This window comes from Typopeltis vanoorti, chromosome 10, assembly GCF_054136105.1.
Source record: "Typopeltis vanoorti isolate ZY-2024b chromosome 10, IOZ_Tvanoo_1.0, whole genome shotgun sequence".
Taxonomy (NCBI): domain Eukaryota; kingdom Metazoa; phylum Arthropoda; class Arachnida; order Uropygi; family Thelyphonidae; genus Typopeltis; species Typopeltis vanoorti.
In genome coordinates this window covers 12,360,622-12,504,800 of record NC_143558.1, presented here as the reverse complement: position 1 = coordinate 12,504,800, position 144,179 = coordinate 12,360,622, and the positions used below count along the sequence as shown (strand labels likewise).

The 144,179-nt window shown below is 35.7% G+C and overlaps 2 protein-coding genes across 4 annotated transcripts in view; one reads left to right on the top strand and one right to left on the bottom strand.

Moving 5' to 3' along the window:
• Positions 1 to 48,627, top strand: part of RyR (Ryanodine receptor) — a 1,703,288-nt gene extending 1,654,661 nt beyond the window's left edge. For all 3 annotated transcript variants that reach the window (XM_090399345.1, XM_090399347.1, XM_090399344.1), the window contains exons 120-124: positions 6,037 to 6,144; positions 8,153 to 8,217; positions 22,298 to 22,398; positions 36,535 to 36,586; positions 47,768 to 48,627. In XM_090399345.1, the coding sequence (XP_090255471.1) occupies positions 6,037 to 6,144; positions 8,153 to 8,217; positions 22,298 to 22,398; positions 36,535 to 36,586; positions 47,768 to 47,872 (431 nt within the window). In that variant the 3' untranslated portion in view covers positions 47,873 to 48,627. The remainder of the gene's footprint in view (positions 1 to 6,036; positions 6,145 to 8,152; positions 8,218 to 22,297; positions 22,399 to 36,534; positions 36,587 to 47,767) is intronic.
• Positions 48,628 to 66,279: 17,652 nt separating this feature from the next.
• LOC150102177 (cofilin/actin-depolymerizing factor homolog) lies at positions 66,280 to 121,265 on the bottom strand. The gene is made up of 3 exons (XM_090398624.1): positions 120,820 to 121,265; positions 95,619 to 95,899; positions 66,280 to 66,991 (listed from the first exon to the last, which is right to left on the bottom strand). The coding sequence occupies exons 1-3, from the start codon at positions 120,820 to 120,822 to the stop codon at positions 66,829 to 66,831; spliced, it is 447 nt and encodes a 148-aa protein (XP_090254750.1). The 5' UTR covers positions 120,823 to 121,265; the 3' UTR covers positions 66,280 to 66,828.
• Between the last annotated feature and the right edge of the window lie 22,914 nt (positions 121,266 to 144,179).

Below are 144,179 nucleotides of genomic sequence, written 5' to 3'. Positions count from 1 at the left end.
GATTCTATTGTAATCATGCGCCCTAACTGTATGTTATTCCTAATTTTGTTTAAATACTGTACTGATGATGTCCTAAGATACTTAGGATGAAATATTTACAATTAAATAATTTTCACTGTGGTTTATACGTGTGTTTCTTCTAATTACAATTAAAATTATAATCAAAATTATTTACAAACAGATATAGCTGCAATATTTCTCAATAAAAACCACTTAAACATAAACACAAAGTTTACTAATAATTTCACTGAGAATATCACACTTATTCTCAGTGAAATATCAGTGACTGAATGTCACATTGTGACATTCAGAATGTCACAATGTGACACATTGCATTTCTTTGTTGCAACTATATTATCCAAGTTTGGTGTCATGTTTGAAGTGGCTATTCTTAATATTGCCTCTAAATTGATATCACTTAAAGATGAATGCTGTTTGGTTTTGTTCAAGTTCATGACCGAAAATGTTTGTTCACAAGTATATGTGCTTCCAAAATACCTGGTAGGCAGGCAGTATCCAACAAACTTTTAAATTTATCCTGATCCAGAATAGAATAAAACTCTTGTAAAGTACTCTCCCTATGCTTGACCCAATAGTTTTAGAACACTGAATATCAATAACTTCCATCTGGAGTTTGACAGGTAGATTGCTTCGACAGAAAATGGATCCTCAATCACTTTAATGTGGATTTCGTCTTCATTACTCAATGGCATTCTTTTCTGAAACTCCTCACTTAGAAGTGATATGTACTTCTTATATTTTTCACTCACCATTGAATGATATTCGGATGGAATATTCTGTCAACAAGTTGAGAAATCTGACATATCCCCCTTAGTAAGTTGATTTTCAAACAAACTTAATTTCATTTTGAATGCCTTTATAAGAAACATTAACTGAAAAATAAACTTATTTTTTCCTTGAAGCAGTAACTTAAGGTCATTCAAGTGACCCAAAATGTCACACAAAAAAAATAAATCTTGATTCCATTCTTCATCCATTATTTCTGGGAATTTTTCCATATCTTCTTGAGATTCCAAAAATTCAACTAGTTCATTTTTTAGAGCAACAAAGTGTGACAAAACTTTACTGCAGCTCAACTAACGTACATCAGTGTAATATGGTAGATCCCTGTACTCGGCATCATTTTCTTCTAGAAATGCCTGAAACATTCTGTGTTTCAAACCCTGAGCATGAACATAGTTGACCAGAGCAAATACTACTTTAATCATATGATCAAACTGCAAAAGCTTTGAACATAACACCTGCTGATGAATTAGGCAGTGAAATTTTGTCAATGGTTTACCTGCATACTGTTCAATCAATGTTACAGCAACAACATTTTTTCCACACATAGACGGGGCATCAGAGCAAATTGCTACTAAATTCTTGAAATTTAAGGATAGTTTTTTTTTGGTTACACACATCTTTACATTTTCTGCAATCTCCTTTCCTGTTGTTCTTCCTTTCATTGAACACTAACTAGCAAACTCCTCTGTCATCTGAGAATTCTTATTAACGCCTCTTACATATATTAAAAGCTGCACAGTATCTTTCATATCAGTACTTTCATCCATAACAAGCGAATAATAGACAAATTCACTAGCCGATTTTTGCAGGTTATTATTATTATTATTATTCAGGCCTCCATGGAGTCAAAAGACTCATCGTGGGAGGTCCTTCCTAAGAAACACAAAGTCTATCAAGACTTATCATGGGAGGTCCCTCCTAAGAAACACAATATCTATCAGACAATGCATTCCATGGTTCAACCACTCTCCATGCAAAGAAACCACTCCTCACCCTTTTGCAGTTTCCTTCCATAACTTCCAGGGATGGCCCCTTGTCATCACTCCTTCCCGCTGTTCACCCAAGCAAAAGAACTCCCCAGTGTCAACCCTATAACCAGTTCTCAACAGTTCAAAAGTCTCAATCATATCACCTCTTCTTCTTCTATCTACCAAACTCTGCAGTCCACATTCCCTCAGCCGATCCTCATAACTAACATTGTACATTACTGAAACCATCTTTGTTATCTGCCTTTGTACCCTTTCCACAGTCATTTTATCCCCTTCAAATCCTGGGGACCAAATCTGAGAACAATAGTCTAAGTGTGGTCTGATCAGAGTCTTATACAACAGAATGATAACTCTTTTATCTCTGCAGGTCAGTGTCCTTCTCATTATTGCAGCAATCAACTGTATTACATTCATCACCTTTGCAATATGGCCTCTAAATTTCAGGTTTCGATCAATCATCAACCCCAGATCTCTTGTCTCCCCTCGTGTATAGCTCCTCTCATAGAGTATACAGCATCCCATCGATGTGTCCCAAACCTCGAGACCTTACATTTTGCTGCATTAAACCGACACCCCCATTCATTTGACCATTTTTTGGCTTATTCAAATCCTTTTGCAGTGCTACCACATCTGATCTGCACTATTATTAATAACCCTTCCTAGCTTCGCATCATCCGTAAACAACTGAATATCCCCCTGCAATCCACTGACAATATCATTGATATAAAGGTTAAACAATATAGGTTCCAGTACTGAGCCCTGTGGGGCCCCAATTGTAACCCTCTGCTTCCTTGAAACTGCCCCACCATACACAACTCTCTGATACCTATCGGATAGCCAATCCTGAATCCAGTTGACCAACCTGGCATCCAGACCTGTTGCAGCTTAAATATCAGCTTATCATGTGGCACCCTGTCAAATGCCTTCTCCAAGTCCAAGAAAATGTCAGTGTATGCCTTTCTCTCTACTGCTCTTGTAACTTTATTATAAAAGGCTAGCATATTGCTAAAACAAGAGCGCCCCTTCACAAATCCATGTTGACTCTCACAGATAACATTATCCTCATCTTCCCAATGCTGTATACAGTCCCTCACTAATTTCTCCAAGATCTTAACAAATTTTCTTTAAGATCCTCAGCAATATCAGCCACCCTGCACTGAACAGTCATACGGGACAAACTGATATTTTCATAATTATTTTTCTTATCAGGACACAATTCGGAAACTGCAATCATCAGGCACTTTTTTATCAACTCTCCCTCAGTAAATGATTTGCCAGCACAAACTATTTCTTGTGATATTTTTAAACTTACCTTTGTGGCAACTTCATTTGCAGATGCCACTTTTTAAAGGCTTGTTGCTCACCGCTAAGGACTTTCAATAACCTTGCTGCTTTTATTTGCTTTTCATTTGCATCCAACTTGCCAAGGTTAGGATGTTTCGATTCAAAATGACGTATCAGATTGTACTCCTTTGGCACAGCAATAGATTCCCGGCAAACAATGCATACTTTTTTGTCCTTAAACAACGAAAAAAATACTTGTTTGTCCACTCAGGGTTAAATGCTCGATGTTCCGAATCTATTTTGCACTTTTTACTTAAGCTCACAATATTGTCAGAGATTGACAATATTAATTACAAATAACTAATGATGAAAAACTAACAATAATTCAGGTTATGATAACAATTATGTAATGTATTGCTCCAGCTACAGCCAACCACTATACTGCCAAAGCCAGTCAAGGCACAGCCAAATTTGTGTAATACTATTCGTTCTCGTTCATAGACATCAAGTCATTATCACGAAGATGTAACTTTCGATTTCCCTGCAGTGACACTAGTGCTAACAAAACTTCGAAGCTGTTGTAATAATTTGTTATTAAATACGACAGTGGAAATAACTCCAAATGTAATTTATTGTCGAGTTGAAAGAAAACATGATTGTGACATTAATCGCATGAACGTAAACATTCAGAGTCTTAGTAAAAATTTAATTCAAATCGTCTAATTTCATATTCCCCTCATATGATTAATTAATTTCAATCAGGCAGACGGGCCAAAATAAATAACATTGTGGGTTGCTGTATGTTGTGCAGGCCTGGTCTAGAGGAAAGTGACTAAGACAATATCAGGACTCTGAAATTCTGGCTATGGATTGCAGAGTGGTAGATAGAAGAAGAGGTGATAGGATAGAGATATGTAAGTTGATGATGGACTTTATTGGATTAATCCAGAGGGATTATAAAAAAAAAAAGGTGAGAGTGGGAAAATCAGAGGTCATTCCTGGAAGTTATGTAAGAGTGGGGTGAAGAGGGATGTGAGGAGAAGATTTTTTACGTGGAGAATTGTCAGTGAAGGGAATGCATTACCAGAATATGTTGTTAATGAAATAAGTGTTAAGGATTTTATGATTCATTATGATAGATATGTTGTCAGTTGAATGAACCTCCCACGATGAGTCTGCTGACTGCATGGAGGGTGTAATTATAATAATAATATATGCTACACTTATGACAATGAACTGTCCTGGAAAAATCTATGTTTAATCACATTTGTTATGTGCGCTGCATGACATAATGAATTTGTTTGTACTGCCATTTTGTTTTTATTCAACACATGCTACAAATTACACAAAAAACATAACCGACACCCACAGTGCTCCATGAATAATATACATTCAGGTTAAAACTGCCGAAAATAAATGAAGTTTTATTGAAATGCAAACTGAAAAAAAAGTTTCTCTGTTAATAATATTAGTCTAGGTTATTCTCTTTAAAAGTTAATTAGCTGGTTGGCTGAGTGGTTACCGTATCTGCTCTCCAGCCAAAAGGCTGCAGGTTCAAATCCTGCTGTGGGCATGGATGTTTGTGATTGCTGTGAAACACTAGTGGTGGTGGTGTGCATTGGATGGTATTGGTGGACTGAGTGGTGGAGATAGAGAGCTGTGGAGTAGGTGCCCTCCCTTGATGAGTCTTTGGACTCCTTGGAAGTGTCATGTAATAATAGTTATAATAATTAATCTTTTCAGAAAACTCCTTCCAAAAAAATGTATAGGGTGCAGTTAGATTATAGAATATTGGGTATGCTAGAAAGGAATGAATTATGCCATTTGAAGGGCCTGATTAGTAGAAGGAAGGATATGAATGAATATGTAAAGATTTATGTCAAATTAATCTAGAAGAAATTTTTCATTATGAAGAGAGAGAGAACCCCACAAGTGCTTCATTGAACTTTACACCAAATAAAGGAAGATTCATGCTTCATCATTCTCAATAACCTGATGATGGCCTGGTTGGCCGAGTGGTTAGAGTATCCACTCTCCAGCCAAAAGGCTGCGGATTTGAATCCTGCCATGGGCATGGATGTTTGTGATTGTCTGTGAAAATCCCAGTGGTGGTGGTGGTCGGCAGTAGATGATATTGGTGTAGATGATGAAGGTAGTTGTGGTTGGTGGAGTGGTGGAGATGGAGAGTTGTAGAATGGGTGCCCCCCCCCCCGCTCGATGAGTCTTTGGATTCCCTGGAGATCCAATAATAATAATAATAATATTATAATCTAAGTTAAGATTCTGTCTATCAAATATATTAAACACTTGTTTAACTTTTTCCTTTTTTGAAATTCTAAAAATTATGATTTAATGAAGAAACACTTTTTTTTTTCATCATACAGCTATGAATGTCTGATTTCTTTAGTTCTGTGCATCATTGTTTTTATTTTTTTTAAGTATATAGCTTCATTAGAATCTCAGAACTGTTGCTATTTATGTTCACATTTTTTCAGATGAGTATTAGACACAGACAGGCAAAGACACACACGCATGCATACACACACAAAGATGCAAAAACTATCTGCTTTTATAGTACTTTAAAAATATAGGCAACTGCTCATTATTTAGAATTTCAGTACTATTATCATTTATGTCCACATTTTTAGAGTATTTATGTTATAATACTTAAAAAATATAGGGAACTGTTCAGTTATTGCTCGTTAATGAATAAACCTTGCAAGAGTCATAGCAAACCATAAACACAAAGAATAAACAGGAGTAAATGTGTGTATTCTTTGGCCAGTTCGCCTATTTAACAAGCAAAATCCTATTACTTTGCTAGATCATTTTTCTCAACAAATAAAATGATTGAGAATGGAAGCATTGCTGTTGATTTAGTCTGTACTTCTAGCTACCAGAATTTGTTAATAAAATACAAAGTTAAGACTATGTTCATGAAATGTATTTTTTGCAGGTGATGAGATTGAGCCTCCTGATGGGGATGATTATGAAGTGTACAGAATCTTGTTTGATATCACCTTCTTCTTCTTTGTTATCGTCATTCTACTAGCCATCATCCAAGGTAAATATGTTCTGCTCATATTATTATTACTTAATTATAATAATGATATTAATTATTAATTTTGCAAGCAACCCCATAAAAATTGATAATTTCTTTTCATTCTGCCTCTATAATAGCAGTTGGCAGAATGAAAACGACAGGTACCCTTTGATTGTAAAGAACGAACCTGGATTCATTCTTGTCATAGTATGCCTCCCAGATGAGTCTTTGACTCCATGGGGTCTTGGGTAATAATAATAATATGAAGAAGAAATCTTTATATGTTTGTCTGTTTTTTAAACTATAGATGAGCTAGCTGCCCCTTTCCAGAAACTTGGGTTTTCTCCTCCTAGAAAACAACAAATTAGAGAATACATGCTGTTAATATGCAAAATACTGCGCATGATGTTTAGTAGATGGTGTAATGCCAACAGTAGGTTGTGTACTGGAGATGGTAGATAGTGTCATACAGGGTAGCATGGTATCCTGCAGTGAGTCCTAGGATTCCATGAAGGTGTCATATAAGAATAACAGTGATAATATTACTTCTAAGGAGGCTGTGGAGAGGGTTCAGAGAAGAGTGACCAAGTTGGTGAGTGATATAAAAATTGCTCCCTACATTGATAGATTGAGAGCGTGTGGATTGCAGAGATTGGTTGATAGGCGAAGAAGAGGGGATATGATAGAAACATTCAAATTACTAAAAGGTTTTTATAGGACTGATGCAGGGGAAATGTTTCAGCTGTGTGATAGTGATGGAAGAACAAGAGGTCATCTCTGGAAATTAAAGAAGAGTGTGGTTAACAAAGGTGTCAGAACAAGGTTTTTTGCCAGGAGGGTGGTGAATGAGTGGAATTCATTGCCTGACTTAGTTGTGAGCTCTTCGTCTGTAAATGAATTCAAGAAGAGATATGACAGATATTGTTTTGCTAGTTTGGGTCTCCCGCGATGAGTCTACTGACTCCATGGAGATACCCGTAATAATAATAATAATAATAATAATTCTCCTTGAAGTAATTGACAACTTTATTGACAAAGCACTCATGACTAACTACAGCAACCCATTAAGTAAATACTTCATTTATCTCAGGTACAGCATATATGACTGCTGAAAATGTTATTAAACCATTACATGCATCTACAAGTGGAAGAAAAAAAGAAAGAAAGAAAAAGAAAAAAAAATCACTAATGATTTACTATACGATGAAATTCACTATACGATGGTGGTCTGGAAACTAGCATGTCTTGTGACCATGGTACACCTGTATTCATACTGATATTTTGTAATATGAGTATAGTATTTTGGTTCATATTCTGTATACTAGTACTATGTTTATAATTCAGTATTTCAGTTTATGTTTATAATATGATATAATATATAAGTCATACTTATAAATACAAATTTTGTATATGTAGCAGTATACAAGACAGTATTCAAACCAGTTTTAAGTTACAGATCTAAGAGTTGGGTTAGAAATAAAGCACTTAATCAAAGACTAGAGACCACAGACATGAGAGTTCTGAGAAAAATTAGGGGAGTAAACAAATGGTGCAATGGACAATCATATTAGAAAGTAAGACATTAGAAAGGAACTCAACATTGTTTGCATTCAAGAATATGTGAGCAGAGTTAATCTAAGGTGGTATGGCCACTTAAATGGAATGGGTGAGGAAAGGTTAGATAAACAGGTGTTTGATACCAAAATGGTAGGAAAAAGACCCAGAGGAAGACCAAGGTGGATGGATTCAGTCAGAAGTGCCTTAGAAGCATGAAATGTTAAATACAGCAGTATTGGAGTTCTGACAAGTAATAGACCAATTTGGAGGAAAATTCTGGTAGGAGATTAACAATAATATAAACTAAACTTAATCATGTAGTGCTGTTATAGTAGCCTGTAAACCTCTTGAGGGTACATATCAGGAAGATGGTGATGATATTACACCAGCAAATCAAATAAAGTATACGCTTTAAATATGTTTGTTGCCTTGTATAAAATTGTATTAAAAAACGTTTTTTTCTCTTTCCTAGGTTTGATCATTGATGCCTTTGGTGAATTAAGAGACCAGCTACAAAGTGTTGTGGATGATATGGAGGTGAGTTAATATTTTTTAAAGTATAAAATTATTATTTATTAAAAAAATATGTTCTTTAATATTTTAATTTTTTTCATGCAGTAATTTAAAGAGCATATCTTTCTTTAGTATTATTGAATACATTTTTAATTATGAACAATTTTCACAAAAATAAGTGTTCATCTTTGAACAGGTTTCAGATTTTAGATAGTGTTAGTGTGATCAGATGCATGAGGAATATAAAGTGTAGGCTAGAAAGGTGAAAAGCATAATACAGAAAGAAAAAGTGTAACATGAGAGGAGACTAGCCAGTCAGGACAAAGATAACTCAAGTGAATGCTTCTGCTATATGGCTAGCAAGAAAAAAACATTACGGAAGGATGACACTGGTTTCTAGTTATAGTAGCATAGTGACCATCACAAGGGATGTAGTGAAATGAATTGTTGAGAACTACCAGGGTATATCATACTGGTGTAAAGAAGGGTGCCATGCATCATGTAGAAAGGAGCAAATAATAGAGAATTACAGGTGAAAGAATCAGAGATGTATCAGATATTGATTGGATTAGATGTCAATAAAACCTGCAAGATTGGATGATATAACCACTTATTTTTACATAGGTGCAAAAGAGTTAGCACAAAAGAGCATGGTTCTGCAACAGAACATGGTTTCAGTTATAGACCAGCCATTATATCTGCAGCTAAAGTGAATGAATTGGAGAAGTTGGCTAGAACTAGAATACAGAATTCAATAGACAGACATAAGATTCTTTATGTTAGTCAGCATGGCAGTTTGTAAAGTTAGGTCTTATTTTAGCAATCTGCTTGCATTATGATAAAACAAAAAATATGTCATAAGGAAGATTTGTATATTCTTGAACTTTGCAAAAGCATTTTATATATTACCTCATGACAGGTTGGTGTACAAATTACAGTGGATGATAATTATTATTATTATTAATATTACGAACGGTTGCATGGTCGTATCACTGGTCCCGTTTTTATAGTTTTAATGTGGTGCTAACTCCTGTTTTCTAATTTAAAAGTGTCATAAAGTAACTCTACTTGTCACGCTGAAGACAGTGACATATAATTCATCGAAATTGGCCAAGTGGAATCCAAAATCTGAGTGTGCTAAAAATTGAAGTATACACTGCGGTTGCTAACGAGTATAGAACAAAGGACGTCGCCATCTTTGCAGCTGTCCAAAGGAAGAAAGGTGAGTCATGAAGTGCAACAAGTGCCTGAAGGAATTACCGTCCGACGGAAGTCATATAACCTGCAGGAAATGCCATAAGAATCTTCACTTTACATGTTCCGGACTTTCAGAAACAACTTGGCAACGTAAATCCAATGCCAAACGAGAAGAATGGAAGTGCCTAAACTGTAGAGAGAACAAAGAAACGCCGCCACCCACGGCACAACTGATTACACCGGAGGCAGAATCGGACAATGAACTGAACAGACAAAAAAATACCGGTGAGTCTTATAATTTGAATTCCATAAATTTATTGATAGAAAAAGGTTTAGAAAATATAAAAGCCAGCTTGGTAGATCTTGTCCAAGAACTATTTGATAAACAGAATAAAGAAATAACAAAAAAATTAGCGAATATGAAGAGTGTTTGTTAAATTTAATAATTCAAAAGTCAAAGAAGTCTTACAAACGGTAAAAGACATTAAAACCAGCATTAACGCATTAACTGACAGGCAGCACAAATTGATAAAAGACACATCGGAACTCCGTCAAGAATTTAATTCCCGGAAACTACAATACGAAGTTTTAAACCAACAACAACATAAAGAAGACCTTGTCATAAATGGTCTTCCAGAAACCGAATCCACAGAAAATCTCAGAGACGTAGTTTTAAAGTTAGGCCATGCAATTGACATCCCCCTAGAGCATAATGATATTCAAACCATAAATCGGTTGCCCAGGAAGAACAGAAAACAAGGCTCGCCACGACCTACACCAGTCATAGTTCGTCTGAGAAGCAAGGCTACAAGAGACAATCTCATAAAAGCCAGCAGACTGAAAAAACCAGTGGTCAAGGATTTAAATGCATCGCAAGACAATACGCCAATCTTTCTATCTAAGTATTTAACACCTTTCAATCAGAATCTTTTGTACCAAGCAAGAAAAGAAAAAACAGAAAAAAATTATCAATTTTTATGGATCAAAGACAGCAAAATATTCCTGAGAAAGTCACAGACTTCAAAGTCTATACAAATAAAAAGCTCGGAAGATATAGACAGGTTGCCAAAGTGAAACAAGACTCCAACTTAGTTCAATAAGAAGATCTCAACACAACAAAAATGAATGTGAACAATCAGATAGATGTAATTATACCAGAATACATCAGTAATTGTACTTTCGAATCTCTTGATGCATGGAAACAAAACACAGTACAAGCGAGAGGTCTCTCAAACTTGCATATTAACATCAGAAGCATCCAAAAACATTGGTTATTGTTACAGGCTTATCTGAGGAATTACACTGATATTATTGATATATTGGTTCTTACAGAAGTATCCATAACTAATGACGAAGTGACTGCTTTCCAAATTCCAGGCTTTCAACAACATAGATCATGCCGCCAAACAAAAAGAGGGGGTGGAATATTAATATTTATCAAACAAAAATTAATAGCAAAAGAAACGGCCAGTCAGTTTGAGCATGCTGAAACCCTTTGCCCCTCGAAATCACTAATACCACTAATACACAGCATCCCATAATACTAAATGCTATATACAGGCCACCAAACCAAAACATGATAAAATTCTTGAACGAACTCAGTTGCTGGCTTTCAAGCCAAGAAATATGCTCAACCGAACACCTAATGATAATTGGCGACATAAACATAAATATTGCATACGAAAACCAGAACAACACTGCAATACCTAGACACACTATCAATGTATAATCTAATACCAACAATAACATCATGTACTAGAGAAGAAATATTCGGAAATACTATCACTGCCTCCTGTCTAGATCATATAAACGTCCGAGCACCACCAAATAGTTACACTGCATCAGTCATAAAGTGCAAAGTAGCAGACCATTAGTTCACTGCTCTAAACCTGCACACCAAGACAATATCCATGCAATGTCCCACAGAAGAAAAGCAACAGAAAACAATAATAGACGAAGAAATAGTCAACCACGAAATAAGAAAAACAAACTGGGAACAGATTCAGCAGATATCTTATAGAACAACATTAAACTCACACTGGAGGAAATATATAAGGAAGCTACAAAGAAAATCCGAATTCGTTCAAAAACAACACAAAATCCTTGGATAACACAAAACTTAATCCTAGAAATACACAGAAAGGACGCTTTATGGAAAGAATTAAAGCGATATCCAAATAACACAGCTTTAAAAACTGAATATAAGATAACAAGGAATTGCCTTACAACACAAATCAGAAATGCAAAAAGAAGCTACTACAGAGACAAACTAACCTCTGCACAAAACAACATGAAACAAACCTGGCATCTGATCAACGAGATGCTAGATTTTGTTCCCAACACCACTCCTCTGAAACCATAAAACACAGCTTCATGAAAGACGCAAAACCTATCCAACAACTTGCAAATGACTTTAACCAATACTTTGCAGACTCCATCCACACAGAAATATTCCCCCAATCACAAAACGAGACCCTCCACTTGGACCACAATCAAAACAGGCATTATGGTTCCCAACCATAAAAGAAGTAGAACTTCTCTCTGCAATAAATCAAATCAAACCAAACAAAGGCCCAGGAATAGATGGTATCAGACCTAAAGATATAAAGCAACATGCAACTAGTTTAAGTCCTATCCTACTAAAACTAATAAATAAAATATTTAAAACAGGACAGATACCAAGTATGCTAAAGACAGCCATAATCACACCCATATACAAACATGGAAAAAGAAATTTAATCAGCAATTACAGACCCATAGCAACATTACCAATTATCAATCCAATTATGGAGCGGATCCTACTGAAGAAACTCACAGCATACACTGAGATCTTTCATATTATCCCCAAAACACAATATAGTTTTCAGAAAAATAAGGGAACAACATCTCTCTTGGAAGACTTTACAGACGTAATTAATACCGCCTTAGACAAAAACAAAATTGCCATGGTAGTCTTTATTGATCTAACTAAAGCATTCGATACACTTACACATCAAACCTTGTTACAAAAGCTGAGGCATGTTGGAATACACGGGCCTCTTCACAGGTGGTTTACAAACTACCTTCAAAATAGAAAGCATATCACACGTATCGGATCAAACTGAAGCAGAGAGCTACCAGTAACCTGTGGAGTACCACAGGGAGCTGTACTCTCCCCAACTCTATTCAACATTTACATGCACAATATAAATCAGCTACCACTCAAAGGTAAGATATTCCAATACGCAGACGATACAGCAATAATATCCATCCATAATAACACAAGCATAGCCCAAACAAATATGCAACATGACATAAATCTGATCATAGACTGGCTCACGAAAAACTTCATACATCTAAACTCAGAAAAGACATAATGATATTCAGAAATCCACTGACTCGACCAGTTGATTACAAATATATAACCATCCAACATCCACTTTCCAACATACAAAACACACAGAACAGCACCACTACAATCACTCAGGTTGAAACAATACGATACCTTGGAGTTTACTTCGATGCAGATATGAATTGGAATAGCCACATAAACCATCTACACAACAAACTCCGAACAATAAGTGGCAAACTCTACAGGTTAAAAGACATAGTTCCCATATGCTTAAAAACACTAATATACAAAGCACTATGCCAAAATATACTAAGATACGCTATAACAACGTATGCTTTCTGCACACCCTACAAATTAAATAGATTAATGTCGCTACAATACAAAATGACAAAACTGATCTTTTGGGAACAAAGAGAAAATCACGACCTTATAAACATTGCAATGTCAGAACACAAAATACTGACAGCAAAACATTTATGTCACTATGCAGCGTTGCTAAAACATTATTTCGATGCCAACTACAGGACAGTCAGAAATACTTACCGTATAACAAGACCTCAGACTACTAATTATATCACATATAAATACAATAATCACAACAGAAAGGCCACGCGAAACTTCTACATCCCAGACATGATAAACAAATTACCTTTTGAATACAGAAACCTTACAAATTACAATAGCCTGAAAAGAGCTCTAAGGACATACTATGAACAAGAAACACGCACCCAAAATACCATACAAATTTAATGAAACACAATATATTCGTTCAGGCTTCCAGTTCAGCGATGCATCAATGCATTCCAAGTTATTGTGCGTGTGTGTATGTGTGAGTGAGGGCGTGCGAATTTCTCAATCACAGATTTCGCAGCTTCCCAACACAGCAAAAAAAAAAAAAAAAAAAAAAATTCATAATAACCAACTGGTGTCATCCTATATGTAAGCTTATATGTAAGCTTACATATAAGTAATTATGTATATACATAATTATTATAAGTAATTATAATTATTACAAGTAATAATTATTATAAGTAATTATGTATATACATAAGTATATACATAATACAATTAATTATGTATATACATAAGTATATACATAATACAATTAATTATGTATATACATATATATGTATATATGTAAGCTTATATGATAAGCTTACATATAAGCTTCGAGAATGAAAGCAAAGAAACTAGTTCTCATCCAAGATGTATCATATGTAACCAAATGCATGTAATGTACATATCACATGAAAACCAATGTATGTAACGTATGTATTATATGTAAACCAATGTACGTAATGTAAGTAACACGTGTAAACAAATGTATGTAATGTATATAATAACTGTAACAAATGTATGCAATGTAATAAAAAAAATAAAAAATAAAATAAAAAAAAATTATTATTATTATTACCCAAGACCTCATGGAATCAAACACTCATCTGGGAGGTCCTTTTATCACACACACACATCTCATCATACCGTGTCTTAAACACACTCAAACTCCTTGCAGACACCACACTCTCAGGCAAGGCATTCCAATTGTGAATGAAAGGCACGAAAAAACCTGCCTCTCACTCCTCTACTCACACCCTTTATACAGTTTCCAGGGATGACCTCTGGTTCTCCCCTGATCTCCCACTATTCTCTGTAGAACTTCTCCACCATTGATCTTATAACAACCCTTTACCAACTTGTAGGTCTCTATCATATCTCCCCTCTTCCTTCTCTCCACCAGACTGTGCAAATTACATCTTCTCAATCTTTCCTCATACTCAACATTCCAGAAGTCAGAAACTACCTTAGTCAGTCACCTTTGGACCTGTTTCAACATCTCTTCATCCTTCTGAAAACCCAGTGACCAAATCTGGGCAAAAGAGTCCATGTGTGGCCTAATCAAAGCCTTATACAACGGAACAAGAATCTCCCTACTTCTACATGTCGGTGCCCTACGCATCATTCCCAGAACTCTTTGTATTGTCTTCACAATTTTGGTGATGTGTCCCTTATATTTTAGATCCTTATCCACTATCACCCCCAGATCTCTTATTTCCTCTACCTCCAACAATATATTCTCACCAAGCATAAATTCTGCATCCCATCTTTGTTTTCCAAATTTTAAAACCTTACATTTTGCAACATTGAACTCACATCCCCATTTCCGTGCCCAATCACTCAATTTATTCAAGTCTTCTTGCAATGCCACAACATCTTCAATTCTCTTTATGGTTTGTCCCAACTTTGCATCATCTGCAAACAACTGAATATCTCCATCCAAATCTTCACTAATATCATTAATATACAGGTTAAACAGTAATGGCCCTAAAACAGACCCCCTGACACACACCACTAGTGACTTTACTTTTCCTGGATATCACTCCTACATACACAACTTGTTGATGTCTATCAGATAGCCAGTCTCCAATCCAATGCACTAATCTAATATCCAACCCCATCTGCTCTAGTTCGACTGTCAACTTATCATGAGGTACTCTATCAAAAGCTTTTGCGAAATCCAAGTATATTACTGTGTATCCTTCTCCTCTGTCCAAGGAAGCAGTCACTTTATTGTAATAAGTAAGTAAGTAGATTACTAAAACATGACCTCCTTTTAGCAAATCCATGCTATCCATCAAAGATTATACCATTGTTGTCAACCCAACTCTGGATCCTAGTTCTCACAATCTTCTCCAACAACTTAACCACAACGCCTGACACATAGATAGGCCTATAGTTTGATGCTTGAGTTCGATCACCTCCTTTATGAAGTGGCACCATTTTGCTCTCCTTCCACTCTTTAGGAACTTGACCAAGTGCAAGACTCATATTAAAAAAATATGTCAAGGCAGGTGTCAACTCTCTGGCACATTCCTTCAGAATACGCGGTGATATATTATCAAGTTCCACAGCCTTATTTACATCTAGTTTACCGAACTCCCCAAACACCTGTCGCTCACTTACAGTCAGTCTCTCCTCCCCATCATCAACTGCTCTCAATCTCTCCATGAAGTCACATTCACAAGATTGAAAGATCTTTATGAACTGCTCATTAAGTATCTCCACCACACATTCTGCAACAGCTGTCTTTATACCATTTCCTCCAATCAATGTCATCCTTACATAATCATTCTTTCTTTTGCTGGCTACATATCGAAAGAACTCCCTAGGATTCTTTTTTGGCTTCATTAGCTAACTGCTGTTCATACCTCTCTTTAGCTACTCTCGCCAACCAAGTCATCCTCCTTGCCTGGTCTTTGTAGACCTCATGAAATTGGTTACTTCCACTTCTCTTATGCTTCCTCCACAATGCCCTTTTTCTCTGTATCGCATGCTTAATCTCTTTATTCATCCATCTCACACCTACCTTATTTAACCTTCTCACCCTTGGAATACATTTAGACATTGCATCTACTAAATAGTTTTTGAAAATCCTCCAAGCTGCATTGATCTCTTTTCCAGCTAACTCCTCATTCCATGCTACACCCGCAAGCTGTCTCCTGAGCTCTTCATAATCACCCCCCCCCCTTGTAGTTCCACATATACCCTTTTTTCACAGGGGGTCCTTGCACTGCTGGCAACCACCCAGGTAATCACTTCATGGTCACTTTCACCAATTGGTGGATGATTTGACACTTCATTTATGATTACATCCTCTGATGACATGACCAAATCCAAGACCCTTAAACCTCGTGTGCCCTCTGTTACATACTGTCTGAGGTAGTTATCCCTCAAAAACTCAAGAAACTCATTTTCTTTACTTCCAGTTGCTATCTCATCATTTCAGTCTATATTGCCATAATTAAAATCACCCATAATGATCACCCTTTCCTTATTTTCTTGGCCAATTTGACTATACATTTTGCTATCACCACCATCTACATTACCAGGTCTATAACAACATCCCATCAAGTATTTGATTCCATTCACCTCTATCTCACACCATACTGCCTCGAAACCACTGGCCCTATTTCCCTCTTGCAGCTCTACCTTGTATGGGCATAACTCTTTCCCTATCATCAATAGCACTTCCCCTCCCTTTTTTCCCCTTATATCCTCATGAAACATATCATACCCTTCCATCTCTATACCTGTCAGGATGTCGTCCTTATCTAACCATGTCTCACTTATTCCGACAATCTTTGGGTGAACAGATGCAATTAGTGTAACCATTTCATCCACCTTGTTTTTTATACTTCTAGCATTGGTATACAAACACAACAGCTCATTTCTGAATCTACAGCTTGTTCCTCTGATACCACTCACTCGATGTGATCTCTCCATGCTGGACTGGGGCCATTTCCCTTTCTGCTTCTTCATTTTAGAACCCTTTTCAATTCCATCTGTTTCCTCTTGATCCCTGGTCATCCCATTTCTTTCCTGCCTACACTTGCTCTCACCTCCTCTTGGAGCATCCACCTTTCTCACACTGTGTACCCCTGTCCACCCTGAGCCTCCTCATTTCCCTGCTCCTCTTGCACACCCATTCTCTCATTTTCTATACTCATACCACTCACTTCCCCATTCATATCCACCTCTTCAATCTATCCTGTCTTACTCTCCTGCTCTTCCACATCACTCTCCTCTCGATCTGATTCATTCTCTCTATTCACTTCTCTACCTTCCAGCAGCAGTCTCTCCAAGCGACTCACACCATAACCACTCAAATGCAGTCCATCGCTCTCATACAGCTCACTTCGTCCCTCAAACTTATTCCACACATCAATAAACTGTACACCCATCTCCTCACACATTTCAGCCAGAATATCATTCATAATCCTTGCTCTCCGCCTCATTTCACCACAATCATACCAAGGCAACACACTGACTACTCTTCCTGTCACACTGTTCTCTTTTATCTTTCCAAGCAGCCACTTGATATTCATTCTGACATGCTGTTTGTTCTCTCTCAAATCATTTGTACCAATTAATACTATTAACTCTTTTGCTCGCTCCCGCCTCATATCCATTGCCTCAATCACTCTACTCATTTTACCGCCTGGAAAACATACCTTGTGCATTTTATCCTCTAGCACACCTTTAATAATGGAGTCGCCATCCAACGCCACTCGCTCATATTTCGTTAACTCTTTCATGCCATCATGATTTATTTTAATAGTTTTAACCTGAATTCTCTTAATTTCATTCCGCATCCATTTCATTTCTTGCCTCATCCAATCCAGTTCACTTTCTGAATCTCGCAACACATTTTCTCTATCATTAAATCTTTCTAACTTTCTAACTCTCAACCCCCCTCTTCTCACTTTCCCTCTCATTCATCCTTCTTTGTTTCCGTACTTTGGGTCCAACATACGTCCAACTTTCATTATCATTCTTCTCACTTTCACTCTCATTTATCTTTCTTTGTTTCAGTACTTTCAGACTAACATGCGTCCAACTTTCATTATCATTCTTCTCACTTTTACTCTCATTTATCTTTCTTAGTTTCAGTACTTTCAGTCCAACATGCATCCAGCTTTCACCATCATTCATTCTTTTTTCGCTATCATTTATTCATTCGATTTTTTTCACTTGTGATTTCTGCGTCACACCATTTCTACTTTCATTTGTTCTCTCAATTTCGTTTCTTTCTGCCACTCTCGCCTCACTTTCGTCCCTTTTAACATCCGTTATGGTTTTCACATCACACTTTTTCTTTTTTCCTGATTTTTTAACATTTTTTCGCCTCTTTTTTCCACCATCCTTCTCTTTCAAACTTGCACTCGCGACACAACCATTACGAACACTTTCTGTCATCAATTTCATATTTGAATTCATCAGTTCCTCATTCAGGTCACACTTCGCACACACCTTTCTTTCATCTGCGCTAAACATCCACAAATCATTTATGTAATCAAAGGAATACATATAACAGACCTCACTTAACTAAACGACTGAAATCTAAATTAAAATCATGGAATGACAATGCCGCCACCATTTTTTTTTCCCCTGCAGGTTACTAAGTCTAATAATAACGATTTCGTAATTAAGTTTAGGCAAGAAAAATCCCTCACACTAATAATACCGTTAGCACACAACGTTTACAGCTGCTCTTAATCAAATAATTACACATATATAATTAATTATTCCTAGAATAACTTATCTCAATCTGGAACTATTCTTAGGTACGTCCACACCGCTTGGCTCACTAGTGCCCTCTCCAATAGATAATAGATTGGTTAGATGGATTGAAGATTGGCTCTGTGAATGATACCAGTAAGTTGTGTATGAGAGCAATGTTTCAGAAAAGGATGCAGTGTGTCCCAGCTTTGTGTTCTTGGCCCCATCAGTTGTTTACTGATGATGCAATTGGGAAGAATTATAAGGAGAATTGCTGATTCAGTTCTCTTCAAGAAGGTTAAGTTTGGACAGATGAGTAGAGTGAGTTTTAGTGTTATTTATTAACAAGTGCAAGGTGTTGCATTTTGGAATGCAAAGATTATAAGGCTGTATACTCTATTAGTCGAAATTGCTTTAATGAATGGATAACATTTGAGATCTGGAGGAAGGGGGAGTTGATGGTTGATAGTGGACTGAAGTTTAGAAGGTGCATTGCAAGTGTTTGGAAAGACTGCACATCACATTTTTGCTAAAGATAAAGAGTCTGTGACAAGTAAAATAAAGAGATATTTTTGTCACTGTATAAAGCTTTGGTCAGTCCACACAGGGATTATTGTGCTCATTCACCTAGTTTTCAGAACATTGAGAATGCTAGGAGTGTTAAGAAGTTTAAGGTTCAATATGATAAATATATTGTTGGTTGAGTGGATCTCCATGATGAGTCTGCTCCATTGAGATTGATATGATAGTGATGATAAATAATAATAATAATAATTTAATTATGCAGCTATTTGAAGATTATATAATGTTGGAAACAACTATGAGACACAGAGCAATGCTGCAGACTTGCAAGAGGATCTGATGGATTGTGTGAGTGAGCAAGTGAATGGAGCTAACAGTGCATTGTTGCAAAGTGTAAGATTGTAAATTTGGTAGACAAGGATGGGATGGGATGCAGAATATACAATTAATTGGAAAATTTTGAAAGAAATGGAAGAGATGAGAGATCTGGGAGTGGTAGTGGACAAAGACTTGAAGTTTATGAGTGATATTACTAAAATTGTGAGAGTATCACAACAGATTATACCAATAATGAAGAGGATCTTGACATGTAAAAGCAAAGATAAGAGGCTTCCATAGTTAAGATAAAAAGCCAAATGGCTAGTTTTCTGGCAACCTTAATAGAAATTAAGGGGATAAACATCCTTTGTTGTTTTATAGCCAGTAAGCGAAACTAAAGATCGATAACTACGATCTATGTGTTTCATGCCGAAAAACTATCGGCGAAGGCAATTCGAAGTAAAGGTGGAGCAAGCTCCCTCACTATTCTTGATATTTTCTCATAATGTGAAACACAGCTCCTAGGAGATGTAATATTGTCATTACATTATGAGGAGAGGTCACTACCCAGACCGGTTTCAACCTTTTTTGAGGTCTCATCAGTGAGTAGGTAGACCTGGAAGATATCAAAGCTTAGTGAAAAGAACTTACATACCTTCACTATACGAATGCCATAAAGGTGTAATTATATTTTATAGTTAAGATTATATTACATTTACTATACGAAGTTATGGCATTCATATAGTGAAGGTATGTAAGTTCTTTTCACTAAGCTTTGATATCTTCCAGGTCTACCTACTCACTGATGAGACCTCAAAAAATGTTGAAACCGGTCTGGGTAGTGACCTCTCCTCATAATGTAATGACAGTATTACATCTCCTAGGAGCTGTGTTTTACATTATGAGAAAATATCAAGAATAGTGAGGGAGCTTGCTCCACCTTTACTTCGAATTGCCTTCGCCGATAGTTTTTCGGCATGAAACTCATAGATCATAGTTATCGATCTATGAGGACAAGAGTAAAAAAAGAAATCATCAATGGAAGCTGCATAAGGAGGGTGTGAACAAGGGAGTGAGGAGTGCAGAAATTTAGAATAGGTTTAAGGCAAGGCTTGATGATCAAAATAATGATCATCAAGATGATGATCATTATTTTGTGATCATCGTAAGATGATGATCACAATGAGTCTTTTGACTCTATGGAGGTCTGATGTTGTTAATAATAATTAGTCTCACATAGAGGACTTCTTATCAAGCTACCATATCCCTGCCACCCCATTTTGTAATGGCTTGCTAGTCATGATGGATGATTTACTCTCATCAGATATTTCTCTATAAATTCTGGGGTATCTCAGGTCTCCTTGCTTTCATCAGAAAGATCAAAAAATTTGTCAATATCTAGATACTAATAGGTCTCCTGGTCCAGATCATACCTCTCCAGTTATGCTAAATACTTATGCTCCAGAATTGATACCCATTCTGTATTGCCTATACAAGCTATCATAATCGTCTCTGGCATTTACAAAAGCATGGAAGCAAACATTTACCTAAGCATGTTCTCTAAAGAAGGAAGATAAAACATCAGTCATGAAACTATTTTCCTCACTCATCTTCTTAAAGATAAATGAGAAGGTCATCATTAGCAGCCAAACTTTGCTATATTCTGGACTATCAGCTAATTTCATCACCAGTATGGATCCCACCACTCTTGTTCAACAGTCCTTCCAGCTAACCTTACCCAACTTTTCACACAAGCCAAAATGTTTGCAGAAACTCATGTGGCAAATCGTGATATTTCCAAAGTATCTGATTAGTCTGGCATAGAGGTCTTCTTGCCAAACTACCTTCTTATGGTCTCCTTGTTCCCCTTTGTGATTAGGTTTCCATTTTCTAGACTGTCTATGAACAATTTCTTAAGCTCTGAACTCCTCACCATTCTCATGTTGGAGTGAAGAAAATCTTGTGAATTTCAATATCATCAAAGCACAATTTTTTTTTTTTTTTCCACAGAAGAAAGATATTACTTCATCCTTCCCCTTCCCCCCCCTCACCTTTGCTAATATTCTCATCTTCAGTCAAGATCAATTTTCTTGTTGAGGGTTTACTTTCACATCTAACCTATCCTTGCACCAACACGTCATATCACCATATCTTCAGCCTCCAAAAAACTTCCATCTAATTGTGTGTGTGAAGAGGTGTCCTATGCTCATAACATGACTTACTGTGGACAGACAGAAATATCTGTTAATACCTGCTCCAGAGAACACGAGAAATGCATTCGCTGCCATCATTATGGCAAGTCAGAACTACAGATCACATGGTCTGGACACTGCAAGTGACAGGAAGTTTTAGCAACCTTCCTAAAATTCAGAACTGGGCCTCTTCGAATTTCCATTTCAGGCCATTAAAGCATCATCTTTCTGGAAAATACTTCAATTCAAATAGATCAATTAGTTTCTAAAGAAGTATAATTGATTAATACATTTGAGTCTAAAATTTTACAAAAAGTGTATCAATGGATCGATCTCACAACAGAATAAATACCTAAATAAGCATTATTAAAAGTTTTATTGTAAATAATGGCTTCCTACTTTTCAGACATTCCCCATAGAAAGACAATTATTGACAATAATTTTAATTGTAAATGATTATAACATTTCATATATTTTTATCTTTTAGTCCAACTGCTTCATATGTGGGATGGGTAAAGACTACTTTGATAAGGTACCTCATGGATTTGATACACATGTACAAAAAGAACACAACCTTGCCAATTACATGTAAGTATTTGTTGACTCTAATTTTATAAAAAACAGTAAAATAATTTTATTTTTAATAAAGGTGTGTTTGCATACATGAATTATATATGTTTTAAAATTATTATTATTATCATTATTATTATTAACCAAGCACCTTCATGACATCCCAAGACTCAGTGTGGGAGGTTCAGAGCCCTGAGGTATGCCTGCATTGGTGGTGAAGCTTGAAGAGAGGAGGCCATCAATCATGATGTACAGTGAACATTCCAGACAAAGCTAGCAACCCAACACTGCCATTATTTACACAATAACTGTCATACCAATTATTGTGTAAATAATGTTAAACTCATTTACTGACAGTTTACTAATAGTTGCTGACATCCCTGCTAACATTTTTACTCAACTTTCAGGATAATTCCTTGTTTTTTCTCCTTCCAATTATATATTTAAAATTTTCCACTTCATCTATTCCATAAAATTCCTTTAGAAACTTATGTTTCTATCTTATCTCCAAACTTCTACCAATAAACCTACCTATGAGAACAGCTGAAGGTTTGCAAGTTACAAGAGCATTCCACAGATAATCCCTATAATTTCCTTTTTTTATTTTAGTGTATGGGGGGGGGGATACAAGAAATGAACAAAATTATATACAGATTGAGAGTTCAGTTAACCAATCAATGGTGCTAACTGGGAGTAAATGCAAGCTCCTGAGGCCTCCAGAGAAGGAGTATGTGGGACAGTCATCAGTGATATGATGCATAGTCTGCACAGGACTACACATGCAAAAAAGTTACTGTGAATTCCCCACAAATGGAATAAATGGGCACAGTGACATTGTCCAGACCTAAATCTGTTTAGCTGGCTCCAGAGGTGACACGGTAAATTGAATCCTGGAATTTTGATAGTTGAATCTGTAATCAGGTACTTGCTTGTAGTTTGTAATTTGTTCCAGTGTCTTCTCCACCACTCTTGGGGACAATCATCTGGCACTTCCACTAGCCATTGGGAGATCTAGAGATAAGGCAGTGAGCTGGAGTAATCTTGATGTATAAGAAGATGCATGTTATTTCTGATTTTCTGTTCCTCATTCCCAAGAAACTCAAGCAACCAACTGTGACCACAGTAATTCATATGTGGTCTTTCCAAAGCCTTAAGAAGAGGTAAAGTAACCTTCTTATCTCTACCGGTCATCATACTTTTCACCATCTAAGTGATCCTTTGTGTCAGATTGTTCACTTTTGGAATATGCATGAAGAACTTCAATTCCCTATCCTCTATCGCCCTCAAATTCTTAGCCTCATCACTTGCCCTCAGTGCAGTTCCAACATGTTATTCTACTGGCATGACCTCTAGTGAAAAAAAAAAAATACATCAAGCTAAATTCTATTTTACAATGACAGGAATAAACATTCTTTTAGATGATTTTCTTTCAGAAACAATTGGTGTCCTATTTTTAGTATTACAATTCTTAATTTTGATTTACAATACTGGATTTTCTACAGTTCTGTTTGTAGTTGTTCTTAGTGAGGAAGGTCGAATATATACCTTCCATATGTTTGGGATTTTTAAACCATCATTGTTGCTCAGATTGGGGTGGTTGATAATAATCTCACAGGCTTCCTTGAATTTCCGTTCATACCATGTTTTAGTGTGATGTAGACAGCCGGTGGTTTTCCAGTCAATTCTGTGTAAGGTATTCAGGGCATGATCAGAATTAGATGTAGAGAATGGTTATTGTTTTACTGTAGTCTGGTTTGTCTTTGTTTTTTATTGTGGTTTTGTAGAGAATTTTGTTAATAGTGTTTTGGCTGTATCCGTTTTTTTGTAAGTTATTACTGATAATTTTAAATTCGTCTTTCAGTGCCTGTTCACTGGACCAGATTGTCTGAGCTCATTTTTTAGCATGTTGATGACACCTAGTTTTTGTATATATTATCCCGTATGTGTTGGTTTTTGGTAAACAGTAAAGGAAAGATTGCCCGAGGGACGACGTGTGACAAGTGTATCTAGAAACAGAAGTGTGTTATGTTTTTCAATTTCAATTGTGAATTGTATGCATTTGTTGTGTTTGTTTAGCTGGCTAAGGAATGTATCTAATGTCTGGCGTCGCCATAAATTTGGCGACACGTATTATAATAGAAAAATGGAAAACGGGAGCTCGTGCCAAGAACATGGCTCATTTATTCCGAAACTTTAAATTCTGTTTTTTGCTTTTGTTGCAAACTTGTCGCACCTACTAAATCAACTGAATCAACTACTGAGTCTTGTAGAAGGTTATAACGATTGGAGAAATGTAAGTACAACTTTACATAGACATGAGACTAGTTTAACTCACATGAAAAATTCTTTAAATGGAAGGAACTTGATAAAAATTTAAAAAAACAAAACTACTATTGATTTCCAGACTCAAAGCATGTATGAAATGGAAAAGAAACATTGGACGAGTGTTTTAGAATGCTTGATTGAAATTATAAAATTCCTTGGTAGCCAAACTTTAGCTTTTTTGCGGATCATCTGATAAATTATATGAAAGGAGTAATGGCAATTTTTAAAAATTAGTCGAACTGTTTGCTGTGTTTGATCCCGTTATGGAAACTCATGTTGAAAGGGCCCTACAATGAATACAATACGGTACCCTATTTGAGTAAAGACAGTCAAAATGAAATATTGGAAACTTTAAGTAATGCAATCAGGGATATAATTTTATTATAAATTCGAAAATCTAAATATTATTCCATAATTTTATACTGCATACCTGATGCAAGTAAAACAGAACAAATGACCATTATTATTCGCTTTCTTTCCTGTGACAATGGAATTTTAGGTTTTGCAGATATATCAGATGCAAACGGGGTTTATGTGCAACAATAATGGAACAACTGGAAAAATGGAACATTCCATTGAAGACATGCGAGGTCAAGGGTATGAAAATGGGGCTAATATGAAAGGGAAAAAATATGGGCTCCAAAATTTGCTTTTGAACAAAAATCCTCGAGCGTTTTATGTGCCATGTGCTGCTCATACTCTAAATTTAATCATTAACGATGCAGCCAAAATGAATGCAGATACAATTAGTTTCTTTGCAATTATTCAAGAAATATAAAATTTCTTTTCATTCTCTTACAAACGTTGGGCAATCCTTTTAAAGTTCGTAAAAAAACTAACATTGAAACAGCCATCAGAAACACGATGGGAAAGTAAAATTAATGCATTCCGCCCTCTACGATATCAGTTAGGAGAAATTTATGATGCACTTTTTGAAATTTTAAATAATGAAAATTTTAATAAAGAAACTCAGCATGAAACACAAACATTATGTGCTAAAATAAAGGACTACAAATTTATTTGCTCTCTTATAACTTTGCATGATTTACTTAACAGAATAAACCCTGTGAGTAAAATGCTCCAAAACAAAAATATGAACATTACACTTGCTTTAGAATCTATCGAAAACTTAAAAATATTCTTACAAGAGCATCGATCAAATACAAATTTTAAAAAAGTTCTAAAAACGGCAAAAGATCTGAGTGAAGGGGTGGATGGAGAACAAGAATTTAAAACTGGTACGGAAGTTCGACGATGAAAGAAGACACAACAATTTGACTACGAGCATCATGACGAAATGCCACAATTGCCAGAAGATAAATTTAGAGTGAATATGTTTTATACACTTCTAGACGTTGCAGTTTGTTTGTTAATAGAACGTTTTGAACAACTAAAAACATATGATAATTTCAATTTCTTATATAGATTACTACAAATTAATAACGAAGATTTATGAAAAAATTGTGATGATTTAGAGATTCTCTTGAAGGACTGCGACATTAAAGACGTAAATGCAATAGAACTATATGATGAGTTATGTGCTTTCCAGGATATTTTTTGGAAGGATAATTTAAATATTCAAAAGTCCTTTCAATATTCTTAATTTTATTGTGTCCAATAATTTATCTTTCCCTAACTTTTCAATTGCTTTAAGAATACTATTAGCCTTACCTGTTAGTATAGCGAGTGGTGAACGTTCCTTTTCCAAGTTGAAATTGATTAAAACCTACTTAAGAACAAGTATGTCACAAAAAAAAGGCTTGTTAGTTTGGCATTAATAGCTATTGAAAATGATATATGTGCAGAATTAAACATTAAGACCATTATTTCTAATTTTGTTTATATGGAATCAAAAACCTTGAAATTTTAATAAAAAAAATTTCAAGTATATTTATGTAATTTAATTTATTTTCTGTTATTCTGTAAAGATGTCATTTTTTGAATACTTATATTAAATGTTCTAATTATTTCTGAATTCTTTTCTTATTTTCTCATCTATTTTGAGTTTCTTTTATTTTTCTAAAAGATAGTTCCACTTATAAAAATTATTAAAAAATTTTTACAAGTTACTAAGAATTTAGTAACTTGTAAAATGCAAGAATTTTTTAAACTTTAGTTCAAATAAATTTTAACTTTTATTAAAATTCATTTTAATTTTGTTAGTGATTCGGGTCGGTAAGAAGGCTATAATCCCTGTATCATTATATTCAACGATTAAAGTGAAGTCGCTTTATCAAAATTTTCTTTAACTTTTGAGAATTTTTTGAATATTCTGGTTTTTAACGATTATCCTGCCTAGCCAACAACCCTGGTTCATTACATTTAGCGAACCAACGTGTGGCTGTTCCGTCAAAATTTATTTAAGAAATTTCAAATAATTAAAATTTTTATTATCGTAAAAGAACCACACTTTCCCGGATCGTTACAGGGGCGCTTAGATAGAAATTGCATGCGGGCGCCAAAGACCCTAGCACCGGCTCTGGGTTCAAGTCTCTAATGCGTTGTTGAACTCCTGAATGCTTTCCTTTCATGTTCAATCCATTGTCATAACCCTGGCCATGCATGTTTGCGATTGGAATATTCGTGTCTGATAATTTTCTTATGACACATTCGGTTAATGCTGAGCCAGTAGTGGCTTCTACAGGAATGAAACCAAGAAAATGTTCATGAATGTTGATATCAGTTGGATCCGTAGTAACAAATTTTACAATTAATGTTAATTGTTCAATGTGGCTTACATCAGGAGTACAGTCTGCAACTATGCTGTAATATTTAGCTTTCTCAACCATAGAAATTATTTGAGTTTTTATGGTTCCAGAGAGGAGAGCAATCAATTCATTTTGAATATTTTTCCCAAGATAATGTTGGGCCAACCACAAGCTACTCTCATTAAATGTTCAGACATAGCACTGTCAAATCTGGCAATCAGTTCAACAAGTTGTAAAAAATTTCCATTATTAGGGTCATATAAATTATCAGATGTTCCACGAAATGGTAAGCATTGTTGACCCAAGAACTGGACAACAGCAATTAGGCATTCGATTATGCTCCTCCAGTGCCGAATTTTTGAATTTAATAACTTTTGTTGCATTGAATCAATTATCTGTTCTAATTTAAGCCTGGATGATAATTCAATCCACTTTTTATGGGACTCCAAATGGTTTTGGATTTCTCGTGTTCATTAAGATACACATACAAATGACCCCAATCATTATACCCATCAGTAGTGAATGACTTTACATTACAGGAAAACAACTTACAGCAGAAACAAAATACAGAATCTTTTTCTTTTGAATACACTAACCATGATCAATTAATATGTTCTCCATTGCTTAGTTCCCTGGTGTAAAAATTTAATGAAAATTTCCTACCATTAGAGCTGCACGGAAAAATGAAATCACTGTTTGGTTTCTCAGGCAGGCCCATTTTTACGATTTCCAGTCTTCTGACTTAAAAAAGGATTCCATCTAGCTGGATCAGTGTACCTATCAAGTTCATCACTTAAATCTCTAGATTCGGAAATTGTCATATCAGTCTCATTTTTGAGATTCCTTTCAATGTCTATGTTACTGGGATCCGAGTTAGAAGTACTTGCCATGAGCTCAGAATCATTGGTTTCGGTACATTTACTTATTTCCTCCTGCCCTACATCAGCTGATAAAATTTTTAGATATTTAAGTAAAGTCCTGCTATGTTTTTGAATATCACGTTCTTTTTCCAGTTTCGTTTGCGATATTCTGCACCTGATAGTTTTTTTTCTTTTATTGGACATTGTAATCTATTTGAATATTAAAATTGTTTTAAACTCTAAAATAAAATATTATTATTAGTATGGTATTATTTAGTAATTAATGGAGGTTATAACACTGTATTAACTACTAATTTACATAAAACTCAAAAAAAATCTTATCACTGTAACAGTCACTAACACTGAGCAAAATCAACTTTCCTTAATACACACTCAAAAACAAGTGAAACGTTCTGGAGATTACAGTATCGACGGCCGTTACTCTAAGAGAAGGACTCTAGTAAAAATTTCAATTACTTCGTATATGACTCGTTTTCTAGTACACGTGTCTTGCCTTAGGCAGTAATTCATATAATCGGATTAAATTCCAAGTTCCCATGTTTAGTTCACAATGCATGCATACCCAATACTAAGAATTAACATGATTAATACAACTAACAACTACAAGTTTTTACAAATATATTACAATATATTACACAAAATAGTGACACACAACAGTAGGTAATATTTTAACATTTATTCTGATGAACAAAATTGGCCTTGGGAATGGCAGATTATGTTAAACTCTGAATGAGATACTATTATATTATAATTCTTCTCATTCAGAATTTAACACCAGCTAACAGTGGGAAATTCAATTCATAGTAAGTTAACAAGCACAAGATAGAAATATAATATCGCATAATGAACTTTTAAATGCAATTTTATTGCAGACTCCATTGTTGCATGTGCAAGGACTAGAAAGGAGAGGCGAGAGGGAAAGAGAGTAAGCGAAGAATGACTCACATAGCTTCGATTACCAAAGAGCATTACACGAGTATCATTGGTCGATGGATTGTCGGAAATAGAAACAGCATCATGGGCATAATAAGTCACTGGTCAACTTATTATAAAAACTGCGATTTTATGCAATATTATTATTATTATTTATTCCACATCATTTTATTCACTTTCATTTTGGCCGCCCCCCCAAAAAAAAAAAATTGACGCCTTGTGCAAAAGCACGCGTTTCACTGTCGGTAGAGCCGGCCCTGCCCTCTGTATGAGACAGGCTAACTCACCTTTAGTCGAAAGAGACCAGATAAATTGTTTTTATGTCATGGACAGGAATCGAACCCAGGTCTTTCCAACCAAAGGGCTTCTATACTGACTGAGCTATGGAGGTTCTAAAGCATGGGTGTCAAAGTCGTGGCCCGCGACAAATATTTTTGCAGCCCAGCCAAACGTTTGCCAATGAAAGTGATTACTACATATAGCTGTGTTGCATGTATTTCCTTTACATGCAGGCAAACCATTTCCTCCACTATTTCTACCAGCTGATTATATACCTTCTATCACGTCCCAGTGCCATGCCCACATCTAGTCAGTCTTGTTTGAACTGGCTTGTTTCGTGTGCGTAACAGGAAATATTTCACTTTCAGTGAACAAGAAAAATAAGTTTATTTATGTTATGCTATTAATTTGTGCAGTTATTTAGCATCTGGTAAGTTGATGTTCAAGAAAAAATATCAGTTTTTATTAAAATATTCAGCATGTCTCTATCGAAACCAAGTGATAGTAATAAATGAAAAATGGCTGACGAACATCGAAATTTCCAAGAAAAGTGGGAATTGGAGTATTTTTGCTGTGAAGTAAAAAATAAAATAATCTGCTTAATATGTAATAATGTTATCAGCGTACCAAAGTAATACAACATTAATCATCACTATGAACAACATAAATCAAAATATGATTATTACGAGGGATTAATGAGACAAGAAAAGTTGAAAGAGCTCAAGTCGGGACTGAAAAAACAACAGTTCATGTTTACTAAAGTATCACCAGAAAGTGAAGCAGCGGTGCATGCAAGCTACGTCTTGTCGGAGTTGATAGCTAAACACTCAAAACCTTTTACTGTAGGTGATTTCATTAAGGGATATCTAATTAAAGCTGCAGAAATTATTTGTCCTGAAAATATGAAGGCTTTTCAAACAATCTCTTTGTCTCGAAATATAGCTGGGGAAAGAATTACTGATTTGGTCGAAAATTTAAGTGTTCAGATCAAAGCAAAATCATCTAGTTTCGAAGCTTTTTCCATTGCCTGTGACGAGCGTATGGACATTGGGGGCATAGCTTAATTAACTGTGTTTCTTTGTGATTGCGACACGGATTTCAACATTTTTGAGGAATTATTGGAACTAGTACCAATACATAACACTAGTACAGGACAAGATATATTTAATTGTGTTTTTGAACTTCTGAAAAAATACAATCTACCTCTGTCAAAATTAACTTCTGTAGCTACAGATGGAGCTCCTTCTATGACCAGAAAAAACAATGGTTTCCTGGCGTTACTGTAAAAAAAAAAATTAAATTTATGACGGATCCAAGATTCATCATACGCATTGCATTATACATCAAGAAGTATTATATGCGAAAGTAATAAACATGGAAAATGTGTTGACATCTATCAAAAAAATCATTAATTTCATAAAATCTCGAGGCTTAAATCAGCGACAGTTCTCTGCTTTCTTAAGTGAATTAGACAGCAAATATTCCAATTTTTCCTACTATACCGAGGTACGTTGGCTATCCTGCTCCAAGATTCTTAAACAATTCTGGGACTTGAAAGAAGAAATATGTCAGTTCTTAATAACTAAAAATCAAGACACAAGCCTGTTTTTTGACACAGTGTGGTTGCAAGATTTATCCTTCATGGTTGATATAACAAAACACTTATATGATTTAAATTTAAAACTGCAAGGAAAAGATGAGATCATTACGAACATGTGTGACCAAGTTACGGCATTCAAATGTAAACTAGTTCTCTGGGAAAGCAGTTGAAAAATGAAAATCTAATGCACTTTCTGACATGCAACATGAACAAATCAAGTTTAAGTGAAACTGCATCGTATCAAAAATACGCAGAAAAAATTGTAAGCCTTAAAACTGAATTTGAAACAAGGTTTGCAGATTTTAAATATTTGGAAAACAAGTTTTCTTTGTTTTCTTCAATTTTTCTAACAAATATGAATTAGTACCTAATCAAATGCAAATGGAGGTAATTGAGATCCAGTGCGATTCAGATTTGAAGGCAAAATTCAGTGAAGTTGGCATGCCTGGATTTTACAAATAATTACCTGTTTAAAAATACTCGAAAATTTGCATATGAAATTACATCCATGTTTCGAAGTACAGGTAACCCTCGTATAACGTGGATGTTAGGTTCCATAGAAATGCTGCGTTATATAAATCGCGTTATACGAGACATAGAAAAAGTAGTGTTAGGTTCTGAAATCGTTTTTTTTTTTAATTTTATATACACAAAGACATATCCAACAAAAACGATATTTTTATTTATTTCAGGTAATTCATTTTAGTTAAGAAAACAAACTATGACAAATATGTAGTATAAAATTCTAAAAATTACAAATTGTACATAAATTTCATTGCACATAATGCATAAATGTTTTAGACAATAAAATAAAGCGCATATTTTAATCATCATCACAGTCTTCAGAAATAACATTTCGTAGATGTTCTTTAAGTGGCCGGAGGTCGTCACCACTTGAAATCTCTTGGACATCATTTGTATAATTCTCATTGCATACTTCGGCTGGTTTAGTTATCAAGAAGTCAGTAATAAGACTTTGCTTTCCACTATGTTGCAATTTTTTATTAAGTTCATAATATGGCGCTAAACAAATATCCAATTGTCTCGTAAATTTTCCCGAGCGCTCCATTGAGGGATCATTATCTGTAAAATAACTTCCTAACTTTCTTGCCAAGTCCAAATCCTTCTGCTAATTTCTTTAAACTGAATTCTTTAATGGATTCATCCCAATCAGAATCTTCGACAGAACTTTCCTCACCATTTGGTTCGACACCATCTATTAATTGTACCAGTTCCTCCTCTTTTAAATCTGTTTCTCCATCAATTAATTCACTAATTTTGTTTTCAACCATATTGCAAAAGCCCTCTCCACCAAAAATGTGTGCAACGTTTATTATACGACGTAGCTCGGCATCCACTGGAGGTACGAAATTTTGTTCCATTAAGACTTCAGGCCATATTTTTTTCCAGCAAGCATTCAGTGTAGAGGGTTGTAATTCCTTAATGGAGAGAGAAATAATTTTTACACAATTCAATATTGAAAACTTTTTCCACGCTTGAGGCAGTGTCATGTTTGGATTAGATTCCATTTTTTCCAAAATTAATTGAAATGTTCGCCGAATATAACATGACTTAAATGTTCATATTATTCCTTGGTCGAGTGGTTGAATAAGTGAAGTATTAGGCATCAAAAAATTTATTTTAATATTTGGAGGGCTTAAATTTGTTGGGTGGCCTGTTACGTTTTCTAAAATTAGAATTTTGAAGTCCATATTCTTTTTCTTTGTGTAACTTTCTACATCGGGTACAAAATACTTATAAAAATCAATTTTCAAACATGCTAGCTGTAACCCACCCATGACTTTTTTGTTGGCCTGCCAATAAACGGGTAGGATGGACTTGTCGAGCCCTTTCATCGCACGAGGATTTGCAGATCGGTTAATAAACATTGGTTTTGTCATGTAATCACCTAATGCATTACTACAAAACAGTAGAGTAATTCTATCTTTGGAAACTTTGAATCCAGAAGCTGATCTTTCATTTTTCGAAATATAGGTGCGTTTTGGCATTTTTTTCCAATATAACCCAGATTCATCCGCATTGAAAACACCTGGTCTGCACTGTAACCACCTTCTTTAATGATTTTTAAAAGTTCTGCTGGGTATTTCTGGGCAGCTTCAACATCTGCTGATGCTGATTCTCCCTGGATTTTAAGATTATATAAAGAAAACCACTTTTTAAAGTTTTCGAACCAACCCTTACTGGAGATTTCTTCTGAAGAATCTTGATCAAGTTCTTTTAAATGTTTATAAACTTTAAGAGCCTTTTGCTTAATAAGGTGTCCATCCAAAGGAATTTTCTTTTGGGTGCAATCTTCTATCCAAATCATTAGAGATTTCTCCATTTTTTTCTATTAGAATATCACGAACACGAGCAACGTGCTTTGCACGTACCGTTGACCCAGCAATAACACTTTCTCAGATTTTATGTTCATTTTGTTTGATTGTTCGAATTGTTGAGTCATTTAAATTCAGAGTCCTTGCAACAACTCCTGGTTTTTCTCCAATTTTAAACCAATCCGAGATTTTAATTTTTTCTTCGAGAGAAATTAATTTCCTCTTCAATGTTGGTTTTTTCCCCTTTCATTGCAGTTTTAGTGGCCATTACAATAAAAATAAACTTTTACATTAAAAAAAAGCATTACATATGTATGTAACTCACCAGAAAATAAACTGCTCTGCTTGAGAATAACACTTATGATTTTAAATGCACTTTACTGGCAGAAAATGAAGACAATTTTCAACAATAAACACTCTATACAGTAAACCCTAGATGGCAAACCTATGGCACTCGTGCCAGAGGTGGCACGTCTGAGAATTTTGCTGGCACATCAACAATTTACAGGTGATATCCTTTTATATGCTTATAAATTATTCAAGTTCTTTTTAATTGTTACAATATGTACAAGCTGAATTTTGTTTTACACAAGACAGCAACTATAAAGACGTTTTGGTGCGGTATTAACAAAAGATCGCGCGACCCAAAGACAAAAGCAACCGACAAGTGTTGAGTTGAAATGCTAATTCTCTTCAATCGAATTCCATAACATCTGAAACTGTCATAACAACATTCACTATTAGTTTTAACACATTCACAACAGGGTGTCATTTATCGTTCCGATGGAACTTCTCATTACTGACTGGACTGGCTCAACTCACACAAACGTTTCAACCCTTGGTTGAATTTTATGGCTTCTTGTTTGTGTTTGAGGTGGCAGGCGAAATCACACATTCATTATATGGCATGTTTCAATTCTTGGTAGTCTTTTATTTTAAGTTAGCCTTTGTGATCTGTCATAATGACATCGAGAATTTCAAATGCAATAAAAAAAACACTTATTTCATAATTGAAAAATTGGACAATAGTTTTTAGTTTGATACTGTGTTTCGGTGCAACATATGGTTTTGCTTAAGTCTATGCTAAGTTTAGTCTAAGTTAATTAAATACTCCAGAGTATTGTGATAATGTGGTGATATATCATATTGGAAATACCATATTTACTCGAATATAACTTGCACCCCTGATTTAATTTATGAAAAAGAAATTAAAAAGTTTTGCATATACTTTGCACACGAAAAAAGTTTAAAACTTTAAGTAATAAATAGTGAATGTTGTTATGGAAGTTTCAGATATTTTGAAATTCGGTTGAAGAGAATCAGCATTTCAACTTCAGCATTCAAGCCAAATGTTTGTGCAACATTTAGTAATTACTTTTACTCGCTGACCGAGAGTTCACTTATGAAAAATACATTTTTCTGACATTTTGATTTCCTTAGTACTGAATGAGAGTTTTTGTTCTCTTAAGGTTTCTGCCTGGTCTTTGTAGAGAACCAACCAGTTCGAAACAGCTGTCAGGCTGAAACTTTTATCAAATGCACTAATAAAAAGTGAATATATGAACGCTTGGGTAGCAATCATGTCTTTTAAGTAGTGCAAGCTAAGGCAACTCAGGGATGCCAAGGATTGTATTCTCTTAAGTTCTCACATCAACTTATAGTTTCTACAAACATTCAGCTTTGAAATAATGATGGATCTAGTATCCACCTTGCCTCTGTAATTGTAATGACTATTTTTATTATTATTATTATTATTACGGGTGACTCCAGGGAGTCCTTAAGACTCATCAAGGGAGGCCCTAAACATCATGTCCACACAACTATATGACATTTTCACAGTATCTATCATACCCTGCCTTGAACTCGCTCACCGTCATAGCACCCACAACAGACTCTGGCAGCTTATTCCACTCATTTACCACTCTAAAAGTAAAGAACCCAGCTCTAACATCCCTGCTAACCACACTCTTGCCCAGCTTCCATAGGTGTCTCCCAGTTCTCCCACCACCAGTCCTAATCTCAAAAATATCCTCTGAATTAATCCTATAGAAACCCTTTAGCAATTTGAATGTCTCAATCATATCTCCCCTTTTCCGCCTATCAACTAGTTTCTGCAACCCACAAATCTTCAACCTGTTCTCATATGGTTCATTCCATAGACCTGCTATCATCTTAGTCACTCGCCTCTGGATCCTCTCCACCTCCTCCCCATCAAGAAGGAACCGAGGTGACCAAATCTGGGCACAGTAGTCGAGATGAGGTCTTATCAAGGCTCAGTACAGAGGTACAATAACTTGCTTGTCTCTGCTCGTCAAGGTGTTTTTCAACAACCAAGTGAGTTGATGAGCTGATTTAGCTATTTTTGCAATGTGCTCCCTAAACTTCATCTCCCTATCCACCAACACTCCCAAGTCCCTGGCCTCATCAATCTCCTGGAAATTTTATTGTTGCAATTATTATTATTATTATTATACAAGTATCTCCATGGAGTCAGAAGACTCATCACAGGGGATCCATTATTCACACGATACCTATCATACCTCTCCTTAAACTTATTCACTGATTGAACTCATTCAAGCACTCAGAGAGATCCCTGAAAAACCATTCACCACCCTCCAAGAAAAAATCTAGCCCTAACATCCTTGCTAACCACACTCTTACACAATTTTCATGTGTAACCCCTTGTTCTCTCCCTTCCTGCATACACTAAAAAAGTCTTCATTGTCAATCTAAAAAACCTCCTTTAAAAACATATACAATATTTCTATCGTGTCTCCTCTTTTTTGCCTATCAACTAGTTTTTGATGCCCACAGACTGTCGGCCTCTTCTTATAGGGTGCATTCTATAGACCTGCCACAATCTTTGTCACTCACCTCTGGATCCTCTCCACCATTTCATCACCACAGAATCTAGGTGACCAGATCTGCATGCAGTGGTCTAGATGTAACCTTATTAACAATGAAGAAGTAAAAAAATTAGAAGAAAGAATTTAATTGTAAGGAATCTTATTTTTGATTATGTGCATAGTGTTTTTCATGTTTCTTTTGTGTTTTAAAAGTAATTATAATAAATATTTTGTTGTTGCTTTCAGGTTCTTCCTAATGCATCTAATCAACAAACCAGACACAGAATATACTGGTCAGGTATGAATAAGTATTTTATATACTATATGTAATTAAATACACAAGTTAAAATTTATTTTGTTTGGACACATCCACCCACCACCCACACAATATATATATATATTATATATTAGAGTGCCCATCCATTCCATTTTGATTAAGGCAGACCCTTTATCAGAAAAATTGTCCCAGCTTCCCACGACATGCTTTCAAAATGTCAGTATTGCCCAATTTTCAATATTCAATTTTTCCAATATGAAATGTTTTCATGTAACATTCATAAAAGAAACAACTGTTGCAGAAATCTTGTCATTCTTTCATGGATTTTAGTACAGGTAGTTCTCACTGTACAAATTCCCACTTTATGAATTTTTTTGGATCGGAATTTTTATTTTAAATTGTGTGCGACAAAGGTGATTAAGGGTGTGTATGGGGAATTACACAGTATGTAATGATGTAATGATCACTTAGAATGAACCTTGGTGATGTGAGTGTGTTATTCGTAGTTTTCTTCAATTACACCTGATTTTTTTCTTGTTTTCTTTTTAACTATAACCCTTTCACTTCTCCAGCAATGTCAAAAAGAAGCAATAGTGCAAAACTAGAAAATGAGCAAAAGAAACAAAGAAAAGTAATTACGTTAGAGAACAAATACAAAATTATTACCAGCCATCAAGCAGGTAGCACTGTTAAAGCTCTTTCTGAGAAATTTTCTCTTGCCACTTCTACAGTTTGCACCATTTTAAAGGATAAAGAAAAATATTTGAAAGAAGTAAAAAGTGTGCAGTCTACATGATTGCATAATAAAGAAACAGGCAATATAATTCCTCATATGGAAAAACTATTAACTGCTTGGATAAGCGACCAAACTCAACGATTAAACATTCCTATTACCTATGCAATGACTTGAACGATGGCATTAGTCATTTTTAAAATGTTGAAGGACCAAAAAAAGGAGTGACTGCAATGCGACTTTTGCTGCAAGTAATGGGTGGTTTGACCGCTATAAAAAGCAGACTGGTTGGCATAACATTAAAATTATTATTATTATTTGACACCTCCAGGGAGTCCAAGGACTCATCGAGGGAGGGCACCTGCTCTACAACTCCACCATTCAATCACCAACTGACTGCAACTACACCAATGCCATCTACCGCCAACAAGCTGCAAGTGCCGATAGTTAGGCTGCAAAATCTTGTCCAGAAAAATTAGAAGAAATAATTGAAGAAGGAAATTACTCGCCATTGCAGATTTTTAACATTGATGAAATGGGCTTTTTTTTTTTTTTTTTTGGAAACGGATGCCTGTGAGAAGTTACATCACAAAGAAGAATCCTCAATACCAGGTTTTAAAGCATCAAAAGATCACATCACTCTACTGTTGGGAGGAAATGCTGCTGGCGATTGCAAGTTAAAACCCTTATTTGTGCATCAATCAGAAAATCCAAGAAGCTTAAAAGGAATTAATAAAGATACTCTCCCAGTAATATGGAAAGCAAATAAGAAGGCTTGCTCACAGGTTTCCTATTTGAAGATTGGCTTATTCATCACTTTGTTCCTGAAGTGAAACTTTATTGTGAGAAAAAACAAATTCCATTTAAAGTGCTTCGGATAAATGACAATGCATCTGGCCATCCCTCAGTAGCTTACATTAAAGCACATTATCTTAAAGAGACTTTTGAAATGTTAATAGAAGCAACTGATAAAGATGGAAACTTTTCTATCAAAAAGTTTTGGAAGAGATTCAACATTTTACATACAATTCGGGTAACGAAGAGCACCTGGCATAAAGTTTCCGAAAAAACTATGAAAGGAGTATGGCATAAGCTTTGTCCTCAATTTAATGATAATTTCAAAGGCTTTGAAGACTCAACAAAGATTGCGAATTCTGAAACTCAAGTGATCTTAGGTATGGCTAACCAGTTGCAAATGGAAGTTTTGGAAGGTGATGTTAATGAGCTACTTCAATCTCACACTATAGAACTCTCACCTTTTCACTTTTTTTTTTCACAACTCGTTTTTTTTTTTCACTTTAAAAGGCCTAGAAGAAGCATTTAAACTTTAAACTTCTTGAAAAAGCTCAAGCAATCTTTGAATCACAAGATTCAGACTTTGAACAATTCAGTAAATTTTCCCTTGAAATAAATAATGCTTCTGCTTGCTGTCAAGCTACTTTAAACGAAAATAAGCAAAAGTCAATGAAGCAGATGACACTGTAGGCTTTCTTTGAAAAAAAAAATATACACCAAAGCTTCTTAATATATCTCCTACTACCTCAACAGCTGCTGATTCACCCAGTGATATAGAAATGAGCTACTTTTTTTTCCTCAAATAATTTTTTTTAATTTAAAATTTTTCTTATTCTATTTTTTGAATATGTAAATCCTTGGCCAGTAAAGTCTTTTCTTATCATTTGGTATTCATTTTATATTTTATATATTCCTTCTTACGAACGTAACTCTCGCTTATAGCATTATTTCTAAGACAAAGAAACTCCCGCTTTACGAATGGTTGCCAGGAACCAATTAATTCATAAAGGCTGGAACTACCTGTATTAGTATTATTTCCAAGCCTTTATGGAATATGAAGACTCATTACAGAAGGTTAAATAATCACAGACCACAGTAACTATCATACCTTGCCTTGAATACATTTAATGTTTGAACACTTGTTAACCACCTGCCAAGCAAAAAAAATCTCCTTTTCATTTCTTTACTCACATGAGCAATGTGAAGACTTCTGTGAGGGAAGAATATATGTGGAACTACAAGGCTGGTGATTATAAGAAGCTCAGGAGAACAGTTTGCAGCTGTAGCATGGAATGAGGAGTTAGGTGGAAAGGAGATCATTGCTGCTTAGGTGATATTCAAGAATTATCTGGTAGAAATAATATCTAAATGCATACCAAAGATCAGAAGATTAAATAAGGTAGGTGTGAAAAGGGTGAATGCAGAGATTGAGCATGCAATGCAGAAAAAAAAGCCATTATGGAGGCAACATAAGATGAGTAGTAATAATCAATTCCACGAGGATTACAAAGAACAGGCAAGGAGGGTGACTCAGTTAGTAAGAGTAGCAAAAACTCAGTATGAGCAGCAGTTAGTTAATGAAGCCAAAAATAATCCTAGAATCCAAAAATAAGCCAACATAAAGAAAAAAAAAAATACGGAAGGATTGCATTGATTGAAGAAATTGGTAAAAGAATAATTGCTGTAGAGAATATAGTTGAGATAATAAACAAGTAGTTCATAAAGGTATTCCATCCTTGTAAATGCAACATCATGAAACATGGTGGCCTGGCTGGCCAAGTGGTTAGTGTATCCACTCTCCAGCCAAAAGGCTGTGGGTTGGAATCCCGCTGTGGGCATGGATGTTTGTGATTGTCTGTGAAAATACTAGTGGTGGTGGTGAGTGGTAGATGGCATTGGTGTAGATGATGATGGTAGTTGCAGTTCGTTGTAGTTGGTGGATTGAGTGGTGGAGACAGAGTTGCAGAGTAGGTACCCTTCCTTGATGAGTCTTTAGATTCCCTGGAGGTGTCATGAAATAATAATAACAGCATTTGAGAGAAGTGGATGGTGAGGAGGAGAGACTGACTGTGAGTGAACAAGAAATATGTGTTGAATTGAGCAAACTTGTTGTTAATAAGGCTAAGTTGACATCTCCTTTGGCATACTTTTTAACCTGATTCTTGCATTGTGTCAAGTTCCAAAGAAGTGGCAGGCAGGCAAGACTGTACTGCTTCTTAAGGGAGGTGACAAAATTATAGGCTTCAAGGTGTTCTGGTTAAAGTGTTGGAGAAGTTAGTGAGAGCCAGGATGCAGAAGTGAGTTGACAATAGTAGTCTAATGGATAATTTGCCAAAAGAAGATCATGTTTTAGTAATCTGCTTACTTATTACAATAAGGGGACAGATGCATTGGACTAGACAGGTGCATACACAGTAGTATACTTAGATTTTACAAAGGCTTTTTACAAGTTGATAGAACTAGAACGAATGAGGTTGAATATTAGATTAGTGCACTGAATTGGAGATTGGCCCTCTGATAGGTATAAGCGAGTTGTGTATGGAAGAGCAATATTTCAGAAGAGGAAAGTCACTAGTGGTGTGCCCCAGCGGTCTCTTTTAGAGCCATTGCTGTTTAATCAGTATGCTAATGATACTGAGGAATGTTTCAATAAAGATATTCAGTTGTTTGCAGATGATGCAAAGTTGGGAAGAACTATGAGGAGTAGAGCGAATGTTATGGCCTTAGAGTGAGAAGTAAGCATTTTACATGGAGAGTGATTGATGAGTGAAATGCATTGTTGGACACATGGTAAATGCAGGGGGGGGGGGAGATGCATGCAAATTTAGGTTCAGTATGAGAAACTAAGTGTGAATTGACACAGGAGTTATGATGCCAATTCCATGTTGTGAAATATAAGGTTTTAAAATTTGAAAAACAAAGATGTGAAGTAGCATACACACTTGGTAAGATATATTGTTGGAGAAAGGAGAGATCTTGGGGTGGGCCTCCAGGTGGTGAAAAGTTGGCTGTTAATGACCCTCTCTATAATTTTTGAGAAAACTTAACTGAGAGCAATGAAACAGTAGTTTTATGGCTGGCTTTTATTATCAATTTTGTTTTGGAATGGGCTAAATGTATATTTACTTCCATGCTGCAAGATAGGAAAGATTGAACATATCATATTCAGATTGTGTTAATTCTGGAGCACACGTTTTGAGTAAGTTGGAGTGATGCCATCAGGACCAGAAGGCTCATTGGTGTCTTGATTGTATCCTTCCCACAGTCATGTATATAGGAGAAGAATGATGCAAGGAGGTTTATCTTTGAGTGATGTTACAGTAGTGCTATCAGGACATAGTTCTTTCTTGTAGCATTGCCATTTTCATTTTCTTGTCACATGCCATCTCATGATTCCAGTTCTTGCATGCTACAAGCATGTGGTATATACTGGTAAGGAAAACTTCATGTCTACTTATCAATATTGGTCACAATTTTTCCTATGCAGTAACTTTTTTTATTTCATATTAAAAGTGTTTAAACTAATCATGAATTTTTTGTCATTAAATGACTTTAAACAAGTTGAAAATACACTTGTGAAAATACACTAGTTGAAAAAAATCTGCTAATGCCTTTTGTTCAGGAGGTGATATTTTATTAAGGAGGTGATAGAACTCAAGCATCAAACTATAGGCCTATCTATGTGTCAGGTATTGTAGTTAAGTTGTTGAAGAACTTCTGAGAACTAGGATCCAGAATTGGGTTGACAACAATGGTATTATCTTTGATGGACAGCATGGATTTGCTAAAGGGAGGTCATGTTTTAGTAATCTACTTACTTATTACAATAAGGTGACTGCTTCCATGGACAGAGGAGAAGGATACACAGTAATATACTTAGATTTTGCAAAAGCTTTCGATAGATTACGGCATGATAAGGTGATAGTCAAACTGGAGCGGATGGGGTTGGATATTAGATTGGTGCATTGGATTGGAGACTTGTTGTTGATACCCATCAGATAGCATTGATGATTAAATGCCATAAAGACCTGTATGGGGGAGTGATATCCAGGAAAAGGAAAGTTACTAGTGGTGTTCCTCAGAGGTCTGTTTTAGGACCATTGCTGTTTAACTTGTATATTAATGATATTGGTGAAGATTTGGATGGAGATATTGAGTTGTTTGCAGATGATGCAAAGTTGGGACAAACCATGAAGAGTAAAAAAGATATTGTGGCCTTACAAGAAGACTTGAATAAATTGAGTGATTGGGTACGGGAATGGGGATGTGAGTTCAATGTTGCAAAATGTAAGGTTTTAAAATTTGGAAAACAAAAATGGGATGCAGAATTTATGCTTGGTGAGGATATATTGTCGGAGGTGGAGGAAATAAGAGATCTGGGGGTGATAGCAGATAAGGATCTCAAATTTAGGGGACACATAGCCAAAATTGTGAAGACAAAACAAAGGTTTCTGTAAATGATGCGGAGGACTCTGACTTATAGAAGTAGGGAGATTCTTGTTCCAATGTGTAAGGCTTTGATTAGGTCACACGTGGACTATTGTGCCCAGATTTGATCACCTGGTTTTCAGAAGGATGACGAAGAGATGTTGGAGAGGGTCCAGAGGCGACTGACTAAGGTAGTTTCTAACCTCTGGAATGTTGAGTATGAGGAAAGATTGAGAAGATGCAACTTGCAGAGTCTGGTGGACAGGGAAAGGAGGGGAGATATGATAGAGACCTACAAGTTGGTAAGTGATTGTTATAGGATCAATGCTGGAGAGGTTCTACAGAAAATAGTGGAAGATCAGGGGAGAACCAGAGGTCATCCCTGGAAGCTGTATAAGGAGGGTGTGAGTAGGGGAGTGAGAGGCGGGTTTTTTTTCATGCAGGGTTGTGAATGATTGGAATGCCTTGCCTGAGAGTGTGGTGTCCACAGAGAATTTGAGTGTGTTTAAAGCACAGTATGATGAGCTGTGTGTTTGATAAAAGGACCTCCTAGATGAGTCTTTGAATACATGGGGGTCTTGGGTAATAATAATAATAATAATATTCCCATAGGGAGTAGGCAAGGCTGTTTTAACCCGATCAAACTTTCCGAACCTGAGGGACAGTCATGCTCCACAACTAGCATATCAAAGATTAGCTGGCCTAAGACTAATTTTAAATGGCAAACCAGTGCTGTCATCTTGTGGTCAATAACTCTGAAACAAAATACTATTGTTAGAAATAATGTGGCTTTATGGGCTATTTGGGCAACAATGGGCAAGCCCATTATGGGCAATATATAATAGAGGGAACAAGAGGTTCAAGAGTTTTGGATTTGGTCATAGCATCAGAAGAGTTGATAATAACTGAGATGACATCTCTCCCACATTGGAGAGAGTGACCATGTGGTTTTGACTTGGAAGATGAATAGACATGCAGGCGTATCAAAGAAATGGGAACATATGTGGAATTATAAGGCCGGTGATTATAGTCTAAGACAGGCATGACCAACTTCATTCTATACGAGGGCCAATATATGATGAGCGGTAGCATCATGGGCCACGCACTTTTAGACAGAACTTAAATAAAAATAAACTCTGCATATTTTCAAGGAAATAGTTATATGTATCGAATTACTATATTTGTAAATCATTTTACTACTGGGAGAACAATATAAAATACTTGATTGATTTAAATATAAGTTGTTAAATTAAATTTAATTACATATTTCTGGTTCTTTTACATGTAACACAAGTTAGTGAGGAAACAAGTTCATCAAAGTCAATTTGGTTTAGTAAAAATAGATTTCTGAGCACTAACCTTTCTCTTCAAATTACGTACAGTTTTAGTTCTTATTCATACTTGTTCAAACTTATTCTTGGTAATTAGCTGCATGGTGCTGTATTTAGTGGCATTTGAGATTATATTCTTTGTGCACAGACAATACTTGCAAACAAACAAGGCACTGTGGTTTGTTGTCGTTATTGTTTATAAACAGAAATTCATTTTCCCATTTCTCCTGAAATGACCTGTTTTCTTCACAGATGTTACGTTTCTTACTCATAGTACACAAAGGCTGAAGTAACTGACCAGGGGACACAAACTGCAACAATAACACTGTTAACTGTGAAACTGAGTCTCTGAATCTGATCACTGTAACCCAGAGCAGAGCGAGTGACTTTCAATGATGCGTTACTGTGGAGCGCATGAAATCTACCACTCCCACTACTACAACTCGCACAGAGAAGCAGTAGATTTTATAAATCGGGTGATCTTTTTAAAGCAGTTTTGATTCCGTGTTGAGAATATAAATTGTTTCCGTCATCAGAAATAATGAATATAACCAGTATATCAATCAGAAAATCTGCAGTCGAAACTAATAGCTAAATTGATAATACATATAATTTAATATAGTTTTTATCCTGCTGCAGGCTGCACAAAATCACGTCATGGGCCGCATGCGGCCCGTGATCCTGCTGTGGTCCACCTATGGTCTAAGACATCAACTTGGAAGTTTCATGGAGGGAGGAATTCGAAGGCCAGGATATCATTGGTATTTGAGAAATTGTGAAGGAATATTTGTTAGCAGCAATAGTAAGCTGTACTCCACAAGTGAAGAAAAGGACACAATTTTGAAGTAAAATGGATGACAAACAATATTAAAAAGGAACTGCATGTAAAAAAGAGGCTATGGAAGCGATATAAGGTGAAGACAGGTGAAGAGCAGATGCATGAAGAATTATATTCTTCATGCATCAGGAGAGTGACTAGTATGGTAAGGAAGGCAAAACTGGAATATGTGAAGAGATTGGCCCTAAGATCGAAAGAAAATCCCAGAGAATTTTTTAGCTATGTGGCCAGTAGGAGGAGAAATGATTGTGAAAGAATAACATTGGATAAAAATGGGAATAGAGTGACTGATGCAGAGGACATAGTGGAATTGTTCAATGAACACTTTATTCAAGTATTTCATCCTGGAGGAGTAAATTTTAATACTACAGGGATAGGGCAGATTCAAGGTTTAGAGGTGCAGGAGGAGAGTGTGTTCCAAATACTGAGTACTCTGGATGTCAGTAAAGATGTGGGACTGGATGGTATTTCACCACGAGTTTGAGAGAATGTGCTAAAGAAGTGACAGCTCCTTTGACCTGGCTTTTCAATGAAAGTCTGGCTACGGAAAGGTGCCCAGGGAATGGAATGAAGGTAAGATAGTGCCATTGCATAAGGGCAGTAGCAGATTGGTCTAATTAACGTGTCTAATTATAAGCCAGTTTGTGTGTCATCAGTAGTTGTTAAGATCTTGGAGAATTAGGGAGAGACGTTACAGCATTCGGCAGATGAGGGTAATGTTATCTGTGAGAGACAACATGGATTTGTGAAGGAGCGCTTTTGTTTTAGTAATATGCTAGCCTTTTATAATAAAGTTACAAGAGCAGTAGATGAGGGAAAGGCATATACTGTCATTTTCTTGGATTTAGTGAAGGCATTTGACAAAGTGTCAAATATAAGCTGATATTTAAGTTGCAGCACATGGGTTTGGATGTCAGTTTGTTCAACTGGATTCAGGATTGGCTGTCTGATAGGTATCAGAGAGTTGCGTATGATGGGGCAGTTTCAAGGAGGCAGAGGATTACAAGTGGGGTTCCACACAGCTCAGTACTTGGACCTATATTGTTTAACCTTTATATCAATGACATTGTCAGTCGATTGCAAGGGGATATTCAGTTGTTTGCAGATGATGTGAAGCTGGGAAGGGTTATTATTAGTAATAGTGCAGATGTGGTTGCCCTGCAAGAGGATCTGAATAAGCTAGACAGATGGTGGGCAAATGTATGGGGGGTGTCAGTTTAATGCAGCAAAATTAAACTGACCTGCAGAGATAAAAGAGTTATCATTCCATTGTATAAGACCCTGATTGGACCACACTTAGACTATTGTTCTCAGATTTGGTCCCCAGGATTTGAAGGGGGTAAATTCACAGTGGAAAGGGTACAAAGGCAGATAACAAAGATGATTTCAGGACTGTACAATGTTGGTTATGTGGATCGGCTGAGGGAATGTGGACCATTGGTGCACTCAGGATTTAATCTTGGAGGGGGTCGAGCGCTCAGGATTTAACCTTGGGGGGGGTGGGGCCGAGTTCAGTAGACGTTTTGCGAATACACACTACACATTGCATGCGACCTATAACTGAGCATCTGCAGTAATCACTAATTCATAAGTAGCACACAACAGAAATAAAAAAAGAATGAATTTTAATTAGGAAAAGATTTTTGGAAATTTTTCTAGTGTTTTTTCCTTTTCTTTGGGGGGTGCCTGGGCCCCTTGGCCTCCCCTTCTGGGTGTGCCTGCCACTGATGTGGACTGCAGAGTTTGGTAGATAGAAGAAGGAGAGGTGATATGATTGAGACTTTTTAAACTGTTGAGAGGTGGTTACATGGGTTGATACTGGGGAGTTCTTTCGCTTGGTTGAACAGCGGGAAGGAGTGATGACAAGAAGCCATCCCTGGAAGTTGCGAAGGGAAACTGTGAGTAAGAAGGTGAGGAGTGATTTCTTTGCATGGAGGGTGATTGAACCATGGAATGCATTGCCTGATAGAGTGGTAAGAGCAAGAACGGCCAATGAGTTTAAGGAGTTGTATGATGGACTTTGTGTTTCCTAGGAGGGACCTCCCACGATAAGTCTTGATAGACTTTGCGTTTCCTAGGAAGGACCTCCTGCAACGAGTCTTTTGACTCCATGAAGGCCTGAATAATAATAATATTATTATTTTTTTGAGTTTATGTGAAGAGCATTGTCCCTTCAGAGATTAGCTAACTTGATAACTAGCATAAGAAAAGCTTCAAAAAAGTTCTAGTCATGTTGTGTGAATAATATTTAAGCGCCTCCATAGCGCAATTGGAAGAACGACAGTACATTGCGCCCTTCAATTGCAATAGGCCTAAGTTCGATTCTCGTCGCGATGGGAGGAATCTTTATCTGCACGATTTCAATCGAAGGTGAGTTAGCCGATCTCATACGGAGGTAGCAGGGTTTTTTCTCCTGGAAACTCGGGTTTTTCATCCCGCTTACAGACAAATCAGCCCTTCATAACACACGCAATTTACAGACAAAAAAATACTAGTTGTGGCGGCCTGTAGATGGCATTGATGGAGATGATTCGTAGTAGAGGTACGGTGTAGTGGTTGAGACAGCTGTAGGTGTCCTCCCGCGATGAATCTTCGGACTCCTTGGAGGTGTCAGGAATAATAATAATAATAATATTTAATGTGTTCCTCCCACAATGAGTTTATGGGAGGCCATGTAATAATATAATAATAAAATCAAGTTTGTTAACTTGTACCATTCACAGAACTAGTGAGCTGAGAGATGTAATGCAGGAATCCTGCTATGAAAGTTGTATGATTAACAAGAGAGTGAGAAGTAGACATTTTATATGGAAAGTGGTTGATTAGTAAAATGCATTGTTGGACACATGGTGAATGCAAAGGGTTGGGGGTATGCTGTGCATGCAAGTTTAAAGTTCAGTAAATAGATATTCCAATGGCTGAAAGAAACTTGATTACACAGATGTCTAGTAATAATAAAAATAGAAGAACTAGAATAATCTATTTGTTCTGTCATATAATAGTTGTCTAAATGTGTTAGCTTTGATCTAATCATGCAAACATAATACATGAAACTAAATCTGCTTCTTTTTTTTCAGGAAACATATGTATGGGAGTTTTATCAGAAGCGCTGTTGGGATTTTTTTCCTGTGGGAGACTGTTTCCGCAAACAGTATGAAGATGAATTAATGGGCACAAGCTAGACATAACACCTGTGATTGTCTTCAGTTTCTATGTGTAATTTTTTATTTTTTTTTTTTTTTCTCTGTGAAGCAATGCTTAAATCGATTGGACTTGTTCTGCAGGTGACCATTTTGCTATTTATCAAAACTTAAGTTTGTTCTTTTTATATATTGTGCCACAAAAACTTTTCTGTGCAATCCTCATCAACAGTTCACTACATTTAATGAACTTGGTTGTGAAGCCATCCTATGCAACATTCATATCTCAGCTGCTATCCTGGACTCTTGGTTAGCTGCCTTACTTCATGCAGATCTGCATGTTCCCTTGGTGCTATCTCAGCTAGTGCTGGACTAGGAGGGGAGTGTTTTGAGCTGCTTCTCTTGCAACAGTTTGTATATTACAGTTTCTCCAACCCCCCCACCTTACATTAGGATGTGTATGTGGCATCTGATTGTACAGGTTCTTTACCAGAAAAAAAAAAAAAAATGAAAAAAAAAAATGAATAAAGTTTTACTTATGAAAATTCTTGAGGATACTTTATTTGTTTACCATGCCATGCAAACAGAATCTACTTGTTCCCCTCCCCAACATTATGATGGTTTTTAATTTGAAATGACATAAATTCTATGACTAGTCCTAATTATGAAATTGTGATTTTGATTTGTAACAATTTGTATATTGTGTTTTCCCCTTTCTTCCACATGATAAAATGTGTATGTGGCAACTGACTGTACAGGTTCTTATGAAAAAAATAAAGTTTGAATTAAAAAACTCATTACGATTCTTTATTTCTAGACTATCATTGCAAACAGATTTCTACTTGTAGATCAAAATAATTTCTTGATTGAAAATACATCAATACATTTAATATGCTTTTATTAAATAATTTAAGGAATTTACAATGTCACAGGCTATAAATTAAATGAAACTTTAATCTATATTACCAATATTTTGGCAACGTCACGTTGCCATCTTCAAAGGAACTCAAAATAAAGACGTGCACGCAGGCACTACACACAGTAAATGAGGACAAAGCTATTGTTTCTCCTAAAAGTCCTGATGCAGACTATGAAGGTATTCTTGGCCGTTGGGCTGAAGGTCTTCTGATGTAAGTCTCCCAAATTTGGGGCAGTCTCATGCAACCAAATTTGTTGAGGTTTGGACTGTTTCTTAGGGCTGAGGCTGATTCAATGAACAGCCTTTCAAATTTGAATTTACTACGGTGTATTACCGTGGCTTTCTTCCACTGTATTCTGTGGCGTGTATCCAGAGCATGGTCTGCAAGAGACCAGAGTGGCTGTACTGGTGAAACCGAATGTAGTCCTTGTGTTCTGAAATTCTGATATTCGCAGTCCTGCCTGTTTGGCCAAAGTAGGACAGCTTACAGCTGCAAGGAACCTGGTTAACACCAGGTAGGTCTAGGGGAAGTGGTTGGTTTTTAGTGGAACGGATAAGGGACACCAATTTTCTATATGGTCTGTAACATGAGGTCAAGTCAAAAATCCTAAAAAAACAGGCAGGACAGCGAATATCAGAATTTCAGAACACAAGGACTATATCCAGTTTCACCAGTACAGCCACTCTGGTCATGCAGACCATGCTCTGGATACATGCCACAGAATACAGTGGAAGAAGGCCATGGTAATACGCCATAGTAATTCAAATTTGAAAGGCTATTCATGGAATCAGCCTCAGCCCTAAGAAACAGTCCAAACCTCAACAAATTTGGTTGCATCAGACTGCCCCAAATTTGGGAGACTTAAATCAGAAGACCTTCAGCCCAACGGCCAAGAATACCTACATAGTCTGCTAGGGGGCACCATCAGGACTTTTAGGAGAAACAATAGCTTCCTGCTTCGACTTCATTTACTGTGTGTAGTGCCTGTGTGCACGTACCTTTATTTTAAGTTCCTGTGAAGATGGCAACGTGACGTTGCCGAAATATTGGAAATATAGATTAAAGTTTAATTTAATTTATATCCTGTGTACGTTGTAAATTCCTTAAATTATTTAATAAACATGTTTAACCAACGTCTAAGCCTCTCTACGAGAAATACATTTAATAATAACCCTCATTCTAGAAGGTTAATTATTATTCCTGATACCTCCAAGGAGTCCGAAGACTCATCGCGGGAGGACATCTTCAACTGTCTCTACACCTTACCTCTACTACGAATCAATGCCATCTACTGCCCACCTCCAACACCACCACAACTAGTAATTTTTGTCTGTAAATTGCGTGTGTTCTGAAGGGCCGATTTGTATGTATGCGGGATGAAAAACCCGAGTTTCCAGGAGAAAAAACCCTGCTACCTCCGTATGAGATCGGCTAACTCACCATCGATTGAAATCGACCAGATAAAGATTCCTCCCGTCGCGACGAGAATCGAACTTAGGCCTATTCCAATCGAAGGGCGCAATGTACCGTCGTTCTTCCAATTGCGCTACGGAGGCGCTTAGTGATCCTGAGAACACTGGTCAACAGGAATTTTGTAACTAAAAGCATCAAAATAAGAGGATTCTGTGTATTTTAGTACAGAATTTAAAAATAGAAGCTTTTTTAACCCCCATTACATCAGGGCTCCTTGATGCAGCAGAGATAAATCATAATCTCTGTTGGAGTTTTTCTTTTTCTTTTTTTTATTTTTAATGTTGTACCCACAAACCATTGCAAACCCATTATACATCAGTACTACAGGTAGGACAAAGGTTAAATAATCTGGAAATTGTACTTTCCAAATGGAACTTTTTTTTTTCAAGCTACTTCCAGTTTCAAATAAGCAGAGTTGTGGCCCGACAATGAGCAATGACTTTCATCTACCACCTAAAGACGTTCACAAATATCTGTGTTCTCAGAGGAATTTGAATCCACAGACTGCGATGGAGAGCAGAAGCTCTCTCCTCTTGGTCAAACTAAGACAGCAACATATTACCATGTAGGGCAAGTTACATTTTTCAAAATGAATATAAACAGCCAACTAGTTAAATGTGAAAATTACAAAGAAATTCCCATACTAAGTTTCCAGATAATAAGATTTATACAAGCATACTGAAGAAGAGATTAAGAAATATTGTGGAAGAAACTTGGAGAATTTTCTACCAGGTTGGCAGGAAAAAGACCCAGAGGAAGACCAAGATATATATGTGGAATTGATACAGTAAAAAGTGCCTTAGAAGATAGAAATATAAGATCTGATAATGTTGGAGTCTTGACAGGTAACAGACTGATTTGAAGGAAAATTGTAGATAGGAAGCTAGCAATGAGGTGAATTTTTCATGTAGTACTATCATATCCTGTATACCCCCTGAGGGTACATGTCAGGAATTTGATGATGATGATGAACTTGGAGATTAACAAGTTGGTTTTGAAATTGTTGGGCTTAGGTTTTTACTTTAAGACAAACAGTTAAGAAATCGTGGGCATATGTATCAAGAATCTGATTGTATTTAAGTTTTGTAGATTTATAAAAGTCATATGATATGGTGCAAAAAGAAAATATATTCAAAATACAGTGCTGTGGTGCGATATACCAATGAGCTCTTGGACTCGAAGGTGTGTCATGTAATAATAATAAATGGAACATTATACATGTTGCAAGTCAGAAGTTAGAACTGAAAGTAGGAAGATGGTTTGGTGTAAAGTCAGGTATAAGAGAGTGCACACTATTTCCATTGTTATTCGTGAGGTATTGGGATCACTTTATGTAGGAACATTGTATTAACCTGGATATCAAAATCAGAAATATTTACTAAGTTCCTTACTTAATACAGGTAATGTTATACCCCTGAATACTGCAAATCCAGTTTTCTGTCTTCAGGATTTTTTTAATTCAACTGAATAACTGCTGTAATGATTTTGGTATGAAAATCAGCAATAAAATTGCAAACATTTTGAAAACGGCAGACATGAACATGAAAAAACATCAACTGAGAACATTTAGAACAAATAAACCATTTAAACTATTTAGGTACATTTTTTTGTTTAGTACATAAATAACAGAATAAGCAAAGCTTGTATGGTAGTAAACCAGCTGAAAAAGTTAAGATGGAATAAGAAAGAAAAAAAAACCCCACTAAACTGCCATTATACAAAAACAGTGTTCAAACTTTCTATGTACTATGTAAAATGTTCAATCCTCTGAGAGTGCAGTTAGACATAAAGCAGTTGACCAAGGAATGGAACCACAGATATAAAAGTGAGAAAAATTAGCGGATTGAACATATAACATCAGTGGGGGAAATCAGACGTTAGAAAGGAACTTAACATTGTTAGAATTTAAGTTATATGACTAGAGCTAATCTGCAATGTTATAGTCACTAATAGAGAATTAGTGACCATAGAATAGAATTAAATTAAATTTGCTAAGAAATTATATTCGTTTAATCCTTTATAAAGGGTGTCCCAAAATTCACGCAAGATTTAAATTTAGCGCCATTTGAGCGGTAACGTGTTGCCAACGAGAAAAAAAAAGACAGCGTGACAGCTGATAGTTCAGGGTTATTAAAAATGGAGCGCTAGACGAAAGAACAACACATTTTCATTGTTGAGCAATATTTTAAAAATAATGAAGGTTTGGCAGCTACAGTTCGCAATTTTTGTACAAAATATGGTCGGAATAGTGATTTAACTTCATCAACTGTGAAAATATTAATTTAAAAATTCAAGGAAACTGGATCAATTAGTGATCTTATACACTCTGGCCGTCCTTCAACAAGTCGTTCAACAGAAAACATCGAAGTAGTTCATGAGAGTGTTGCTGAGAGTCCAGGAACAACAATTCGGCACCGTGGTCTTGAATTGGGCATTTCGAGAAGCTCTCTACAGCGTATTCTCACGAAAGATTTGCATCTTTATGCTTACAAAGTTCAATTGACTCAAGAACTGAAGCCTACTGACCACACACACACAGCGAAGAGAGTTCGTTGAATGGATTATGGAACAACAACAAGTGGGTGCTTATTTTACGAACAAAATCATCTTCAGCGATGAGGCTCATTTTCATCTTGATGGCTTCGTTAATCGACAAAATTGTCGCATTTGGGGTTCAGAAAATCCACGCGTGATTGTTGAGAAACAAATGCATCCACAACGTGTCACTGTTTGGTGCAGATATTGGGCTTGAGGCATCATCGGTCCATTCTTCTTCGAAAATGCGGCTGGTAAGGCAATAACAGTTAATGGTGCTCGCTATCGCGACATGATGATCCAGTTTTTTGTGCCTAAATTGCAAGATATGGATGTGGACGACATGTGGTTTCAACAAGACGGTGCCACATGTCATACAGCCCGAGAAACAATTCAATTACTGCATGAGTCACTTCCTGGTCATGTAATTTCCCTTTCTGGTGATCAGAATTGACCGCCCAGATCATGTGACTTAACGGCGTTGGACTTTTTCTTTGGGGTTCTTTGAAATCTAAGGTTTATGCCAACAAGCCCACGCCCACTCACGCCTTGAAGGAGGAAATTGAGCGCTGTATCAACGAAATTCAGCCACATTTATGCAAAACGGCCATGGAAATTTTCGACAAAAGAGTGCGTATGTGCCAGCAAAGCCGTGGAGGCCATTTACCCGATATGCTATTCCATGCATAACCCTATACTGTATACTTTATGAATCAATAAGAAATTACCATTTTTAATTAAAAACCTGTGTTTTCTATCAAAATTACTTCTTGCGTGAATTTTGGGACACCCTGTACATTCCTTGTGCGGCTCACAACCTTAATTTGGTTTGTAAAAATGCTGCTTCTTCAAGTGCTAACATGATCACATTTTTCGGAACCGTTCAGAGATTTTATACGTTTTTGTGAATTCGACGACTAGATGGGATAAACTAATGTCCAGGGCCGTCCCTAGGAATTTTGTCGCCCTCTGCAGTAGCATATTTTGCCGTCCCTTCTCCTTTATTTTTCTCATAGTTTATGCCAACTTTGCCGCCCCAAAAAGAGTTACCGTCCCGTGCAAATACACATCTTGCACCGTGGGTAGAGCCAGCCCTGCTAATGTCTGTATTAAAAACAACTTTAAAAGGTCATACAGACACACGATGGGCCTCGAGAGCAAATGCCATCAAGGAATTGCACCAACAAATACCCGAAGTGTATAAGATATTAATTGATTTAAAAAATGAGCAGTCATTGCAAAGCGCTGAAATTAAAAGCATATTGAAACAAATAAGTTTTAAATTCTTATGTACGTTATCTACATGGAATTTAATATTGCAAGAAGTTGATAAAATAAACAAAGCTTTGCAATCAAAAACAATAACTATAATTAAAGCTTCACGTTTAATAGAAGGATTATCTAATTCCTTGCAGCAAATGAGAGACACCATGTGGGAAAATATTTTTTCTAAGAGTGAAAATTTGGCTTCAGCACATTACAGTAGAAATGAAAGGAGTAATAGATATTTTAATAACAAAACTAGATGGAGATATGAAAAACTATATGGGATTTCGTCTGACTTCGAATTTTTAACAGGTGAAAAATTAAAGTCGATGAATACAGAAAATTAAAAAAAAAAACAGCTTGTCATTTATCCCTTAAATATCCAAACGATATAAATTGTGTAGAATTATTATCAGAAATAATCAGTTTCAAAAATCAAGCAATGACGTTAATTCCAGACCTGAAAGCAGCTACAAGTTTAGATCTTTTAAAATGGATTCATGAATATAGTTTAGTGCAGTCCTATCCAAATTTAGAAGTTTCATTGAGAACAGTCCTAACTATTCTCAATGCAATCATAATCACTGCTATTCTAACACTACCTGTTATTGTAGCTTCTGGTGAAAGAGGCTTCAGTAAACTAAAAATTATCAAAACATATTTAAGACGTCACTTGCTTAGGAAAAATTGTCAAATATGGCAATTTTATCAATCGAACAAAACAAATTAATTTTGATAAAATAATTGATGAATTGGCTTCACTAAACGCAAGAAAAGTAAAACTTTAAAAAAAGATTTTATATTGGGCATTTATTTATATAAGTATTATTAATATTATTCTGTCTCTATTATTAAATTAAATTACTGAAAAATTTGTAATATTCTTATTCATCTCATGTGTAATACTTATTTTGTTTTTCTTTTGTTAAGGTTGGTGTGATTTTATTTTTAATATGTGTGATTTTATGTTCCTACTATTATTGTACTATTACTGCGTTTCTGTGACTTTTTTATGTAATAATTAATAAATTTATTTTGTTCCCAAAATCATTTATTTATTTATTTTTATTTAATACTGAATAGAAATAAAAAAAAAAACTGTATACATAGGGGCAAACATTTATCCTCCTGCCTCATATGAAAAGGTGAATTGTTTCACTTTTGTTTGTGGGTGGTGGTGGGTGCACTCCAGTTGGGTCAAGTTGGCATTTTCTGAATTTTTGACACGCCGAGCTTGAACGGTTCGCTATCACTGCTGTAGACCAAAGAGAACTTTTTCCAAGCCACTTCAGGCCTCCAATAAGTGAAGCAGTGGTCCAGGGGCGAATTCTCCATGCTTTAGATGCAAGCTCATTAATTGAGAAAGAAGTAATATTTATTTGTTAATAAATGCATGCGTTTATAAGCATTCCATTTAGGCTTTTATTTTTGTAGACAGAAGATGTCTTAAGATTGCACGGCAATAATTGAGTTTTGCATTGTGTATCGAAGGCCGATGTTGCTCGTCTAGTCAAAGCTACCTTGGCTTGCTCGGTTGTGGGAGCATACATGTCCTCGCTGCAGCACTGTAATTTGATGCGCCCGCATAGCCATTTCCGCTCCCTTCACGTCGTCTTAAACACAGGTCATACACAGTCAAAGTAGTTCTAGCCAGTGAGCTTCAGCCAGCCTTTACAAGTGTGTGTGTGTGTTGCTTGGGAAAATTACTTTACAACCAACTTTTTATGATCATGTTATTGACCAGTTCATAAAGAAGAACCGTAGGGTAGAATTTGTATTCAAGTAGCTAAATTGAAAAACATAGAATATCATTTCTAAAATAAATGTTGTATTTGTATGATTAAATGTACATAAATTTCTAAATATATAGTTTCAAATGGTCAGTAATTCATTATTCTGCTAATCAGACTTCAATCACACCTCTCACTCCCTGAATGATAACAAGAACAAGCGTGAATTTCAAGACCAGCATTCGCCCCTGCAGTGGTTTTACACGAAGCAATTAAATTCATCCTCCCCACCTAAAGATAATCAAAAACATCCCCGCCCATGGTGGGATTTGAACCCACAGCCTGTTGGTCAGAGAGTGGATTGGCTAATCACTTGGCAAACTGAGCTGGGAATTACTCATGTTCCTAGAAACTGCATCACCTTACATAAATATATAGTTTTTAGTAGTTAAATGGTCATTTTCATTGGTCTACCATTAGATATTTCGTTGTTTGCATCACCTGTCATTCTCACAGGTTTCTGTATAATGCAAATAGTTGCTGCGATTGCATCAGAATTTTTTATGCTATAGACAGCAAGAGCTAGTTTTCGCATTTTTGTGCTGATATCACTATGGCTAGTTACATGCAGCTAACACCTTGCAGAAAAGTACAATTCAAGCTTTGAATAGAAAATACTGTTCCTCTTGGGATCTGGTTTCCTTCACTTTTGGATTAGCAGATCTGGTTTCCTTCACTTTCGACAGCAGCTACCACAATAAATTGGCTACAGTCTAGTGTGGTACAGATACTGTCAAAAGTGAAGGAAACCAGATCTGCTGAAAGGAAGAAGGGTTCAGGAAGAAAGCCACGGTCTACACCATTCCAAAATAGTTCTAAAGAGGCTCTATCTCAAAAATCGGCGTGTGCATTGTCTGAAGACTGAAATGAGAGAGGAAAAGCAAACAAAATGGCTATCAGTCCTTGTCATTTGGCAAGGACTGATATCCAAATAGACCTCTGATTAGTTGAAAACAGTAATTTTTTTCTGACGCGAAAAAGTTTAACCTGTAGGGTGTCAACAGCAAACAGTTTATCAGGAGAAAATTCGACCCTGTGTATAATTGAAATTCTCAGCCAGTTAGATGATCTGGGGGTCGCAGGTCATATCATGGTGTTGGCTGGTTGCATTTGACAAAAGATTCAGTGAATGCACAAATGTACCAGAAAATTTTAGAATTGCTGCCTACTATCAGAGAACACTTTACTGTAACAACGAACTGCATCTTTCAAGATGACTCAGCTCCTTGTCATAGAGCAAGTGTGAGTAATGCTATTATAATCTTAAAATGTACATACAAATTCAGTTTATTACTAGAAGCTTTAATTTTTGTTGCAGTTAATAAGTGGCTCAAATGGGGACTGAAATACAAAGAAACTGAAAACACTTCAGGAGCTCCAAGAAGCCATTATATAAGAGTATAGAACCATGAATTGATAGTTGCATCCATCAGGAAATTGATTTTGTCAATGTCCCACCAATGCCAAGCTGTAATAGAGAAAAGAGGAGGACTCACAAAGTACTAAACAGTAAAAAGTGAATTTTTAGCTCAGAATGTTAATAAAACTGTAGTCGAACTAAATTTTGATACTAGTATTTGTTTTTCCAGTGAAATTATCACTGTCCACTACATTAAATATTTGCACATTTCTCATTTCCTAATTATGTCACATGCACTAAAAAGAGCCAAATATTAATCAAAAATAAAAATGTTATATTACTTTCATTATTTGTGCCAATTATTGAATTATCCCTTTTCAAATAGGTATTCAAATTTAATTATCAAAAAAAAAAAAAAAAAGAATTTACACCAGGTGACGCAATTCCTATGAACGTGTATATATGTTACTGTGAAAGACCGAAATTAGAGAATGTCAATATTCTCCGGTGAATTCGATACATGTGTTACTGGGAAAGACCGATATCTGGCAAATGTCGATATTTTCCGGTGAATGTCAGCATTCACATAGTCGCTTGGTGTATGTACGAAATATTTGCTAAATATCATTATTTGTCTTATTTATTACAACAACTTTATGACACTTTGAGTTGCACAAGAGTCCCTTGCTTTTACAACTGCATTTAGTCGCGACTTCTTTTGGCAATTACAGCGTGTATAGCTTGCCCTCCACTGCTCGAATTAGTTGCAGCTGTTTCTCTCAGCGACATTTCTTGAGAAGAAATCTCATCTATGGAAAGTAACTTTTCTTTACAAATTACGAACTGATTACGGGTATAAAGCTGCTTGAGGGTACCATTTTTGTTTGCTAATTTATAAAAGTCTGAATCTTCTATTCCAACAACAACCGCTAACACACTTCGGGCATCTGTACGACCACGGTCGACATCAGGGACTTTTATTCGTACGGTATCACCAATTTGAGCAGGAGGAAATTTTCTTTTTGAGATTCGTAACATTTTCGTTTCTTGCAGTAGAAGATTCTCTTTCGCGGCCGTTCTTTTTATAGAAATAAACTCGTGTTGTTCAGTCAGGGCTTGATATGAAGACGTGGTAGGTTGCAGCTCCTCTTCAATATTTTCCTTTGGAATATGGTTTTCTTTTCGACCCCCCACCAGAGCTTATCTGCGCTTGTCGACAAATACCGGCGATGGTTCGAATGTATAATAATATAACCAAATATTCTGTCTTTCACCGACGTATTTAGTATGTGTCGACATTCACCGGAGAATATTGACATTCTCTAATTTCGGTCTTTCACAGTAACATATATACATATACATATGTGGTACATCTGACATACAAAATTTGTACATTAAAAAATATATGAAAATGTGACATAACTGAATACTATTTTAGAATCAAATATTAGCATATTATATAATTATAAATTGATTTATATAATTGAGTATAATAAAAAGCCAAGCTACAATGGAAAAACAATGGGTGAATGTTAAGAAATTGAAGCAATACACACACACAGACATTACTTCTTCAAAAGGAAGGAGTGACTTAGTATAACAGAGCCGATCACGCACTTCTCTATAAACTGTACAGCCAGTACATAGGTTTTATTGGATAGTTTGTTGAACTCTATTCTATGATGTTTGCCACTAGGACTAGATTTTTAGTGGCAAACATATCTTTACGAAAACAGCTGACCTCACTGCAATGTCTAGAGCCTCATTTTCCCTGACTACAACATGAACAGGGATCAACACAGATGAACATCCAAGCAAAGCCATCTAATATCTGGCATAAGGGCTGAGAGTAGCAAATCTTTTCAAATTTGTAGAACACTCGAGAAGTAAGTGCAAATAATGCACATTGGTAGTATTTCATTTTAATGTAATGCAAACTCTATGCATAAGGCACAGCAGTATAGTTGCTACATCACGGATTTATAGTAAGTTCCTCCTTTTTAGCTATTTTTCTAGTTCTGTCAAATCAGGCCTGGATTCATCTGTGATGCACAATCACACACAAAAAAGTAAATACCCAATAATAATCCTTTGCGTGTCAAACTAAAACATTTCTAAAAGATAAGGCATTGGTCAAAATCATCATTTGAGGCTGCAGGTTCGAATCCCACCTTAAGCATGGATGTTTGTGATTGTCTGTGAAAATACTAATGATTGTCTGTGAAAATAATGACCCAGATGAACTGCAAAAAGAAATTAATTACCTGTCACATGTCTTTAGACAAAATGGTTATTCTGATAAAACCATTAAAAAATTTCTTCTAAATCCTCCTAGCCACCGCACTGATGAAATAACCAACTTTAAGGGTAACATCTCCATCCCATACATCAGTTGTTTCCAAAAAATTAGCTAAAGTTCTTAAGTACAACACCAGGACCTTATTCACTACACTTCCAAACATCCGCTCGCTAGTAAGCCATCCAAAGCTTCATCATCATAATCTGAAATATCCTGGCGTATATAAGATACGGTGTGATTGTAATATCCCTTATATATTTTGGTCAAACAAATACATCTATTGAATTACGTATGGAGGAACACGAGAGACATCTCTTACAAAAGAACACATGCCAGTGCCTTGTCTAGTCATGTTCTTTTCTCGAACAATCCTGATGATGAACACCAGGGTCATTCAGTCTGCTGGGATAAATCCGAAAACATATTTCGTTGCCATGATGAGTTTGAAAGAAAAATTGTGGAGTCCAAAGAAATCATCCTTAATCGTGAACATTTAAATAACAATTTGAGCTACAACATCCCTGATAGCCACTCTGCTGTTGTTCAGTACTGGCGTTCACGAGAGTCTGCAAGCACGCACTCAGCATACAATGGCACATTTGAAAGAACAACTTAAATGTAAATACAACGTTTTTTCATGTCAATTATGTGCCGCAATTTTCCTGTGCTTCTCAATTTTAAACTTCAATGTTTTTATTGCCGTTTCCTTCTTTTAGAAGACACCTGAAAAAGGCTGTCAAAAGCCGAAACTAGTAGTGTTTTATATCATTAAAGCCTTACAATTATTCTCGGTTTTAGTCATTAAATCTCTTTATAAAAATGTATCAAAACAACTGAGTCGATGTTCCTGAAAGCATATATCTATATATATATATTCAGCTAGCTACCCACCATATCATCTTTGCTTATTTTGTCTTTCCAGATTTACTCTGCCATATTCACTGAAAACTGTCCAAATAGCTGAAACGTTTTACTTGTTCTATGGGATCTCCATTCAGAATGTAGCTGAAGTTGTCTATGCTTCTGCCTACTTTCATAGTTTGGTCTTTCTATTGCTGATTTGCATGACAAATTTCTTACAGCTGTTACTCAATTTAGTCAACTGTGGAAACTTGCTAGATGTGTTTAGGAGTTCATCATCTGCATAAAGCAATGAGCTAAGGCTTAATGCCACTTTCTATCATAATGTGATCCAAGCAGATGATGAATAAGAGTGGAGATAGTGCATTCTTGTCTTATCCCTGATTTTACATCGATCCATAATGTATTTCCTTCAATTATAGCTGCTGATTGACAACTTAAATATAGTCCGCGCAGTTAGCCTAATTGCTTTGCGCTTCGCAACCATATGAGTGGGGAGGGAGTGTCCCAGGTTCGATTCCCGTCGAAGACGTGGGGAATTTGAGGAGCTTTCTCAGCCATAGCTAAGTTGCCCGGACTTGGGAGCGAGCAGTAGCGTTTTTCATCCCGCAAACCGGTCCTTTAAACATGTTGCTACAGTCAAAAATATGTCCCCCACACACACACCCAGCAGGCTAGGCGACAGGTCGGTTGGGAGTGGTACTAACAAGAAGTCACATCTAAGTAACACGCGGACCCTTCACAGGAAGCGGAAATAACGCGTAGTGAAAGAAGATGGACAACTTAAATAATTAAGTTGCATTAACCTTAGTGTTTTTTTTTTTTTTTTATCTTTCTCTATGCTTCTGAGTCTTGGACAATGACAAAAGATGATAGAAGAATTGAGGCGTTCGAACTCTTGTGCAGGAGAAGATTGTTAAGAGTGTCTTGGACAGAAAAACAAACAAAAGTATCCTAGAAGAACTGAATATCCACAAAAGATTGATAAACATAATTGACAAGAGAATGGTGCAACATTTTGGAAACATGTGTAGAAGGGAAGGCAACTGCCTGGAAAAAATTATCCAGTGTAAACCGAGTAGGAAAAGAAAAAGGAAAATCCCAACAGATGGATTTACGAAATATCAAGAATCACTGGACAAAATAGAGCAAGCAATAAGAGCACAGGGGAGAAAGAAATGGCGAAGCATCAAGAATGCCACGAGTCCTCAGACATAAGATCCAAGAGGAACACTTAGTAGAGAAATTCCTCACATTCAGTTTTATTGCCCTTTTTACAGATGTACACTATGAGAGCTCTATTCTAATCGTTGGGAATTCAACCTTCGTTAAGAGTGGAGATAGTGCATTTAAGAATTAATTCTTATACTTCCATACTTTAGCATTTCTGGTCAAATATCTATTTCAGCTGCCTTTCACATTAAGTTTTTGACAGCTTCAAGTATTGATATGTACTCCGCTTTGCATTCCTCTTGCAAATTTTCTAGTATGGTTGTCACTGATTCGTTCATTTATCAGTCTTTCAAAGTAATTACTCGAAATCTAGGATATCCTTATCTTCAGTTTTCATATCACCTTTATCTGATTCCTTTAACAGTATTCTTTCCATTTCTAAGCAATAACCTCCAGATCATTGTCACCTTCCTGATATTTTCTATATATTCTTACCAGTCTTCCTGACTTTTGTTTTGGCTACTTTTATACACAGCTTAGCTCTCAATTTTTCTCTGTATTCTTTTAGGTCATATTCCAATTTATTTGCTTGGAACTTTTGGCATGCTTCCTTCTTTTCCAACTGCTTCCTTAACTTGTGTCCACCATGGTGTTATTTTTTTTTTTTAATCCTTGCAGACTTCACCACATACTTCCCTAGCTGGATGTCTTCATAGTTTGCTGCTGAGAGACTCCAAGTCTACAATTTACTTGTAAAAGCTGCTCAACTTTAATTCTTTTTTAAACTTCCTTACATGCTGTTCTTTTCAATGAAATATCCATTTTTATCCTTAGTATTAAGTAATGGTCACTTCCAATTTCAAATCCTCTGTGCAATCTTGTATCCTGAACCAGCCTTATCACTATCACAATGATGTAATCAGGCTTTTTATTTATTTATTGTCTTCTCTCCATGTGAACTTGTGCTCATCTTTATGTTAAAAGATGGTGTTAGTAATGACTAGTTCATGTCCTGAGAAGTCCAGTAAATACTTATTTTAGCTTTTCCCTCATCTCCAAATTTTCCCAAAATGTTCCTATGTCTGGCGATATTACCATATTTTCCGGTGTATAAGACGCACCCAAGAAATTTCATACAATTTTCTGAAAAAACCTACACTTTTTTTAAAATCATACACAAGTATGATTTTTAAAAAAAATGGATAAAATAATAGGTAATTTTTAATAGTAAACTGACCTTTCAGAAACCTGCAAAACCCATGTCACTGTCATCTGACTCTTCTCTATCATCATTAATTTCTTATAATATAGAAATAATTTTGTCTTCATATTCTTTTGGCATTTGACTGATTTTTGTCTTTGTACGCATACAAAGTCCACTGCTTTTCATGAAATGGTAACACCATGACGCACCACCTTTAAAATCTTCAATGTTACGCTCACAGGCTACTTTGACTGCATGTGTACAAATCATTTTTGTTTAAATGGCAATGCCATTTTGCCGATTTTCTTGCACTCATTTCAAAACTTCGGTTTCTAGTTCTGGCCACTTTGCAATTTTTCCACGTTCCGCACTCTTTTCTTTACGCAAATTGTACAAAATCTTCTGCCCACGCCAAGTTCTAATCATTTTTTCTGTAGGCGGAGGTCCAAAACGTCTTTCAGCTTCCCTATTCCCGTGTTCTTCTGCATATTTTACAACCTGCAATTTGTAACTTGCAGTATATGAATGTTGCCTGTTTTTTTCCATCGCTAAAATCTATGGGGAAATATCAAACTGAACACAAAATATCTCAACACGTCAACTCAATACTGATAAACATCGGTAACTGATTACTGAGATAAGATATTATGAAACTTGAATAGGGGCTCCCCGTTCTTAGCCAATGACGCGTAAGAAGTCACGTGAAGGTCGCGCATCAATTTGATTGCACCATTAACCACCTACAAAGATCTTGGAACATAAATAAAAGGGCGTGCGTATGACTTTGAAAAGAGGAAACAATCTTTACCTTCATTATATAAGACGCACCTCATTTTTAAGATGAATTTTTAAGGTAAAAAAGTGCGTCTTATACACCGGAAAATACGGTAATTTCCTACTCTGCTTTTCAGGTCTCTAATAAGGACCATTTTTTCCCACTTGCTTTATGTCAGCTATCTGTTCTAATGACTCAAATTCCTCCACTTCTTCCTTAGAACCTTTTATTGGACAATAGGCACAAATAAGTGTCATTGTCCATTTCCCCATTTTGAAGTTTGCCCACACTTGAAACTGCCTTCCAATCAACTTTATCTTGATATTTGGTTGAATGCTATCACTATCACTACTCCTTCCTTTCCTTAATCATTGTCTGAAAATAACATCTTATTTATTAATATCATGTCTTCTTTGTCTCAGTAATACGAATTATGTCCACATGGTACTTTTGCCCTGGTTCCTTGACAAAAACAGCAGGGACCTTGTTCAACCAAGCGATACCCCGAGTCAGCATAAAATCTCATGTTGTACCATCATATACGTTTGTGGTTTAAGCCAATAGAGACTATAATTTGGTTAACTAAGTCCCAAATTTCCAGCCCATCCTTATTTGTTCAGTATCTAGTGGATATCTACTAACAAGGTGCACCACGTGAAGGTGAGGATTGGACATCAGATCAGAAGCCCCAGTTTGTTCTCCACATTCCTGAAAGGAGATATATTGGCTTTGACCCTTAAGCAACCTAGAAAGAAATTCAACCATTTAATCAAGTCCTAGTTTTTTTTTTTATCAATTGGATTTAATTTGAAAGACTGTCCCATTGCATAAAATTGGCACTGATAACATCTAAACTTTAGCCCTAATTCTTGTAACAGTGATTTGCTACACTGTCAAGTCACAGCACTGACTGCAGATTTATATATGCTAAGCACCAAAAAAATTCCATTATATATATATATATACACACACACACACACACACACACACTGATTTTCCATTTTTGGGAACATTAATGGAAAATGAGTACAAACAACCATAAAAATGATTGAAAAACCTAGCCTTTAATTAAAGTTATTCTAAAACATTAGCTATACAAATCTATTGCAACTTAGTCCAAGTTACAATAGATTGTAACTTGGACTAAGGTATTAGTTATCAACCCTATTGAGTACTGAATTCAATTTGCTCAGAATGCTTATTTGTTAGCTTAGGTAGCCCAGTAAATAACATCTCTAAACTCCATGTAATTAGCATGCATGTTTGTGTAGGCTGTCACCCAGTGTGAGACCAATACCATGTTTATTGAGAAGCTGAAGTGAACTGGACATTTCATGTTTGGTTTCTCAATTTGGTTCACAGTACTAAAAAAGGTATTAGTTACCAACCCTTTCTGGGTTACTGATGTATAGAGATATTTCTCAAAATAAACACCACTGATTTCCCCTCACACACCTCTTCCCCCTGAATGTTCGGACTACATTATTCACTTCTAGTCCTTTTGCCTTATTGTTCAAGCTGAAAAGATGGAATAAGAGAAGTACACGTGGAAATAACCTCAAGTCAATTGAGTTTTAATCTGAGAGTATATCCAATATGTTCAACCAGAAAATTTAGCATTCTGATAAACCTACTTTGCACTAATTCAGAACAGTCATGACTAGTGTAAGACAGACATCCATTCTTATTTGTAAAGCAATCCCATTTATTTATTGTATACACTAACATGTGCTTATTATATACATGCTTAATCATACATCAGTGTGCAAATATTCACTGAAATTTTACAACAATGGATACTTTTGATACTGAATGATCATTGGTAAATGATGTATAAAGCAGTGTGGGACATTTTTCATGTGTATTATATAATATTCACAGTAGCCAAACACATTACAGAACACCCTTTGTTAAATATATCCTACTCTATTTTACAGCATACTAATCAAGCCAAGTTACACAGTAAGGTATAAGTGACTGAAGTGATCCATAGTACAAAAGCAGTTACAGAACAATAGTTATGTTATTTTGGAGGGGAAAAAATTCTTTAGTCAAGCAAATTGGGATTTCATGGGTTTTTAAGTCCCCTGACTACAAAAAAATTGAATTTAGTAATTTAATCATACAAGTACTGAAGCCATTACATTAGTCTGATCAAAAAAAGCTGTTTTCAACATCTTATTTCATTGGATAATCCAGACTGCAAATGTAATGAGGGGCATTATATGAAGTTTAAGCCAAGATAGGAAACTTTTCCAAAAAGCTTTTTGAACAGAATTCAGAGACTGACAACTCATGAAACTAGATTATAAATCTAACCTTCGTTGCAATTTTTTTTAAATAAAAGTAACTGATTTCTTGTGCAGTTAAATTTAAATACTAATAATAAACAATTCACAACTGGTAATATCCAAAAGCCAACAACATATTTTCATTCAGTTCTGGACTGATTTCTAAAATACAATAAGGATTTTGTTTGAAAAACACACTCTGGATTCCATTCTATATAAGCATTTTTAGATGTTAGCATATCTCAACAGTTGAACACCCCTCTATGCATTTCTAGAAAAGAAATTGGCATTTTGAAATCATTAAGATGTTCCAAAAATTAGCTAATATATACAAACATAAACTGGAAGAGAAAAGCTTCTGTCACAAATATTGCAGCTTGGTTTAAGGATTTTAATAGCATACCCAATCATGTTATCTAGAAACACATTGAAAACAATCTACAGCATATTAAGAATGTGGAGAACAGAATAAATGTGCATAGATTTATAATAACCAATCAAATTCAGTTTCAGATATTTTATTACTATTACTGATTACATATTTGAAATCCAATTACAATTTTAAATATCTAATAAATAATACAATAGCATAACAAATTAATTTTTCATTTAAAAGTCTTTAGATTAAATACAGAAGCCTCAAACTTGATTTGGTAGCCTCCTTACAAATTTATTTCAATTAAGAAGCAACCACCCAAATTTGTATGTCTTGAGCAACAATATTTGTGAAATACACCATTTCCATTATAAAAAAATGAAATATGCATTTATCACTTTTTTGTTTTAAGACAGCCCAAATCACAGAACTTCAAGGCAACAGTTAAGTATACGAAATGTTAACAGGGACTGTCAGAACAGTATGTTATTACATGTGCTGTTGCCTGTACCTACATCAGTACAATTCATTGACAAGGAACTTTAAAAACTAGTACAACATAAATCTACAAGCATTTTCCAGTAGATAATTATCTGGCACAATAACGTGCCTCACAACCCCACTAAGGAGGTATTAGATGTAATAATTAAAAATGACTGAATAGGAAACCCAAATTTACTTGCTTCCCTTCCTGAATACTTCTTCTATTGCCTCTTGGCTAACATCTTCAAAATCACAAGCTTGTACATACTTGTACACCCCAACCAGGGCTTTCTTCAAAGCATCATAACTACTGGAGTAAAGCATTTTTTGTTTGATCTTTGAGGCTTCTGGACACCTACAAAAAATTACATAACATTAATACATAAGATTTTTAGGGAAGGAGAATTAAAAATATTTCTATGCAGGCAAAACTCAAAAAGAAATACATTACAGCAATCTTCCACTCATTACAAATTATTCAAACCCCATGCATGCTTTGCAATAGTGAGTTGACATGTGATACTTTGTTTTTAATGCAGTGGATACAACAGATCCTGGCTACTTTAAATTATAAAAACACTCAAACCAGCCTACAAACAAAAGACTACAAAAAAATTTACAAGGTAAACAAATGGCCTATAATCTTTAAATAGTGCATCAGTGCCCCCCCCCCCCCAAAAAAAGAAAAAACGCCAACATAACTGACATGAACAATACGGTGGTGGATGACTCATAATTATCACCATTTCCTAAAGCATGAAATGGACAAAAACAGACTACGAAAGCAAAAGGAATCCAAGAGTGGTTTTTGTATGAAGACATGCAAGCAAGCAATGGAAGAGGTGATTTACAGAGGAACAGCAAAATAGTTTATAAGTATATCTAAATAAAGAATATATTGCTGCATTATTTAATTTTCAATTCAACTTACACAAAAGGCATGAAAGTCAAGCAGACACAGATGGCATGCAGAAAAAGGCAAGCCCAAATTTAACCAATCATTTAACTTCTACATAAAAATTTTTCACATTTGTACTGAACATATCACAGTTCTTGTCCCATATTTAAGTCCTTGGTTGTCATGATGTATTCCAAGGCTGTACAAAATAAGAATCAAAATACAAAAAAATTAAAACAAAGCCCAAAATGTGTTTTTGGCCCTTTCAAAATAAGTTTTTTGTGTCGATAATTTTCATGTGAATCACAACACAAATGATTTGAAAAGACCAAAAGTAGGAAACCATCTAATGGCAGTCAATACTTTCTCGTCTTCTACTAAACATACTAGCCAACCTTGTTTTTAACTCTTGCACTCAGTACTATTATACTGTTACTCATGTAGAAGAAGAGGAGCATATCTCCAGGCTTCTTATCGGATTCTTGCCATTGATGATCTCAGTAAATGCCTGCCTGCCTACCATTCTAAACATGCAAGCATGTCTACTGATTTTTCAATAGAGAGTTCACAAGAATCTTTCCAAACCATTCAATCATTTCTTAAGGGCAACATATCCTTGATCATCAGATCACTTCTCATTTCAATTATTTCTAAATGAAGAAACTATTAACTAGAGGTTTGCAGATATCTTAGAAGTAAATTATCTTCATGAAGTTCGACACAAAGTCAATAAGCAGATTGACTGTTTCTAGACATTAAATATTATTTAATGACTGAATTCCAAGATAATAGAGAAACAAGTAAATTTAATATAACCACACAACTACTTTCGTCAGAATGCTGACTTCGTCAGGTGTGATAACATGAAAAGCAAAAGACCGTAAAAAAACATTGCACCATTACAACAACAGAGCATTAAAAACTGTAGTTATGTTTGAATTGGAGTCCAAGCTACAGTTCTATTGTTATGTACATGTGAGCATATAACTTCACAAGTTCGCCAGTACCGAATAGCAGAGCTATGCGAGTCTGGCAGACTATAACCGAGATTGCTGTTCATGTGGGAAGAGTCAAGGATTATTTCTTTTGATTCCAGGATACGACGTTCTAATTCATCGTAACATTTATGAATGTTGAATTCCAATCTATTTGATGTTGGCAGCCTTCAACATTAGAGTTAACTGAGAACAAGACATTGCTGGAGAGAGTGCTGGCTCTATTGTATAAGATGTCTCTCTGGTGTTCTTCGAGACGTAGATAGATACTTTTCAATAAACATTATTAAAAAGTGCTACTACGTCTAAGCTTTCCATGATATCCGAATTCTTGAGTTTGAGGGGTTTTTTTATCTTGGAAACAAAGTCAGCTGAATTTTTGATGTAAGAAGATTTCCCTGCAAAGGCTTTCAAGGAGGTAGCATGATATTTTGATAAGTTATATGTAGGTCGAATATGTATCTCTCTCTAGTTGAGAGTATCTGACTAATAAATCCAAGATTTTATTGCGGACCAACAATCTTCTTAAAACGACCACAGAACTACCAAGAAATATCCATCTATCTCCACATTCTCTTCATCCGCTCATTCCCCGATTGTATGGCCTTCCAAAGATACATAAAGAAAATATTCCTTCTAAGGCCCATAGTTGAAAGTATTGACTCTCCTACATATAACTTATCAAAATATCTCGCTACCTCCTTGAAAGTCTTTGCAGGGAAATCTTCTTACATCAAAAATTCAGCTGACTTTGTTTCCAAGATAAAAAATTTAAAACTCAAGAATTCAGATATCATGGCAAAATTCAATGTAGTAGCACTTTTTACCAATTCCCACCCAAGATGTTCTCACTCTTCTAAGAAACAAGATTTCAAAAAAGATGTTTTCTCTTTACTTTCACATTGTATTAATTCAAGCTACTTCAAGTTTGAAGACAAGATTTACAAACAAAATAATGGATTGGTCACAGGTAGGGCACTGTCTCCAATACTAGCTAAAATTTTTTTTCCTAAGACAAAGCCATTTCTTCTGTTACACTGAAACTTAAAATTTGGGACCGTTATATAGACGATATTTTCCTGATTTGGGAGCACGATATAAACAACCTTAACATTTTTCTTAAATCATTTGAAAAACTTTCATCCAGATATCAAGTTTACCACCGAACCTTAAGTAAATGGTTCTCTGCCATTTCTAGACAAACTTACCAGGTTGTCTGATTCTTTAAAGATCTCAATCTTCAGAAAACCCACCCACCCACCCACACACAGATACCTACATTCATCCTCTCACCACTATCCAGCACAAAAATTAGACATATTCACTCTCGCTCATCGTGCCAGGTGCATATTGTCAGACGAAGAAGAGTTCAAAAATGAACTGAAACATCTTAAAAGGACCTTCACAAATAATGGTTACCCTTCCAAAAGTATTAATAAACTACTATACCATCATCATCAAAACACTGTTGAGGTTTCCACCAACCCTAGAGCTTACATCTTCTTACCTCACATCAGTTCTCTCTACCATAAACTGGCAAGAATTTTGAAAAGTCTATCTACGTCTCGAAGAACACCAGAGAGACATCTCATACAATAGAACCAGAGCCCTCTCCAGCCACGTCTTGTTCTCAGTTAATTCCAATGTTGAAGGCCGCCAACATCAAATAGATTGGAATTCAACATCCAACATTCATAAATGTTACAATGAATTAGAACGTATCCTGGAATCAAAATAAATAATTCTTGACTCTTCCCACATGAATGGCAGTCTCAGTTATAGTCTGCCAGACTCAGATAGCTCTGCTATTCGGTACTGGCGAACTTGAAGATATACGCTTGCATGTACATAACAAGAGAACTATAGCTTGGACTCCAATTCAAACATAAACGTTTGAAATGGAGTCCAAGTGAAAATTCAAAATTAAAATTTTGAATTTTAATGCTCAGTTGTTGTAATGGTGCAATGTTTTTTACAGTCTTATTTGCTTTTTATGTTATCACACCTGACGAAGTCTGCATTCCGATGAAACTAGTTTCTCTATTATCCTGGAATTCAGTCATTAAACAGCAAAACAAGTGTTCTCTGCCAGGTTGGCAGGAAAACGACCCAGAGGAAGACCAAGATATAGGTGGATCGATACGGTACAAAGTGCCTTAGACGATAGAAATACAAGATCTGATAATGTTGGAGTCTTGACAAGTAACAGACTGATTTGGAGGAAAATTGTAGATAGGAAGTTAGTAATGATTTAAATTTTTCATGTAGTACTATCATATCTTGTACACCTCTTGAAGGTACATGGCAGGAATTTGATGATGATAATAAATTTAGTTTAATCCTTTATCCAAGTATGAGCAACAAAGTTTGTGCCTGCTGAAAATATCTTCTGGACTGGGGTAAGGTAGTACAACACCAGAAAACTCGTAGCAAAGGTAGACCAAGCTAAGTCTTGTACTACCTTACCCCAGTCCTGAAGATATTTTCAGGTGCAAATTTTGTTTGCTCACACTTGGATTAAGGATTAAACTAAATTTATTATAGTCTAACCAAGTGAAAAATAAACTTTTATCATACACACACACACACACACACACAGGAATACCTTGCATAGCGCGGTTTTGAACAACGCGGGTTTTGGTCTAACGCGGTTTTTATTATTACACTAACATTGTTAACACTGACCGGCTACTCCCGCGCACTGCAAGTGACAGTCGAGAGCCACATTTATGCAGTAGTTATTCGATTGGTTCTCAAAGACACATTCTTTCCCCACGGCATTTTATTATTTACGTTAATATTAGTATTTAATATTTTTTTATTAATTAAGTATGAGTGAAAAGAAACGAAACAAAGAAGACACTGTTGGAGTAACAAAAAAAATAAAAATAAACGCAAGTGGTTGACATTAGAGAAGAAACTTGAAATTATAAAATGTCACGACAATGGCGCTTCGTTTACTAAAATAACACGTGAGAATTCAATGAATGAGTCATCTGTACGAACAATTATTCAGAGCAAAGAAAAGATTAAACAACATGGAATGAACACTGCTTCTTATATGTCAAAAGTGATCAAGAGAAATTGATCTTCTACAATGGAAAATATGGAACGCCTTCTAATGATCTGGATTGAAGATTGTAATCAGAAAAAAGATTCCTTTGAGTCAAATGATATTCCAGGCAAAAGCAACAAGTCTATATGACAAATAAAAATGAAGGAGGTACAACCAGTGAAACGTTTATAGCAAGTCGCGGGTGGTTCTACAATTTCAAAAAGCGTATGGGACTCCATATAAGAATCCAAGGTGAAAGTGCAAGTGCTGACACTAAAACTGCAGAATTATTTCCCAATGAATTGAAGGAGCTTATTGAGAAGGAAGGCTACACAGATGATCAAATTTTTAACGCTGACAAGACTGGCTTGTTCTGGAAAAGAATGCCACTGTACACGTCTAGCAGAGAAAGAAAAAACACAAGCTGGGTATAAAGTGTCAAAAGACCGATTGACACTTTTACTAGGAGGTAATGCATCAGGTGATTTAAAATTGAAGCCACTGTTAGTGTACAGAGCAGAAAACCCAAGAGCTCTTAAGGGCTTTACAAAGAACAATTTACCTGTTCATTGGCGTTTGAATAAAAAGCGTGGGTGCCTCGTTCAATTTTCGAAGACTGGTTTAAAACTTGTTTTTGCCCTGAAGTTAAAAGCTATTGTAAAAAGAATGATATTCCTTTCAAAATTTCGCTTTTATTAGACAATGAGCCAGGCCATCCAACTCTATTGGACTGACTTAGATGAAAATGTCAATATTCATTTTTTCCCTCCAAACACAACATCAATTCTGCAGCCAATGGATCAAGGCGTTATCTCTACTTTCAAGGCTTACTATTTAAGACAAACTTTTGCTCAAGCTATTAAAGCTGCAGTAGAAGAAGATTCTTGGACTTTGAGTGAATTTTGGAAGAAATTTAACATAAAAGATGCCATTCAAAATATTTATGAATCTTGGCGAGAGGTGACTCAAAGCAACACGAGAGCCGTATGGCATAATATCTTGCCGCATTGTTCAAAGGACTTTGTTGCCTTTGCAACACAGAAAGAGAAAATCTCAACAGAAATTGTGCAGATGGGCAAAGATCTTGGTTTTACAAGTTTAGATTGTAACAATGTGAACGAATGTATTGATTCTCATTTAAATGATCTGGATGATGAAACCCTTTTGGAGTTGGAAGTACAACGAGCCTATGCAGCAGAAGACTGAGATGACCCCATTGATGTCATGGTTGAAGAATTTTCCTTTGCTGACCTTTCAACTTTTGTGAGAAAAATCGACGAAGCTTCCACCTTTCTCATAAATGCCAACCCGAATTTGGAAAGAAGCATCAAAGTGAGGCAAAGTCTCAATAATGCCATCAAATGCTACAGAGATCTAGTACTTGAAGAGACAAGGATGGTTCAACGAACACTAAAAGACTACTTTAGTAAAAAGTAAATTACTGTATGCTAAAATTGAAGCAACATTTGTTTTGTTTTCTACAACTTTTATATCAGTTTAAAAGGATTTTATTTGTTATTTAGTTAATAAAAATAACAATTTTTTTTCATTTTTAAAGATTTTTATTATCCTAAATTTTTGTAATAAACAAATTAAATTGAAAACCTTGACAATTAGACTGCAAACAACACGGTTTTGCATAGCGCGGACGCTTCTTGAAACCAATTAACCGCATAATACAAAGTATTCCTGTATATATAATGAGCAATCCTCTTCTGCTATTGGATTGCCAGCATGCTTTCTTATATATACATGTAAAGATGAATGGATCTTTTACCTCAAATTCTGCAACTAATGCTGGAATCTTATATCAAGAACCTCCACTGGAGGTTGTTGATATATAGAGTAAATCTAATCAAGTTTTAATAAAATCCTCTGCTCTCTTCTTTCTCATTTGAGAAATCTTTACTGCACAAATCAAAACTTCCATAATTGATGATGATTTAATCATTCACTCGTGTCCAACTCTTGGTGACTTTGTAGGCAAGCACACCGCTTCTTTCAGCTGTTTGATGTTCATGTTGGTATCCACTTGAATGGTGTTGAGCTAGCATGTTTCTTTGTTGGCCCCTTCTGGTTCCACTGACCATTCCCAATATCACAGACTTCTCTAGTGAATTGGCACACATAACATGGCCAAAGTAAGTTAATTGTAGTCTAGTGAATTTAGCTTCAATGATATCTCTGGTTTTATGAGCTCCTGCACTTCTGTGTCACCCTGGCTGTCCATGGTATTTGTAACAGTTTCTGCCAGCACTACATTTCAAATGCATTCATTTTTCCTCTGTCAGCCCTTTTATTGTCCAGCTATTGCACCCATACTTCATTATGGGAAAGACTACAGCTCTACTTAGAGCTTATGCTATTCCAGATCTTATTCATGCTGACCATTCTGTATGGCTCAGAGTGATCCTATCCTTGGTTTCAGGGGGTGCATCTGCCATCAGTCAATTTTTGAACCAAGGAAGATTAAATCCTGCACTGATTCAATTTCTTCCTTGATTTTAAACTTCACTTCTCCACTAGCCACTGTTGTCATGATCTTTGTTTTCTTTAAGATGCTGCCCTTTTTTCACTTCGATTTTCAGAATTAGATTTAGCAGGTCTTCTCTTTCTGCCAATAAGGTTGTCATCTCAGATTGTTTATAGTTCTTCCTCCTATCTTCACTCTGATATCGGATGAGTCTAATTTCCTCGTGATCACTTCAGCATAGAGGTTGAAAAGAAATAGGGACAAAATACATCCCTGTCTCACACCCTTGCTGATCCTGAACCAAACTGTTATGATAGTGTTTGCACTTGCTTCCTGATCATTATACAGCGATCTAATTATAAGCTTGATCAGGTGAGATGGGACACCAAGGTCATGCAGAGTCACTCATAGCTTATGATCTACATATTCAAAAGCTTTGCTATAATCAATGAAACATATACAGGTCTTTCTGGTGTCCATGGGACTTTTCAATAATCCATCTGTTGTTGGCGATGTGATCTTTAGTGCCTTTCCCTTTCCTGAAACCAGCTTGGGCATCAGGGAGCTGCTGTTGAATAATCTTCAGTTAGGATCTTGCTTGCATGAGAAATCAGTGCTATTCTGCAATAATTGGTGCAATCTGGCATCACATTTCTTTCGTAATGGGATAAATATTGATCTCCCCAGTCCTTAGGCCATTTGCAAGTGTACCATATCTCTTGGCACAAAGCAGTGATAATGTTGACTTGCACTGGTTTTAGTTCTGCAGGTCCTATCAATATCTGAGGCTTTGTTGTTCGACATTTTTCTCATGGCCCAAGCTACTTCAAGATGTTTATTTCTCTGTCCATAAAGCTATTTTTGTTGTCTTCTTGGTGTTCTGTTAGGTTGGCATATAGCTCTTCTGTGTATTCTTTCCACCTGTTCTTGATTTTTTGCTCAGTTCATTTCTACTACAGTCCATGACATTCCATGTTATGCAGAGAAGTGGGATTGCATCTTCACTTCAGCAAACAAGGCTTGGTATGTTCCTTTCTGTTACAATATCTTCTAGATATTGATATTGTTTGTTTATCTTTCTTTGTTTGCAGCCTTTTTTTCTTTCCCTGACTCCATGTTGGAAAGCTGCATTCAGCTTTTTGACTTCATCCTTCTCTCCTGGATTTGGTCACTCTTTGCTAATCAGCTATTTTGATGGTGTTGTCAGATAGCCATTTGTTTTCTTTGGCTTTAGGTATGGTGCATGTTTCTCAGCAATTTCAATGATAGTATCTAACCTCACCATTGTTCCTCTTTCTTTTCCATCAAGTTGATTAAGTCAAACCTGTTCTTCACTTCCACAGCATACACTGGCGATATGTTATTGACACTGAACTTTTTCTGGATGTCTTTCTTTTTCTTGCACAGTTTCAGCTTCATTCTGGCCACTAATACTTGATGGTCAGTGCTACAATCAGCACCAGGTCTTTGCAGAGGCAATGGAGCTTTTCCAATGCTGCTGGCATAAAATGAAGTCAATCTGGTTCCAATATGTGTACAAATGTAATTTAGGTTGACCATGTGTTCACACAATCTTTCATATAGGCATTAAAGATAATTTCTTTTTCTACAAATGTTACTGATAGTCACGGTTTATTAGAAATGATGCTGGTAATTCCTATCTCTCCTCTAAATTGTAAAACATAAAACATGCAATGACCAAAAATTAACAAATTTTTTTCACTTCTCATTTCTTCTACAGTTATATTCTGTAATGTCCTCTTCTGTATTTCCTAAAGAGTACTTTAAATCCAATGTTAACTTTTCACTCATGTTCTGATGTACCATAACCAACTCCTTGCACAAGAGCATAACAAAAATACTTTGAAGGAAATAATTGCCGGCCTGGTTGGCAGAGTGGTCAGCATATCCACTCTCCAGCCAAAAGGCTGCAGGTTCGAATCCCACCATGGGCATGGATGTTTCCAATTGTCTGTAAAAATACTAGTGGTGGTGGACAGTAAATGGCATTTGTGTAGATGATGTGGTTCAATGTAGTTAGAGGATCGAGTGTTGAAGACAGTTGTAGAGCAAGTGACCTCCCTCGATGAGTCTGGACTCCCTGGAGGTGTCCAAGTAATAATAATAATAATTTTATGAACTGCAGGTGTAAATTAAAATATATAGATATTATTGGGAGACCTCCAGGGAGGAAACATACATGCTCCAGCTATCGTACTTATTCTTGAATTCATTCACACTGCTTGCACTCACAATATCCAATGGCAATCCATTCCAATCATGCATCATCCTATGAGAGGATGATCTAGCCCTTAACTCCCCTTCCTAGTGGCATGCATTCTGAATTTTCAAGGATGCCCTCTTGTTTACTTTCCCCACCCTCCATAAATTGAAAAATTCCATCAACAGAAATCCTATATGACCCTTTCAGAAGTTTGAAAGCCTCAATCATATTACCCCTCCCCCCCTCTTTGCTAGTGTCTGCAGTCTAAAAATTCTCAATCTGTCTTCCACAATATCATTTTAATACTCTGCTTTGCACTCTTTCTAGTATATCAGAATCATGACAGAAACCAGACTTGCGCACAGTAGTCCAAGTGAGGTCTTATCAAGGCTTTGTAAAGATGCAAAATGACATCCTATCTTTACATGTGAATGTTTGTTTCAGCATTGCAATTATCTTTTGAGTTGTATTTGCAATCTTTGTTACATGGCCCTTGAACTTCAACTTCTTATCTACTAACACTCCAAGATAGCCTGATCTTGGAGTGTTTCTTCTAGCATAATCCCACCCATATAATACAGTACAACATTGGATATCTAAGCACACCAAAATGAATAACTTTACTAACATTCATTTTCCCATGCCCACAGCCTATTCAAATCATACTGCACGTATTGCATATCAGCAGCATTCCTGATTACCCTACCTATCTTTGCACCATCATCAGCAAATAGCTGACATCACTTGTCAAATCCTTCCCAATGTCATTAATGCACAGACTGAATAACAGCAGACCAAGCACCGATCCTTGTGGTACACCGCTGGTTACCCTAAATCTTGCAAGCTCGCATCCCTGTATACCACTTTTTGATATCTGTCAGTCAGCCATCCTCTTATGTACACTAATATTCTATAATCCAAACCCAAATTCTCCAACTTATGCAACAGTTTATCGTGCTGTATTCTGTCAAAAGCCTTAACAAAATCCAAAAGTAACATGGTGTATCCATCCACCTCATCTAGTTCAATGGTAACATTGTTACAGGGGAGCAAGTTGCTAAAACATGACCTTCCTTTAGTAAATAAACTCATGTTGCTCATTGCAAAGTAGATTCACTGTCAACCAATTTCTGAATGCAAGCCCTAACCAATTTTTCCAAAATCTCCGCCACTCCTAAGATACTTATTTGTCAATAGTTGGATACATTGGTCTTTGCACCACCATTGTGCAATGGAATTACCATACATTCTTTCCATTTTTGCAGAATCTTCCCTGTTCTTACTCATATCAAACAACCTGGTCAAAGGAATAGTTAGTTCAACCAAACACTCTTTTAGCACAGTTGTTGATATCCCATCAGTCCCTATTGATGAATTCTTATTCAGTTTGTGCAACAGCTCTAATACCTCATTCTCACACACCTGAGTTTCTTCATCCAGTGAAGAGGTAGCATTAAGCTCAATGTTGCTTACACCAGGTTGATAGCTTTTAAATGGGCACTCAGTTGAACAATCTCTTCTGCATCTGCTATTCTCATGCCATCTGCATTTAGAAGTTTCATATTCATTTTTTCTTTTACTTGCAGCTTATTGAAAGAATTCTTGAGGATTGTCTTTAGCATGCAGAGGCAGTTTCTTTTCATACTCAGACATCATCCTTATGCACACAGTATTCCTTCTGCATCATCCTTTTCTTACTAATCCCTTGTTTAATAAGATTACACATCCATTTGACTCCTACTTTATTTATTCTTCAAACTCTCGGGACAATTCTGATAATCACATCATTTAAGTATTGTTTAAATGATCCCCATGCAATGGCAATATTCTTCCCATCCAGCAACCAATCCCATTCCAATGAACTCCGTATACTCTTCAGTCGGTCATAATTTCCTGCTTTGTAATTCAGCATGTATATCCTGAACTATCTGCATGATACTTTTTTCTATTTGTGCTTACTAGTGATTATATGTCTGTAGCTACAGTTGGCTATTATAGCAAACTACTCACCTCCTACAAGATAAGTAGTTGGCTATAATAAATCTCTTTGAGAAGTGACTCACAAGTGTTTGCTATATATTATAGCAAACATATGCAAGAGTCAATTGTACGGCAAAAGACCTCTGAATACTGTCAGTAGCATACCTACAGATATCATTATATAGGCCATCTTTGGAGAGATTGATGAAATGGTAAATTATGTAAAAATGGAAGATGATATTTACCACTAATTCAAAAATATTCAAACTGCATACCATTTCTATTATCTACTAATTCTAATTTCTTTGGTATGCAGTTTGAATAGCCCAGAAAAAACAGGACACCCATAACAAACATTTAAAAAGCAGTTACTAAATTAGAGGGGGGGGGGGGGAGAAAGGGATCATCTACCACTATTTTAGAGTTTCAGCTTTTCTTCAGGTATTTCTAAAGACACTGTGCCAAACTGGCAGTCACCATTCTTCAACTTACCATTGGGCTTGTTTTTGCCAACCTGCTTCTTTTATTACATCTGCCTATTTCCCAGAACAAACTTCCTCAAAGTTTTCCCCAACCAGATGCAATCTCCAGAACATATAGTACATAAGCATTTATGTACTATATGTTCTAACACCTTTCATGTATGAGATTGATTAAAAAATAAAATGACTGAACCCTTGTACATTTTCTCTCCACTAGAGGAAGCATGCTTCCCCAATTACATTCACTAACATTGGTGTGGTACATTAATACACAATATTGTCAAAGACAGTAAATAAAATTTAACAAAATGAAAGTCACATAAATGCTTCATTTGTTAAAACAGCGCTTCCCAAACTGTGGGCCGCAGCCCCCTTGGGGGCCATGAAATAATGAAAATGAATTTAAAATGTTTTAAAACTAAGTAGATTTTTTTTTATTTTAAAAGAAACGTATTTAACTTTTATTATTTATTATTTCTTTTTTGTTATTTTTTTTCATTTTAATAGAAAAATTCACGCATTGGTGTTGGTTCACAAACTTTGCTTCCTTCGTATTTCGGTGCTTAATGAATATTAGTAAATATTGCTTATTGATATGTTTCATTTCAAAGCAGTGGTTAATTGTATTTACTTCGAATGGTCTCCAGGGAAGATCAAAATCTTCCTGTCCCTTTCATCACACGTTCGTAATCAGGGACTGTTGATATTGACTTTATATACATATCAAAACTCGTTTTATATTATCACTGCCATCCGAGCTAGTTTTCTGTCACCAATAAAAGTTTCGCATATACTTCACACATGAAAAAACGCTTAAACAAATTCATGTGGGGAGATAGTAACTCCCTTGCAGTGGTAAACAACACCCCTCTCTAACAGCCACTATACTGCAGAGGCAATAAAAACAAGTACTTTTATTATGCTAGTGAATAAGGTATGAGGAGTCTGTGTAATATATTTCTCAACAAATAGTGCAATTAGACACAACTGGGATAAAAACACTAATTAATGAATCACATGTCCCCTCATACAGAAACTATGCTGTATATATAGACAGAAACAAAACCATATGTTGCATGAGCAAACACAGTATCTAACTAAAAACTATCGTTATTAATTAGATGTGTGCGAGTTCAATTCCCAAGGCAGCAATAAAATTCAACCGAACGTGTTAAAACTAAGTAATATATATATAATGAATGTTATGGCAGTTTCACATATGGAATTCGGTTGAAGAGAGTTAGCATTTCAACTCAATTGTCAGATATGCTTTTATCTTTCGGTTGCGCGATCTTTTGTTAATACCGCAACAATCATATGCACGTTTTAATAACCTGCCTTTGCTGTCTGTTTCGCGTTAGGCTTAATTACCGTAAAGGGAGAAAAGTCACAAAAGAGAAAAATGTTCCTGGTCCAGGGATTCCCTTATTCAGGTAATATTCACTAATTTCGTGTTACTGTGGTGTGCCAGTATTGGTAAGTGGTGATATTATTTGATCTGTTCTACATTAAAAAATTTAACCGAGATGAATAAGTGGCTGATAAAAAATAAAAAAAAATCCCGCGAACAATCAGAAACAGACTCAAAAAAAGGACAGTATTTCATATTTTACCAGAACAGCCTGCATCGTCTTCAGAACCAAATGGTAAGAGGCACAAAATGTAATATATGCATTTGATTTTTGCAATATTCGCTATGTATGTTTTGTATTGAATATAAATACAATAAATATTATAATAATATATCTCTCTATTACGATTTTTTTTCGAGAAGGGGCCGCAAAATATTTTAATTTTGCAAAGGAGGCCTTGACATCCAGAAGTTTGGGAAGCACTGTGTTAAAACAATTACCATACGTAGAGTCAAGAATGTCACAGGTTAGTATTCAATTTCAAATAAATAGTGAATGGTGCTCCATGTCTATAAAGAACTAAACATTTATAAAGACATTTCCAGCCTGATTAGCTAAGTGGATAGCATATCAACCATATTCAGGCTTGTGGTCTGAATCCATCTTCAGACCTGGAAATTTATGAGACCTTCTAGCTGCCAGGCAGTTTATTATCTAGTGCAAGACCATGTTTATTGGAGGCCTTATGTGGTTTAAAATAGTACAATGTTTTGTCTCTACAGCAGGACTTGTAGATTATCTAACCTCTAATCCACTCATAGCAGTACTAACTATATGGCAGGTATGCAACCAATTCACAGGTAGGATTTCACAAAAAATAAGAAAGCTGGGAGATTGGTTAAGTGTACCTACTCTCCAACCAATGGGTCGTGGATTCAAATCCCACTGTGGGCATGGTTGTTTGTGAATGTCTTTAAGCAACATGCCACTGCCCAATATAACTGCCATCTTGCTTACTACAAGAGGTTGCAAAAATTCCATGATTACTGGTTATAACAGAAGCTTATCTAGTCCTTATCATATTGACAGTAATATTAGTAGCACCATAAGCTAAGTATGCTTTTTTTTTTGTGGTGGGATTCACATTAAATGGTTAATCAGAATTTAACTGAAATATGCTTATTCTATGTGAATATTGTAATCAAAAGTAATAAATACTGCAAATTATTTTTAATTATCTTAACTGTTATATTTAGTGCTCGATGAAACTCATTATGGGTTAATCAGCTGAATGAAGGGATGAATTAGAGGTTATTGATTCCATCTGTCAGAGAAATAAAACTAGGTTTCCTTCACAAAAATCAACTTACATTTATTCAATGCAATGGCCACAATGCAAAAAAAAGTGTCCTTACTCTCAACAAATAACAGCAATGCTATTACTATTCCCTATGTACATCTAAGAAAAAATAGCTAGAACTTGAAAGAAATTTCTATGCTGCTTTCAAACCCCATAATGAAGCTGGAATCTGCTGTTTCTTAAAATATCAACTGCCTCCCTTCTCAGTTCCAAGCATATACAAGGTTCCATATTCTTGAAATATTACACAAGTTTATTTTATAAATGGTTGCAATTCGCAAGACTTAATATATTTACTTAGTTGTATTTTGCTGGTTTTATATCCAGCATCTTCAGAGAACATTTTGCCAAAGCACACAAACAGCAACAATTAGTTAATGGGAACAGTTTAAAATTCTAGCTGAAAACAAATAACTCAAGTCCTAAATGGTGCCACATCTATTGCTTGATAAAGAGAAAGGTTAACTATTAATTGGATCTTAAAAAAGGGCTGCCTCCCAGATTTTTAGTAAACTGATACAATCATACTTGTTGAGATTTGAGGAATGTTTCCAAGGTGCTGCTGCCAATTTTTAAAATCAGTCCATTTTGTAAAGGGTTGTGTGTAACATTCTGGTTCTCTTCTAATTCTGTGCGAAAAGGTGTCCAAGGGCATAGTATCAAATAAGAGGGTCTCATTTAATGGTATACATTAGTAAATATTGAAGTTGTCTAAACTTAAAATTTTTTTTTTTTTAATATACTTCAAATGAACAAAATTTTACAAAAGGAGAAAGAACTACTTGTGTGTATTTAGTCAAAGCAGTGATTTAGCCAAATGAAGTGTATGTAGGACTGTTCACACAACTGGGTGAGCAGTACACATTTAAACCGTAGAAACTGGCAACCCTCATCTGTTCACCTAAGGATGAACTCTCCTTTATTACATCCAGATGAAATGCCCTGTACTCATGACAGATTTACTACAGACAGAAAAGGCCTATTGACATCTGACTTGGAGAACATAATGGCAAAAATTCTTTATCGCAAGTAGACAAGTAAACCGTACCTTGGTCAAACTTCACACAGGATTAGATAAAATGAAACGAAAGTGTTAAACAGAAATCATTACAAGTCAGAAAATTTTGGAATCAGCAGTTTTAAAACTCTAAACCTGAACAACTATGGTGGTATAAATTTACCAAAAATCCAAGACATTTATTTTAAGATCAAATTAGTATTGTAACCTCTTAATTCAACAAGTAGTGCCAATGACGATGGTCTTTGTGTTGTCTATTACTATGAACAAACTGTTGCAGTTCATACTATGATTCAGTGTTCTAAAGATAGTAGGTCTAAACCAGCAAAATATCAGGGCCTAAATATGAACTCCCTTATTAGCTTCTATTGTGAATTAAAATCATTATTAAAAAAACTCAACATGAACTGCAAATACAAGCCTTTCTCCTTGTTTATATTAAAGAAACTGGAAGATCTGGAAACACCTATCTTTAAGGAAAAAAATTCCATCGCCACAATTATGGTCAGTCAGACCTAGCAAAATATCTTTGACACTGCACGTAATCAAATGATAAACTAGCATACTTCCAAGTAAATAGAAACAAAACTTTTTTTTGGAATCAGCAGTGGATATAAAAACCAACCAATCCTCAAATATGGGAAACAGTAATTTTCAGACCTACCAAGTAAACAGCTAAGCCTGTCTACTAATGCCTAGATATCCCCTTACAACTTGAGGTTTTCATTCTGATGTCTTCCACTTATTCTTTGTGTGCGCATTGTAATAATTCTTATATCATGGATAGGGTTTCCATAATTTAAAAATATGGAGTATCAGCTGTTGTAGATGGGAAGTTTATGAAATTTCCTCAAAAAAATTCAGTTAGTAACATTCACTGACTATAAATATTGAGGCAAACTGAAACAAAATTAGACATTTCAAAAGATACATTTCTTACAATAATTTAATGTAAAGTAGTTGTGTTTGTAGTAGCTAATAAAGCAATTAACAGTAATTAGGAGTTAAAATTAAATTTGACTTTTTTAATAATAAAGTGAAATTTTCAGTAAAATATATAACAATTACTTCAAAATTTAAGTGCTTTTCACGCATGAAATTCTAAGTTCCTTTGGATTTTGGATTACAAAAAAGTATTTTTTTTAAACATTTTTTCTTTATGCACAAACTCATGAAAATTGCACTTCATTCCTTTGACAGGTTTAGGTTTATAATTAGCAGCATTGATTTTATTGCCAATATGCAAGTGATTTTTCTTCTTGCTAGATAAATTTGTTAAAGAGAAAACTTTCTACTGAAGAAATTGACCCAGTCAATCAAAATTCCTCAGTTGCTTTCTCAAAAGAAATGTCAAAAAATTTCTTTCCATCTAACACTGCTAGAAGTTAGACGATGCCAAAATGCAGTTTTTCCTTTAGTATAAAACTTTTTGGGTAGTGGGATTAGTTAAAAGAATCTTGGTCTATGATATGCTAATATGGATGCTGAATTTAGTTAAGCTAGAGTTTAAAATTTTTCAATCTTGTCCAGGAATTGTTCTAAAAGATGATCTTATTTATTCCATTACTGTATTGTAGAATTAATCTACATAAAACAAATTGTGAATTATCAGAAACTGATAATAAAATTAGTGAAATGAACCCTTGGTGTGTGTGAGGTATACAGGCTATTATAACAGTACTACATGAAAATTATTTACTAAATTCCAATTGACAAATCTCCACCAAATTAATCTGTTATCTGTCAGACTACAATATGATTTGTTCTTACATTTCTGTCTAAAGCAATTTTTAATGTATCAATCCCTCTGGATCTTTTTCCATCCAGTCTGTCAAAGAACACTTGCTTTACTAATCTTTCCTCTCTTATTCTGTTTAAGCAGTTAACACCCAAGATAGCTCTACTAACACATTCTTAAATGCTAACAATAGTTTCTTTTTAATGTCTTCAATTTTAATGATTGTCATTTCTGCCATCTGTTCACTAATTTTTCTCAGAACTCTCATATCTGTAGTCTCCAGTCTGATCAAGTGTTTATTTCTAACCCTGCTCAGATCTACAAATAAAAATTGGTTTGAAAACCGTCTTGTATACAGCAAATTTAGTGCGACTAATTCCTCATTCCATATAAATTTATTCAGTTGACTTTGTACTATATCAGCTTTGCTAATTCTGTTGTCCATTTCCATCTTTAATTTGCCATCTTTACTAAAAATTGTTTCTAAATAGCTGAAATGTTTTACACATTCAGGATACAGTTAATGTTTTCAATGTTTTTACCTATTTTCACTTTTTTTATTGCTGATTTTCATGCCAAGTTTATTACAAAAGTTATTCAATTTAGTCAGGGAATTTTGCAGACATACTGGATTAGAGGTATAACATCTGCATAAAATAAAATGCTAAGATGCTTAAATTGAAAATTTGATTTTCACTTTAAACGGTAGATGGCATTGGTGTAAATGATGAAGGTTGGTGGATTGATGGAGATGAAGAGTAGGTACCCTCCCTCGATGTCTTTGGACTCCCTGGAGGTGTTATATCATCATCATATGTATCAAGGATTTAGGCCTAGGCCTGTTCTGGGCCTTAGAAGTCATCGTTGAATCGTTTAAGAGGACGTCCTGGTTTTCTTTTTCCTAATGGCTTGTACTTTAAGGCTTGTTTTGGAAATCTTTCTGTTTTCATTCTTTGAACGCATTCCATCCATTTATGTTTATATTTTTTAATTTTTTCTATTACTGGTTCTTGGTTTAATTCTTTCATAATATCTTCGTTTCTTTTGTGATCAAATAGGGTATACTTTGCAGTTTTTCTCATAAACTTCATTTCTGCTGTTGTTAATCTTTGTCTTATTGTCCAGATTTCGCTTCCATACATTAAGACCAGTAAGGCTAATGTATTGTATACTTTCAGCCTGGTTTGTTTTTGAACTAGGTTTGGTTTAAATATAGAGTTAATTACACCTGTTATTTTTTAAATATTTTGCAATTTTTACGTTTATATCTTTTTCATATGTGATCATACATCCTAGGTAGTTAAATGAATTCACCTGTTCTAAGATCTTGTTATCTATTACTATTTTAGTACTTGCTGGATCTTGTCCTTTAAAGGCCATAGTTTTTGATTTTTCTGTTGATATTATCATACCATAATCTTCGGATATCTCATTTAGATTAAAATAGCTTTCTGTAAGTTATCTTCAGAATTTGTAATTATTATTTGGTCGTCTGCAAAGAGGAGAGTGTTTAAGTTAACTGTAGGTGAAAGTTTAATTCCTTGGTGTAAATTTTTACTCCATTTTATTATTATTTCATTTAAGTAGATATTAAAAAGAGTTGCTGAGAGGGGACATCCCTGTCGGACCCCTTGATTTATCTCTCTTGTATATGATAGCTCGTGATTTAATCTTATTTGTATTTGACTATTTTCATATATACTTGTGATAGCTTTTAGGATATTATTTGGTATTTGTCTTTCTTTTAATATGTTAAATAATATGTTTCTTTTAACTTTGTCAAATGCTTTTTCAAAGTCAATAAATGCAATATGTGTTTCCAAATTATATTCTCTTCTTTTCTCTACTATTAATTTTAGGCAAAAGGCTGGGTCTATACATGATCGTCCTTTTCTAAATCCATTCTATACCTCTAGAATAAAGTTTTCGGAATATTTCATTAGTTTGCTATTTAAGATTAAAATAATCAAGAAGCCTGAATGGCAAAGAAATGGAGCTAGCTGAGGAATTAGATAAGTACCAGATCGACATTATAGGGGTGACTGAAACAAAAAACACCAAAACTGGTGAGATCTTTCTAAGCAATAAATACAAAATGTTATATTCAGGCAATGACAATCAAGGAAAAGAAGGAGTAGCCATAGTATTCAACACAAAATACGAGGCTAATCTTCTTGAATGGCAGTCACTCTCAAGTAGAGTAATGTGGGCAAATATGAGAATGGGGAACTGGACAATGAAACTTATTTGTGCCTATGGTCCCACAGAAGGTTCTACTAAGGTAGAAGTGGAGGAATTTTTTGACGCTCTATAAAAAGCAACTGACACAATGAAAAAGGAAAAGTTGGTCCTTGTTGGGGATCTAAATAGCAGAGTAGGAAATGACTGCGAGACATACAAAAATATTTTGGGAAAATTTGGAGAAAAGAGCAAAGCTAATAATAATGGCAAATATCTGTTGAATTTCTGCTCAGGACATGGACTGGTTATTACTAACACCATGTTCCAACATAAAAATGTGCACAAATTCACATGGAGAGAAGAGGCTAGGAATAAGAAAAGTCTCACTGACTATGTTATTGCTGATAGTGATGTCTTCTCCCTAGTGCAGGACACCAGAGTGTACAGAGGATTTGAAATTGGAAGTGATCACTATTTAAGTCTTGAGCAGGATAAAATTGAATTTCATATTCAAAAGAATAACATGTAAGAAAGTTTTAAAGCGAATAAAAGTTGAGCAGCTCTCAGATGTGATCTGTAGACTAAAATACAGAAAGATTATTGAAAAGAAAATGAAAGAGTTTGAGAACAGGAATCAAACCTTGGAGATTCAGTGGCAAACTCTGAAGAAAACATTGATTCTGCCAGAGGCATGTGGTGAGGTTGTGTGCAAGGATAAAAAAAATCAGAACTCCCTGGTGGACACAGGAAGTTAAACAGGCAGTGAAGGAAAAGAAGAAGGCATATCAAAAGTTCCTGGCAAATAAGTCAGCTTTTACTCTTACAGCATACAGAGACAAATGTAAGAAAGCTAAACAGTGTGTAAAACTAGCTAAACAAAAGTCATTGGAGGACTTTGGCAAGAATATAGAAAATAAATATCAAGAAGGTGGCAAAATATTCTGGAGGTTATTGAAGAAGCTTAGGAATGGAGGAAAGAGTGCTGTAAAAGGAGTTAGAGATGATAAAGGTGACATGAAAACAGGAGAAAAAAATATCCTTGAAGTATGGAGTAATTACTTTGAAAAACTGCTAAATGAAACAAGCAGTAATGACAGCACAGTGATAAAAAACACTGACCAGGCATGCAGTCAGGAATACATATCCATACTTGAAGTAGAAAAAGCCATCAAAGGCTTGAAATGTGGAAAGGCAGCAGGAGTAGATGATATTCGACCAGAAATGCTGAAGTATGGTGGTATAAGAGTCTTACAGTGGCTGCACTTCATAGTTCAGAAAGCCTGGACAGAGGGACGAATTCCCAATGATTGGAGTAGAGCTCTCATAGTACCCATATATAAAAAGGGAAATAAAACTGAATGTGAGAATTACAGAGGTATTTCCCTACTGAGTGTTCCTGGCAAGATCTATGCAAGTATACTTGAGAAACGGTTGAGAAGAATTGTGGAAGAAAAGCTTGGTGAAGAACAAGCTGGATTCAGGCCAAATAGAGGCTGTCAGGATCAGATCTTCACTTTACGACAAATAGTCGAGAAAGCATGGGAATATAACAAAGATCTGTATTTAAGTTTTGTCGATTTGGAAAAGGCATATGACAAGGTGCCAAGAGAGAAGCTATTCAACACGCTGCAGTTATATGGTGTCAATGGGACATTATATCAAGCAATACATAGTCTTTATTTGAGTTGTAAGTCAGCAGTTAGAATTGAAGGAAGTACAGGAAGATGGTTTAATGTTAAATCTGGTGTGAGACAAGGATGTACATTATCCCCTCTGTTATTCATTATCTATATGGATCACATTATGAAGGAAAGTGGTATTAAACCTGATATCAAAATTGGAGATGTTAATGTCAGCTCTTTGCTTTATGCGGATGATGTTATACTTCTAAATAAATCTGCTACAGGTCTGCAAGATTCTCTGACTAAATTGAATAGCTGTTGTAATAGATATGGTATGAAGGTCAGCAATAAAAAGACAAAGACAATGAAAATAGGTTGAATCATTGAAAATGTCAACTGTGTTGTGAATGGAGAACCTGTGGAACAAGTAAAACATTTCATCTACTTAGGCACAATTTTTACTGAAGATAATAAATTAAATATAGAAATAGACAACAGAATTAGCAAAGCTGGTATGGTGGGAGGTCAATTGAATAAATTCATATGGAATAAGAGAGAAATTAGTCGGAACACTAAATTAGCTGTATACAAGACAGTGTTCAAACCAGTTTTAACTTATGGATCTGAGAGCTGGGTCAGAAGTAAAACACTTGACCAAAGACTAGAGACCGCAGATATGAGAGTCCTGAGAAAGATTAGAGGCGTGAACAGATGGCATCAATGGCAATATCATATTAAAAACGAGGATATTAGGAAAGAACTTGACATTGTCAGTATCCAGGAATGCATTAGCAGAGCTAATCTCAGGTGGTATGGTCACTTAAATAGAATGGGAGATGAAAGATTAGCAAAACAAGTGTTCTCTGCCAGGTTGGCAGGAAAACGACCCAGAGGAAGACCAAGATATAGGTGGATTGATATGGTACAAAGTGCCTTAGACAATAGAAATATAAAATCTGATAATGTTGGTGTCTTGACAAGTAACAGACTGATTTGGAGGAAAATTGTAGATAGGAAGTTAGTAATGATGTAATTTTTTCATGTAGTACTGTCATATCCTGTACACCTCTTGAGGGTACATAGCAGGAATTTGATGATGATTCTACTATATATTTTGTTACAGGAATTTAGTATACTGATACCTCTATAGTTTTTAGGGTCATCTCTATTACCTTTCTTAAAGATAGGAATCACAATTGCTTTTTTCCATTCTATTGGGGGGATACCAGTTGAGTAAATTTTATTTAAAAATAATAAGTCTTTTTTTGAATCTTATTCCTGCGTATTTATATAGTTATGAACCTAGCTTATCTTCTCCAGGTGATTTTCCGTTTAGTGTTATATAATAATAATAACAATTTGGTAATGTGTGATAAAGCTTTTTTAATACACAACATACAGGAATGATTTTTGGTGTTAAACATACTGACAAGATAGCATGCATTCTAGAAAATGTGCTTACTGTGAAAAAAAAACTATTCTTGAAGCACAATTTTTCATAAGACAGTGAAATGTAAAGCAGATGCAGACAGATCAGTAATAAATGGATTACTGATTAAAGTTAAAGTAAGAGTACTATGACAACAATGGCACTGTTGAGAGAAAGCAAAATTACTGAACAGTGCACATGTGCTAGTACAGCAACTGAGAAATCTGCAAGGTGTCTTACAACTAAAGATCCTAACAAGATCTGAAAATGTTTAGGATTACTGTATTTTTCTGATGCCAATGTGACAAAGCCAGATGTTAATAGTCAATTTCTGCAAGGAAACTTGCAATTCTCCAAACCTCTAGTTCACAGCCATTATGGCCAGATTGCCAGGATAATCAACATCGAGTAGAAGAAAGATCACATCAATACCACCACACTAATATGGCTACCCAGGTCTTACTGACCATTCCATGGACAATGATAGGAAAATCCAAATATCTGACAGGTTATCCTTGGATATTCAAGCTCAACCAGCCAAGAACGCTATGCAAAGGTAGTTTCACTTAAGACTAAAAGTCTTGCTTCAGTATTTCTTACCCTTGCTGTGCCTTGCATTCACACATAGCAATGTGTGGTCCCTTGATTCTGCCAAGTTCTAAATTTTTTCGAAATACTGTATTTTAAGATCAGAAGAATAAAAGATGAATGTAATCAATTATAACTAAGAAATTACACACTGATGTAAGAATTTTAACAGCAGTACGATAACCAACATAAATTAGTACTGGGAAAAATACTAGGTGAAAGAATAAATAAAATTAAAACATATATAAAGGGAAAAAAAAAACAAATGGCATTACTTTAGGAGGTATATCATACATACATACATACACCAAAAATGAATCAACTCAAAAGAATGAGAAACTTAAAGATATTGTACTTAATGCAGCAAAGGAAACATTAAGAAAAAATTAGTGCAAAACTAATCAAAATTGACACCACAATCTAAAGAGTAAAAAACTTAAGGGAAAAAACTGTATTTCACAGGTCTTAATTCTTGTAGATAGGCTTATATGTTGGCTTTACTTTACAAGCTTAATTTTTCAGGAAATTAAAACATACTAGAAAATTAAAAACTTTAATCAATACCATCCTATATTTCAGAATGTTGCATTGCCATCATCAGGGATCACAAAAAACAATTATATGTGCACACAAGCACTAATACTGAGCAAATAAGGCTGAATAAAGGCAACAGAAGTCAGGCCTACAGTCCTAAATGGTGCTCCCTACTGGGCTAAATTAGGTTGTCTTTGGCCACTGGGCTGACAATCTTAAGATGCATGTTTCCTAAATTAGGGGCAGTCTCATGCACCCAAATTTGTTGAGATTTGGAAAGTTCTTCAGAGCTGATTCAATGAATAGTCTTTCATACTTGTATTTGCTGAAGTGTAATAGAGTGGCTTTTTCCTAGCATATATTGTGGTGGGTGTCTAAAGCATGGTCAGCAAGTCCTGAGTGGAACCAGATGTAGTGCTTGTGTTCAAATATCCTGATATTGGCTGTAGCAAGACGGTTTGCAACTGCAAGGGACCTGGTAAGCTGGTCTTTGGTAGAGCAGATAAGAGATTCCACACATAAACAATCAACACCCAAGGATTCGATTTACCTTAGAAAAGGAAAACAACTCTCCCATTCCTAGATACTCTGATTATATACCAGCCTGATAGATCCCTGACATTCTGCTTACAGAAAGCCTACACACAGGTAAATAGATACATTCATCAGCAATCACTTCCTTCCTCAACAATATGGGATTATAAAAACCCTATAATAACAGGGCAAAATTAATCAGTTTGAATAATAGTGTCCTAATTACTGAAATTGACCACATCCTCAACACTTTCTTAGTCAATAGTCAAAAAATATTAAAACCATGCAACTGCAAACCCCCCCCCCTGCTCAAAGTGGAGATTACTCAAGATCTATCACCATTCTACACACACACACACACACACACACACGGGGCACATCCGAAAAATTAAAAATCCTAAAGAAATATGATCTGACAGCCAGTTATAGACTACATAAGAAATTGGCATCTCTTATCCGCTCCACCAAAGACTGCCAACATCCTCTAGACCCATCAGGAGTATACCAGGTTCCTTGCATTTGCAAACTGTCCTATGACCAAACACGCAAAGGACACCCAATATCAAGATATCTGAACACAAGGACTACATCTGGTTCTGCCATTACAGCCACTCAGGATGTGCTGAACATGCTATAGATACCCACCACAGGATGCAGCAAATATAAGTATGAAAGACTATTCATCAAATCTGCCTCAGCTCTGAAACACTTTCAAAATCAACAAATTTGGGTGCATGAGACTACCAAATTTGGGAAGCATACATTTTAAGATCGTCAGCCCAACAGCCAAAAAAAAAACCCAATTTAGCCCATCATTTAGGACTCTAGGATGAGTTCTGTTGCTTTTATTCAACTTTATTTGGTCAGTGTTAATGCCTGCATGCACATATTTTTGTGATCCCTGATGATGGTAATGTAACAGTGCCGAAATATAGCAAGGTACTGATTAAAGTTTAATATTCTAGTATACATTTTCATTTCCTGAAAAATTAAAATCTATTCACAAGTATCTACAAAATAAAATCAATGAACAAACTACTCAGAAGAAATTAATACAAACTGAACAGATTGAATAAACAAAGATTTTTCCATTTATTCATAAAGGACAACTTCAATGCCTGCAACAACAAAGAATCTACGATGGTTATCCACCCAAGGTACACCGAACAGAAACCAAGGAATGATGGCAATATCTGGAAATTTCTTTTGATGCAATTATGTGCAAAAACAAGTTAGGATGAGTAACTAGGATTAAGAGAATAGATTGACAGATGTAATATTTAATACTACAACCATAGTAACAATAAAAAAAATACAAAATACAATTTCCAAACTAAGTAAGAATATGTACATAGATATTTAAAACCAACGTTTAATGCTTCAATATTTTGTCTGTCACAGAAACATTAAGGGAGTACAATATGGAACTGCATGCATGCACACACACACACAAGGCAAGGCAAGCAGCATGAAGTAAAACTCAGAAGTCCTAACCAGGTAGAGCACCCTCTATGCACCAGTCAGACTGCAGTTGTAACATAGATCTCTGAACATTGATGTTTTCCATACTTCGGAAAGTTTAATGCATCCATACTTAAATTATGGCAGGTTGAGGATAGCTACAGATCTTAAAAGTTATTTCTAGACTTGTGGAGCATGACGTTTTTTGTTTTTTTTCCCTCCATTTGATTGTGTGTATTATCTAATGCAGGGTCTGCTAGACCTGAACAACCACAATCATTAGATTTTTTTTCTTCTATGCAAATGATGGATGATCTAGCATGTCTATAATAAGGCAAGCTTACAGGAATAAGGAACTATTACAGTGAGAGAGAGAGAGAGGGGGAGGGAATTCTTAAGGTAATAGACAAGGGTAGCCAGTTTCAAGCCAAGGCTTGAAGACAACAATTCTGGCTTTTTCCAGATATACCATGGCCCAAGAAAATGGTGATAGTATTACTATAATCTACTAGTTCTCAGAATTTTTGGTCTCTTTACACTCAAAAATTATTCAGGACCTCCTCAAAGAGACCTTCTTTATGTAGGTTTATCTCAATCGATATTTATTACATTAGAAATTAAAACAGAAGTTTAAAATATTTCTTTATTAATGTAAAAATAAACTCATTTTTTTATGAAAAATTTCCCAGAAAAAAGGTACCATTTTACATTTTTGCAAATCTTTCCTTTGACTTAATAGAAGTCAGCTGGATTCTCGTGGATGATAATAAGGTTAAAAATAATGAAAGAGCTAATAAGAGCACAGTAGGAATTCTGAGAAATCAAATTAATCTCTGAAAACATGAGTATTTATGCCCTAAATTAGCACACATTCCATTAGCCATCAGAGCATTGATATCACATGTAGCCTCTGGAAATCTACATACACTGTATATGTAGTGAGAGTAAGAAAGTAAAAAAAAAAAGACAAGTGTCTTAGTATTATTTTAAGATAGTTTTGACTTAGTGAACCCCCTGAGAGAGGGTCAGGGGTCTGTGAACCACACTTTGGGAAGAAAAATGTTAAGAGAAAGATTGTATTTTGTTGATTCTATAAGAACTGTAGTTGAACAGTACACGTAAAAATGCTCGTGTTAAAAATTTGAATCTGCCATGCCGTCAAGCCTCACTTGAATTGGCCACCTTTGTCTGTTCCTCCAAGGAACAACTCCCTTCCCCTTCACAATTCCTGGTGTGTAGAGGTCCTTGTTCCTGCAAGCTGACCTAGGGACAGCCTGGAAGATCAGCCACCATCTGCGTAGAACAAAAACATCTGTAATCATGACTACAGTCTATCAGGTCTAATGGATAATGCATTAGATACTAAATACAGAAAAAAAAAAAAAAAATACTATCACAGCAAATTTGGGCGAGACTGCAGCTGCCCTCAAAAATCAACATAATTCAAATATGAACGTGTTAAGCTTCCTAAAATATGGGGAAACATTCTCTGATTCCATGTTATAACAAAGGTCTCTGACACAAAATACTAGCAGCATTAAACACTGGCTTTAATTCTTTCCCAGTGCTATTTTCATTTCATTAAGCCCAAAACATGGAACATTATCACAGTACCACAGAGGGGAAAATAGTTCCACTGCATAAAGGAGGTTCCAAGACTGCTGTTGTAAATTACCGACCGATCAGCATATCAGGAATCGTTGTCAAGGTCTTGGAGAAAGTCAAGAGGAAAATACAGGATTGGATAGAATGGGATTCAGCATGGTTTTGTGAAGGGTAGATCATGCCTCAGTAACTTGCTCAGGTTTTATAACACTGACTGCTGAACTGGATAAGGATAATGGGTTTACAGTGATACTGCTGGACTTGGCTAAGACCTTTGACAGGATACCACATGGAATTCTAATCCGTAAACTGCAACATATGGGAATGGATACAGGGTTGGTGAGATGGATAGGAGGGTAGTTGATGGAGAGATATCAGAGAGTAGTTTACTCAGTAGTAGAGTCCAATAGATAGCCTGTGACTAGTGGTGTGCTGCAAGGTTCTGTTCTTGTACAACTACTTTTCAATTTTTTCATTAATGATATAGGAAAGGATCTGAGAGGAAGTGTTCATTTGTTTGCTGATGATGCAAAGTTGGATAGAGCAATAGTGAGTGCAGAGGATATCAAAATTTTGCAAGATGATTTGGATAGTTTGGAGGACTGGGCTAAAGAGAATGGATGTCAATTTAATGTGGCAAAGTGTAAGGCTATGCATTTTAGGGTGAAAAGATTAGCAGCAAGATATCACATTGGTGGAACCGTACTGTAGGAGATTGACGAGGCCAGGGATTTAGGAGTATTGGTGGATAGGGAGTTGAAGTTTAGGGGGCACATCACAAAAGTGGCTAAATCAGCTCATCAAATCACTTGGCTGTTAAAAAATACTTTAACAGAGACAAACATATTATTGTTCCTCTGTATCGAGCCTTGATAAGATCCCATCTAGATTACTGTGGCCAGATATGGGTGCCAGGGTTTCTTCTTGATGGGGAGGAGGTAGAGAGGATCCAGAGAGTGACCAAGATGATAGCAGGTCTATGGAATGAACCTTATGATAACAGGTTGAAGGTTCGTGGGTTGCAGAAATTGGTTGATAGGCAGAAAAAGGATGATATTATTGAGACATTCAAATTACTGAAGGGTTTCTATAAGATTAATTCAGAAGATATTTTGAGAATAGGACTGGTGGTGGGAGTACTAGGGGCCATACATGGAAGCTGGGCAAGAGTGTGGTTAGCAAGGATGTTAGAGCTAGGTTTTTTACTTGGAGAGTAATGAATGAGTGGAATAAGCTGCCAGAGTCTGTTGTGGGTGTCATGACTGTGAATGAGTTCAAGCGAGGTATGATAGATATGGTGTGAATGTCGAATAGTTGTTCTTGACATGATGTTAGGGCCTCCCTCGAAGAGTCTGTCAACTCCTTGGAGTTGCCCGTAATAATAATATCTCTTGAGAATACATTCTAGGAGATTCAAGTAGAATAAACTGCTAAAATTGCAAATTATACCTACCAAGTCATTAGGATCAATCGATCTACTGACATTGAAGACTTTTCCTGTCCACCTTCCACAGGAATATGAGCAGGAAAATCAAATACGCAATATCTGCATTCATTTTTGAAGTTCTGTAGATGCTCAAGAAAATCACTGTAAGTAGCATCTCGTTGGCCAGTTTTTTCAACATCTATCACTTTTTCATCTTTAATGTGATATATGATGTATCTATATTTTTTGTCCTTTTTTACTTCTTCATACACTGTTTTTGCTTCTGTTGAAACTGTTACTCCAGAAGCCTAATATAGAAAAAAAAAACTAATTAAGTGGGAAATGTAAAATATGCATTTTATATTAACATTACAAGAGCCAAAAAAGTTTATTACCATGTCACAAGTGCTATTAAAGATTACATTAACACATTTTAAATATGGTTTCACTTTATGTAACAAAGTAAATTTTGGACTACGGTTGAGATCAATTCTTAGATAAAGTACTCCTCCCAAACAGTATCTTGTACATCACTTCTGTAGAAAAAAAATATATATCCAATTTAAATTCCACATGCAAGAGAAAGAATACTGATGACCTTTAAAACAGCCATTTATTTTATATACATAAAAAAAGGTATGTTCTACTCAAAAACCATGGGATGATGTTATTTTTCTTAAAAGGCCTTCATAAAGAAAGCAATCGGCTTTGCTTCTTCTGCTGTCTTCTTTTGCCTCCAGAAAATGATGAACGAGGGCTTCAAAGTCTTGCCGCACTGCAGAAACAGTGCGGAAGCTGGATGCAACACCCAGCAAATGCTTAAAATTCTGCCAATTTTAAGAAGTTGAAGTTCTAGAGTCGCTGCACATTCCTGTAGTTCCTTAGCATGATAAATCACAAAGTTTGTCAATGAAGCTCTTAAAGCGATTCACTCCTGCCACATTGTTCACTGTGTCACTAACAAACAATTCAAGGCGACAGCTAGCACAATGACAGAAAATAACACTAGGAAACTTCTCTTGCATTAGCCTCCTTACACCATTACGCACACCAAACAACATGGCTGCACCATCACAAGTTACAAATACTCCTTTAAGTAATCTTCAGATAATCCTAAACACTCAAGATGACTAATTATAGAGTTTAGAATTCCTCTAGCAGTTACATCTGATAATTTGATCAAATCTAGGAAAAGACTCACAGGAGCCAAAAGTTCAGGAAGAACTACACGAACGATAACAATCAATGTTGTTGTTGTGTTACTCACAGTTCTCAATTCATCAATAAGTAGAGATATTTTGTTCTTGGAGTTCGCTATATTGTCTATTAATGTTTTTCTCATTTCATTTGCGATATGGCCCACAATATTAATGCAAGCATTTGCAGAATGAAGAATATATCCCATTTCTAGGCCATTAAGTTCCTGTAAATTTATTTCTTCCTCAAAGTTGTGAAATGATTGATTTCTCCTCACAACTTTGTAAGCAGTTCAAACACTGCTTTTCTTGTTACATCTTTATTATGAGACAAAGTATTTAGGAAAACTATGTTAAGTTTTTTGCTTCAGATTTCATTTTTTGGCATGCTTTGTGCACTGCACTCTCCTAATGATCATAAATCTTTTTTCTTAATGACATGAACTATTGTTTGCAAGATTCTCCAAAATGACCAATTTTACCATTTGCCCACTTCGGTGAAATTTACGTTCCCATGTGTTTATCGATGGCAAGACTTCCAACATCATGACACTTCACAGCCCAACATTTTATTCTTGACATACAGCCACTCATTTCTCTTGCAGAAGTCATTTTTCTACAAAAGTGTCAAACATTCAGGCCAATCATTATCAGAATCTACTTCCTTTTGATTCGTGGATCTTCGGTCTTGTTTTTGTGATCCTCCTCACCAAGTGTATTTTCAGTGCTAGTTTTCTGTTTTACAGGATCACAAGTAGATCCAACAATTTCTGCTTCTTCAGCCTTCCTTTTTTTTTTACTCATTGGCATAAAGTAACTACTTATTTTACTCATTTTGAACAATAATTGCACCGATTTAATTTAGATTAATTCAAAACTCACGTGAACACAACTTCCTGTTTTCGGTTGCATACCAACCTATGAAACAGGAAAGCAGGGTACCAGCTTATGAGTAATCAAAAGTGAAAATTCAATTCGCGAACACAGTACCACTACCAGAATATTTATAATACATTTTGGTGTCAATAAATCGCAAATTTTTAAAAACTTAAGAAAAAAGGTGCCAATACTGCATACTGCCAGAAAAAAAAGCACTGCACATATCCCATAAGGCTTTGCATTATGAGATACTAAGGCAAGTAATATCATTAGCTTCTATATATGAGTTGCCCTGTCCTGAAATTACTTCAGGTGCAAACTTTGTTTGCTGACACTTGGATAAAGGATTAAACCAAGAATATAATTTCTTGGCATCTTTAATTTATAGTATAACCAAGTGGAAAAACTCCCAACTTTTATTTACTATGTCTAACTTACGTATCTCCAACTTTTACAGTGCTACAAGCATTGTCAAACATTTGCTCCATTATGCCTGTTTTTGGTGCATCACCCTAAATATAAAAACAAATTCCATATTAGAGCATATTTGGGATTTACAATGCTAGTGCAGTGAACAAAAAGAATAGTTTTTCTAGATGCTGAGAGACTGGATATGTGTTTATGCATAACAGACAAAATATGAAAGTCAACCTAAGAAAAAAAAAAAAAAACTAATGATTAGTAATCAAAATATTATTGGAAAGGAGTAAAAAAAGCAAGATCTCGAGAAAAGAAGACAGGACTTTTTATAGCATTTAAGGCCATCTATTCTTCACCACACTTAAGAATGGTAAGGAGATCAGTTTTTAAGCATTGGTTATAGAAGGCAAAGTTTCATCCATTATTTTCTAGAGTAATGCAATGGGATAACATGCCATAATAACTGTGCACAGATCTGGTCACCTGGATTCCTTGGTGGAGAGGATTCAGAGACAAATATTACGGAAAGTCTGTGGAATGCTCCCTATGAAAATAGATTGAAGGTCTGTGAGCGCCAAAGAGTAGCTAAATGGCCATAAGGAGAAATATGATAGAAGCATATAACTTATTAAAAGGATTTTATAGGATTGACACTGATGACTTTTTTTTCAGTATAGTGCAAGGAATAGAGAGAGAGAAAATGAGGGGTCACACTCTGGAAATTGTGCGAGTGTGGTTAACATTGGTGTTAGGACTAGATTTTGGCTTGGAGGATGGTGAATGTGCCGCCAGAGGTAGTTATGAGTGCTTCATCTGTCAACAAGTTCAAGGGGAGGTATGATAGCGTGAATGCCGTGTGTCAATATAGTCTCCCGACTCCATGGAGACACCTGTATATAATAAACTTTGATGTCTGACTTATCTCCCCATTTTTAGGGACAGGCTGGATAAAAGCAAGCATTCATGCTGTTGGGTAAATGACCTTTTAATAATGTACAATGCAAGGTAAGTATGACATTTCATACAACCAATACAGGATGGTGTTAATTCTATCAGTATGATTCCCCCTCATTGTTCTCATTCATTCTCTTTCAAATCAATCTAATAGACAAGTTTAGGTATTGAACATTTGTATACTGTTTAAAATCAGTTATAACAACACCAAACCAACAAAATTAGAAGGTGTTTATTAACTAGCTTATATTTCACTGGATTTCAAGACATCATCTTCAGATGCACATTATATGTTACAGTTAAACAATTCAAGTTGTAATCGACAAGAGATCAAGTCCTAATTTGGCACTATCTAATGTTGTAAAAAAAAAAAAAAAGTATCATAGCTAGATTGTTGATCTTAAGATAAGTCTCCCAAATTTTTGGCAAATTAATGCAACAATACTTGTTCAGGTTAGGAGAATGCTTTATAGCCATGGTAACCCGCGCGGTTAGCCTAGTGGCTTTGCACTTCGCAACCATATGCCTGGGGAAGGAGTGTCCTAGGTTCGATTCCCGTCAGAGACGTGAGGAGCTGAAGGATCTTCCTCAGCCATAGCCAAGTTAGCCGGTCTTGGGCGCGGGCAGTAGGGTTTTTTCCGCCAGTTTATCTGGTGTTTTTCATCCCGCAAGCAGGCAAACCGGCCCTTGAACACACAGGGATACAGCCAAGAATACCTTGAGGCATAGGAGTGACCATTCTATCCTCGTATTTCGGTTACGAAATCCAAGCATGCTTGGAAGGTTGTGGGCCTTAAAGGCCTGTTAAAGCCATTGGGATAGGATTTATAGCCACGGTTGATTCTAAAAATAATCTTTCTGACCTGTAATGACTTCTAAATAGCACATTAGTTTTCTTCCATCTAATCCTTGTGAAAGCGTCCAAAACATGGTCTGCCAGTCCCAGTACTTTTTTTTTTAATGTTCTCCAAGGCAGATGTTAACAGATCTTCCTGTCTGTCCATAATAGGCCAAGTCACAGCTACACAGAACTTCACAAACAAGAGCAGATCAGTTGCTAAATTAACATGTAGTTTGAACTTGGTTCAAAGGTTACATTTTATTAGTACTTTGGATATCTTTTCAGATGTACCTTAGATATGAGAATAGGAATAGTGTTTAAGCAGAGGAAAGTAAGAGGGCCATGTAATATTTTATCTATTTTGTAGGAGATGTAGCCCTGAAAGTATGTAGATATTTAAGTTTGGTGAAAAGTGCTGCATCATTGGAACAAATAGCTCTATAAGTGTTTTTAGAATACCATCCTGTTGGGAGGGATGATGCGAATCTTTATGTAGATATCTTCTTGTGTGTGTAGGCTTTTGAAAAAAAAAAAAAAAAGGTGAACCATCTGAAAGTTCAGTAACTATGTCAAAAGGCAAAGTTATTAGATTATTTTTTTTACTGAAGTGAATTTTGGGGTGTTTAAGTAGGAAACAAAAGAATCCAAGGTGTCTTTGTCCATGGGGCCACAAATGGTAATCAACAAAGCATAACCACGCAAGAGCTAATATGTAGCTGTGGTAAGCATTTTGTTTTCCAAGTGTTAAATGTAAAAGTTAGCTTTGGGGGCAGGGACTTAGCAGTACCATTAGTCTGTAGATTCCCATGTAAAGTAACCTGTATGCATAGCAAATCTGAATAATTAGAAGATATCAGGGGAGGATATTAGACTTAATTCAAGAGTGTCTATTTGTCTTATATCAGTAAAAGACATGACATCAAAATTAACCATTCTGTATTTTTAAGGATATTATTTGAAATGGACAATTTTTTTTTATAGATAAAAGTAGAAAAGTTGCCAGTAAAGAGGGCACGCAACTTAGCTAACTGTTAAGTTTATAAGTAGAACTGTCTATACTATCAACTATAAGGTGTGAGGAAATATTAGATTGTGAAGTTCAGGTATACCAGATAAAGAGGTAGTTTAACATGAACAGGTTTTAATTTTGTTGATCATCTCTCCTAAGGAAAAACTTCATATACTCCAGGATATGCCAGAGGATGAAGTTCCATGTAACTGACTTGGCCTACTAGGACAGACAGAAAGATCTATTAGCATTTGCCTTGAAAAACAAACAAACAAACAAACAAACAAAAAAAAAAATACATTCACTACCATGGCAAGTCTGGACTGGCAAAACATGCTTTGGACACCTATTCATACATGATTAGATGGAAGAAAACCAACGTGGTTTATAGACATTGTTATAGATCAGAAAGCTTATTTTTATAGTAAGTAATGGCTATGAAGCATTCTCCTAACCTTAACAAGTATGGTTACGTTAATTTGGCAAACATTCAGAAGATTTATCTTAAGATCAACTCCTACGTAGCTGTAATACTTTTTATTTTATTATTTTTTTTTTTTACAACATCAGAGAGGTGCCAAATTAAGACTTCAGATCTTTTGTCCATTATAATTTGAACTGCTTCACTTTTTGTTGCATGTTAATTGTGATATGTAATGCTTTGAAGATACTGGTTTGAAATATCCAGCAAAATATAAGCTAATTAATAAACTTTTTTTTTTTAATAATTTAGTTGGTTTGGTATTGTAACAATTAAAATAAGTTATGAATCTCTTTCAAATCATTCCCTATGCATTAATGTACATTATATAATAATAGCCTAAGTATAGAACCCTGTGTCAACACCACTCATCACCCACCTGCTTTTGGATTCTACTCAGCCAAATCAGCAATGAAGTGACATCACAATGACATGAGAGAGATGAGGTATATGCAAAAAGATTAGTTAGTAGATATGAACAGAAGAGTGCAAAAGAATAAAATGAAATGTAGTGGAAAAAAGTGGTAAATGATTCAAGGACAGTGGTGTAGGGAGATTCTATATTAAAGGTGTGATGAGAGGGTGCACATTCAGGAGAAAGGATGAATGGGAATAGATGCTTTAAATGAGAAGCATGTGAAGGAGCTAGTGATGGTAGGAACCAGATAATTGGATGGATATCAAGAGATTGAGGAGTGTAAAAGACAGTGTTAGTAAGAATAGTTGATGTGTTGCCAAGGTATGACTTGAGACAGCAAGCAAAAATCATGAATAGCATGCTAGCAGAGCTATGCAAAGAGAAAGGAGGTATAGTATGTCGATGTGTAGAATGCATTTGCAAGGTAAATGGAATTGTATAAAAGATGGATTTGATGTGAATCAATTGGACAGTTGCCAATAAGATCTGAAGTGCTTGTTTGCAGAACAGTGAGGTGAAAATGCAAGAACAGTAATGCAAGCTGGAGAGGAAAAGGAGAGAATCGGGACACACTGCTTTCAGAATCTATTCTTACACTAACAAATATGCGAGGATGGTCAGAGATGCAGAGTAGTTGACGCTAGAAAAATGAGGTAAAGAGTTATGAAGGTGAGTGGACTGGAGTAGTCACATATGAAGGGTGACATGAATAGGACTGCTTATAGACCAAGAAATGAATTACTATGCATATTTACAAATACCAGGAATATCAGAAATAAGAGAAAATTATTGTACTGAATGCGTTTACTCGTATGATAGGAAAAGTAAGATGGGATGGGAATGCTGCCAATGACAGTAGGCAAACTATGTCCACACAAGGTTGAGATCTGAGGGGAAAATAGTGAAAGTGGTTTGGAAGCTGTATGGTGCAAGGACAATAGAATATTTAGCTGGCCGCTGTTATAGGCTAGAATGCATGTGGAAGACAGAGAAAGAAATGTAGACAAATTTGCACTTAGTAAACAAATAACAGACAATTTTAATTTCAGTAATACTGACAGGAATTTTGAGTTCTTAAGCAACAACTGTCTTAGGCAATATTTAATAGAAGATACACAAAGCTTCGGTCTTAAGTCTAATCATATCACTGGATGTGACTGAATGGAATGTCAAATTTTCTACCAAATTGGTGAGAGAGTGACCCTGACGTGAGAATTGTAAGGAAGAGATATGGAACTACAAGGTTGTTCATGATAAACTTGAGACAACTGGTACTAAAGCATGGAAAGAGAAATGGGATGGAAAAGCAGATGCACTGCTCACTCACTGAGTAAACTTAGTGTTAATAAGGCAGCAAGACAATATTATAACAGCTTGAAGAGGTGTTCTATTTAACAGAAATCTTGCAACAGGAAAAGTCCAAGGAATAGAAAGAGTATTAAATTGTCCACTTCAAAAGGGAGATGAAATAGACCAATCTGTATGTGTAATGTTGTGGTTAAGGTGTTTGAAAAGTTGGTGAGCACTAGGATTCAGAAATGAGTAGATATTCTTTAAGATGGTCAATACAGGTTTATTAAAAATGTCATTTTAACTTTTTGCATAATACAAAGTGATAAATTCACTGGATAAGAGAGACATATACATAGTTGGTATACTTATTTTTCAAAGACCTACGATATAAGCTAGTAACTAAACTGAAATAGATGGGAATGGACAGACTAATGAGTTGGATAAGAGATTAGCTGTTAAAAAGGTTATCAGCAAGTGTGTGTGTGGGGTATCCCAAAAGGGAAAAATTACTAGCAAAGTACTGCAGGGATCTGTCCCGAGACTTATTATTGTCCAGATTACACAGATTTTATCTCCTAGTTTTCAAGGGAATGTGGATATCTTTAAAGAGGGTCCAGAGAAGATTTGTAAAGCCGTTGTCAGGTCTATGGGATGTGGGATATTAAGACAAACTGAGGAATGCAATTTGCAGTCTTGAATTGAAAAGAGACATAAAAATATCCCTCTGGAAATCCTCTTATCAGATTAATGTGGAGGAAATTTTTCATAGAGTTGAGACAAGGGTGGAACAAGAGACCATCCCTAGAAGCTATAAGGAGTGTGCAAGTAGCAAGTGCTTCACATGGAGAGTGGTTTGCAAGTGGAACAGTGCCCGAGTACAGAAACAATAGATTCAAGGCATGGTTTGAAAATCTTTTTGCATGTGTGGGTGTTAGTAATAAAATCTAAACACCTCTATAGTCCATCTGCTTTCCATTTTACAGTGTTACACCAGCAACTAATATCCTCCACTGGATGATACACCCTTAGTAATTCAACTATTATTCTATCTGCATTTGTCACCTCACCAGTATTCATCAAAGTTCTTACCATAATTCAGTTTACTTAAGACAACAAAAGAACAAGTATTTTCTTCACCCCTTGTCTAGTTTCCTCCAATTTTGCCTCTTATCATGCTTATCTTTTTTTTTTTTTTTTTTTTTTTTTTTTTTTTTTAAAATATAGCTCCAGCTCAACAGTAAGAGTACTGTTGCTTCCATCAAAAAGAAGACTCAAACCTATTATAAATATTAAATTAAGTGACAGTATCAAACAGTATAATGGCCTCACTTAATTTTGCACTACTATTGTAAGTTGAAAAAAATTTTAATGAAGTGCTACACCAGTTAATGCTATAGTTATCCATAAACTGACAATCTTACTGCCAAAATGGAGAAGTTTTTATTTCTGTGATAATATTTGCCCAAGCTATTGTAGATTTGTTTTTGTAAATTATATAAATAATTGCTTTGTCAGTCATGCAAATACTGTATATGAATGCTTAAAAAATGTTATTAAACCATTACATGCATCTAAAAGTATGCACTGCTTTCCACTTTTCTACAGTTATACCCTTGTACATAAAATAAAAATAAATAAAAAAAATTAACTATGATTCCCAACAAAAAAATAAAATTATTTATAGCTGCTAATATTTTGCTTTTCTAATATTGAGCATAATTAGCATGTACTGGATACAAGTATTAACAATCAGTTAACAGAGCAAACAATTTAAAACTACATTGAACATGAAAGAACTATGATCTTATAGGGATTTTTTTTTAAATTTGAATTTTAATGGTGCAAAGACATCAAAGGTCATACTGCACCAGGACACAGGTCAAAACAGTACATATGGTAATTGGTTTGTAGGACAATCACAGACATCCATGCCCTTGGTGAGATTTGAACCCACAGCTTCTTGGCTGGAGAGCAGATACACTAACCACTCGGTCAACCAGGCCAGCTTTATAGGGAGTGTTTCTTGCTGGTGGCTCCAAATTCACAAGTTAATTTTTGTAAAAAGGCATCTAAAGTAGGATCTGCCAGTCCTGACTTGCCATAATGATAGTAACAAAAAATCATACTTTATATGTTCTTCAACACATATGGCAACAGTTCATGCCAGCCCATAAGCCAAATCGCAGGTGCAAGGCACTTTCAACACTCCTGGATGTGATACTAAGTGGAGTGTAGCCTTGAATAGATGACTGCTAATTTCAGTTGTGGTTAAAATCTGGTGTGGAGCTTAAGCAAGCTATTTTTTTTTTTATGTGCCAAGGATGTACAAGAATTTTGTGATCTTAAAGTTAAGAGTGGGGAATCTGAAGCATCAGTTGTGGTTTATAGGCATTGACTATGAATGTGTAGCAATGGCAAGCAAGTTCAGTACCAAGAGTCACTTTCCTAACTTCAATAAAGGCCTCATCTGTATGGTAAATATTTTTAGATGTAATATTACTGGCTGGATAGCATGATTACTTGTGTAAATTTCTTACCATGTGTGTACATTACCTTTTAATATATATAAAAGATAAGGGGCTATTCTAAAGTTGTGATTCAGATAGAAAATACAATTTTGATTTTTTCTATTGAAACACATTTTTTAGAGTTCAATTTAAATGTGTTAAAAATGTGTCTGGCCATGAGCTCAAATAGCAAACATCTACAAAGTACAGCCAAGACCACTGGTTTAAGAGTAGCTATAAGTGCATATATAGAAGTTGGCTAAAAAGGGAAGAGAAGTGTGAAATAACCAAAATGAATTGTAAACATGAATAAATCAAATGATTTATTCAAGAGTCTCTATACCAATAGCACATTAGTAAATAGATGCAATATCAAAGCTAATCATATCTGAATTTTTAAATAAAAAAATTTTTAGTTTAACAGAAAAGAAGAATTACTATGAGAGAAGAAAACCAACTGTTTGACATGTTTGTAGCCTACCCATGATGCTATGGGTGGGCTACACAGTTGTAGCCCACCCATATTAAAAATTGTAAAAGATTTTCAACCTTAATAGATGGAAGTCAAAAGGAAAACCTTTGTTGCAAGAGTTTTCTGAACAATGTTTAAAGGATGCTATAGTTAAATAATTCAAAGTACTATGCTAAAAAAGCCCCTCTCTTTTTCAGCATTATTCATGGAATAATGACTGATTTTTTGCATAACATGCATTATAACACATAAAAATAGATATGAAACATCAATTTACACTGATGTTCAAAAGCTAAGGACAAACTACATTTTTAGCTGTACATGAAAAAATTTTCACGACTACAGCCAACTGTGGGCATAAATTTATTACCAGCATAAATTATATTGCACAAAAATGCGTTATAAATTTCATACAAATTAAATTGCAATATGTTTTTGGCAAAAGTTTCAAATTTCCTAAGAATGTAAGAAAGGAATTAACGTACAGTGCTATGTACAGAAAACTATGCAGAGAAACATTTCAGTATGTAATATGTCCATCCTGAATTGCAATGCAGCTCTCACATCATACCATGCTTAGCTACAAGTGATTCAGGAGTTCTTGAGGCAAACTAGCCCACTCATTCAGAGCAAGGACAGGGGCTTTTGGTTTTCTGGAGGGGAATTTCAAGCAGCAATGCATCTCTCTATTGTGTCCCAAATGTGTTCTATGAGGTTGAGATTGTGGATCATGCTGACCACTCAATTTGATTAATATCCTCAGATCCAAGAAGTATTTGTATTACTCGTGTATGATATGACATTGTCATCCATAAAAGTGAATTCTTCTACAGCACCATGGAACAATTTAACATAATGCTGAATTTCATTGCAATATCCTTCACCAGTCAGTCATTTTTTCCAGCACTTGTAGCTCTGTGTGTCCATTAAGCATAATGCTTCCCCACACCATGACCCCCCCCAGCACCACTACATCTATCCCTTTCATGCTAGATCAAGTGTCATTTAGAATTAGAAGAAAGACTATGACTCATCTGTAAAGAGTAGTACATCAGGCCATTGGTATCTTGTCCAATTTTATGGATACACCACCACTAAAAACGTGCTCTACGATGAGCTGTGGATAAAGGAATGCAGACTACAAGTCACTGGGCATACAGGCCTATTTATCACAGAAGTCTTCCCACAGTTGGTCTAGATATTTACATACCTGTGGTTGAATGGAATCAACTTGCTGACCTGCCATGATGCATCGATTACATTTTGCTGTTATAATCAAAAATATGTCTTCATGCTCCGTGGTAGAGCGAGGGCAACTTATAAGCAAATGTCTGGAACACATTCCATGTTTGAAATGCTGCTCAGAGCCTGGATACAATGCTATATGAGATTCCAAACTCTGGCAATATTAGCAATTCTACAGACTTCAAACTTTTCAATAATTCTTCCCTGGGTGAAATCATCTAGATCAGGCGAGGCCAACCTGTGGCGCATTGCATGATTAGAAGTGGCGCACTGAACCCCAGAGAAAAATTTTAAAAATTTGTATACGATTTATATATAAAAACACAATTAATCTACCACTGAATTCAAGAGTGCGCACTTATTATACTTGTTTGATCTTGAAACAACAGATACTGGCAAATGCTGATGTGCATAACCAGTTACACAATCAGTTTATAGCTGACTCTCATGTCATAAAGTTCGATGAACTTCTGATTTGATATGAGTGAACAAGTCTGTGTTTTCGAACTCATGTTTTCATTAACAGTTCTTTAAGTTTAAGATAAGATTTCTGTTTTCATAAAGATCTAATATAGTTCTGTAAATTTAAAAATAAATGTTTTCATTTTGAACACGTACGGCAAGTTCTTGCCCAATCCCCTAATTTGCTGATTACTGAAACCTGCAATTATTCGGTGTATTTGTATGTGCGTGTTTGTTTTTTTTTTTATACAATTTTTCCTTTTTATTTATGTATAGTAGGTTTATTCCTAAAATTTAACTGATCATCAGCAAAGCTTTCGTAATGAGGATGTTTGGGTTGTGTGTGTGATTGGCAGCTGATTGACTGTTTTATGGCAGGAAGCAATCTCTTATTTCATTGGACATAATATATTACGCGAGAGACGAAAACTCTCTATGAAAAAAAAATGCGATTTTTAAACTTATAGAACTGTATTAGGCCTTCATGAAAACAGGAATCTTATTTTAAACTTGTAGAACTGTTTTTGAATGTTCATAATGTTTAAAATGATAAAATAATTTAAATTATTTAATAATAAGCTTTACTTTTTTTTTTTTACAGTCAGTTACCCATTACTTTGCAAAAGAAAATGAGCAGCAGAAGGTGATAGCAAGTGCCAGTTTAATGAACTGTGGGAAAATGAGTTCTTATTTATTGTGGGTCCTTCAGGAAAATCGTTGTGCATTGTTTGTGAAAGCACTCTCTCAGATAATAGAAGAGATGATCTTAACAGACACTAGAAAATTTCAAGCTGAATTAGAAGAAAAACTGAAGTTAGTTCCTGGGTCTGAGTTGCAGAAAGAATATGTGGTTAAGAAAAAGGAAGAAATAAAAAAGAGACAAAATATATTTGTGAAACGAAGTTGTGAAAGTGTGGCAATGCTGGAGGAGTCTTATGAAATTGCCTTTGTGTTGGCTAAAAAACACAAGCCTTTCTCTGATGAAGAGGAAGTTGTTAAGCCCTGTCTCGAAAAATTTGCAAAATGTCTTTGTGATAAGAATGTTGAAAGAAAAGTAAACCAAATTGCTCTGTCCAAGCAAACAATTACAAGACACATCGAAGAACTTTCCCATGATGTTACTGAGCAGAAAAACCATGTTCATGCTTGTTCTTTCTTTTCTTTAGCCTTGGACGAATTCGATGACATATGTGATGTAGCCCAATTAAGCATTTTTATAAGAGGAATTTATGGTAATTTTAATCTTTGAAGAACTTACCGGTCTTGAGTCACTTCATGGAAAAACCAGAGGATCAGCCATATTTGACAAAGTAAAGTCATGTCTAGAAAATTAACAACTAGATTCTAGTAAGCTGATCAGTGTTTGCACTGATGGAGTACCGTCAATGGTAGGTAGAGTTTCTGGGACTGTAACTTTACTTGAAAGGTTTTTAGGTCGTTCTCTACTAAAGTATCACTGTATTATATATGAAGAATCTCTGTGTGGATAAACTGTAAATTTGAAGCATGCTATGATTACAGTTGTAAAGTGTGTGAATAAAATTAGAGCAAGAGGGTTAAACAGAAGAGAATTCAGAGAATATTGTGAACTGCTAGATATGGAATATGGTGATCTCATCCTTCATTATGAGGTGGGCTGGCTTTCTAAAGGACAAGTTCTCAGTAGATTTTGGAAGCTGAAAGAAAGTGTTCATAATTTTCTGGAAGAGAAGGATGAGCTGCATGAGGAAAAAGCCCTGTTGTGTGATGAGAAATGGCTATTTGATTTAGCATTTTTAGTTGATGTTACCAGTCACCTCAATGATCTAAATTTGAAACTGCAGGGCAAGAACAAAATTGTTTCCTAGCTTAGTAAATGACATCAGTACATTCAAAATTAAATTAAAACTGTTCATCTCCCAGATAGAAAACAGGGATTTAAGTCAATTTCCACATTTAAAAGAACATAGCGAATCTGTTAAAGATAATGGCAACTTTACAGAATATACTGAGAAACTCAGATTATTGCAAGAGTCCTTTAAGTCGTTTTAGCGATTTTGCTGTAGAAGACTGCATACTTGCATTTATAAATCCCCTTTCACTTACTGAACAAAAAATCTTGACGACGCCTAGTAACATACAAATGGAACTTATTGATCTCGAAACCAATTCTTTACTGAAAATGAAATTTAATGAACTTCCATCAGTCACAGATGCTTCTGATATAATTAATTTCTGGTGATTGTTGCCCTGTGAACATTTTCCAGAACCGAGAAAATTTGCTCAGTTATATCTGTCGTTTTGGAAATACATACAGATGCGAACAAGCATTTTCATCAATGAAAATTATTAAGAACAAACTACGGTCGCGACTGACTGATTCAAATTGTTTGATGCTTTCTGTAACTGATTTAACTCCAAACATTAAAAGCTTAGCAAAAGCAAAGCAATTTCAAAAGTATCAATAAATTTAATTAATGTTTATCTTGTCTTTATAAGAAATCTTTTTATTTAAAACTGCTAAAAGTGTCTATATTACCATATATATAATAAATCATTTTATGCATAACTGTTAAATACATCCATATTACCATATTTTAAAAGGGCTGAAAAGTGGTATAAGTTTGTATGGCGCATCTTAACTAAAAAATGAAAAAATTGACAGATGAACTATGAAAGGTTTGCCACCCCTGATCTAGATGATGTCCGAGATATTACAAGATATCCAAGTTTGCATCTTTATTCCTTCATGAAAAGATTCCTTTCAAACAGAATTCACATAACAGAATAAAAGACAAAAGGCTGTGCTAAGTGCTACCATGTGATCCCTTTTGCACACGATTCAAAAACTCAAATGTCTACATGTTTTCTACTCAAAATCATAAGCCACACAAGTTACCACAATATGATTTGTGTGAATTTGCAGTTGTAATCTTCAGAAATATTGTTCATCCTTAGATTTTGAACATCAATGTATATCCATTACTAACATTTTCATTATTTTAAAATAAATTAAAGATACCAAGAAATTATATACTTGTTTCAATCTTTTATCCAAGTGTAGGCAAAGTTTGCACCCGAACTATTTTCAGGACTGGTGCAACTCGTATATAGAAGCTCATAACTTCATTACTTGCCTCAGTATCCCATACTAAAGGCAAGTGATGAAGTTATAAGGATGAAGATTATGGTAGTGACCCTTCCCATAATGCATAGCATTAATGGAAGGGTCAATACCATAGGTGTAAGGATCACTACCCAAACTAGTTTCAACCTTTGAGGCCTCATCAGTGGGAGCCAGATCCAGAGGTGATACCAAGGTTGAAATAAAGGTCAAAACCAGTCTGGATAGTGACCCATATATCTGAGAAGGGAGACCTGTTATATTAACAAAAAGGAGCTAGAGTATGTTTACAAATACTGGAAGTATTCAAATAAGGAAAATGAAATAGTGTTAATAGACTTTGTTCACTCAAAATTTGTTAGAATAAATGAGATGCAATTGAACGAGGATACTGCTCTGACAGTAATAGTCTTTAAGCAACGGACTACACAGGTAAGCATTAAGCTTACCTGTGTAGTCCGTTTGGTTGAGTACTACGGTGCCGTTTCCCTTATCCACTTTGGTGATTACTATTTCTTTGTTTTTCTTCATTTCCTGCAGAGCTTTATTTTCACTATTGGATATGGATTGAATATAAAGCTCTGCAGTAAATGAAGAAAAACAAAGAAATAGTAAATACCAAAGCGGATAAGGGAAACGCCACCATAGTATCAACCAAACGGACTACACAGGTAAACTTAATGCTCTATTATTAGATCAGGCTACTTATCTCCCTATTGAATGCAATCACACCAACTCACAAATTAGAAAACTCCATAGGCTCCTTAAGAAGGTCACTTCTTGGCCTCTAGAAGTTACTAACAAATTAAAACCGTTTAACTCTATATCCCCCCCCCCGTATATATGGACTCCTAAAAATACATAAAATGTGCCATTACGTCACATAGTGGATGGCATTGATTCACCCACGTACAAATTAGCTAAACATTTGGCCAAAGCTCTCACACATACTGGAAACACACCATCACACACAAAAAAACTCAGCACAGTTCAAAGCCAGCATAGAAAACCTTACACTCCAACATACTGACATAATGGTCAGTTTTGACGTCTCCTCCTTATTCACAAATGTCTCACTCAAGGAAACCTTAGAGCTAATCCAAGCTAAATTTCCTCCTGATATCTCAGCCCACAATGAACTCAGGCTATTTTGTTTGGCAGGGAAAATTCTACAAACAAATAGAGGGGACAGCCATGGGTTCACCATTCTCCCTACGCTTTGCCAACTTCTTTATGGAGACTTTTGAAGAGAAAGCTTTAAACTCTGCCCCACAAAAATGAACCATATGGCTTCGCTACGTTGATGATGTGTTCGCTATTTGGCCACAAGGCTCTGATGCACTCCTCTCCTACTTAACACACTTAAACAACCAACACCCCAGAATCAAGTTCACCCTGGAAAAAGAGGAAAACAACAGCCTCCCTTTCCTAGATGCACACAAGTCACCCACCAGCCTGATGGATCCTTGGTTTTCTCAGTCTATAGAAAACCCACCCATACAGGCAGATACAGTCATCAACAATCCCCTCCCCTCACAACAATATGGAGTTTATTAAGAAACTATACAACAGGGCTAAACTAATCTGTTCAAATGAATGCCCTAGCCACTGAACTAAATCACATCCTCAACATTTTCTCAGCCAATGGCTACCTCCCCCCCCAAAAAAAATATTGAATCCAATAAACTACAACCCCCCCCTCCTTCACAACAAGAATTACTCTAAATCCATCACCATTCCCTACATCCGAGGCAACTTGGAAAAAATTACCAAAATCTTAAAAAAACATAACTTGACCTCTTGTTACAGACCATATAGAAAATTGGCATCCCTTATCTGCTCCACTAAAGCCCAACGACTTCCCCTAGACCTACCTGTGTATACCAGGTCCCTTGCAGCTGTAAGCTGTCTGACTTGGGTCAAACAGGCAGGACAGCGAATATCAGAATTTCAGAACAAAAGGACTACATCCATTTTCACCAGTATAGCCACTCTGGTTTTGCGGACCATGCTCTGGATACACACCGCAGAATACGGTGGAAGAAAGCCACAATAATACACCATAGCAAGTTCAAATTTGAATGTCTTTTCATGGAATCTGCCTCAGCCCTAAGAAACATGCCAAACCTCAACAAATTTGGTTGCATGAGACTGCTCCAAATTTGGGAGACATACATCAGGAGACCTTCAGCCCAACGGCCAAGAATACCTTCATAGCTGGCTAGGGGGCACCATCAGGACTTTTAGGAGAAAAAATAGCTTCATCCTCATTTACTGTGTGTAGTGCCTGCGTGCACTTGTCTTTATTTTGAGTTCCTTTGAAGATGGCAATGTGACGTTGCCAAAATATTGGAAATGTATATTAAAGTTTAATTTATATTCTAGTGTACATTGTGAATTCCTTAAGTTAATTAATAATCATGTATAATCAACGTATAAGACTTTCTGCGAGCATAATTACACGAGTACATAAAGCAAGCAAGGAAGGCAACTTGCTTGATAAGGGTAGCAAAAGTTAGCAAATGAGGCTAAAAGAAATTCTAGAGTTTTATCGAGGTAGCTAGTAGAAAGAATAATGTTGGCCAGTGAAAATGGTAAAATGATAATCACCAAGTAGATATAGTAGAAGTGCTGAATGAGAAACTGATTAAAGTATTCCATCCTTGTGAATGGAACATAATGGCTACCTCCCCCCAAAGTAGTAGGAAAGGAGAAAAGAACCACTGATGGTGAGCAAGCAAGTATATGAGAAGTTGAGTAAATATGATGTCAATAAAGCTAGGACTTGACAGTATATCACATCTTGAACAAATGTTCAGGGAGTTAACAGCGACTTACCTTTTTAACGTCTTAGATTAGTTCAAGTTCCAAAGGAGTGGAAAGAGGGTAAAATTTTTCGACTTCATAAAGGAGATAAGATTAAACCTTCAAATTATCACCCAATCTGCTTGCTTGAAGTTGTGGTCAAGGTTTTAGAGAAGCTAGTGCAGACTAAGATTCAGAACTCTGACAGCAACAAAATTCTCTTTGATGGATGGCATAGATTTGCTAAAGGAAGATTGTTTTAGCAATTTAATTATAATAAGGTGACAAATGCACTGAACAAGGGGAGAATGCATACACAATAATATATTTAGATTTTGCAGACATTTGAGAGATTGCGACATAGCAAACTAGTAATTAAATTGGAACAGATAGGAGTTGATGGTATATTAATACACTGGATTGGAGATTAGCTGATGGTATCAATAAGTTGTGTATGCAGCAGCAGCAATATCCCACAAAAGGAAAGACATTAGTGGTGTTCCCCAGGGGTCCAGTGTGTAATTTTGTATGTAAATGACACTGAAAAGAATTGGAATGGTGATATATAAGTGTTTGCACACAATGCAAAGTTAGGGAGAGCTATGAGAAGTGGAATGGATGTTGTAACTTGCAAAAGGAGTTCAAAAACTGGATGAATGAGTGAGTATGTCGAAGAAGCAAGGATGGGATATAGAGTAAGATTGGCAAGGATATCTTAGAGAGGTGAAAGAGATTAAAGACCTGGGGTGATGGTAAATAGAAATTTCGGGGATATTTTGCTAGAGTTGTGACAACAGCACAACTGATTATGACTATGATATGGAGAACACCGACACAAAGTAACAATGTTATGATTCCATTGCACGTTGCTTTGATCAGACCACATATGGATCTATGCACAGGTTTGGTTGCCTGGTTTTCACAAGGATGAGAGGGTTCAGAGACAATTGTAGATTTCCAGTCTCTGGAATGTGGAATATGAGGACTGAGTGAGAGAGAAAATTAGAGCACATAGTGGATAGGAGTGTGGACATCATTGAGACATAAGTTGGTAAGGGATAATAATTACCAGATTAATATGGATAAATTTTTTCAGAAAATGGCTGGATAAGGAGTAAAACAAGAGGCAATCCCTGGAAGCTGTACAAGGAGAATGTGAGCAAAGAAGCGAGGAGTAAATTTTTTGGCATGGAGAGTGGTGGGTAATTGGAATGCATAGCCTGAAAGTAAAGTGCAGAGACGGCGAATACATTTAAGTCAAGCTATGATAAGCTATGTGTGAGAGAGAGCTCCCAAAATAAGTCTCGACTCCACTGAGGTCTGGATGATAAAAAAGTGGCAACATTCATAATCATACCATACAGTGACTGTCCAGTTGGCATGTAGAGCAACAGATTCTTCCCCTCAACCCTCAACAACTTGTCCATAACACATGCACAGCTCATGTTAAAGCTATTGTTAGCTCTCCTGTGGCAGTGGATATAAAAAAAAATTCCTATCCTATCAATTATATGTGCATTATAATTATGAATTTTGCACCTGTATGTTGACGTTTTATTACAGGTATCTCTATGGAGTCAGTAGACTCATCGTGGGAGACCCAAACTATCAAAACAATATCTATCATATCTCTACTTGAATTCATTTACAGACGAAGAACTCACAACTGAGTCAGGCAATGCATTCCACTCATTCACCACCCTCTAGGTGAAAAACCCCATTCTCACACCCTTGTTAACCACACTTTTCCTCTGCAATCTTATAAAAACCTTTTAATAATTTAAATGTTTCTATTCCTCTTCTCTGCCTATCAACCAACCTCTGCAATCCACAAGCTCTCAATCTATCAATATAGGAAGCATTTTTTACATCACTCACCAACTTAGTCACTCTCCTCTGAACCCTCTCCACAACCTCATCTCCAAGGAATCCAGGTAGTCAGACCTGAGCACAGTAATCCAAATGTGGAAGTATCAATGCTTTATAAAGGGGAATAATAACCTCTTTATCTCTGGATGTTAGTGTGTTCCTCAATAACCAAGTAATCCTATATGCAATCTTGGACACCTTGGCAATGTGTCCCCTGAACTTCATCTCCGTATCCACCAACACCCCTAAGTACCTAGCATCATCAATCTCTTGGAGTACCGTTCCAAGAATGTAGTACACAGCTGGCAATTTTTTCAATTCCAAACTGCATAACTTAACACTTTTCAACATTGAACTGACATCCATTACCTTTTGCCCATTTTTCCAGCTTATTTAAATTATCCTGCAAACTCTCAACATCAGCTTGATTTTTTTATTGCGCTACCCAACTTTGCATCAGCAAACAACTGAATATCTCCATTTAAGCCATTTCCTATATCATTTATGTACAAATTAAACACCAATGGCCCAAGCACAGAGTCCTGAGGCACACCATTGGTCACCTGCCTGGACTCTGCTCCTCCATACACCACCTTCTGATCCTCTCCATACACCATTCTCCTATACATATCACCAGTTTAGTATTATCCATCCCCATCTGCTTCAATTTGCACAACAGTATTCCATGGGGTATCCTGTCAAAAGCTTTAGCAAAATCCAGAAGTACCACTGTGTAGCCATTTTCTTTGTCCAACTCAGATGTCATTCTATTATAAAAAGTTAATAAGTTACTAAAACAGGATCGACCTTTAACAAAATCATGTTGACCCCTATAGTTAGTTTCAGAAACTTTTGTATGCTGTGTGAATGTTCTATTCCACAAAGAAGTTAATAAGATGAAACAATCCAGTATATTTGGGAGCAGGGAGGATTTAGAGGCAAAGAATTTTGGATGCTTTAGTCATAGGACAGAAAAGGAATAAAAGCAAGAGTTCACAGTTAGTGCAGGATTTGCCTAAAATGAATTACAGAACTCTCCATCTCAGAGGATATTAAATCCAGGATCAGAAATTGAACTAGAAAACAAAGAATGTGACAAATTAGGAAACAGGAGCAATGACAAGGTGCAAGGATAAAATGCAAGAAAAGAATGAAGAGATGTCTGGCAGAAACACAAAAAAGAATAACGGAAGAACAATGAGCAGGATATGAAAAAAAACAAAAAAATAAATGACAAGCAAGACAAGTTGTCTTGGGTACCAGGAAAAGCAGCTAGAGACATAAATGAAACGAGAGCGCTGTATTTATTATTTTAGTAAATACAAGTATTACATCATACAGATTATGGTTAAAATTTTATTACAAATTAAAATATTTAATCGATCACGACTACACTATTCATTATTTTATACATCTATTTGTGTTTCTTTTAAACATAACAGTGATAATGATAGCGACTATGAATCAAATGCAATGAAATAGCAACATATAAATAGGCGTTTTTATAACACTAGTCAGTTCTTTAACAGAATCATCCCTCTTATCAGGCATTTCATTCGTTAAATGAAAACAAAAGATTATTATCAGTACACAAGTCATTCATGCTACAGTTATCATTTTTACTTTTAAATTTGGATCTCATTTGATAACTTAATAAGAAATTTATAATTTCATTAATTTTAATATTTTCACTTTAGTTTCAAAATGGGGGGGGGGAATCAATCTTAAAAAAAAATCTCTTAAATGTAAAAATGAGGAAGCTACTCAGTGCAATTATTGTCCAAAGCAAATTTCATGCATGGAAAATAACCTTGGTGGCCTAATGAGGCATTTAGAATCACTGTAAAATAAGTGCCAAGAGAAATACAGAGCTTTCAAGCATCTCAAAGACTTGAGGTTGATCAGTTTTAAGAACTTTTATAAACCAACAAAGTTAAGTGAAATTGTATCACGATTGGCTGCCAAAATAGAATCTCAATTTCAACAACTGCCAAGTGTTGCGAGTCAAATTCAAACCAGAATTATGTATTACCAAAGAACCAGTCAGATATCTTAGTTAATTTTTGACTTCTATGAATATAAAGAATCTCACATCAAAATAAATAATTGGATCACTAATTTAGTCTTACTTTGGACAAAATGGAACAGTATTGGATTTGTATTCTTGTAATAATATCAGGTCACAATTACGAAACTTTCGTAGTTTCTACAAGCAATCAGCTTTGAAATAATGTTGGATCTTTAATATCCACTTTTCCTATGTAATTTTAATTATTCACTAAAATTCTTCTGAGAGAGTCTCTGTAGCTCATTCGGTATAGAAGAAGCCCTTTTAGTCAGAAAGACCTGGGTTCGATTCATCCATGATGCAAGGAACCTTTATCTGGTCTCTTTCAACTAAAGATGAGTTATAGCCTGTCTTATAAGGAAGTTAGAGGGTTTTTTCTCTCCCAGAAACTCTGGTTTTTTGTCCCTCAAAGCAGGCAAATGTCCCATGAACATTTCTATAGACCAAAATACTTCTCACCCAACCCCAACATCAGGCCCTGCAACGTCAGTTGGGATCACACGAATAAGGTCGCATCACATAAAAAGGCCAACCCCAAATAGATGGGATAAGGCACAGGAGGAAGAATTTCTGTAACTTAATATTTTCCTTTCATGTCACTGGACTTTATATAATAGTTAAACACATTTTATTGATGAAATATATGTTCAAATTTATATTAAAGCTTAATTCAAAAAGGCACTATCACAGGTACACAAGTTTCTGCAGTGGTTGTAATATGGCTACTGCTGTTTTTAGTACAATTCATGCTACTGTAGTAGTAGAAGACAAACTGCTGATGTATCATTCTAATGTGCATCAAAATAACCCAAATGAAGCCACAGTATATACTTTTGAACAGCAATGAAAAAAATTGGATTCAGATATGCAAAATTACCATATACTTTCAGACTGAGAAAATTTCATTTGAGGATAAATTACATCCTTTTTGCTAATAATACATATAACCAGAGGAGAATCTGAAATCATGAAGGAGGTTTATAGTATGCAAAGTATGGAAACTGCTATTTAGAGGTTGCAAAAACCTCTAAATAGTATTTGCTAGAAGGAACAATTTGCAAAGCTTAAAAGTATAATGATCCTGCTGAAAGAGCATTTTGTATATTCATCCATAAGCACACAATTACAACTTTCAATCTGAGTGAAATGAGGGATGTTCACATCAGTGAAAAGGAATGAACCACACTTTGCATAACTGCCAAGAGTTTACATATTTTTACAACTAGATGAAAGGAGAGTTAGGAGCATTCAGATATACAGTGATCTCTTAATTATCCAATCCTCAAATGAACAACCCATCAATTAACCAACCCTCAAACCAGTTATGGCGAAATGACTTCAGTACAGTAACATAATCATACTTTTTTTTCTTTTAATCCTTTTTTTTTATACCTTCACACACAAATCATACCTTCATTTATCTCTTCCAGGGCAAACTGCTCTCACACTGAATAATTAAGGGATTACTTTATTAACTATTATTATTATTACGTGACACCTCCAGGGAGTCCAAGGACTCATCGTGGAAGGGGGCACTCAACCCTACTTCACTAAATACATCTCATCGTCTCCACTACTACATTACTACCATCAATCGCCCATCATCACCAACAGTATTTTCTGTCTATAAATTGCGTGTGTTCTGAAGGCCGATTTGTCTGTACACGGGATGAAAAACCCAATTTTCCGGGAGAAAAAACCCTGCTACCAACTATGCAAAACAAACCAGAAAAAAATCTCTTGAAACCATGAAAAAAGTAAAAAAAAAAAAAAAAAAAAAAACTAGCTCTTCAACATTGCATCTGCTTTGTGAATCTTATTAATTCGAAGTGATATTTCACTTATTTCAGAAAAAATTAATTTATGGCAATTGATCAATATTCAAAATGATCTGAATACAGTTCACTGCATGTGAATCACTTTATAGAGACTGAAGTAATTTTATTTTCTTGAGCATCATGGAGTGGAGGCACGTCTCATTGTGGGCAGTTCAAAGAAATTAGTTTAATATTAATGTCTTCATAATTTAATATTTAGATTTCATATTACAGATAGGAGTTATTTCCCAGCTAGTTACTGATGCAATGTTAAAATTAAAAATTATTAAAAAGCTATAGTTTTACATACATAGTCGGGGGGGGGGGGAATGTTATGATAGAAATTCAAATATAAATAATTCGAAAGTTTAGCAAGCATCCTATTAAAGTAATTACAGGATGCTGACCTAAAAAGAATTACCAGGATACGTAAGGATAGATAAATAATTCTAAAAATAAGAATTTTTTTTAAAAAATGCAAAAAAGGTATTTATCTGCTATGAGAGCGGCTTTGTTCAGAGGCGCATTAGGGGGACAGCATTTGAAAGATGCGAAAGAAGAGAAAAATTTCATACAGTTACATCCCAGCATCTTTAAAAAAAAAAAAAAGGCAACATGCCAGACGCCCCCTTCACTCCCAAAATAAGTCATACTCACATGTGACAAGTTTGAATAGGCGTTTTAACTGAAATGAGCTATTTAAGTTCGATGTTATTAATTGCTTAACCTCCACCACCTCACCATATTTCTGTCACCATAGTAACTAGACAAAGCATGCTTAGGTAAAACATGCAAGATTAGGGAAAAAAGGTTGGTTACCAATATGTGCAGTGAAAAAAAAGTTCAGAAACATCGACTGGCTTTGTCTGTGTGCAATTCGATTCTCCCTTTGGGGCGGCTGCTTATCTCTGCTTAAGTTGCGCGACTAAAATTAGTTAATTTATTAAAAATACTTTATGTTAAGTTGGGTTATTTCTCAATTCGCAAACCTACTGAAAGATTTAAAAATAGCAAATAGTTATAAAATCATTCAGAGAATTTCCAGTAATAGTAATTATTTGCTAACATATTACACAACTTAAAAAGCCGGCGAGTTCATTCTTGGACAAAATATGAATCAATACTAGAGAACGTTGACTATCTGGAATTACATATCTGATGTAATGCAACTGAACATTATAAACGGAATTCGCAAAACAATAAATATAAAAAGGCGATCAGCATATTATTTGGAAGCCGCATCTAAACCGTCAGCCAAAACTAGCATGCTAATTAGAAATAAAAATTCCAAGTAAATTAGAAAATTCGTAAAATATAACTACATCTGTAAAACATGTAAAATTATAATTGCAATCACTTCTATTACAAATGAAGACGATGCATACTTACCATGTTTTATTTGGTTTAATTTACAACGAAGTCAAATATTCAACAACTCAAATTAACTACACAGTTCTAACGCCTACAGAACACTTTTCTCCGCACTAACAACAGCAACAATATAGGTAGAAACCTTTGCACTATCAAAAGCTCAATATCCGTCCGCAGCTTAATAACGTTCACTATTGGATGACAGGGATCTCTTGAACAAAAATGGACCAATCATATACTATGACGAAGACGAAAACATCATTTATAAAACGATCTTTATATAAATTGTTATCTACGAAGCTTTAATAACAGCAATCGGCGGTTCAGTAATGAATATCTATAACAATAGGATTATCTTTCGATATCAAAAAATATTCTATGAGTCAGCACGCCGAACAGGGAATATGAGATTGTCACGTGAAGAAAAACGAAATACACGCCCCAATCGCAGAGAGAAACACGGATATTACCTTTTACGGAAGCATAAACTTATGCGCTTCTAGGACGTAAATGATAAGAACGAAGTGAAAGTACCGCATATATGGTTCTCCTAGAGAAGAAGTATTTCAAAGGAAAAAAATTAATAAATGTTCATTTTAGATTTAATACAGATAAGCCAATTATATTATAATGTCCAATTAGATTACATATAATTAGTTATGAAAAAATAAATTTATTTGCAGTATTCAATATATAAGTACACAGTAGATATAGTAGATATTAAATATCTTTCATAATTTAAAATTGAATATCTATAAAAAAATATAAATAATAAGCTAATGCCTTTTATTCCCTTATATGGAGTTGAATACTGTATCTATAAAACACCAAATTGGGTTCTATTTAATGTGCTCTTGCATTGCAAAATTTTTTACACATCAAAGATTATTTGACACCAGATGACGCAGCTGCATCACGAACTGATGTAAGCAATTTCGTGATAAAACAGCAGAAGTATACCAGTGGTAAAATTTTGGGAAACTGCAATTGCTCCCAGTGTTAACACAAGGATAGAAAGATAGGACATTTCCCCAGGCACCAAAATAAAAATTTATATTAAAAATAATAATCATAATAATTAAAGGAGTAGATTTCCAAATTTTCATATTTCTTCGGTACCAAGATTTTAAGTAGAATAGGAAATGATTGTTAGCTATTGAGATGAGAAATAAGAATTGCCTGAAGAAGCCTATGTAGCTCAGTGGAAGTGGGATTTGCACTCCATGGAGATTGACCGCACGAAGGAAGACTGGGGTCCAAATCTAGTTGCTGACTACAGGAACATTTTCTAAGCTTTCTTTCGACCGGTTCCCGAGTTAGTCGATCTCTGGATCAGGGAAGGGGGGGGGGGATTTTTGTCCCATAAACTCCAGAAAATCGACGGTAAAGCCCACACCATTTTCTGACATTAAAAAAGATTGTGTTAGGGTTAGGGACCACGAGATGGCGGCACTTGTTAGCCGTCTCTTCACTGCATGCCGATTAAATTAGTAATAACCTTGGACCAGCTATCTCTGATTGGCTACCAGTGTAAAATTAAATTCTCACTCAGTCTCCAAAAGTTAGATAGGCTACAATGGCCTCACTTACTCCCTATGCAAGAATAAAACACATTAGCTGATTTTTTTTAAATTTAAAAAGCAAAAGATGCTGACTTGCAGAGATGATTTCGGACTTTTTTCAACTTATAGCCTCATTCGCACTCATTTGGAGTTGTATTTGTAAATATGAATCTTCTAACAGTTTGTGTTCACCTGCTTTCTTTGTTGAAAATTCATTTAGCCCTAACATCGATAAAGAGCCAGATTCTATCCCTCCTTATCACAATTTTGTGGAGTTCATTTCTATAGACAATCTGCAGTTTTATGGGTGACAAGAGGGGAGCACCTGTTCCATCTATCAAGACAATTCGTCCAAAATCATTTCTTCTCTTGCTGGCCACATAACGAAAAAATTCCTTAGATCTTCCCTTGGATTTAGAGCAAATTTCCTCTTATTTAGTCTAATTTTTACATCTTTACTATACTAGTTATCTTTCTCATTTTAACTTTGTATTCCTTGTGCACCTGTCATCCACCTCTCATTCTATACTTTTTTACCTCTACAGTTATTTTATCTCAGAAATCATCCATTTTAATCTAATTTTTCTTATCTCTTTCACAAGTGATATACATTTTGCCACTGAGGTTAATAAATGATCCTGAACTAGCTTCCACGCACTACTGACCTCTTTACCTTCAAATTCCTCCATTCATGACACTTCCCCAAGTTGGTTTCCAAGACTATTAAAATCGCGTCCCTTGGATTCCGTATCAGTTTCTTTCTCTGTGACTTTCGCATGCCTATGAACCAGATCAATACCATATGGTCACTTTTTACTTAGCAAATGAAGGTATGATATTTCAGTCACAGTGAAATCCTCTGACACTATATACAAATTCAAAATTCTGGACCATCTCATTCCTTCCAATACATGCTGCATAAGACATTTGTCCCTCCAGAATTCCAAAAACTGAGTTTCCTTGTTACAACTTCTCTTTCCCTAACTGAAATCACTCACAAATGTTAGCCGCCTTTCCTCTCACCAAGCCAATTTGCCTAAAACATCCGCCACACCTCTCCACATACACGTTGCGTGGCCTATAGCAACATCGAACTATATATTTGGCTCTATTATCTCCTACTCACACTACACACCCTCAAAACCATGTGCGTTATATCCCTTCCAGCACTCTATCCTGAGATGATGCATCACATCAGTATAAAGCCTCACCGTACCATCCCATTTCTCCCCATATTCTGTCAGAAAATAAGATATTATTCTATCTCCCTTCCTGTCTGGACAGCATCTGTGAACCATGTTGTACTACCAACAATAATTTTAGGAGAGACTGAATCAATCAGTACTACTAACTCATTTACTTTTCCCTAATGCTCCTTACATTAGTATATAGAATAATTACGCATTTTTGGTCTTCTCTACATATATACCAGATGTGTCAGTACTCTCAACTCCATATCTCTTAAGAGGCCATCTCTTCTGCTCTCAGCCCTATATCTTCTATTTTCCATGTCCAAACATTTATCTTGCTCAGAGACCAGATGCTTATTCCGTTCTGCTCACTGCTCTTCTACTTAAATTTGCATGGCCAAAGTGAGGAACTACATTCACTAATACCTCCTCACACTTTTCTGCTGCACAATCTTGTTACATTGCTCTCAAACCCTTTGCCACTCGATTAACACTACCACTCAGTTCATTAGTACTAACAATAGTAATGGTGAGTACTAATGAACAGGCACTCTTCAACCATGTTATCTGTACAGCCTTAATAATTGAATCTCCATTTATTATACCTCTCATTGCTTCATTTCTACAAAACTAGCATCCTTCATTCACTCTTTCCTTTTCCAGATTCTCTATTGTATTACTCTCTCTCTCTCTCTCTCTCTCTCTCTCTCTCTCTCTCTCTCTCTCTCTCTCTCTCTCTTTCATTTCTTCCATTAATCATTTCTCCCACACTTTCATAGCATCCTCCTCTCGTTACCTTTCTTTTTTATATTCTTTTCTCCTGATTGCTTGTGACTTTCATTCTCTCCCTTGCTCTTGCAATCAGCTGACTTTCCCACCCATTCCTGTTTTTTGTAGTATCAACTAAACTAATCTCAAGAGTGCTAATATTCCTATTCAGTGCCCTCAACTAAGCTTTCATGCCTTCCACTTCCGTACATCCATCTTTCTCTTCGGACATTGTAGTTGAGACTTCGCAGAGCCGGAAATAAATATCAGGTCATTTTCTCAAGACTCTACATCTGCAGCAAAATTTGAGAATCATTATTATCACTATTGGACAAAAGGATAACTGGTATAACACTCCGCTTCAGCCTAGTCAGAGGAATTGAGACTAGAAAAGCGATTGGTTATTGAGTACGAATGCTTCTTCTTTCTCTTCACAAGCATCATATTAATTCCAAATGCCTTTAGTGGCAATGCTTAAGTTTCTGCTTATATATCTGATGCTGCCGAACTTTACGGAAGAGCTACTGACATCGATGAAGAAAACTATCCCTGTTATAATTTGTAGAGCTCAGATTGATATTGGGGAGCTCTACAAATGATATCAGGGCACTTAGTATCTGTCTGTTTTGTCATGAGTAATATGACATAATGCTAATGATACAGATGACACAAAACAAAGAACTATTTCTCGTTATTTACCACTGAATCAAGTTTAACTGTACGTAGTACCTGCAGTTGTCTAACGTTATAGTCTATTTCATCACTTAGTCGTGGCTTGCTTCCTACCATCATCGAATTCTATACGCATGGAAGTGATTTTTGAACTATAATATGATGTCCACTTGGAAAACAGAGAAACTTGAGTATGTGGATGATTTGATGCTGATAATTTTTATCTTACACCATTTCTGTTGCAACACTCCCTCCTACTAATGTTCTCAAATACTTCTGGTGACTGCAGTTCTGTTATCTTTGATGACACCTGGTTACAACGTTACAACTGGATTAGAGAAAGATGTCGGAAGTTTTTTCCCACTTGGTTAGACTATAAATTATATATTTAGTTAAATCCTTTATCCAAGTGTAAGCAAACAAAGTTTGGGCCTGAAAAATCTTCAGGACTGGGGAAAACTCGTGAGAAAGGTGGACCAAGTTCTCATCACTTTCCTTCGTATCCCATAATGCAAAGCACATCTCCTTGCGGACATATACGCAAGGAGATGTGCTTTGCATTATCAAATCATAAAAACAAATTTAAAACCTAATAATGAACGATGCACGGGTATTAACATTAAACGTACAAGATTCCTAGATGATTTCTTGTCACCATTACATCTCAAAATTTCTTTGATACCTTTGTCTATGATTTTGAAGAAAACGAAATTTGGATATGAAATTATTAAAATGTTAAAATATCCCATCTGCCATATATGGATCACTTGAAGTTATTGTTATTATTATTATTATCATTATTTGACACCTCCAGGGAGTCCAAAGACTCATCGAGGGAGGGCACCTGCTCTACAACTGCTTCCACCACTAATTCACTAATTATCCACCAACTGACCGCAACTACCTCAACACCATCTACCGCCGACCACCACCGCTAGTTTTCCCACAATCACAAACATCCATGCCCACATTCAAACCCGCAGCCTTTTGGCTGGAGAGCGGATACGCTAACCACTCGGCCAGCCAGGCCGGCAATGTTATATGGAAACTCGCCACAGCAAATAGACTTATTACTGAAACACGGTTCGTAATTTCAGTCAGGAGAGCAACATGGAATTTGGTTGGAATAAATGTGAAATTTTATCTATTAAAAGAGAAAAATTAATGATGCTAGTGATTTTAATATTAATTAGGAGAAATATATGAAAGCAATTTCCGCTAATGAACACTATAAATATCTTCGAATACTAAAAGTCAGTAATATTCTCAACCCCAATGTAAAACAGTAAGCTGCAGCAGAATACAACAATGAGTATTCCGCTGGATTAATGGATTGAGCACTATCCTATTTCTCAAGGTCATATTTTGTCCGATTGGACAGAACATGACAGTGAAACTCGAAAATTAATTACTATGAATCATGCATTACATTCACGAAGTGACGTGATCCGGTTATATCTACCCCGAGAAATAGGTAAATAGGTAAGTTAAACAAACTGTTGAAAAAAAAAATAGTTTGAATACTTAAGAAAAGCCCTGCGTAGCTCAGTGGTGCTTGCATCCTCTGTTCTAGGGGGCCTGTAGATAGACTTCAAATTCAAGTCTAGTCGCCTACTAGAGGAACTTTTTCTAAGCATATCTTCGAGTAGTACCCTAGTTATACGATCTCTGACACATGCGAGCGGATTTTTTCTCCGTTTTTTTTTTTTTTTTTGTCCCATAAACTCAAGAAAAACGATCGTAGAACCCACATTATTTCAAATAGTGACATATCCTGTTAGGGGTACGAAGAGACGGCAGCACTTGTTTTCCCGTCTCTTCATCGCTTGTCGCTTATAATTAGTGGTAGTCATGGGCCAGCTATCTGTAATTGACTACTGGTGAAGATTAAACTGCCCACTCAGTCTCCAAACGTTAGATAGGACTAAAACGGCCTCGATTACTCTGTACATGGGAATAAAAGGCACTACCTTATTATTTTATTTTTTTACGAGAGTGATCTGAAAGGTTCTTGGTCTAACAATGAAAAAAAAAAGAATTTATAATTTCAAAATTATTTTTATTTTTCAACATAATCTCCCTCAATACTAATACATTTATTTCAGCGATTCTCCAGCGCCATTATCCCGTCCCTGTAGTGGGTTTCAGTAAGATCTGCAAAAGACCACTCTACAGCTGCAATCACCTGTTGATTCGAAGAAAAACACTGACCAGCGAGGAAGAATTTTAGTTTTGGGAAGAGATAGAAGACAGAGGGAGCCAAATCTGGGGAAGAGCATGGATGTTCCAACAATTCATAGTGCAGATCCCTTAATTTTCCCATTGCCAAAATACCTTTGTGGCAGGTGCATTGACCTGATGAAAGATGATTTTTTCTTCTGCAAACCGGGTCTTTTCTCACGAAGTTTTTCGTCTAGTCTGGTTAAAAGATCGGAATAATATTCGCCTGTTTTTGTTTTACCCTTTTCAAGATAATTAATAAATAAAATGCCTTTAGCATCCCAAAACACGGCTGCTGTGACCATTCCTGCTGATGGAAACCACTTTGTCTTCTTTGACGCTGAATAAAAAAGCATCTGTCCACTGTTTTGACTACTATTTGGATTCTGGTGTGTAATTGTGAATCCAAGTCTCATCCATAGTAATACATCGATGCACAAAATCAGTTTTATTCTTTTTAAAATGCTCCAAGCACTGTTCAGTGATGTTCAGTGATTTTCATGCGAGTACATTTTTGATCTACTGCTGCGAGCAAGAGTGGCACCCATCTCGTGCAAAGCTTTTTTCATTTGCAATTCATCATGCAAAATATATCCTACACGTTCTTTTGAAATGCCTATAGTCTCAGAAATTTCATGCACTTTGACTCGCCAGTCATCCAATTTTATCTTAATGAAGTGCACAATCATATCGTGCACTTGATCAATCATTTCTGATGTTGTTACACTTTTTGGACATCCTTCACGTGGATCATCTTCAAGGCTGGAACGCCACGTTTAAACTCGGCAGCCCATAACTGTCAAAAACGAAGGAGAAGAGGGCCCATAAACTTATGAACTTCGAATTAATTTCTTTTGGCGTTAAACCTTCTTTTACCAAGATTAACTGCACAATACTCAATTTTATCCATTTCAAGGGATACAGACAACACGTTTGCTTCCGACAGCTATATAAAACAAACTACTTGATAGAGTGACTTGCAATTTCATATTGATGCTTTTGACAGATGTGCCAACTTAGAAGAAAAATCTCTTGCTGATACTGTTGCTATCTATGGTCGAGGCCGAGAACGTTTCAGACCGCCTTCGTATATGAACAATAACAATTCAGCAAATACTCCAAGTCACTTCACAAGGCCTTCTGAAAGAAATACTCGCTGAACATTTCTCATGTAAGTGCCCACTATCTTATCTTCAGAAACTAAACTCAGTTTTCCGTATTAACAGTTACTTTTACTAGCAATATAACGTTAGAATTGTCTAAGTTTTTGTTTTGCAGCTACAGCTAATCGCCTTTCATATGCGAAAACAATAACTTCCTTTCCCCAGTAGCATGGAGTATAAGACACAGGGGTTACCCTGATTTTATATCTCGCCTCTAACATCCTCTTTTTCAGAAGCTCCTGCACAATTCCATGATTCACCTATTTCATCCCAACTTCATTCTTATAACCTTAGGAATACAATCCAACACTGTCATGAGTAACTGATTTCGGATTAAGTTCGAAGCATTAATGATTTCTTTCCCACTTCAGTTGATTAAGCCATGATATATTACCAACTTAAGTTTTAAAAGAGGTAAACCGTGAGTAGACATAACTATATATAATAAATAACGGAAAAACTCACGTAGAAATATTATTTAATGGTATAATTTTCGCCCGTGTGTCACAGGCATCTTCAGTACAATTAGGCACAAAAATCAAACATTAACTGACAATTCCAAAAAGCGCCACCTAAGTAGCTGGTGTAAGATAACTAAAAAGGTCAATAACTTTCCTAAAAAAAAAAAAAAAAAATATTTAATACAACAAAAAGTTAGGAAAGATTAGCTGATTTGTAAAGTACTATCTCCCATAAAGGGGATAAACGTAAGCCGTCGGATCTGTTTAAGTTAGGAGAATGAAGTAGAGTTTCACATGCTTCTTTATAAAGGCGTTCCATGAGAAACTGACTTTTGTGAAGAACTCTTGTCTTTTTCCAATGAACTCTGTTCTTTGGAAAAAGACAAGAGTTCTTCACAAAAGTCAGTTTCTCATGGAACGCCTTTATAAAGAAGCATGTGAAACTCTACTTCATTCTCCTAACTTAAACAGATCCGACGGCTTACGTTTATCCCCTTTATGGGAGATAGTACTTTACAAATCAGCTAATCTTTCCTAACTTTTTATTGTATTAAATATTTTTTTTTTTTTTTAATGTTTGATTTTTGTGCCTAATTGTACTGAAGATGCCTGTGACACACGGGCGAAAATTATACCATTAAATAATATTTCTACGTGAGTTTTTCCGTTATTTATTATATATAGATATTACCAACTTGTTTCCACAGTTTAGCATTGTCTGTGCTATGTAATTCCGCACCTCTTTTGTTCCCGGGAGCTTGCACCTGCCCAGTCACTTCTCGCATCAAATTATGATAACTTTCCCCAATTTTTACAGTGCAGTGAAATCTATTATCACTATGTGAGATGATATTATTAAATTCAACACTCGAGTCAGATATCCTGCTTCAGTTACATGCTGCATAAGGTAGTTATCATTAGTTAGCTGAAGCAATTCAATCTCACAACTCGCGCGTTAATTTCCGCTTCTAGTCAAAACTCTTACAGATAAAGTCATCCCTCATTATCACTTTTCAGTCACTCACCAGTTTGACATCCTGAACATTTTAGTGTCTATAGTTCCTGGTCAGTAGCATCACAGTACTAAATATCTAAAATTCTTCTTCGTCTCAAACTCGTACCAGATGGCCTCAAAGCATATTCACTACTGCTTTCCTCAAGCTCTGTGTGTAAATGACACAATTCTTCTGAGATCATTAGTAATACTCCAGATCCTTCTTTTTATCCTTTCTGTCGTTTCAAAAAATTTATAACCATCCTAATCTATTCCCTTTAATACATCATCTTCTGTTAACCATGTGTTCCTGACACTAATGATTTGAGGACCGCCTAATTTTATCATGGCCACAATCTGCACATTGTCGATTCCTAATACTTCTTGCAATGATGTATGACCACCGAAGTTTGCCTCTGGAACCCCCTTCCTCTGCCACCATTTCTCTGCACTTCCATTGAGGCCATCCACGAATCCTGCATTCCCTTATCATATTATTATTATTATTATTATTATTATTATTATTATTATTATTACGTAACACCTCCTCCAGGGAGTCCAAAGACTAATCGAGGGCGGGCACCTACTCTACAACGCTCCGTCTATCTATCATTCCAATAACCGCAACTACCTTCATCATCTACACCAACGCCGTCTACCGCCGTTCACCACCAGTATTTTCACTATATCCTAGGAGCTTACATAATTCTCTTAGAAATCATCTACTCAGCTCGACACCACCACACTCACCCATATGCAGACTATCACCAGTAAACTCTTCTACCTTCAAATTTATTTCGTATGTTCACATACTTAAAGCTTCTCTCGTTATACCTTAGTCCATGTCATTCATAATCATCGCTCTTCTCTTACCATCATACTTTGGTAGCAAATTGTCATTTTTCTGATTCACTATCTAGCAATACTCTCGAATTCTATGCTAACTCATTCACACTTCATCAATTATCATGTCGTTCCTAACAGCGCAGTCAATTTTTCTGCACTTCCTTTCCTCTCTACAGCCTCAGTCAATTTTCGTATCGTCATTCCACACAACCCCACTTTGAACATCTGCTCCATAACATCTTACACCACAGAATACAATGCACTACTTTTCATACATCCACTGCAATCATTCATCTTTGGCTCTTCTAACAATTTCAATAACCAATCTCTTCTCTAAATGGCTTACTTCTCTCTGCACTCTCCTCAGTTCCTTTCCCAACTTCACTAATTCTTTTCTAATATCATCATGCGTGTTCATTTTCAATTCCTTTATTTCTCTACATTTTCAGATATTTTTCTTCTTCCTTTGTCTTAAATACCTCTACTGTTTCATTCACCACCATCATGCCACGTTCCCTCTGCTTCACTTCCACTCCATCTGTATCGCGTACACCATTCACATTGCTGTTCATGATTTTCGGACAAGAACGCTCGCACATCTTTTACCTTTTACCTTTCTTCCAATTCATACAGTGCTCTCTCATATATTTCCTTTCAGATGAGTACTTTCTTCTCCTTGCATTCTAGATGCTCTCGGGTTTTGCTGTGGTCATTTTTCAGATGCATCTATTGTGTCTGTTCCATAAAATTTCAGTCTTTAATTTCCACTCTGCCCTTCCTATAAATCTTTTGACGTATGCAGTGGATATATAGTTATTGTCTCTTCCTGAGTACCTATCCACTACACATGCCTTAACAATTTGTTCCACTGCATTTATAGTTGAACAACTATGAACGCAGTGGGAGAAATATTTGTTCTATCATTCATTCTCTCCACTGCTGTTATTTTTATTAATTTATTTATTTGAAAGAGCATTCTTTCTGGAAAACACAAGTGTATTCCAGGCAGCTACAGACTGGAGATCTTCATCTCCGATTTTGGCAAGTCTTCCCTTTTTCTGCATTTTCCCCATCCATATTACTGTAAGCATAAAGAAATATTTATGCCTAGATGATTCAGAATATACTGCTAGGAGCTGGAAACAGAAAATTTGATGAAAGCAGAAATAAAATGATGGCTTAAAAGAACAAGGCAGCAGTCAGAGTAAAAAATCAAAGAGAAAAGAATGTGAACAGCTTTTTATCCATGATATGCAGTTTCTGAATATAGGATTTGAATATTATTGTTAGTGATTGACTAGTATTAACTTGAATATCTACTTCCACGAATTAATTTTTTATCCAACTTTTTTTTTTATGACAAAAATTTTAATGAATGATGAAAACCAATAATAACCAAAATCCTCATTCTTATTGATAGGACGACATTAATATTCAAGATATACTTTATTATCAGTATAGACGTCTGTTAACGCTCATTGGAATTATTATTATTATTATTATGTTAATAATTACGTGATTTCCGATCTGATTTGTTGATTAAAAGCCGTTGTCAAAAAAAAAAAGGAAGACAACAGAAAAATTTCTATTGTCTTGCTCAGAGCCTGCTGGGAAAAAAAGGACCCAGAAAAATTTTCCATACTCAATGGGAGCTAGAATCAAACCTAAAAGTAACATTCTTCTGTTGATCTAGTATATTGCGAGTTACCACATGCCACACAGATGTCTTAAAATACAAATATTTAAAAAAATAACGATAAAAAATAAGTATAAATTGTCCACCTTTTAAGTTTTCCAAAGGACTATGGAGTGCCGGATTAAACCCTGTGGAGGTCCCTAGGCAGTCGAAATCTATGGGTCCTTTCGCAAATTATCTTCTAATATGTTTTTAATTTACCAACAATTTTAATGAACCAATTTTGTTACACAAAACAAATATTAACAAATATTAATGTTATTAAACAAATAAACGTATTATGTTATTAAACAATAATTATTAAATATTATTAACAAAATATTAAATATTCACGTTCCTCAATTTTTTTGTGGTGAAATCTTTCACGACATCTTGGAAGTCTACCTTTTGCAAAACGTCGTATTCAATGGACATAATGGTAAGTGAGTTCAGTCGATCTTGTGTCATTGAAGATCGATGACAATTTTTCAGCAGTTTTAACTTCGAAAAGGTTCGTTCATCAGTAGCGTTCGTGATCATGAGACACCTATAAATTCTTAACGCTGTCATAACATTTGGGAATGTTGATTGCACCATATATTTAAAAATGAGTTTGTATGATGGCGATGCTGGCACTGTTTCTTCAGCTTTGAAATCTTTTAACTGTGATATGAAATACTTGAAATGAACCATTTCATCTGCAAACTCCAACTCGATGTCATCAGTATAATTCTCTCTAAATCTTTGGGCAGCTTCTTTGTAATTTCGGCGTTTGTCTTCGATGGGAACTAAACGAGAAAACCAAATAGAGAATGAACTTTGTTATATGCTTCCATACAACGGGAATGCTCTGCACATAACTTATCCAATATTGGTAGGTAAGTTTCGATCTTGAACTTTTCTCTTCTTCGAAACACAACCTCTTCCGCTTCATCATCGTCGTGATGTCTTTTCATACGCTTACACTCCTGCTTTTATCAGCCCAGAAGCCTGCCATGATGACATTTTTCTTCTTTGACAGGTCATTTAGCAGACATTTGGCCTCGTGAATTGTCTGTAGCTTCGGATTCATATCTTTGACAATAACCTGCAAAACATTCTGGAAGCTGCTGTAGACTTGAGATAAAGCCTTGATCGCATTGGCCCTTCCACACCACCTTGTGTCAGTCACTCTTTTTAAAACTAGTGCAGAGCCTTGGTGACGTTCGCCATCATTGTCCTTACGATATTCGAGCATAACCGCCCAAAGGTGGGTTGATGCCGAGAAAAAGTTGTACATTGCTTGCACAAGCCTGAAGAATGAGATTGCTCCAACACAGATTTCTATAGCACACTCCAACCAAATTGAGTGAGTATGCTGCACGCTGCGCACGGAATGTAGTGTGCAAGCTGATTTATTTTGGCGATATATGCTTGAAGACCATTGTAGCACCCTGATATGTTTGCTGCATTGTCATAAGACTGTCCTCTGAGGTTTTTTTTATGTCAATGTCTCATTTATTTAAGAAGGTCAAAACAGTGGTGGCAAGCACTTTTCCAGTGTGGCTTGCTTTGGGGATGAATGTGAGAAACGGTCTACCACTTCACCTTCTGACACTCCAACATATCTAAGCACTACAATTAGTTGGTAAATGTGAGATATGTCTGGTGTTGAATCAACGCTCAGAGAAAAGTACTTGGTGAAAAGTCTTTAATGTAAAGTTTTCGTTTCTTTGAGTTGATTCATTTTTTCTATCTTTTGGAAACAATTTAAGAAAGCTTGATCGTAATTTTCTTTTAAGATCAAATTAATATTATTTCGATCCGTTGTCGCGGGGCCCCTAAACGGTGTGGGGCCAATAATGCCGGTGCCTATTTGGTAATCCGGCACTGGGACTAACAGTCACTCCTAACCATTTGGAAATCTAATGGTAGCATATAAGCTTTTATCATCGCGAGGAGATTACTGAGATTTATAGTCAATGTGCATATCATCTATGCTTACAAGTATTCCTTTGTCTGTAACTTGCGTGTGTTCTACTGGCCAATTTTCAGTTGTTAAATGAAAATCACGAGGTGGGAGGAAAAACCCTCCCACCTCCGGTAATAAAGGTTTGCATATTAGACTGGGTTCGAACCCAGTTTTTTCCAACCAAAGAACTTCGTCTGCTACGGACGCTCTCCAATTTGTACATAATAAGTGAAATAAGGAAATATGGAAGACAGTTACTTCCATTTTGCTCTCATTATCCAAATTGTTATATTACCGTACAGTGGCGCACTCAGGATTTAATCTTGGAGGGGGCCGAGCACTCAAGATTTAATCTTTGGGGTGGGGTGGGGGATCTGACTGAGCATCTGCAGTGATCGCCAATACATGATACCCGTGATCTACTCTGGCCCGGCTAGGGCAAACGAAGTAGCGCTCGGTCCACAAGAGCACTACTTCGTTCGCCTTGCGTTCACAGTGGCCAGGATTCCCGAGAGCTACAGGGTATTCCCACCTTATGTGACCACTAATTCATAAGCGGCATAGAAATAGAAGACACGACACAACATAAATTTAAAAAAAAAATGAATTTTAATTAGGGAAATTTTTTAGAATTTTTTTTAGTGTTTTTTCCTTTTTCTTTTGGAGGGGGGGGGCAGAGTCCCTTGGCCCCCTCCCTGGGTGCGCCAATGTTACCGTATATATATATATATATTGATTATTTAACTGGCGATTTTCTTTAGTTCCGAAATTAAACATCCGATTTATTTTTCTGTGGGTAAAAAAAAACAGAACAACAAAAATATAATAATAATAAATTGCTTATTTCTGTCAGATATTGATTTTTTAAAATTGTTTTTTTAGGGTTTTCTAGCGGCTAGAATCATTTCATTCTAGAATCAAAAAAAATGATGTCATTTTTTTTATGTAAAGAATGGCACTTAATCATGAGACTAGTAAGCAGTATCAGCTTACTTGAAATTATAAAAAAAATAAATACATAAATAAAAATTGTCATTTAGGTAATTTAATTGACAGTTGCATGTGGGTCGAATTTTTATGTAATGATTCTTTTATAAAGCAATTCCTCACATTCAGTTGTATTTGTATCTCTCGCCGAAACAGTCATCAAGAGATCGGGGGAAAAAAAAAAAAAAGATTCATCATAGTACAAACTGTTGGTGAGTTTTCCTTATTTTAATCACGTGATAAAAGATCTTCAGCATATCCAGTGCTTCACAAAGTGAAAGGCCTTTCACCATTTTGTCAATTTTCTATATTTTCTGCCTTCAATCGTCGTTTTTATAGTAAATCCCAAGTCTTCTAGAAAATTCTTTGTATGCTTTGTTTCTTTTTATCGCTATTTGAACAAATTCTTTACAAAACCAATCCTTTTGCTTATTTTTCGCATCCCAGAGTATCTTCAGTATTCAGAATCCATTGTTTAATATATACCCAGCTTCTTTGTATGTATACCTTGGTCTGTATCTATATTTTCGGCCTCTGTTTTTCCTTTGATTTTGTTCTGAAAATTGGTTTTAACTTGAATTTCTTTATACATCGGCAAATTAAAGTTAAGTGCGCTTTCATTTCCTTCTTGTACCATCAAGATTCTGTATCTATATTTAATTTTGGCCAGATAATGGTCTGAATCATAGCAAGCTCCCCATATGATCTTATATCTGTAATACTTATTGATGCCAGTCTTATCTATAAGCACATGATCAATTTGATTTTATAGTGTTCTATCTGGGGATATCCATGTCCTTTTATGGATGTCTTTATGAGGAAAGAATGTAGAGAATATAGCCATATTTTTAGTCATGGGCAATTAACAGACAAAAATACTAGTAATGGGCAACAGATGGTGTAGTATGTTAATGGAGGTTTTGTGATGAGTCCACGAGATCCTTGGAGGTATTGTGTAATGATAATAATAGTGTGTGCTATGCATGTTTTGTGTAAATATATATTTGAAGACTGCAAAATTCTCATGTTGTTAAATGGATTTAAATAGGAAAAAAAAAAAAAATACTTAGGATCAAGGATATCTAACTGTTGTAAAGGATTCCAAATTCAGCAAAATGAGGAGAACAAAAATTATTAAAAGAAAAAATGAAGGAAGAAAAGCAGCTGTTGACTCTTGCTAATAATAATAGATAATTATGATTATTACATTTACAGCTATTTTGCCTGCTTCTGTTTAGGAGTGCAGGGGCACTCCTAAACAGAAGCAGGCAAAATAGCCATAAATGTAAGCGTTTGTTAAGAGGAGTAACATGGGAGTTTTCCCAGAAATAATATTCATAAGATAATTATGATACTTTCTCCTTCGAAAGTGTCATAGTTATTATTATTATGTCTCAGCATTTACAAAAATTCTTTTCCTTCCATTGAGAAAGGAAACAGAAATGAACCATTTTTCTAAATGCTGGGACAATAATGGAGACCAATTGGTGAGAGTGACCACGAGGTGATTACCTGGGTGGTTGCCAGCAGTGTGAGGACCTCTGTGAGAAAAGGGTATATGTAGAACTACAAGGGAAGTGATTATGAAGAGCTTAGGAGACAGCTTGTGGGTGTAGAATGTAATGAGGAGTTAGCTGTAAAAAAAAGATCAATGCAGCTTGGGGGATCTTCAAGAACTATCTAGTAGATGCAATGTCTAATTTTATTCCAAGGGTTAGAAAGTTAAATAAGGTAGAAATGGATGAATGAAGAAATTAAGAATGTGATACAGAGAAAAGGGCGTTGTAGAGTCAGCATAAGAGAAGTGGAAATAACCAATTTCATGAGGATTACAAAGACCAGGCAAGGTAGGTAAGGGTAGCAAAAGTGAACTATCAACAGCAGTTAGCTAATGAAGCCGCCAAAAAAAAAAAATCCTATGTAGCAGCAAAAGAAAGAATGAATTGGAGAAAATGTTATAAAGACAGCTTGCAGAAGGGTAGAGATACTCAATGAGCAGTTCATTAAGGTCTTGCAATCTTGTGAATGGGACAGATTGAGAGCAGTTAATGATGGGGAGGAGAGACTGACTGTAAGTGAGGAAAAGGTGTATGGGGAGTTGAGCAAACTAGATGTTAATAAGGCTGTGGGACTTGATAATATATCCCCACGTATTCTGAAGGAATGTGACAGGGAGTTGATGCCTGCCTTGCCGTAATTTTTTAATACGAGTCTTGCACTGGGTCAAGTTCCTAAGGAGGGCAAGATTGTGCCACTTTATAAAGGAGGTGATAGAACTCGAGCATCAAACAATAAGCTTATCTGTGTGTCAGGTGTTGTGGTTGAGTTGTTGGAGAAACTTCTGAGAACTAGGATCCAGAACTGGGTTGACAACAATGGTACTATCTCTGATGGACTGCATGGATTTGCTAAAGGGAGGTCATGTTATTACAATAAGGTGACTGCTTCCTTGGACAGAGAAGGATACACAGTAATATACTTAGATTTTGCAAAGGCTTTTGATAGATTACCATATGATAAGTTGATAGTTAAACTAGAGCGGTTTAAATATCTCCATCCAAATCTTCACTAATATCATTAATATACAGGTTAAACAGTAATGGCCCTAAAACAGACCCCCTGACACACACCACTAGTGACTTTACTTTTCCTGGATATCACTCCCCCCATACACAACTTGTTGATACCTATCAGATAGCCAGTCTCTAATCCAATGCATTAATGGGGTTGGATATTAGATTAATGCATTGGATTAGAGACTGGCTATCTGATAGGTATCAACAAGTTGTGTATGGGGGGAGTGATATCCAGGAAAAGTAAAGTCACTAGTGGTGTGTGTCAGGGGGTCTGTTTTAGGGCCATTACTGTTTAACCTGTATATTAATGATATTAGTGAAGATTTGGATGGAGATATTCAGTTGTTTGCAGATGATGCAAAGTTGGGAAGAACCATGAAGAGTAGAGAAGATGTTGTGGCCTTACAAGAAGACTTGAATAAATTGAGTGATTGGGCACGGAAATGGGGATGTGAGGTCAATGTTGCAAAATGTAAGGTTTTAAAATTTGGGAAACAAAGATGGGATGCAGAATTTATGCTTGCTGAGGATATATTGTCAGAGGTGGAGGAAATAAAAGATCTGGGGGTGATAGTAGATAAGGATCTAAAATTAGGGGACACATAGCGAAAATTGTGAAGACAACACAAAGCCTTCTGAGAATGATGCAGAGGACACTGACTTGTAGAAGTAGGGAGATTCTTGTTCCATTGTATAAGGCTTTGATTAGGCCACACACATGGACTATTGTCCCAGATTTGGTCACCTGGTTTTCAGAAGGATGGAGAGATGTTGGAAAGGGTCCAGAGACGACTGATTAAGGTAGTTTCTAACCTCTGGAATGTCGAATATGAGGAAAGATTGAGAAGATGCAATTTGCAGAGTCTGGCAGACAGGAGGAAGAGGGGAGATATGATAGAGACCTACAAGTTAGTAAGGGGTTGTTAAAGGATCAATGCTGGAGAGGTTCTACAGAAAACAGTGGGAGATCAGGGGAGAACCAGTGGTCATCCCTGGAAACTTTATAAAGAGGGTGTGAGTAGGGGAGTGAGAGGCATGTTCCATTTAACATGCATGTTTTATTTGATTTGATCCAATGTCAGTTACAGTGTAAACATGATAACTGGAACACACTAAAATTGAAGAAGCTAATGCAAACAAATTATGATTCATGAAAAACCGTTGAAAGTTGTATTATCTACAATAAGACAGTTTTTTGCATCAATGTTATCACCAATAGCTGAAGTCCATATATTATTATTATTATTCCACTCCATGAGGGTGGAGCAAAGACTGATGTGTCTAACCATCGACTTATTAATATCTCTGGAGTGACAATGGTGAAGACTGAAAAAGTTGGTCAGAGATCACATACAGAAACAGGTTGACAGCAATCTATGCTTTGCATGGATTTACTAAGGAAAGATCATGTTTGAGCAACTTGCTCACATTTTATAATGTTAGGGTAAAGATATGCAAGGGTAATGGACAAACCATTATACTTTTTGATATTACTATGCCTTTTAAAAGAATTACAGCATAAATATTGCTGCATAAGTTGGAGGGTATGAGACTGGGTTATAAACTATTAGTTTAGATAAGAGGATGGCTGGGATGACTTACAGATATCAAAAAAGTGGTGTACTGGTGGAGAGGAGGGATGAGTCTGCACTTTGCTAAAGCTTTTAAAAGGATATAACATGGAAGGCTGTTATATAAAAATTGAAACCAGTCTGGGTAGTGAACTCCTGCCCCTTTCTCAAAGCATAACTTTATGAATGTCCATAAGGTGGCGTGCTTTGCATTATGGGATATTAACGCAGTTAATATGAAGTTGTCAGCCTCTGTGTACAAGTAGCTGGGTTGTGAAGATATGCAAACTTTGCAAACTTCTCATTGCTTACACTTGGATTAAGGATTAAACAAAAATGTAATTTCTTGGCAAGTATAAATTACTTTGCAAAAAAGTGAAAAATTTTTCATCTATCTCTGATCCCCAATAGTTCAATAAGATGGCACATCTTTTTACTACTTGTATATGGAAAACATACGACTTTTTCATTAATTGAACCTTTATATCTTCCTAGGTCTGGCTTCCACTGATGAGACCTTAAAAATTAAAATTAGTCTGGATAGTGACACTCTCTTAACCACCTAACTGGCCATTATGGATCAAATACACATCCTCATACGCTTCGTATCCATCATATGTTTCAATGTAATATCAATGGTATTACAATTTTAATATGCACTTCGCATCCATGATAACTTTGACGTCTTGGCTGGTAGTGTGGTTAATACACAGCATCATGCTTGTCCATAAGGAGGTGTGATGTGCATTATGATATATTACCCCCCCAACCGGCCACGTCTATAGACATTCAGCTAAATCTGGATACGAAGCTCTAACACCCATTGAATAACATGGATAACAAGTGCCATGGATAATATTTAGTGTCACTATTTCATCCATATCAGCTGGTAGGGAGGTTAAGGCAATTGCTGGGAAATCATCATCCTCTGTGTACAGTACAAGTAGCCTAGCATGGCAATACTTCATTTGCAAACTTTGTGTGCTTACACTTAATCCAAAGTGTAAGCAAAGTTTAATTTATTCAAAATGGAGGAAATGGGATTGTATTATAAAGCATTAGTTAGGATAAAAGGAGAGCTGATTGATAGACATCAAAATAGATTATTTATGGTAGGGATGTGAGTCTTCAAGATTTAAGTACACCAGTGGTGTACCACAGAGTTTTTGGTCCATTGTTATTCAGTCTTTATATTGATGACATTAGAAAGGATTCGATAAGAGAGATGCAACTATTTGCTGATGATGCAAAGATAGGCAGGGTAATCAGGAGTACAAGTGACATACAGTACTTGCAGAATGATTTGAATAGGCTGGAATTGTGAGCATGTAAAAATGCCTGTCAGCTCAATGTTAGTAAGTGTAAAGTTTTGCACTTTGGTGTAATGAGATATCAATTGGCTTATTATACTGGCAGGATTATGTTAGAAGAAACTGACCAGGCTAGAGATCTTAGAGTTTTAGCAGACAGGAAGTTGGAGTTAAGGGATCATATACCAAAGACTATGAATACAACTCAGAAGATAAATGAAGTTCTCAAAGGAACACTGGTATATAATTGTAAGGAAGTCATTCCCTCTTTACAAGTCTTTAATATGACCTCATCTGGACTACTGTGTGTAGATCTGGTCTTCTAGTTTTCAAAGTGCTACAGATATAGTGGAGAGGATGCAAAGAAGAGAGCTAAAGATATCAGGATTGTGAAATGTAGATTATAAGGACAGATCGAGAATTTTTCAACTGCAGACACTAGCAAAACAGCAGAAAGATGGGTGATATGATAGAGACCTACAAACTTCTGAAAGGGTTGTACAGGAATTCTACCAGTAGATAGAATTTGTAATTTTATGGAGGATGAGGAGAGGACATCCATGAAAGTTTGGAATGAATGCAGTACAGATAGAGTGAGAGCTAGATTTTATTATTATTACGCGACACCTCCAAAGACTCATCGAGGGAGGGCAACTACAACTTTATGCTTCCACTTCTCAAATCCACCAACTACAGTGAACCAAACTACCATCATCATCTACACTAATGCCATCTACTGCCCACAACCACTAGTATTTTCACAGATAATCACAAACATCCATGCCCACAGTGAGATTCGAACCCACAGCCTTTTGTCTGGAGAGCTGATACGCTAACCACTCGGCCAACCAGGCCAGCTTTTCTCTTGTAGAGCAGTCCATATTGGAATGGCTTTCCTTTGGAGGTGATGACTGCAGATAGTGTGAATATATTCAAGAGATGGTATAATGTGTGATATGTGGCTTCCCTTAATGAGTTCCTGACTTCTGGAGGTCTCTTGCAGTAATAATATCAATATTAATAATTACTATAGTTTCTTCTCTTTTTTTATTCCATCTTTCAGACTCTGCTTTCAAGAGATTTTTTATATATTTTTATTATTTTTCATTTAATTGCTCTTAGTTTCCTTTCAGAATAATATATTTCTTTGGACCACACAGGATATATACATTCATTTTGCTGCATTCACTAAAGGTGTCTAAACAGACGTGTGGCCACATCTCTCTGGTACTGCTAGACCTCAAGAATGGCTAGATGGGTCAATTTTAGTTGCTAACTAGAGGAATTTTTATAGCCTTTATTTGAACAAGTTTCTGAGTTACTTGACTTTTGGCATTACAAAATATGCTTTTATTCCCTCGAAAATCATGTTTTTAACACCACATCTCAGGAAAATAAGCTGTATTACTTGCACTGCTTCAGACAGCAGTAAGAGTTGACTCTTAGGATCATTAGATGGTGGCAGTTGTCTGCATGTACTCTTGCTCTGATGTCTTGAGAATGATTGATAGCTATGATGTGGTTGGCTTAAGGAGAGCCTGCTGTCTACAGATTTCCAGAAGTTAGGCTAAAGAGCTCTCCTGCCTACTCCCTTAGTGAAATAAAAGGCATTCAATGATATATGTTTATTTTGCATCCACTGAAGCCAAGTTCCTGATTAATCAATATTTGGTGCAAATAAATAGAATCTTTGTCACTGAAAAAAAAAAAAAAAAAAAAATGGAGTTTTTAATTCTGCAATTGCTAAAAACTGTCAGAAAAACTGGCCATACCATTAAATATGCACAGATGAATACTAATAAGGATTAGGGACAAGATTGGCAGCAGCTTTCTGCATAGTCTCATTTCTTTTATGCACACCAACTAGAAATGCACTGAATGAAAAATTTGGAGATCAGCACTTGATTTTTCTGTCAGTGCTTTTTTTTTGTAATCATGCTGTGTCGCCACAACACTATATCAGTTTAAGAAATATATATTTCCAAAATCAGTATCATCTACTGATTTGGTCACTTACCCATGATGAAGGACACTAGAATTAATTTCAAACAGATGATCATACAGTCTTCTGACAATTTATAATATAGTGACTTTTTCTGACCTCTGCATCATATTAATATACCAGTGTAGTGTAGTTGGAAGTGATATCCTCTGATTGACCTGAATTCCAATTTAATCTAGAATTTTAGGGACATTTCAGCTGAAATTGAGTTAGGCAGATCTCATAACTACACCATAATTAATCAAAATTTGATTTATAAGAAGCCAATTTTATAACAGCGCTGGGAAAATAAGCTTGCCATTTTGCAAACCATTGTCACATGAAAGTTTATGCATAGCTCCTCTGTTACACAAGATGATAATCTCACACCATACACTTTTTACAGTACAGCGTGTATCTGATGTATGGTTTTACTGTGCAGTATGTATCTTGTGTATTGTAGACCATATGGAAACCATATTTGGTCTCCCAAACAGATTTCCCAGATAATCTCATCTATGTTGCTAATGTTCTGCAGTTCTTCAACTGTTCATGAATGGGATTAACATCAATAATAATAATAAAAAGAAACTCAGTGGTAGTATTTGGGCCATTAAACCCAAATATGTAAAGAAGAGTATGGTGAAACGATATATATGTTATTTAATTTATGTATATTATCTTTCTTGTTATATATAATAATACCAAAAGCATCAGGAATAAGCAGCTTTTAGCACTGATTGGTGCATTTGGCCAAAAGTTACTAGTGAGATTTGAGTGATTGAAGATGACATGGGTAGAAAGTGAGAGGTATAGCATTCATATCAGGAAAGCATGGTTTAATCATGCTTTCATCAAGCCCCCCCCCCCGAGATCATGTAATCACCATTAAATAGTGCCTTCTTAGTCTGGCCTTTTTAGTTTTCCTTTTTTTTTTTTTCTTTCTTTCTTCTCACTTCTCATTTTTTTACTGTTCCATACTACTACTTGCCAGATACTTTTCCAAATACTCTGGTTAACACTTTGCCCTGCAAAAGGCTCCATGTAAGTGATAGTGGTTTTATCCTGAAATTCTTCTCATCTTTCTTTATTTCTGTTTCTTTACTTAATTGATTTCTGTATTCCTCTCTTCATTCTCTACGATACTTGCATTTTGGCACATTTACCTCCCCTTTTGACACACACACACATACACACACTTCTGACACTGATTTGTGTAATAACATTTCCAATATGCTTTCCTCAAAATTTTCACCTATTATTCAAAAATTATACACTTTAGAAAAGACTCATCGTGGGAGGTCCTTCCTAAGAACATAAAGTCTGTCAGGACTCATCGAGGGGAGATCCCCCCTAAGAAACACAAATTCTATCATACCACTCCTTAAACTCATTGACCTAAATTCTTTGCATATGTAGTGTATCTTGCAAAGTTCCTTATATTAAATTCT

Coding starts and splice junctions, on each gene's coding strand:
- LOC150102177 (XM_090398624.1), bottom strand. Junction 66,992..95,618: donor CGATTGATCCTAATGACTTG/GTAGGTATAATT, acceptor AATTTTTTGTAG/GTGTCCAGAAGCCTCAAAGA.